Here is a 130,037-nt window from a genome sequence, read left to right on the forward strand (position 1 = left end):
TAAAGGAAATTTATATATTTTTTTTCCTAGTGGGCCAAATCATTAAACTGCAGAGTCAGTTAAGGGCACATATGTTTAATAAATTTGGTGTGTGTCAGAATTCTGTTTGCAACGTTATGAATCTGGTATAATCAATTATTGTTTTAAGTTTAAGACCATAAAAAGGAAATGAGAGGTAACAGCTGCCTAGCAGACTACTTCTGTATTAGAAATGAACAGGTAATGTCAGACTCTAAAGATTTTTCATGCCATGAAATTAAGCTCTAGGCATACAAGTTTGCCAATTATTCCACAAGAATTTTAACAGTGACAGGGATAAAGGCAAAGTGAAGTCAAACAAGGAACCAAACTATAATGGTCTAACGGGTTAAACTGTTTGAGTTTTCTTTGCTTATCTGCCACTTTGTGGAGTGATGTTACTGCAAAAAAAAAAAAAACAAAACAAGCTGATCCATAAAAACAGCATTATAAAACTAATTGAAAAATTGTAAAAATGTGTGCAAAATGCACAGGTACAGATAAAAAAAATGGTTGAAGTGAATTATATATCAAAAAGATGCAGTCTGACAACTCCAAAAAAGAAGAGCTAATGACTTTGTTCACAGTGATGATAATCACATCTATCATGTACCCATGGCCTTAGAATGTCACTGCATCCTAGCCATCTTGGATCCATGAAAGAAAAGAAGTTTGCCAGGTAAAAAACACAAAATGAAAAATAGTAAATAATAAAGTACCAACACCACATGAAGTGTAAAACTAGAAATAGGAAAATGTTTCAGCTGTAGTTGAGGGGTCACTTTCAAAATTCAGAGACCTCTTGAGAAAATTTCCAGAACTTCTGACTGAAGATGACTGAATTTTTTTTACAGAATTCAAGAATAAATGGTGAGACAACACTCCTGAGTGGAAGGTAACATTTCAGCGTTGTTAGTAAATGCATGCCCTGCAGATGGTGAGCTTCTTTAAGATAGTTGTGCATCCAGGAGTAATTTTCATGAATTCATGCTGACAAGTCAGGCACCCCTGTAAGAACTTGCAGATCCTCAAAACAAAGCAGACCAAGCCCAAAACCAATGGAAAAAAGAAACAGAGCTGGATTCACTGCCACAGACAAATGAATATATGTGACCAGATAATCTGGAGCTCAACTTTGGAATTTAGAGCAATCCCAAATATGTTTTTTTTCTCTTTCAGTTTTGTAGATAAACTTCTGTTTTGTTTTTCTTGATAGAAACTAGTCTTGGTTGCAATAACTGACTAAATTTTTCAAAATTTGCATTGGAATTGGAATGGTTCTAATACCTAAAATTTATAATAGTTCTCGGCTTTCCTAGTTTCATTGAAAAGTGAAAAAAGACTAAGTACAACAATTAGTGGAACTATTATATTTGCTGAGAAAAAGAGACAAATGTTGAATAATGTAGAAAGAGAAATGGCAAAAAAAAAAAAGATTGTCTTTTGGCAAAAACCTAAACGCTAGTCAGAAAACACAGTTGAAGCCAAAAAAGAGCCTAACCCCCAAAAAAGATCAGTCAAACAACACACATTGATTTTTTTTTTCTTTTTATTAATCAACAATCTTGGATGAATACTGTCTATATACCCCTGACCCAAGAAGTCATCAATCACACAATTCCTGGTTGATTGCCTAGCAATGTAGCAATAACAACTCCATAAAATGGCAGCATGAATGTAATCAAGATGGTGTTTCAAGACAATAAAACACCATCTCAAAACCACATTCTAGCAAGAAATGACACAATTGAATTCTGAGACCACCAAACCCATATTTACATAGCAAGAAAACATTTTCAAAATAATGTAATTATTACGAAATTGATAATGAGAGATAAAATCACATGGCAGTAATCGCATGATAATTGATAATCACACAGCGAACCACCTGTATTGAGATCTGAGTGCAGCCTCAGCACCACACTGGAACAGCGTGAGGTTATTTTACAGTAGCTGGAGTGCCAATCCTGCCACCAACCCCCAAGTTTTCCCTGCAAGTTGAAGGACCTGCTTGCGGTACTGGATGCAGATTGACGTCATACCCAAGACAGAGCAGTTGCAGGTTAAGAGCCTTTGCTTAGGGGCCCAATGGAATAGAGTCACTTCTGCCGATTATGGGATTTGACCTGGCAACCTGTTGGCTGTTATGATTGGTATTCATTATTAATTTATTCATTATCAATTTAGGGTGGAGTGGTGGCTCTGAGGATAGGTATCTGTGCTGGCAACCTTCTGATTGCCAGCACAGATACCTATCCTCAGAGCCACCACTCCACCCTAAATTGATAATGAATAAATTAATAATGAATACCAATCATAACAGCAACAAAGTTCAACCTACATTTTTTAAACACTATTGAGGTTTTTATTTTCAACTTTACAAGATAAATTGTATTTTATTAGGAAGCCTGGTTCCTTATAAACTCCCATGTATTCATATCCAATGATGGGTTATAATAAGGTCTGTCATTAATGTCCTTTCTTTACTCATCATTGTTTTCCTTGTAATAGCGTTAAGAGATTCTTTAATGTCCATAGTAAGTAAAGCACAGAACCTTGTGATACTACTGTCTAAAGAAATCCCGGTTCCTTTACATGGTACCTAGTTTACTGTGAAACATGTATGTACTTTGGGTTACATTAACATGGACAGTTTATCAAGGGATATTACAGTTCTGCTGAAGGTGACCAAACAGTTCGACCAATATTAAATGTATCACCGCTGTCTCTGTATTCTGTATGTTTGCACATATATAACCTGTGTCCTAACCTTCTGGGCTTTGATAAGGTAAAAAGCAGTTCCACTCCAGGCCAGAAGTGGGCACAGTCACTAATACTTGCTCTCCTTTCCTTCACAGTCCCGAAGAAACCCAAGAAATTGACTGAGGTCACTTTCCTTATTTCCCCAGAAGTCCTGTCTCTTCCAGAATTCACAATATACATTCCCGCTATGCACTGGAAGACAATGTTCATTAATGAACCTGAGAAGACTGGAGATTGAGCTCCTGCCTTGAGGCAGTTACAAGCCTGACCCTTTATGTAAACCAGCTGTGATATTTGAGTTATGTTATTACTGTGATTATTTTTTTCTTTTTGTTGCATCATTAAATAGAGTTCACTGTGGAGGTGTCCCAACTCTTCTCTATATATTTTATTTCTGCTTATTATTATGATACATTTTTTGCTTTTCCTTTTATTATACATCCTTGGATTTTGCTTTTTTTGTTACACTATATCCGTCAGTGAGAAAATATTTCTTGGGCTGTGCCAGGAGAAACACTGATAAAGTCTTGTTCCTAGAGATTTTCTAGCATGTGGGGCTATTATAAAAAGACTGTTATCACACCGTGGCATTGAGAGCCCACAACTGTTAAACTCCAGACATGCTGGAGTACTACTTCTGCTGACCTGTACAACCCTGGCAGAGCTTTGAATTGCTGCCCTCTGTAACCTGCCACCTACCAAACTTCCTCCGGCTCCCACACCATTTGAAGAAGATAACAGCCAAAGCACTGAAAGCACCTTAGCTAACTGCTGTGTTCATCTCTGACGACTTTTATGCTGGGTCTCCTGATGGGAGCAGATAAAGGAACTCCCGTGCTGAAATTCAAGCTAAGGATAAAAGTATTATTTCTGTCAGGTTTAGATTTTGTTGTTATTGTGGCTTTGAGGTGGCACTGTAAGTGGAACACCTTCTTAACACTGAACCTGGTCCAGCTGTTGAACTAACTCTCCTTGCTGGAAACAATTATACATCTTATTATTTGTTAAAACAGAGGCATTATGGCACCCTATTACATTTACATGTACCATCTAGTAGTACCTACATATTGTATATTACCTACCATGAAGGGAGTTTTACACATTTGTCCAAGTTTACTTTATTGAAATGTTCCTATTTTTAAACAGCTGGGAACAAGGAAGTAAAAAGTTACAAAAAGCAGTATATTATAATAAGGCAAAATATTGCTTATGCTCTATAGTGCAGACTTATTTCAGGTACGATTGCTGATAAAAGGTATGATTTTGCCTTTCTCTCTTTAATTTGTGTGTATCGATTTGCAGACTGTTCATTAAAAAAGCATGAAAGCTTGAATTAAAAACATTCTGAAATAACTGGTGTATTACACCGTGCTTAATCTTTTATCTTACTGAATGTGATGTGTGAAACCACGGAGACTGCTGAGTTCTTCTCAAAAACAGTTTGAGTGTCAAGAAGGTGTTTCACAGTTTGAATTGTTGACAGTTCTTTGTTTTTTACTTACTGGTCTGTTTTTGCATATCAGGTGGCGGTAGTCCATATGTGCTAAAAGATATGCCAGAACAAGGTGGAGAGGTGTTAACAGGTCTGTTGAAGCTGCTGGATGTCTGGCCTTATGTTTCGATTGTTGTGGATTCTTTTGACTGTCCTCAGGGTAAATAAGTATTTATTCATCCATGAGTGTAAAATGCAGTTTATTTAAGCATTTTTCAGCCATACAGGTGTGAAAAGTCTGCTGTCCTTGTCTCTTAAACTAAGATAAATAAATAGCAGAGATAAGAAAAGCTTATGCTCATAAAACAGCCTGTAACTATTAGTTTTATTAAAACTCTGTCAACTGCTGGTCTGTTTTGATGCCAGCTATGTGTTGCTATAACATCGGTCATTATGTGGAGCTGTGGGTGCAGTTTTAGTTTTGCTCAGTCACATATAGAATGAAAAGAACAATTTCCTGGAGGAAAATGGTCTCCATTAAGAGCAACCCAGATATCCCGTCACTTCTTTAACTATGAAAGTGGGTACAGGTCATGAATGGATGAATGCATTGTATTTTGCAGAAATAAGACAAATTTTTAAGTCTAATTTTGTGTTCAGTTCAACCCAAATGTGCAAATGGAATCTCATGGAGACAAGCAAATGTTTTGGAACTTATTTTATCATTTAATGACTCTGATCAATAATTACTTTACATTACACACCACTGGTGCAAATGAACCATATAATAAATTGTAAATGGCCAGCTTTAAAATTCTACATGCTTCTTTATTACAATTTCTTGCCATGTTTGCTTTTGAAGGTTTGGCATGAGGCAGTTCTTGTGTATAAATATATGAAAAATATAAATAATACTAGATGAATATGATCTTTTTTCCCAATTATTCAGTTTACTAAAGCTTGCTACCAAATTATTTTAGAATCTATGTAAAATATTTTTATGTATTTTCTGATAATTTTTCTGTGAAAATTCCTGGCTAAATAAGACCGTGGAATGCACTGGAGGTGCTGTGTGGTCATTTGGCCTTGAAACCCGTATATGTTTATTTTCTTCACCATCCAGCAAGCTTTCCTTTTCTCTCTGGCCATTTGACCTTAGTATTTCTTTATTAAATTGGACATTTTCTTTCTGCTGTTGTAAATAACCTTTTAGAAATGATTCTTCTTTAATTTTGCACTTTCATGTTGTAGCTGTGTTTAGCTATTATTAGTATAAAGTGCTTGCAGATACTTTCATGTATAGACATGTGCTATATAAATAAATGTTGCTGTTGTTGTGCAAATTGAGTTAATAATCCCAAAGTGTAATGAATAATAATCATGTACTATTTGTTTTGTACTGTTATACAGTATGTAGCCCCTTTCACCTCGCAGACTGGGGTGTTATCTGTGTGGAATTTGCACTCCACTAGGTACGCTGGTTTTCCTTTCATAACTCCAACCACGTGTTGATTTGCCTGATTGGCAGTTACAGATCAGTCTTGTTTGAATATAAGTGTGGGTAAGCTTCTAATTTGGGCCCTGTCCAGGGCTGTGTCCAGTTCTGCTAGGATGGTTTCTAGCCCCCTCATGCATGGATTAAGCAGGTTTGAATATGTAATTATATGTAGTAGTTGGTGTGTTTTGGGGCAAACATCATTACCATTTGTTACACTGCTGATGCTTGACCATACATTGCTGCTCATGGATCTATAGACTGCACTGACCATGACAAGATGAGTGCTGCTAAGTTGAGTTGTTTAAAGCTTGATTCAAAAACATTATCTAAATTTACAGGTGAGACATACAGTATAAGGGTCTGTATTACAGTAGATCAAAAAGAAAACAAAAAAGGGCAAAATACATCAAACAGAAAGTAAGGAGATGGGTGTGGTTGAACACGAGTTTGACTCCATTAAGAAAGAAATCTGCCACTATGTTTGGCCCTAGGATCTTTGGTTTTATTACAACTTTTACATTTTTCTTCATTAGTTCAATAGTTACAGCTGACAAAGTCTTGTGCATTTCTTTTAATTGTTACTTCCATGGATTTTGATTGGGTTGGGTAAATGGTAGAGGAAGAACAATGATCCCCTGATTGTTATCACATAATAAGAAAATTCGTAGCAGAATCTGCCTAAAATAAATTAAATTATTTGGTGCATATTGCTTTTAAGAGTAGAAATGGAATTTGAGTTTTTGTAAAGACACAATGATAGAAGAAGCGGAAGGGAAATTTAAAGAAATACTGTATGAAAATGAAGACCATTGTAAAAGCTTTTGGACTTTCCAGTTAACTGGGGTGAAAACATGAACATACTGAAAAATTACTCTAAAGAAAACAAAACAGATTTTGATAATATTTTTGATTTTTTTTAAGTTTTAAACCAATCCAGTTAAATTATTTTTAACATATTGTATTCATTCTATAGATTGCTCAGGTAAAAATTAGTAATACGATATATTTGACTATTTGGGGAATTAGTAAACTATGTGGCACAATACACACAACAGAAAAAAGCAGGAATTTGAAGCATGTAAGAGATCAGGAGTAATATTTATATTCAGTTATGATAAATAATAATAGGCCTTGCAATACAGTAATATTGAGTCATTAAATAAATAATTTTATGAAGTCAACACAAACATTTCACACAGAGAGAAACAATATAGATAGCCCATAGCTGTTTCACAGACTCTGGACTGCAGTGCTGCTCTTTTCTTTTCAAAGCATAGCTCATAGTGAAAAAAGCAGGGGGTCTCAGCAGGGGCTTACCCACACTGAGAAAAATTGCAGGCAGATACAACAGATTCAGATTCAGTCTGATTCTGAATAAGAGAGTATAATCTCAGAAAGATACTAAATTTTAGTTGTTAGTTCTGTAAATGGAAAGCATTGACTAACATGATTCTTCTGATCAGCCAACTGTAGCATTTTTAAAATGTCCCTGAAATGTTGATCTGTGAAGGATTCAAAGTGGAAAAGAAGAAGGATGATGAAAAAATCTGAAAGTGAGGAGGAGATACTTATTGATATTGTATAACATTAGGAAAAAGAAATATGTTATTTATAAGTATTTTTGTGATTTAATACTGGAACTGTATTCCAGGTGCAAGAAGAAAATGATCTGGGACATGTTAAGGGAAAACCCAGTGTCTAAATTATATAATTTTTCTACTCACATGCTGGAGGATGTTGAACATGACTTAACACAAAGTAAGTTAATAAATATTTCAAGTTGCACCTGGGGATTGGATTACCTTTGTGCATTTAAGGAAACAGAGACATAACAAGATATAAACAATGAAAACATTTATGCTTTCTTTCCTCACTCTAAGCTAGGATTTCAGGTGCTCGTAAACTATCATGCCTGTGTCAGGTTCGAGGAAGGAACTACCCTTACATGGGGCATGAGTCCATCACAGGAAACACTAAATCACTAATGTACGTATATACCTACAATTTATCATCACCAATCAACTTTTAGTCTTTACAGTGAGGGTGGAAGGCAGAGTATCAGGGTAGAATCTAGGTGAAGACAAGAAAAACATACAAACCTTTCTGTGTCTGGGCCAAGATTTGAACGCAGAAAAGAAAAACAAAGTTAAAGGTTATTTCCATGCTGAAAAGAAAAGAAGGTAAAAGACACCATATTTCATCTGTGTAGTCCACATTAGGCGAGTACAACCTTACAATGATACATGTGAAACGTTGTCTCTTAAATCTTTTTTTTTCAGCATGAAAATAATCTATGACTTATAATTTATTAACTTTTCTCCATCTGCAAAATGAGAATGGCATAACTTAAGAATTTCTTGTTCAGTTTCTCTCATGCTCAAAAGACTGAAGTCTGTTAGTAATGAAATCCTTTTTTGTAGAGTGCAATGTTAAGTCATCTTACATATGTTTGATCAGTTTTACAAATCATACTATTTGCTGTAGTTCTTATAACATATCAAGTGTAGTCCCCCTTGATATATATTGGTTTCCATGAAAATATCAATTTGTGTAAAATTTGATAAAATCTTCATCAGTTAGTATTTAGATAGATAGATAGATAGATAGATAGATAGATAGATAGATAGATAGATAGATAGATAGATAGATAGATAGATAGATAGATAGATAGATATTTATACAGTATATAAAGTGTCACACATGTGTGCATGGGAGGCAGCTAAAGGGCTTGAATGAAGGTAATTCTGAGCCAGACCAGGATGTGGCAGAGTGCACTGACTCTTTCTCTCGCTTTTCTGCATGGGAAATTCTGCCTGGCCCTGTTGGATGTTACTTCCGGGTCCGAGCCTATGAATAATGTCCCTTCCGTTTTTGGCCCCTCTGATGTCATTTCTTTGCCCAAGCCTATGGGTGATGTCCCTTCTGGTTCCAGCACCTTTGAGGTCACTTCCTATACTGGCCTTTAAAAGCCGCCACCTTCTAGATAGATAGATAGATAGATAGATAGATAGATAGATAGATAGATAGATAGATAGATAGATAGATAGATAGATAGATAGATAGATACTTTATTAATCCCCAAGGGGAAATTCACATTCTCCAGCAGCAGCATACTGATAAAAAACAATATTCAATTAAAGAGTGATAAAAATGCAGGTATAACAGACAGTAACTTTGTATAATGTTAACGTTTACTCCCCTGGGTGGAACTGAAGAGTTGCATAGTGTGGGGAAGAAATGATCTCCTCAGTCTGTCAGTGGAGCAGGACATTGACAGCAGTCTGTCGCTGAAGCTGCTACTCTGTCTGGAGATGATACTGTTCAGTGGATGCAGTGGATTCTCCATGATTGACAGGAGCCTGCTCAGCGCCCGTCACTCCACCACGGATGTCAAACTGTCCAGCTCTGTGCCTACAAAAGAGCCTGCCTTCCTCACCAGTTTGTCCAGGCGTGAGGCGTCCCTCTACTTTATGCTGCCTCCCCAGCACACCACCGCGCAGAAGAGGGCACTCGCCATAACTGTCTTATAGAACATCTGTAGCATCTTATTGCAGATGTTGAAGGACGCCAGCCTTCTAAGAAAGTATAGTCAGCTCTGTACTTTCTTGCACAGAGCATCAGTATTGGCAGTCCAGTCCAATTTATCATCCAGCTGCACTCCCAGGTATTTATAGGTCTGTACCCTCTGCACACAGTCACCTCTGTTGATGACAGGGTCCATGAGGGACCTGGGCCTCCTAAAATCCACCACCAGCTCCTTGGTTTTTCCTGGTGTTCAGTTGTAGGTGGTTTGAGTCGCACCATTTAACAAACTTTTCCCTATCTCCTCAGTTCTGTTTTGGACTCTGATTTGTGCACATCAGTGCTATCACTTTATTCAATTTTGCAGCCAGGAAATAATATACGGGTGGTTGTCCCAAACATTGCTATGGCTCTTTGTTGAGTTTGTGACAAAAATTATCAATTGCATGATGATTTGAGTTCTAGAATAAAGAAAGAATAAGCATTGATAACAGTGACATCAAAGATCAAACACTATGGAGTCCCTATCCAATGACATTCTACTAAGCAAGGCACACCTGAAACATACAGATCCCTAAAAAACAGTGAACTTTTAGGTTGCTAAATTATCAATAGTTTCTAATAATTATGCAAACTCTTAATAAAACAAACAAAGAATAGTGGTCTTAAACAGACCTAACAGCAAAGACACATAAGTAATTACCAAAAAAATAGATTATTAAGGACATTTACCAGTATATGTTTCATATAACATATTTTTTATAATAAGCATTAACAAGATTTAGATAAACTATTTCCTCTTATCTTCTTATGACAGTGTAGTGTTCAATGCTTACTTCTGTATGTTCCTTTCCAGGCTTACATCAGTCTGTGATGAGATTCAACTGAGTCTTTAAAAATGTTTGGAGAAGCATTTTGAAATTCCTCTCTTGTATGTGTGGGTGTAATCGTCAACTATAACCTCCAGCACAGCTGAATATACGCAGTAAATCCATAGATGATACCTGCAGCACGCATGTTTTTCTTAACACCATTACATACAGCCTTCTTCTCAGAAGTTGATAAAGAAAAGTGCAGAAAGATTTCTATCATGTTCTTCTCAAAATAATATCTCTCTTCCACCATGCACAGCTTAACTCATTTTCTTTTTCACAAAATCTACAAATTGTACAATGAAATCCCTTGGATAAATCTTACCAGGTAAGCAATGAGCGTTTTCAATTTCTGGGATTCCTTAATGACGTCTCAAAAGATTTTAGTGAAGAACTTGAGCATGGATTTAGTAGGATTTCCATATTCTTCCTCTTCAAGGAAAAGTAAATGTATTGTTCTGTGTTCAAAATGAATTCTCTTGAATTCATTAATTTATCCATTTTACACACATTTTCTAAGGCATTAACCCTTTCATCATTCACTTGTTGCCATCTAATATCCCTGACCTTGGCACCAATTTTTTCCCCATTAGTTTGCATTTAACTTATACCTTGTTCTTCACACTTCATATCACTCATTTCTTTTATAATTCCCACCAGCTTAATTATCAACTTTATCATATCCGTAAACTTGGAAGCACTGCATGTCTGATGCATTTCTCTGTTGATATCTAATAACTAGATTCCTTCCACGATAGCAGTGCCTGGGACATCAGAGCATGTGTTTCATCTGCAGCAGCTTGTAGCAGGCTGTATTGTGTTACTCTTTTTGACTTTTTGATTTGGGGACAAATTGTTCTGTGTTATATAGGAAACCCCATCTAGTGTATTGGGATGCAAAGTATCTTGGGTTTAGGAGAGAAACTAAAGTGCCCATAGCAAAACTCCACACGGTCAGGCCTCTAGTCAGGAATCCTGAAGGTATGAAGCAGCTAATGACAATAGTATGTGCTGTCCTTTAATAGAGAAATAAATAGAGACAATGAACGATAACATTTTCAGACAGACCCAATAGGCCACAAATAAAAAAGGTTAGAATTTTTTTAAAAATTGGGCAAAATTCATAAAATAAAAAAGCAATGCTTTTAAGAGAATAAATAATTGTGATATGGGAGAAACTACTAGCATTAATCACCACTCAATCACTGCATGTATGTTTTACAGCCGTTTATTAAAGGGTTAAAGTTTGTAGGGTTTTTATGCTCTCTCTTCAGGAGTTGGTCTGTGGATCACTTCAGCATCAGCCTTGAGTCATGTAGTGTGTTTTGTTTGCCCTCTCTTTCTGTACTGTACTGTACTGTACTTCTGTACTTTGTTTTTGCAAACAACATAAATGTCGTGCATCGAAAGGCATCAGCTCATTGTGACTCAAAGAAAGTATTTTGTATTAACAGAATGTTTAAGTGTTTACTGATTTATCTGAATTTCATTCCTTGTAGTGTAATTTGGGAAATTTTTATGAGAAAAAGGTTTAACCCTAGTATGCAAGTAGTGTGTGTTGCTGCTGTAAACTTTGAATAGGAATTGTTAGTATTTTTGTGTGCCAGCTCCACTTAAACAGAACCTTACAACTCTTTTTTCCTCTTGTTTGGACAACAAATTAATAACAGCCACAATATATTTTGTTTCCAGTAAATGTTTGGTAATTTTTTTGTTTTTCTCAGTGTTTGTAATGTAGTATACTAACTGTATATTTTTTAGTTTTGACTAATTTGAGAATGAAGTACCACTTTGACTGCCAGTATATGTTAAACTTTCATCACACTTTTATTTCAAGTAGTAACCACTTTCAAATGTTTATTACCTTTTCTGTTAAAAATTATAAAACTATTTTTTTCCATTCCCTGGCATAAGGTTTTTAGTTCAATAACACTTCGATTCAGTGCCTTTTAATTCATGCTTTATGTGAAATCCTTCTGTGAATTGCTGGTTAGGTACTTTAGTTTTCAGGGTATGTGGCACTGAGAAGATTTTTCTTGTAAAATATTTTGACACTGATTTGAATTGTATTCTAGCATTTTAAATCACAGCCTGTTATCCAGTCACTTGCATTTCTGATTTGTCACTTACATCTCTCTAAAAATAAATTATGATGTCAGACGTGTCAGTGTGTGAATGCCAATGTTCTTACATTTGGAGTAGCAGTCACGCTGTCATTCTTGTCATTAGAAACTTGCTGCTTGCTGTGCTCTAAATTGTTCCAAACAAAAGTCACCTGTATACTGAGGGGAATGAATGAAATCAAAAATGTTGCAAAACCATAAATCTGTGAACACTGCCAATTATTATGAAATATAACGCACAAGAATAGAAATTTTTACGAGATTAATTCAATGTCAGGTGTGCATTCAACTCAGATTAAAAATGTGTATTTTCTTTTGTACACCTTAAACAGAAATGAATGTTGGGATACTATACAGTACCTGTGTGGTTTAAAAATAAGGATTTATTTAATATATACTATGTATACAGCAGATACATCTTTTAATCAAGAGATATGCAGGTTTATACTAATTTACTAATATACTAATCTACTGATAAAATAGATCCAGCACCATTTTTTTTGGCTTAAGAGTGAATCACGTATCTCTAGGACTTCAGTGGAAAATAAGGGGAAACACATTTAAAAATGAAGCCAGGAAACACTTCTTTATGCAAAGAGTCATTGGACTCAGAGATATGGACTTGAAGCAGAAACTTTGACAACCTTTAAGAAGAATCTGGATGAAATATCGGGACACTTTAACCATTAACTAAACAAACGGAAAGATTGGACTGAATGGTCTCCTCTTGTTTGTCAAATTTCTTATGTTCTTATGTTCAACATTTACAAATAGATCTTTATTAATACCTGAATTACAATTGGCCATCAGTCTTACAGCTTTTGCATGTGTATGTTACAGGCAAGATCAAAAAACTGTGATCCTCCAGGTTATAACTTGCTAACAGCAATTGCAAAAGGATAAAAGAAATGTTGAAAATGAGTGGAGACCATTCATCAGGATGTTTTGGTTAGCGTGACTGCAGTGGGGTGCCCCAAGTTAAGGAATCCCTTGCTGTTCACCAGTACACATTATGGCTCTTAAGTAAGAACACTCAAAGATGCCTTTGGATTATTCTGAGCACAATAAAACCAGGACATGGTCAAAGTAGCAAAAGCCAAGTTCAGGACAAGCTTGAGTAAGAATATCACGGAAGCCAAAGTAAACCAAAAGGCAAAATAGTTGTGTCTGGTGTATGGGGTTCAGTGGCACCCACTACATGCCAAATTATGCATTCTTGATGTTTCTGAAAGAGTATGACCACCGTTCAGAATTACTTTTATTTATTTCATCCATCCATTATCCAACCCGATATATCCTAACACAGGGTCACGGGGGTCTACTGGAGCCGATCCCAGCCAAAACAGGGCGCAAGGCAGGAAACAAACCCCAGCAAGGGTGTCAGCCTACCGCATTAATTTATTTTAGTAATTAAATAAATCTTTATTATTTATTTTAAATAAAGTGCAGCACCATTAATATCTCAGAACATATGTTTCCAATAATCACAGGGAGGAGAAGAGGAGGTTAAGAGGATGCGTTGATTCAGCACCCACCACATGACAAACCAACTCAGAATCCCAGATTCGGACCAGAAGGAACAAAATGTATCAAAATTATGAACTCTATGCATAATCTCTACTAGCAGAAATATAATGTGGTCATGAAATTAAAACGTATGGAGTATTTTAGAAAGAAGTACAAAAGAAATCAATACAATTTAATAGGACAAGTTTGCTGTGATCAAATACTCTTCATTTTCAGCACCCCTCAAAACCTTAAAGGAATATATCTGAGCAGATGAATTACATATAGGAGTCTTCATTTAATAAAATATGTTTCATTTCTCAAATGCAAGAAAATATTAAATGAAGCACCTTAATGTGTTCATTTTTTAGTATGGGATGGATATACAGCATCAGGCTAAATTGCAAAATGATTTTCTTAGAATGGTGCGTTGTTTTAATTTTTTTTTGTTTAAAAATTAAATGTATTTTTAAACGTTTTGTGACTGATGTGTTCATGATCTGCTGGTTTATACAGTTTTGCTTTAACCTATTCAAACACAAAACATTATGGTTTATTTAAGTTATAATTGACTTAAGCAAAACAATTTTTGTTATTTTGTTTTTACTTGGTATGATAATTATAACAGCAGTACATATAGTACATTCCTAAATTATCATTATAACGATGGTCATAATACTGCCTTGATCAATATACCCTTGTAGAGCATACGGATTTGATAGATACCACAGTGTAATTTTAAAACAAGCCATCCAACCATTTCTCCATTCTCTGACACTGCTTTAGGATCATGCTGACCTTTATGCCTACACTCACTCACTAGAGTGACAATATACCTGTACAGTTACCATTGTTAGAATATAAGAGGAAAGTGGAGTATGTCAGAGAAGAAACCTGTGTACACAAAGGAGAGAATGTGGTAACCATACACTCTTAAAATCAAAGGTGCCAGAGTGGTTCTTTGGAGCGATGCCATAGGGTAACAACATTTGGTTCTCAAAAGACCCATCCACATGAAGGTTCCAGCAAGAATCTTTATTTATTTAAATCCGTAACAGGCTTCATACAGTATATAACCATGAGTAGATGGTAACTGATCTGTAAAGTGCCAATGGGATATGCTTTTAAAATGACTTTTAAGGTTAAGGTTTCCTTAATCTGTTAGAGGTGGCCCACCATACAATAAAGATTAAATTTTTTTCCTTACATAGAACCTTTCCCAGAATGAAACATTGCTTTGACAAGCAACGAGGAACCACATAGCCCAGTAAAAAAAAACATAAAAATGCCATTGAAGAACTATTATTTTAAAGAGTATTTTAAGTCATTTCCCTAATGTTGATAGGCAGCAATGCTAACCACTGGCCTACTCTTTTAAAATAGTGACAGTAGTACAATTTGTGCATTGTCTTCTGCAAAAACCTGTAAACCTTAGCACTGGAAAGATATTTTTAATGTTTCACTAGTTAAAATGTCTGTTTTAAGCTGTATATTAATAAAGTATTTATCATCAGTTGTAATATACAGCTAATTTCAGGGAAATGCAACATAATGATTAAAGTAATCTATTTGCCTTACAGCACTGCACCCCATAATATTCCATAAATATGAACATGTCTTTTCAAAAGCAAATATTGTATTCCCTTTGTGGCTAAGTGTTAGATTCAGCTCATTATATTACACATGGGAACAGAAATCATACATTTTTCTGCAATGCACATTGTTAATTATTGTCAACACCACTACTCTGTATTCAATTATAATTATGTTTTAAATCTTTCCACTCCTTAGAGTAACAGTGTATTTAACTGATATTTCTTTTTTTTCAATTGACAAACCAAGTAAAAATTCAATTACAATTTCAGTAATGTTGAAAGTTAACAGAATTAAAATAAAAAGCTGATATAGCTAAATTCACAATGATTAGTCATTTTAATTTTCCTTAAAAATGTCCTTTTACTATAAACATTAAACTCTGTGTTTTTTCACTCTAACACAAGGCATATAAGTTCAAGTCAAAACATTTGTTAAATTTAGTTCTTTTGTAATGTAATGTAGTACAGAAATATTTTTTTCTTAATAGTACAGTATAGCCAGATTGACTAGATCGCCTAAATTAAATTATGCATTTGTTTCAGTCCACACAGTGCATTGAAAAGTGTATCCATTTCTTTCATCCTCTTTTTCCACTGCAATGTCCCGGGGGTGTTGGGGGTTGAATCCCATTGCAGCTGCATCAGATATAAGTCCACAAACAACCCAGAATGGGTTTCTTGCCTATCGCACACACCTCTATACAGATCTGCAGAGAAGGTGGTTGGATGGTAGTCTGACAGAAGGACCTTTATATTACAGAAGCTTTAAAACAACTCTCTAATACAGCTGCCTTTCTTCCCTTCACCCAGAATCCAACAGATGATAACCATCATCTCTTCTCATCAACAGAAAGGGATTGCTTCCCAATGCTAATCATTGTTTAACATTCACAGATATCTCACTTCTACTTTCTCCCCAAAATCCACAAGCCGGACAATCCTGGACACTCCTTGCCACACTGCTCATATTTCATCCAGCTTTAATTGACAGTCTTATGAGACCACAAGCTGAAGTTTGCCTTTCATACTTAAAAGATTCTACTGACCATATTCTCCAGTTGTTTGACAGTTTTGGGCTTCGGTGCTGATTGCTTTGTCTTTACAATGGACATAACCTCTCTATACACAACATCTCATTGCCCACAAACATATATTCAACAGACATCCAGTCTAGGATCCTCCCAAGAAAACCATTATCAGACAAGCAGAACTTATTCTGACCTTTAATGCTTTTCAACAACCTTTTCCATCAGGTCAGTGTAGTTGCAATGAGTATTAAAAATGGAACCTAGCCATACCAACATCCAAGGTTATTTTTTGCTTATGTATGCTTTGTGCTAGACCTGTACAAAAGATATACCAATGATTGTGTTTGTTCTTTCTCTTGCTTCTGAAGCCAGCTGCAGAAATTTATTGTTGTTTTTACTAGTTTTCATCCATTTCCATTCAATCCATTCCATTTCATCCATTCAGGTTTACGGCTGACACTTCCTCCACAACTCTACCTTTTTAGATATCTTTCTATCAGTTTTTTCCAGGACTTAAAACCTCTGGCTACTATATACTAATTGACTCACACAATTACCTTTTTTACAGCTCCTCCATCCCTGGCATACTGAAAATCTCACCTCCTCTTTAAAAATTTCTTATACTCCACCGCTTCAGCTTTGGTGAAGTTGTCTTCCATAACGAAGCACTCAGAACAAGGAGTTTCTTCATTGATAAGAGGATATCCTTCTCATATTGTGGACAGGGCCCTCAATCAAGCCACAACTAGACCTTGTGTCATCCACTCTAAGAGGAGCCCCAAAAATGAAACCTGCATTCCACAGATACTCCAGTACCCCCCTTAAAAGACTATCTCTCTCCCACAGGTCATCAAACAAAATTTCCTCATTTTGTAGACTGATCCTTCCATAGCAGTCTTTTTTCTTAACCCTCTCTTGATTTCCTTCCATTGTCCACCTGACCTATGTAAAGCATCCACAACTTAGTTCACAAAGGACAGCCACATTCCTCAACCAGGCATTTTAATCTATAACAGGAGCTGCTGTGTCACTTATGTCAACAACATACTTGGTCCCTCTAGTAAATCTAATATTAAACAATGGACTTCCTGCCAGTCTAAAAATTGTATCTATTGCATTTCTTGTAGCAAGTGTAGGTGTAACATGGACACGGCTAGCAGGCCATTTCAGGGAGCACGTTTGAGCTGTTAAAATTAAGGACCTTACAAAGCCAATTGTTGAACACTTCACATTCCTTGATCAAAGCCACACAGATCTCTCTGTTTGTGTTCTTTGACAGGTGTCTCGATGCTTTCTCAATAATCCAGGTAAGGAAATTCTAGAAAGTTGATTCTGTTCATCTGGACATCATTTTTTTTTCAAGGGAGATACGTTACATCACTCATCCAAGTGACTTCCTCTGTCTCAGTTGACTGCAGGTTTCTCCAAACTTATAAACCAGGGGTAGTCAATTATGATTTAAGGAGGTCCGGATAGAGAAAATTTCCTCATGTACAGGTCCGCAGCATCATCATGATTAAGTTGCACAATAATTCTTATATTACAATTAATTTATATATTTTGAAGTAGCATTGCCATTGTATCAACATCTGCACTGTGTTAAGTCAATGACTCAAATCAAACGAAGAAAGTTCAATGCCATTTCAACAATATTTATTTTCAGCGCAACTCTGGACTCTGGAGTGCTATGTACAATACAATAAGAAAAAATAAATAACAAAAGTAAAAGCGAGGTACATTTGACATTGAACTGAGAATTATAAATAATAAGTACTTTCATAATAATAATAATAACAAGTTTTAATGTTTCAACAAAAAAAAGATTTGGCCTCATATAAAAATAAAATATATAAGAGTTTTTAATATGTGCACAACTGAACAGGCATAACCAGTTTCACAGTAAATCTGAACATCTTTAAATAACTGATCCTATCTTCCCCTCGTATCCCACTGCCTACTTTCTCTTGTTCAGTGAGAGAAATGAGCTCTTGCTTAGTCTGCCAGGATTTTAAATCTGGGCTGCAATGGTGTCGGTGCCATCCTCATGCATGTGTGAAGATTGTCATCACTAAATGTTTTTTGTGATGTCCCAAAATCTACCCATCTCTGAGGGAAGACTCGTTAGCGAGTTATTGGCCAGTAAATGAATGTGTTAAAATCCTCGTTGCCTATTCGTTAGTTGGCTTTAAGATCGCTTATTTTCTGTAGCCTAACTGGCGAATTTAGTGGGTAACTTTTCTCAAATGTAATTTTGTGCTTAGTTTCATAGTGGTGTTTCACATTCCCGCTTTTAACCACTTCCACTGTCTCAAAGCAGATGAGACACAGCGGTTTCAAGCTTCCTACGGGAAATATGAACATAAACGCCTCGGTCCATTCGGGATTAAAATCCCAGTTTTCAGTGTCAAGCTTCCGCCGTTTAGCAAAAGCCATGGCACACTGACTATTTCGCTGCTTTTCTCTGTCTTGTCTTCTCACTCCTGTATATTTTTCTCTCCATGTCACTGTCGCTGCCACAAGAGTGCCAGCTGTTTTCACTCAGAGTGCAGGTTTTCCGTTCCTCTATTCAGTGAAGGCCCGCCCTACTCTGCCTGTGATTGGCTGACATTCTTGCCTTCACTTTGACCAATATCAGTCTTCATGCTTAAACCCAATCAACTTGAACCCACAAAGGCAACAAGTACAGGTCATTTAGAGACACGTAGGAGGTCCCTTTCACTGAGTAGCAGTGTAGAAACACTGTCAGAAAAGAGTCGCTGTTAAAAATGTAATCTCCGGCAAAACTAAATAAAACTCAATGATATGTACCACGGTCCGCCTATTAGTGACCTGTGTTATAAACAGTACCTTTGCGTAATGACCGAAACTTGCACCATTAAATAACAATGGGCCATGTGATCAATGATATGCAAATTGTCCATTGATCAATGGCCATGAGTACCATTCACAGAGAGTTGGGGAATGGCTGCAATCACAGCATTGTAAGATGGTGAAAGATGTACCCTTAGGCCCCCTCCTCAGTTCAGAGATAGTCATTCCTTTTTCACGTAAATGGCCTCCTTGACTCCTCGCTCAAACCAGCGATCCTCCCTGTCCAGGTTGTGCACATCTTCATCACTGAAAGAGTGACCACTGTCCTGTAGAAGTAAATAGACTGCAGAGTCCTGGCCTGACGAGGTAGCTGTTCTTTGTTGTGCCATCCGTTTCGCCAGTGGTTGTTTGGTTTCCCCGATGTATAATTCATAGCAATTCTCTTGGCACTTAATTGCGTAAACTATATTACTCTGTCTGTGCTGGGGTACCCATTCCTTGGGGTGGACCAATTTTTGCCGTAGTGTGTTTGGGGTTTGAAAACCACCGAGACCTGGTGTTTTGAAAAAATGCATCTCAGCTGTTCTGATACTCCTGACACATAAGGGATCACCAAAGGTTTTCGCTCAGGCAGCGGTTGTCCTTCCTCTCTTCTGGATTGCTTAGAGCATTCTTTAGGTGTCTTCCCTGCTTGACAAAAGTCCAGCTGGGATAACCACATTTACTCAGGGCCTTTTTGATATGATGTTCTTCTGCTTCCCTGGCTGCTGTGTCTGTGGGTATGGTTTTTGCTCTGTGTTGTAGAGTCCTGATGACACCTATTTTGTGCTCTAGTGGATGGTGAGGGTCAAACCTTAAATACTGATCTGTATGCGTTGGTTTATGGTACACATCAACTTTCAAATGTCCCCCATTGCTGATGGAAATTTCACAATCTAAAAAAGCTAGCCTGTCACATTTCATGTCCTCCCTGGTGAACTGGATGTGTTTGTCCACTGAGTTGAGGTGGTCAGTGAATTGTGGTACCTCCTGAGATTTGATTTTCACCCAGGTGTTGTCCACATACCTGAACCAATGGCTCGATGGTGTTCCAGGATAGGATAATAGCACCCTCTTTTCCACTTCTTCCATATAGAGATTGGCCACAATAGGTGAAACTGGGGAACCCATGGCACACCCATGTTTCTGCCTGTAGTACTGGCCTTTGTATATGAAATATGTGGATTGAAGACACAATTCCAAGAGCAGACACACTTGGTCGGTGCTGAGAGTGGTCCTTTTACTGAGTGTGGGATCATCCTGTAATCTTTTAGGGACCACCTCCACTGCTTTGGTAACTGGAATGCAAGTGAATAGAGATGTAACATCATACCACAGGATTTCTAACTTTTTAATCTCTCTCTTCATCTTCTTCAAATGCACCTTTTCACGTACTCTCACTATTTCTCTTGTTATCTCTGCTGTTCTCTCCTTCCTCTCCTATATATGTGACCTGCTCTGCCCTTTTTGAAGGCTATATAGCCAAAATGTGTCTTTAATGCTATTTCTTTTTCAGTGTGGAAATAACCTTTAACCTCTTTTTCAATTCTGGATCAGAAACAATCAGAAATGAGTTATAAATTCATATGTGAGTCTTAGTTCTGCTATGGTTTCAGTTCTTATTAAATAACCTGTTGTTCAGATTAAAATCATTTTGGGTTTAACTAAGCACAAGTCAAGTCAAGTTGGGGAGCATGCACTGGTACAGTGCGTTGCCGCACCCACTACACAATGAAACAACTCGGGATCTCGGTTTGCAACCCCGCAGGCAGACACGCGGTCCAGTCCCACCCTCCGGAAATGACCCTTTATCTGCCGCAGCCAGGTGTTACGTGGGCGACCCCTTGGTCTGGTCCAGCCACTCGGATCCCCAACAATGAGGATCTTACAAGCTGGATCACCCTCTGGGAAAGGCGCCACATGGCCGTAGTGCCATAACTGACGCTCCCTCACAATGCAGGTAATGTGCCTCATTCGGGACTCCATGAGCAACTGCTCATTCGACACAAAGTCAAGCCAACAGTACCCAAGGATTTTCTGGAGAGACACAGTACCAAAGGAGTCCAGTCTTTGTCTCAGGTCACTGGATAGCATCCATGTCTTTCAACCATATAGCAAGACAGGAAGCACCAGGACTCTAAAGACTTGGACCTTCGTCCTTTTGCATAGATATTGGGAGCACCACACACCCCTTTCCAGCGACTTCATGACCCCCCATGCTCTCCCAATCCACTGACTTCATAGGAAGAGTCACCATAGACATGAATGTCACTGCCCAGGTAAGTAAACCTCTCAACAAGGTCAACACTCTCTCCGCAAACAGACACACTGCTGATGGCTGTGCCCAAGAGGTAATTAAAGGCCTGGATCTTGGTTTTTATCCAGGACACTCACAATCCCAGACACTCAGACTCCTCGCTCAGTCTCTCAAGCACCCCGATCAGAGCCTCCATTGACTCCGCGAAGATCACAGCATCGTCAGCAAAGTCAAGATCCGTGAACCTTTCTTCACCAACAGATGCCCCACAGCCACTGGACCCCACGACCTTGCCCAACACCCAGTCCATACAAGCATTGAACAGAGTAGGAGCAAGAACACACCCCTGACGAACCCCAGAATCAACTGGGAAAAATGCAGAGGCCCTGCCTCCACTCTGCACAGCACTCACAGTACCGGTGTACAGGCCAGCCATGATATCCAGCCATCTCGAGGGGATCCCGCAAATCCTCAGGATTTCTTTGCAGCCTTTTTGCAAAGCGTTTGACTCAGTTGATAACTAAGCACGAGCTTAAAAAAATCACAGCTACAGCTTTTGCTTTTCTATTATATTTTGTTTAATAGGACAGAAATAGTTGTATTGAGGAGACATGTTAATATATGTTTAAGGCAGCAATATAACAACAGAAAACACAGTATTTTTTTAAACAGAAGCAGTCTGCTATCCAAAATACAGTGTCTGTTTAAAAAGAAAATATTTTATCCTCATTCTGACTACCAATATTCTGTAATACAAATGAGATAGTAATTACCTTAACTATAGATGTTGTTTTTTACTTTTAGGTCCATGGAATGGCCTTTTAAAAATCACAATCACTGCTGTAAAATTAATGATCTGAATGAAGGAAAAATGTTTAGCTTTGCAAGAAGATTGGCATGTGGGTGACGTCATTACTGGTGGGTGAGGAAATGGCATAATCTGAAAATTCTACTTTGGAATTTCACCTTTATTTGAGGACAGTTCCCTACTTAAACACAATTTATTAGCAATGTTGTGGCCTCATATTATACAGACTTAAAAATTAATTCTGAAGTGGATAGCTTATTGTGTAGTGCTTAAATATTTTGTCAGTGTTTTCAAAAGCTTCTCTGGATTCTTCTCAAGGATAGGTAGATAAATTAAAACATTTTCAGCATGAGAAAATGTAATTTCTTGCCAATAGTCTTTTTCTCTTGTATTTTTATTTATACTGGTCAAAATAAATGTAATAATAGACTCTCTAATATAAAAGACACTGTCAAATAACAGAGGGTGACCAGGATGTTAAGGCTGAAGTACCTACAGCCTTTACAATAAAAGCACTGAAGTTGACTCCTAACATTTTGGTATCTTGCACAGATACTAATGTTCAAAAGTTTTGGACTTATCCAGAAATGTGCATATTTTTGATAGAAACTGATACTTATTTCTAATCAAGGTACTTTTAAATTGGTTTACAAATATAGCGAAGACAAATTTTGCAAATGGCTATTACTGCTTGAGTTGAAATTCTTATTACTCACATATGACTGTAAAACCTCATTTCCAGCAGTCATTATTCCAGTCTCCTAATGATAATCTCTGTCAGCTCATTCTTAATTAATAATTTAAACAGAGAAATCTTTGTAATTGTGTAAATGCAACTAAAACTTGCTATTCTGTTCAATAAAGTAAATAAACTGTCTTTCCTTGGGTTGCAGTAGTACTAGGGTGTTGTACCGTGTTAGCCATTGTGAATGTAGTGAGAAGTCAAGCAAAATGACACCTTTAATTGGCTAACTAAAAAGATCGCAATATGCAAGCTTTCGAGGCAACTCAGGCCCCTTCTTCAGGAAAGATGGGTTGCAGTTCAATTCTAAGTTCATAAATGGCCAAAATGAAACAGTCTTCTCAAGAAACTGATGAGTCTACTGTTGTTTTGTGAAATGAAGATTACTCCATGTGATTAACTTTTAAAAAAGTGAAGATTTCATGTAAAGCATCCACTTCTGTCATAATAGAAGAAGGCAAACTGAATCACACCAGATTAGAAAAAGCAGGTGAAAGCCAAGACAACTGTAAAAAGAAGATAACCTCATCAGAGTCTGTAGTTTAAGAAATACACATTATAGTTGGCTGCTTCCTTCAAGAGAACACACCAAATACCAGTGTCATCTGCAACAGTGAAAAGGCACGTCTGCGAGGCCAGATACTCAAAGAAAATGCCTGAAACTGACAAATAAAAAGAAAAAGGTTAAAATGGCCAGAAGTTTGGAATCACCTAGAAATCTACCATCCATAGACTTTCCTTTTTTGCCTATTTTAAAATGTCTTTTCACTGTTGGAGATGATACTTTTGAACACTAATATATGTTTAACTCTTTCAAGGTGGATGTTGAGTTTTCTCAAAATTTATGGGTAGATGATGATATTCCACTGTAAACTACAATAAAATTCACCACTATGTTTTACTTTAATTCTCTTTGCTAGAAGGAAGGTTGGCTTCATAGATTTGACCTCAATTTCCTGAATCACACTCTGACTTGTCAGACTCCAATTTTGATGCAAGTGAATTTGAAAATGAATGTGAGGTACCATCATCAGCAAATCAGTTCCCAGCTGATTGTGGTGCTGAACACATTTGTGTAGCTGATGTATCTACAGCACTGTTTGCCTGGGATGACCATCAATTCCGATGACAAGAGGTACAAACCAAATTGTATTGCTCTGTGGCTTTCACCGCCACCCACCTGCCCAGTGACGACAGCCAGGCAGCCAGCCCACCATTCATTCCTGCTGGCCATTGAGCCGCCCCCATGCAACTGCTACTGTCAGAGATGCTGAGCAGGCACTGACAGCAGCCACGGCACGCGTGTTGATTTATGTGTGAAACCATTACTTTCTGTGCTTTTCAGAAAACTGCAATTTTTGGAAAAAATATTCAGCTTTCAAAGAGTTAATTGTTGTGAAACTCCTACTGTGATTAATTTTTCCTGAAAGATATAAAAATCTAACAAGATAATAGGAAATCTACTTTTGCCCTGTCCCAAAATCAAAATGTATCCTTTAATGATGGAAATGAGAAGCCTCTTTTAAATAAAGAAGATTTTTGAATCATTTTAGTGTACAGTAGAGGCAGCCTTCTGCTGTTATGCGCCTAAAATCTGGAATAGCTTACTGATAGAAATTCGCCAGGCTAATACAGTGGAGCACTTTAAAAAACTGCTAAAAACCCATTATTTTAACATGGCTTTCTCGTGGCTTCATTTTAGTGTAACCCTGATATTCTGTATATGCATTTAATTATCGTTTTTATCATGGCTCTGCAATCTGTACTAACCCCTACTTTCTCTGCTGTTCCTTTACTGGTTTTCTGCACCACCACCACCTGCTCAAAGGCACAGTGAAGTCCCGACATTGGTGGATTGAAGGCCAGATGTCCACATCACCATCATCATCTAATTCTTCCACGTGAAGCCTGAAAACCATGAGGACTGATTGAGATCATTTATGTTAGGTAGAATGCCTAGTGGGGGCTGGGTGGTCTCCTGCAGATTTTTTTTTTTTCTCCAAACCCCTGGAGTTTTTTTTTTTTTTTCCGTCCCCTTGGCCAATACTTGTTACTTAGTATTGGCTAATCTTATTTTTATATTTTTCTTTTTTCTTTCTTCATCTTGTAAAACACTTTTTGCTACATCGTTTGTATGAATAGGTGCTAAATAAATAAATGTTGTTGTTGTTTGTCATATGCGCATAGGAGACAGCTTAAGGGCTCCAGTGATTCCCTGCTGTTTCACAAGTTGGTGTTGTGCACTAATGATTTTTCTCTTCCTCCTCTGCAGACCAGAAGATTGTCGACTTTAACGCTGATGACATCAGTTTTAGTGTCCATCCCATCTCTTCCACCCAGAAGTACTCAAAATCGAAGATATTGCTATTTTTAATCAGTATCTGTTAAGCCTGAAAAGTCGTTTTGAATGCCACTTTTTCAACACGTTTTTTTCCATTCAGTCACATGGGATTTGCCTTCAGGTACACCAACACTTTATGTGTCATCTCTATCTCTCTATTACATGTTATAAAATTTATTGATGTCATAATGGTGGCACACAGATTAACACTTCCTCATAGCTTTAACATCTTTAGTTTGCATGCCCATGTCAAGCTGTTACCTACTACACTCTTTGTGTTTTCACCTGATACTTTAGTTTTCTCTAATATCCCAAATATATGTGTTAGGCTGACTGGATGCTGTAAATAGATCTGTAAATAGATCTGGTGTTTTGTGTATGTGTGTCTGAGTAAGTGATGCAATTGATTTGTCCCTCTACACAGTCATGACACCATCACACTTTAACGATGAAGCTTCCATAGATACAATAAATGAAATCAAATCGTATCGAAATGCCATTGTAAGCAGTTAAGTATTAATATTTTTGTTAATTAATTATTATTACTGTATTTCAATAATTATTCATTTATATAATGTATTTATTATAATAATGCTAGATTAGGTTAGCTGATGGTAGGTTACATCAGGTCAGGTGTATACTTGATGTGACATCTGCAAAAATAATACAGAGACACATCCCTGCATGCTGTCGGAATGTACTGCAATTTTAAGGCATTCTGTGCACTTGATGCAGCAATGTAGACACAGCAATGTGGACCCTTAATATACTTCAACGTGCTTAACAATGAAATCAGCTAACGATGCACTGATCGGAACCATATGCCTTCATTAAGTGAGACACTACTGTACAGGGTTCATTACTGCCATGTACTATGGGAAATGCTGTTGCCCCCCCCAAAGTCCTTGAAATCAGCAATGTTTGAAAATGTTATGTTTTGTCAGGTACTATAAAATCACTTGATGACCTTTATAGTGTTTGAGTGGTGGTAGGCTAAGAAGTATAGAACTTTTGTAAACATTAGTCAATTATATAGGGTTGAAAGAACTGACAGTAAGAAAATAACAAGTTATCAGTTCCTACACTAAATTTGTGCACTTATAAAAAAAAGAAACTGTTATAATCAGTTTAACTTTGAACATTTTTCAGGTATTTCATGAAAACTTTTGGGGGAACATTTGGTGCATATTTGAGGCTGTAGTTTGTTCTCAACTATAGTCCCTTTTTTGAGATAAAAATAATTTCACGTGTTTCTTCTGTACTACCAATGTCTTATGAGTGGGCTGTCATGCTTGCTCACTGTTGTCACAGTGTTGCTATAGAGGTAGCTGGGAGAGTGCAGCTTGTGTCCTCATAAGCACAACTGTTTAAAAGTCAGAGCTATGCACTTTCCAATTATCTAAAATTGTGGATAGAAACTTCAAACTCTGGCAAGTATATTTTGGTTAAGGTTTTCTCTGGAAAAAGACTTTGGTGCATTACTGCTTTTGACTTTAATACTGGAGTTTTCTTTTAGGCTTGACAACAGATTGTTTTTTCTCCTGTTAATGGGCTTGGCATGACTTTTGATGTCCACTTCATCTTCTGGTCCTTTCTGTTGTGAATGGAAATACAGAGACCTCATCAAGATGTAATACTTTTTTAATGATTCAAATCATAAGGAACTCCTCTCTATATCCAAATAATCACTTTTATTTATATAGTGTTTGTCTAACCTACTCAAAGGGCTTTACACAGAGAGTCAGGAACCACTTCAGCTACCAGTAATGTGCAACATCTACCTGGATGATATGATGGCAGCCATTCTTGTGCCAGCACAATCACCACACTTTAGCTATTAGGGGTGAGATGAGAACAGACCGTTAGAAACTGGAGGTGATTAGGGGTGCAGAATTGTCAAGATCATGGTGGACAACTTAGACAAGACATCTGGGTACACAATACTCTTTTCAAAAGATGCCCAAGTATCCTTTATGACCACAGAGACTCTAAAAAACAGCACTTTTTTTACAGTACAGTGACCCCCATCACTACACTGGGGCATTGGGAATCACACACAGTCCACAGGGGTAAGTGCTCCCAAAGGCCTCACTAACACCTCTTCCAGCAGCAAACCAAGCTTTTCCTAGATTGTAACAAATACCAAAGAAAAACTTAGCAATAGACATGGGAAAGGATATAAGGCTCTAGTCAAATAATTTTGCATTATTATTTATTAAATCAGAAATATGACTGTCATACTTTTGCTGGCTCATTGCACTTTCAGGTGTTTCGTGTGGGTGGCATGGTGGCGCAGTGGGTAGTGCTGCCTCGCAGTTAGGAGACCCGGGTTCACTTCCCGGGTCCTCCCTGCGTGCAGTTTGCATGTTCTCCCCATGTCTGTGTGGGTTTCCTCCGGGTACTCCGGTTTCCTCCCACAGTCCAAAGACATGCAGGTTAGGTGCATTGGCGATCCCTTTTGTGTGGGTGTGTGTGTGTGTGTGTGTGTGTGTGCACTCTGCGGTGGGCTGCCGCCCTGCCCAGGGTTTGTTTCCTGCCTTACGCCCTGTGTTGGCTAGGATTGGCTCCAGCAGACCTCCGTGACCCTGTAATTAGGATATAGCGGGTTGGATAATGGATGGATGGATGGATGGAGGTGTTTTGCGTACTCACTGTAATACTAAGAATAGGGGCTGTTACTATGCAGGTGCTCAGCCCCAAGGATGAAGCATGAAATGAGATGTAATAATGCTTTGCTGGCAATACGAGACGTGTTGAATCGGTAAATTCAAACAAGATATAGTGGTAGATGCAGCCCATGGTAGATGCACACATTTAGCCTTAAAACAAGAATCAAAGTGTCTGTTTGGTAGAGAGAGGCCAAACAAAAATGGGCAAAGGTACCCTGACAGTAAAAGATGATGGCAAAAATGATAAATAACTTGCAATAATATTTAAACAACACAGTATGCTGCTGGCATTTGTAAAGGTAGGGCCTGTGGAATTTGTAAGTAGCTCTTGAAGGGCTTGCTCCTCTTTTAGTTCCCAATTCTCCTGTTATATTACTTTTGATGAGTTAATGTTATGTAGAAACACTAATGAGAGAGGTGAGGTCCCAATCAAGCCTTCATTTGAAAAGAGTGGGCTGAGGTGTAGCCAAGTCTATATGTGACAATGTCATACATTATTACCTGACAGAAATTTTGAGAGGGCAGACGAGTGAGTCTAAAATCCTTCCTCTTCTTCTTCTTTCGGCTGCTCCCATTATGGGTTGCCACAGCGAATCATCTTCTTCCATATCTTCCTGTCCTCTACATCTTGTTCTGTCACACCCATCACCTGCATGTGCTCTCTCCACATCCATAAACCTTCTCTTGGGCCTTCCTCTTGCCTGGCAGCTCTGTTTTTAGCATCCTTTTCCCAATATACTCAGCATCTCTCCTCTGCACATGTCCAAACCAATGCAATCTCACCTCTCTGACTTTGTCCCCCAACCGTCCAACTTGAGCTGACCCTCTAATGTACTCATTTCTAATCCTGTCCATCCTCGTCACACCCAGTGCAAATCTTAACATCTTTAACTCTGCCAACTCCAGCTCTGTCTCCTGCTTTCTGGTCAGTGCCACCGTCTCCAACCCATATAACATAGCTGGTCTTACTACCGTCCTGTCTAAAATCCTAAATTTGCATTATTTCTTCAGTTTGGTAAGTACTTGTATATGTCACAGTAAATACTGCCAAATAAATGAAAATAAATGATCAGGAGAAGATGTTTGCATCTTTGATATTTAGCTAAGACTAAATGAATACAGACATTTCAAATGTTCTTCTGTCTAGTATCATATACTGTATATGAGAGAAAAGCTGCAGCTCAAACCACAATGAAGGAGAGAGCACAGGGAGCATTAGGACTTTTTACCTGTGTTTCCCATCACAATTTAAATAACAAGGAATTTAATTTTGCTGCATAGGCAAATATTGTTTGGTTATTTTTAGCTTGTGTTTCACGACTGATATCATATGATTATTAAAGTATACATAATCTTGATTCATTTGTTGCCAAGGTGATAATGGAAAAGGCAAGTCACCACTGACAATACCTAGGTAAGGCAATTTAGCATGAAACAGGTACGTTTGTGGAAAAAAAAAAGGTAGAAAATGTTAAGCAAAATAATGGTAGTAGCATACAGTATACTGTAATTTCCTGTTTTTTCCTATGCTTTACTATATAAATTATTCAAACTTGAAGCTTATGTTTTCTTTAGCATGCATGAAACATTTTAAAAACACTAAAATATGTCCACATTGGAGAAGGCACATGCATAGGATACCAGTTTTCTTTTCCTCATCGTATCCTAATAGATATTTCTTAATATATTATATAGTCACTGTAGTAAAACTGAGAATTAGATACTCACCAATTTGAATTTCTGATTAATACTGAAATTTTATTTTATGTGAATAAATATTTAATGTCCAAAACAGAAAAATAGTTGATTGCTATTTTGTGCAAGTAGCTCAAAATGTATTTTGATGACCACACACTTCTTTGCTTAAACAGACATACAGTGTGTTCAGAAAGTTTTCAGACCCCTTTGCTTTTTTCACATTTTGCTATATTGCATTCTTGTGCTAGTATAATTTAAATTCATATTTTTCCCACATCATGCAATACTCTATATCCCAGAATGACAAAGCAAAATTGGCATTTTAGAATTTTTTACAAATTTGTGAAGAACAGGAAACTGAATAATCACATTGACGCAAGTATTCACACCTTTTTCTATGACATTCAACATTCATCTTTGGTGCATTCCATTCTATTAATCATCAATGAAGATGTTCCTACACCTTCTTTGGAGTCCACTGGTGGTCAATTAAATTGATTGGACATGATTTGGAAAGGCACAAGAAGGTCCCACAATGAAAATAACACATTGACACAAGTATTCAGACCTTTTACACAGTACTTAGAGTTGAAGCATTTTTGGCAGTGATTACAGCCTGGTGTCTTCATGGGCATCATATGTAGAGCTTTGCACCCTAGGATTTGGGGATTTTCTGGCATTCTTCTATGTAGATCCTTTCATTCTCTACCAGGCTTTTTTCAAGGATTTTCCAGAGAAGTTCAATTGGGTTTAAATCCAATCCAATCAAGGACATTCCCAGAGTTGTCCCTAAGCCACTCCTGTGTTTTCTTTTCATTGTGCCTAGGATCGTTTTTCTGTTGAAAGGTAACCCGTCATCACAGTTTGTGGTCTGGATAGCTATAGAGCAGGTTTTCATTAGGAATATCTTTTCAGCTTTGCCTCGGCCTTGTTTAATCTCCCAATTGCTGCAGCAAAACAACTTTATGGCATGATGCTGCCACAACCATACTTCACCAATAGAATGGTGTTACACAGGTGATGAGTGGTGCCTGGCTTCCTTCAGAAATGATGCTAATCTTGGTTTCATCAGACCAAAGAATCTTGTTTCTTAAAGTCTGAGAGTCCTTTGAGAGGCTTGCCTTGTGTCTTTTACTAAGAGGCTTCTGTCTGGCCACTCTGTCATAGGCCCAGATTGGTGGAGTGTTGCAGTGATGGTTGACCTCTTGCAAGTTTCTCTCATCTCCACAAACTTTCTCTGGAGCTCAGCCAGAGTGAGCACTGGGCTCTTGGTCACCTCTTTTACTGAGGTTCTTCTCCCACTATTTTGCAGTTTGGCAGGTTGGCCAAATTTAGGAAGAGTTAAGGTTGCTCCACACCTCTTTTGATTAATACCTGTGATGGCAGCTGTGCTCTTGGGATCAATACTACATGAATTATTGTAGCCTTCCCCAGATCTGTTCCCAGGCACAATCCGTGTCTCTAATCATTACAGGCAGTTCCTTTGACCTCATTACTTGGGTTTTGCTCAGATATTCATTATCAACTGTGGCACCATCTATAAACAGGGGTTTGCCTTTCCCAGTTATATCCAATCAGTTGAACTGACCACAGATGGACTCCATAAAAGATGTAGAAACATCTCAATGATGATCAGTAGAATGGGATGGACCTCAGCAAAACTTCAAGTGTCATAGCAATGGGTTTGAATACATATGTCAATCTGATATTTCATTTTATAATTTTTAATACATTTGCAAAAAATTCTAAAATCTTGAGTGTTGCTTGATGTGCGCAAAAAATGAATTTAAATGGCTGCAACATAACAAAATGTGAAAAAAGTGAAAGAGTCTATATCCTTTCTCAATCCAGTGTATGCAAACATGAACCGAACTTCCCCAAAATTTACCCAAGCTGATGTTGAGCATGCCTCTCATCCCACATAAAATATTCAACAGGTCAATCTGTTTATCTTCTATGACTCTGTTATTCTTGTACAGGGTCAAAAGGAGCAAATGCTTCATCTGGCAAGAATTAGCTATTATCGGCACTGTGGCAGAGCTGACAGTGTTTCTGCTTTGTGAAAGCTGATTCCCAGTTTGATTGTATTTTGTGTTTAGTATACATGCTCTACTTTTAAGTTAACTGGAAACTCAAATTCGGCTCAATGTATTTAAGCATGTGTGTTTAGGTATACAGGTGCCCAGTGATAGACAACCATATAAGGATTTGTTCTGAAGAGATACACTGAAATATATCATCAAAACAAGTGGCCAACACAGTTGTTACAATAATTTGCTTGACCCCACTTTATTGTATATAAGGATTATCAGTTACAAAATAATATTTTTTTTAATATTTTAACGTATTTGATCAAACTAAACATCATGTGAACAAAACATGAAATACACAAGATCTCTACAGAATTCAGCTGCCATGTTTATTAACCTGCCAGGAAAAAGAAACAAAAATAATTAAAGAAAAAAGCAGCATTTGGACAATTTTACCGTCACACACATTTCTCCTTTAAAAAAGATAAAATATTGAAAAGACGATAAAATTGTAGAAAACAGTTATGATGTCTAAGTAGACTAGATAACTGATAAGGAGCATCTAAGCATTTCTTCAGTTTTCATTTCATGAACTCAGAAAGAAATAATATGGTCACGCTTTAAGGATCCATTACAAACCAGCTAATAACTGTCTATAGACATTTTACTAAATATGCTGTCAACAGTAATAAATAACTATTAAAACAGTAAGACTCTTGAAATATTTTATGTCACTGCCATTACTCATTGATTTATATCTTATGTTCTATAATAGGCAGACTGTTAAAAGCTGCTTATAATGGATACCTACAAGTAACAATTTTGTCTGATGCCTTTACTGCATAATTCAAATGCTATGAGAACAGTTGTGTACTGTTTATGCAAATTAAATAGCCAGGCAGTGTCATGAAATCTATTTTATGAAATCTATTTTTGTTTTCTGTTTTATATAAAACAAACATAACAAAGTTAAGGTTCATGTATCTATTTTTAACAAGTCAAATTATCCTTTCTGTTGTTGTGCAGGAACCTTTCATGGTGCGAAGCTACAGCTCATCCAAAAGGGAGCTTCACTGTACGTTTGTATAAAGCATTCGCACAATCACACTGAGATCTGGACGGTTTAGCAATCAATCTGACAGCAACTGCTTCATCTAGACTCAAATTGCTTTTACTCTCTGGAAAACACATGAAAATTGTAAAACACTGGTATTTCATACCTACTAACATCTAGGCACCTTCATATATATGAATGGCAAATTTAAAAAACACTAATTCTTTTTTTGTTTAAGATGCTTTGTGGTTCTCCATGGTTTATAATCAAAGGTCAATGGTTTACAAGTATAGAACGCCACAAATGTACTGAAATGATCTGGTTGTGTTGAAATGAAATTTGAAAGCAGGCAGTTTGACATTTTTTGAGGAAGGGTAGTGTCAGACAGTATTCCATTTAAGTCATTCTTAACTAGAGAGCAAGTCTTCAGTATCATACAGTCCCCCAGCATCCCATAAGCATGAAACAAGCAAGCAGGACCACTGGGCTTCTGTGGAAATGTGTAAATCTGCCCAAACTGTAATTCTGGCCTCAAAGATGCTATCTTATACATTTAGGCTTTGTGTACTGACATTATACAGAATAGATTGTCTTAACAAAACACTTTCATGTATCACACCATAATGCAGAATTTTCTCATTGGAGTTTGAGCCATTTTAATTTTTTTTTGTTTTTAAAATATGTCTATACAAAATACTGAATTTGTTTTGTTTGCAGCAACTCTGTATATAATATATATATATATATATATGCTCAAAACTCTTAATTTTCAAATTAGGAAGCCACAACAACCACTTTTTTTCTTTTTCTCTTTTTATTAATTAATTACGGAGTTCAAAAGCCCACTTGTCTTATTCAGTTTCCGGTCTCCACTTCACTGTTTTGCAAGAGCCACAAAGCCAGCCAAGTTGCGTTATTACCATACCAAACCACATAATAATTCAGACTTTATTTTCTTAACTAACAGAAATAATTAAAATTATCATCAAGGAAGTTAAAAACCGATATTAAACATAGAAGTGGAAGGAACCACTCAATAATTTAAGGGTGAAGAACTGCTCTGCAAGTTGAAAATAAATGAAGAGGCTGAATAAAGTGCTCTGTTCTAGAGTTGAAGAAAATATCAACATTTTCACTGCTTTCTCGTTGTGTGGCCAATGACAACAGGGTACTTAATAATGACATTTATAGAAAGAATCTGGAAGGTTCCTAGTCGCTATATGTCCAATGGCTTTAGATACTGTAGCTGGTTAGTCATTTTATTCGTTTTTCTTTATACTGTGTATATATATATAATTTTATAATTTTTTTCCAGAAAATGAACTAGCTATGAAATCATAATTGCAGATATAAAAGTAATATCACAGAATAGTGCCAGCACTAGATACATTAAATTTCTGCAATTTTCACTGATGCTTGATACATAAACTTTCCATCCTGTTTGGATGTTCGATACATACATTTTTCATCCAAATCTGAAGAACATTTTCACCAAATGAATGAAGTGCTACTTGCAGTGAAGCTACAGCTTAAACTACCTTCTAATGCTGCAATCATCTATTGTGTCTTGAAATGCTGCTACTGCACTCACAGCTTCAGTCTGAGCTCCTCAGTGAAGTTGATCATACTTAATATTAGATCACAGAAAATAGACCAACAGCAGAAGCATGTTCATATTCTAATATTGTATTTGAATATTTAATAAACAGAGGCAAAGTAACTGTAAAGATATTAACTGCATCCCACAAGGTACTCTGACTATCAACTAAGTACCTATTTATTGTATACATTTTACTTAAGTGTGTTTATTGTGTTAATACAGCATTAATAATAAAATGAGTTAAGAATACAGGTGATTCCTCTTTAGTGAGCAAATTATGGTGTAAATAAATAATTACAATATGAGTATTGCTTAAGATCTCTTTTTTCATATTTTTCTAAAATTTTCTTTGGGGTCAGAGTGTTGCTAATAGTGTTTTCTTTCTTAAAATCATACATGTAGGGGCACAGATTTCAGATCCGATTAAAAGAAAAAGCATATTCGCACAATGCGCATAGTATACCTTAAAACAAATTTGCAAAAATAAAAATACAAATAAAATTCACAACACACTGTGGTCTTTAGTTGCCAACATGGCAAGAATATAACTCTACGTTGGGCTATGCCATATCAGTTACCTTTGTCTAACTTCAAAACTGTTAGTTTAAATATCAATTTCTCAAAACAGCATTTCCTTTTTAAAAGTAAAGGATAATTGGAATGAATGCAATTTTAAATAATCAGTATTGCTGACATCAGCAGATGACGACAACCAGAATGAAGCCAAAAAAAAAAAAAAAACCTTTTCAAACTATAAAGGCATTTATCTTGCAGTTGTACTCCTCTGGGGAAAATCCAATTTCCCCACATTGTCCTATTAGTAATAGTGGACATTTTCATATGGAGAAAGTAACATCTCAATCATCATTGTAAATCCCAAATCGATCTAATCTCATTTGACTGGATTACTCGTGAAATATCTTCTTAAAGTTGCTTTCAAATGCTTAGAAAATAAAGTAAAAACAACCCCACCTTTTCTATTCAAATTCAAATTTCAGTCTTTATCAATAAAGTGCACTATCCATAGTGGATTGTGTTGTAATATGATAAGAACAAAGACCCTCTTCATGAAGCCAGTGAAAGCAAATTATGATCTAGGTAAATCCTAAATCGAACCTTGATCCATGACGTATAAGAACACATTGAGGGAATTATCTGCCACGTCATCTGTTAATACACGTAGCCTTCATTATAAGGATGAGAATTACAGTAACCTCCCTCCTGCACGTAAGCCAAGTTTTCATCAAAGTGGGAAAGTGGGACAGTGTCTTCCTCATTGATATGGCGCTCCATATCGGTCTTCAACACAGGGCGTTGATTGTCAGGAAAAGCCATGGAGAAAAGCGCTTCTGGGTCACACACAAATTTGTACACGTATCTTTCTCCTGCCACCTTCAGATTAAAAAAAATATTGTTTAAAAAAAACAAAATTATTAACAAGAATGTCTAATGATGCTAAAACTTAACAAGTGTTAATAACACTATCAATAGCACAGATAGCAAAGACATGCCATAAATAAAGAATTATCTACCTTTTGCATGATCCCTTTCTCATAGTAATAGCGCAAAGATCGACTCAGCTTATCATAATTCATGGCTGGACGATTTTTCTGAATGCCCCAACGACGTGCCACCTGTTGCAAAGTAAATAAACACTTTCAGTTATGATGAATAAACAAGTATTTTCTACATTTTTAATACGCAACAGAAGAAAAACCTAGAAGTGCTGCTTTTATCTTTCTTTACTTTCCATTATAGACAAAGATTTCAGTCATATTAAAAAAAGTCAATTATTAGAAAAAAAATATGGGGTAAAATGTTACACAGAAAACACTTAAAGAGACCCTTTAATATACAACAATAACAACAAAAGAGTCAACCTAGAAAATTCACAGGTGTACGTTATATAGATTCAGTCATTTTAAGTGTCCTTCACCACCTATTGATGTTTTATATTGTTTTATTTTTAATGATAAAAATAATATAACATTTAGACATAAAACCTAACATGAAAGAGGCATATGCCCAATAAACATTCTCCTAAATGCTCAGGCCTTTCGTGTTTATTTTGATCATTCTGATTGGTTACCAACATTTTGTTTTCACTGATATGTGAATAAATATTTTAGGCACCATTTATTTATACTTTTTGCTGCCCTTTCAAATAATTGATCACTACATACTCTTATGTTATTTCTGAACCTAATTAATACGTCCCTCTTTATTTGAAAAATATGCTACAGTCAATGTCCATTACAAATCTAATTGGAGAAATATTAAAAAATAAAATTTGATATACTGTATAACAGAAAAAATATTAGTATGAACGGGAGTTAATTCCAGGTTCCATAAATTATTTACACATTTCAGCAAAGTCTAACCCCTAATTCTGTTTGTCAGTATGTCCAAATACATATGTGTAACTGTTGCAATACCTCAGTCGAGGTTGGTAAATTCATAAATTGACAAAAATAATGTTTATGTTATATGGTCTCCTCCTCTTTGAATTGACGACAAATTAATCCTCACAACGTTTTCATTCTGGCAATGTAACTTCTCTTTGTCTGTTTGACTCTCAAGCATCATAATGAGTCAGGAATAAACACTGCATTTTACCCATCATAGGACACACTCACTGCACACACACCCACGCTCACTAGTAGGGGGCCAACTTAGACTCACCAATTAACTAAACATGCAAGCTGCTTTTGGATATGGAAGGAAAACTAAAGTCACCATTTTCAGGAGCCTTTTTAATGTCTGTTGCACTAATTTTAGCTATTTCAGCCAGCATGCTGTTTTGTATGTTTTTAGGTAAATCTGCTTTTCTACATCTTCGACATACTGACACACTTAGCCTACTGTAGTTTAAAAGCAATCATTCAGGTCACCTCTATTGCAATTATACAAAACCAGAAAAAAACTCAAATAATTTTAGTCTCACTTCTTATTCTTTCATTGCCTGATCCCACCCATAGCACTATAATTCAGTCATAAACGGCATAGTATTAATAAGTCAAGTCCAACGTGTCTTATAGAATGCCTGTTAGAATACAGGCTACTAGCAGGATTCAGTCATGAATGGAACACGAATCCAGTTTAGGACTCACTCTCACTTATACAGGGCCAATGAAAGAATCAACAGTTAACCTAACCTTAATATTTTTATATACCAGGAGAAAAGCCATCATTACTCAAAACAGCTTGGCTATACCACAACCCAGGCTCGTCTCACAGGCCTGGGATTTCTAAACAGCCCCTCTTCCCTTCATATACTGGCACATTGTTTACTCAGCAACCACTGTATTTCTATTAAAAATGCACCAGGAGATTGCTGTATCAAACGACTGGAACTAAAATAATTATAATAGCTTAGCACCAAAGTTTTATTCCCAAATACAAAAACCAAAACCCAAAATTCAAACACTAGAGTGTATTGAACTTAGGTATTTACCAAAAAAACCTCAAGCTAGCTTAGGAGTATAATCAAAATCAAAATGCTCAGACTAAGAATCAAACTGAGAAACAAAGCTGTGATTTGTAATAAGAATATCAAACACTAAGCTCTCTACGCTAAGATCTTTTCAGAATCAAATTCATAATCTCAGATACAGGACTGATGTGCTTTGCTGAAATTTACAGGAGAAATCATAGATGATAATCCTTAGTGCCATTACGTGTATCCTACCGTTATGATTCAGTTAAAATAAAATGACAAAAAATTAACACCCAAACAAAGAATAATGTCATTCCTTGAAAATAAACCTTTACAAAGATGAATAACAAAGTCATATCAAAAATATGTCAAAGATAACCATGTTCATATGGTAAGTTGGTGTAAAGCTAATTCCAAATCAGCTGGAGCTATGAGACAGCACCACAAACAATACTGCAAACATACTGCCAGCCTAGTAATAAAGAAGCAATGCACAAATAATATTACTGTCCAATTGTAGGATTTGTGCGTGTGCCCTGCGGTGGTCTGGCGCTCTGCCCAGGGATTTGTTCCTGCCTTGCGCCCTATGCTGGCTGGGATTGGCTCCAGCAGACCCCCGTGACCCTGTAGTTAGGATATAGCGGGTTGGAAAATGACTGACTGACTGACTAAAATATTCTAATATGTCCCATCACTATTTGTCAATGATGTTTTGTTCTAGGAGTAATCATGATGATGGCAACAATTTGTGAATTTCCCATTGGGATTAATAAAGTATCTATCTATCTATCTATCTATCTATCTATCTATCTATCTATCTATCTATCTATCTATCTATCTATCTATCTATCTATCTATCTATCTATCTATCTATCTATGAGTGTTTGTCTAAGCTAGCTTTCCACTAAGAGGATATCTGCCATTCCATCTTTGGTGGCTTTGCCTATTTCACAAGAACACAGGTAAATACTCAGTATCTTCAGATGTAATTCCACCCAAATAGCTCCCACCTCTTACAGACAGCAATCTGAAAAAGCTAATTCTGCACGTGACTATCCAGGTGTTACGAGAGATCAAATTTAAATACACCACACTGTATTATCTGCACAGTGAAACATGTAAGGCATATACATTTATTTTATATATACGTACCAATATGTTTATTTTTTGTAATTCACAAAATATTACAATTTTAAGTCACAAACTAGTGTTTAGTCAAACTTATAGTTTTTTAACAATGCTTGTCAATATATTTGTTTGAACACCAGCCATAATACCTGACAAAGAGAGGTAGCAGAATAATGAAAACAATTTTGGCTATCTCTTGCCTTATGTGCTCCTTTCCTCAATATTCACATATCTCAGCGTCTCTTTACTGCAGGGCCCTCTCTTGAGTGTGTTCCCATAAAGCCTGCTTCTCAGACTCTGTCATTATTTTCAAGGCACCTTCCTCACCTCCTGTCCGGATTTATACCTGCTGTCTTTGAAGGCAACTCTATCAGCGTGCCTCTTATGCCTTTACTCTTTAACTGTGAGTCTCACACTTTCGCACTTCCTCTTTCATTACTGTATGTCACCCAAATCAAACTGACCAATTAGATTGCTCAGAAGGAATGGGCACACAGACCTTAGTACTTTTTATATAGTACAGTCGACCCTTGATATACGACCGGCCTGACATGCGAACAACTTGGTTTACGACCAAAATTTTTGTTTAGAATTACGACCAACGTCTTGCGTTATGACCCGAATGCGGTCACCTGTATCCGCTTGTGCGATTGTAAACAAACAGCCGAGAGTGTTCGTAAGCATCAGTCAGAGCCCAGATACATGTGTTTGTGGACGTAATTTCAGTCAGTGCAGCGATTTATATAATTTATTTCGATAATTGCTAAGGAAGGAAGAGAAGGTAACGAAGGTAAAGAAAGTGATCACAATCGAAACAGAAGGAAATAGTGCGGAAATATGAGAGTGGTGTTCGTGTGACCGATCTCGCTAATATGTATAACATGTCAAAATCCACCATCTCGACAATTTTACAAAGAAAAGATTTGTATAAGGAGTCTCCTTCCAAACAATAACCACCTTCCATTTCATTCTCCTCCTCCTCCCTTCCTGCAGCCCAAAGATGTCAAATTAAATGGTGAGTACAGTATGAAATTGTTGTTTCTGGCAGGCTAGGCACTTTTTATAACTTTTTGGTTAGTACATTAGAAACATTATTGTTGTTTTGGTAAATTATGCACATTATGCAACCCTTTTTTATTATGAAAAGGTTAAGTAAGTGTTGCTGTGGGAGGTTCGGAACGCATTATGGGTATTTCGATTATTTCTTATGGGAAAAATAGTCCTGACTTACAACCAACTGAGTTACAACCAGCCCTCGCGAACGAATTGAGTTCATAAGTCAAGGGTCCACTGTAGATTAAAAAAAAAAAACACCAAAAGATTGATACTCTTTTTTGACAGCCACAAAACATTGAATACAGCTGTCATTCCAAAAGAGAAATTTCTTTTGTGTATTTCATGTTTTCTTTTTATTCCTAAATGTAAAAAGTGCTTCCTAGAATTTTTTACATACCAAATATCATGAATAGCGTAATCAGCAGATTCTATGTTCCATCTAGCCCACTGTACATACTTTTTCATAGATAAAGGCTCATATTGTACATGCGCTTTATTGAAATAAGTTGAATTGATGAATTAGCAAAAAATGAATATGAAGTTTGACAATAAATTTTCTCCCACAAAATGAAAATGTACAGACAAAGTGATAACGAGTTAGCTGAAATGAACCCTAACCCTCTGAAAAGAAAGCAACGACTGTGATGGTGAAGGGAGTGAAGAGAATTTTGAAATACAAAGTAAGGAGGAAGACGATTTTCATTAAGCAGGTAAGTTTATTTGTTTGTTTGATGGCATTGGCTAGCTCTCCTGCTCTTGAACCTTAAAAAGATAAATTAAATAAACTTTCTCCCTATTCACTTGATGTTTACACAGCAAAATACTGTCATTGGGGAACTGAAATATAGAAAACAATACTTTTCTGGTTTCAAAAGGAATATAAAATGTTGACCATGTTCTAACACTATGAATAAAAATACATTTTCAGGAATTTTTAAAGGTGCTTGTCTGAAGCAATTGAACACAATTGATCTCTGTTGGAAACCTTGACTCTGACTTTAGAATTTATTTTAGACAGAATTATGATACATTCTCTTAGAAAACACAAACAAAACCCTAAAGGATTCACAAAAGGGGATAAAAGTTAAAGTATGTAAATAACCATTTATCTTTTATTCTACTGATCATTAAAGAAGAAATATTTTTAAATGAATAACCATTAATTGCTGTTATATAATGCATTATGCCCTGATACTGACAGCTTTCTTTTCTGTTTTCATGAAGCCCTCTTTAATATTTTTCTTTGACTGTTAGGTTCAGCAATTGTATGTTTAACTATACTTCAGTTTATCTTAGTAGCACAAATTAATAACTAAGGATGACAGACATGGTATTTTCTATGTAGAAAAGTAACACTTTACATATTAATGAGCAGTCATTGTCCCATATCTAAAAACAATGATCTTAGAAAAACAATGGTATTTCACACAATAAAAAGGTCTAAAGAACATAAAATGTATTAAATACTGTTGAAAGCAATAAAACGTAATATCAGTTAATGCACTTTGGATGTCATTGAATGAGATCATTGTTCTTTTAAAATTTAAATTAACATTTTTATGTTTCTTTTTTAAAGAGTAAGATTCAAAACATGTTCAGTAAGTCCTCATTTAATGTTACTCTACAACTGTGACTAATGTTGCATTTCTGCATTTTAAAATCATTCATTGGGAGGAAACAAATTAATTAAGGAAAAATATATTTTAACATCTGCTGACATTGTCAATAAAATACATCTCATAACGGGTGTCCATATGTTAAAAATAATGGCATTGGGCAAGACTGATGAAAGTGAGGGAAGTACATACTAAAAACATTTTCTGAAAAAGTGCAATTTCAGAAAAAGAAAATTGTGAATGACAACTGTGTGCAAGTGAGGAATGAAATGTTTATACTGAACCTGGCCAACAACTTGATATTTTGGTTTTCATTATGGTACAAATAAATTAGTTATTTCAGTTTGCCACAGTAATAAAATTACTAGAAACTGTGTATGTGATTTATAGCCATAATAATGAATGCCAGAAGAGAGAAAAATTATTAATATCCAAATTAAGATGTTTTATGTAACAACAATAAATAAATAATAAAATTCAATACTCAATAAATACATAATTCACACACAGTATTACAATTAAAGCACTTTAGCTTACTCAATCCATACAAATTTAAATATTGTAATTTAAGAAAATATGTGAACAGACAGGATTATGTGAAACCTTTTAAATAACCAAAATAAATAATGATGGAGAAATTAAAATGACAAGAGGGTCTTGTTCTTCATGAGCTATAATGTTTTCTGTGTGGTAATAACTGGTTATTCCAGTGAGTCAGGACTTTGATTAGATTCCTGGTTTCTTTCCTGACTGGAGGTTGGCACACTGTATTAATGCCCAAGGGTAAATAGTCCTTTCACATGGCCTTTGGAAGTCAGAGCACAGGGTTCGCCATTGTACACCGTCCCTGGAGCAATTTTCAGGTAAAGGGCCTTGATCAAGGGCCCAACGGAGTAGGATCCCTTATGGCAGTAGCGGGATTTGAACCGGCAAACTTCCAGATACTAGCACAGATCCTTAGCCTCAGAGCCACCACTCCACCTATTTAAATAAATTCCATTTTCAGAATTATAATATTTTCAGCTCTTTGAACTCTGAACTCATTATCATTCTTTGAAAAGATAAATGCACTGCCAAATCAAAGTGTTGGATGGATATATGGATGCCATCAGTGGGAATTCCCAATGCTGAAAATTGTACTGAATGGCCTTTTTATAGTGAAAAAACAGTATATCCTTGACAACTTCACTATTAAGTAAAATTTTAGACTATCAGAAAAATAATTCTTTACTTCTGAAGGTATGTTCAAAGGTGAGTATATTGTTTTTATACCTATTTACTGGATATTTCATTTAAATAAAACCTTGTGTGGTTACCTTTTTAATATATTTGTGAAAAGTGACTTAAAACAGACTCACTTCTTCAGGCTCAATGAGTTTAAACTCCATTCCTCGACCAGTCCAGGCTATAAAATGAGAGTTTGACGGATCATCCAGAAGTGCAACCAGAAACTGCCATAATTGGAGAGATCCTCGTCGTTGATATGTGGGGCCTTCTCTGTACATACCAGGTTCCTGTTTAATGTCACCTTGTTTCAAAATGAAAAGAGTTTTTATTTGCATTGAGATGGCATTCCAATACATAGTGTAACTATAATTACAAAAAATTCTCTGAAGGAATAGCAATGTATATTAAAATAGAGTACAACCTACCAATATACCACTATTTTAAAATACTCCTCCATACATTTAACTGTAACTCCAAAATATACAAAAAGTTTTTTTTGGTGGGAAACGTCAACCAGTGCTAATGATAGCAGATGTAGTGTGGCCTTGTGTGTAAAGTGGCCTCAAATGATAATCTCTTAAGATATCTATTGTCCATTTTACCACAGAACACCAAGTATGATACATTTACAGTATATATTCCGCTATTAGAGGGGCTCCCTAAAATAAACATACTGCTATGTTTTAGTTTAACACTTTATTATACCTCACATTATGTAAGTTACAGTTAAGCCGAATTTACACTTGACGCTCAGAATGCTTACGTGCATGTGATATGGCTGTCACATGTTCCCAGTGCTCTTTTGACGCATCCCCTGAGCACATCATCAGAAATTAATGCAACGTGTGCGAGAGTTGCAGTATCAGCAAAAATTTGGGTGGTGTTGTCAGCATTGTTGTTCACTATCAACATGGCTGAACGTTTCAAGGAAGAGCTGATAGAGCAGGTTAGAAATTATCGCCATCTTCACAATCTTACGACCCCTCTCCATAGTGACAAACATGCGTGTCAGAACAGTTGGCATCAAATTGACAGCTCTATGAAAGCAGATGTGGAAACGTGCAAGACGAAATGGAAACAAATTTGAAACAGATATGTCCGTGCAAAGCAGAAAATGTCCGATAAAAGAAGTGGGAATTTGGACGGCACTATGTTTTCGTCACTGTTGCCATTTTTTTGCACCTTTGAAACAGCATTGGAATGCAAAGAAGTTTTACTGTCAACATCTTTCTTATCTCAACTCACAACACAGCGAAATGGGACACTGTTTTCTCACCATGATGATGTCTCATGTATAGCAGCAGAGTCCAGAAGTGCATATCGCATTATGTCAAGTTTATCCTGGCCCTTACTGCTAACAATCACACTGAGTATAATGCGAAAAACTTACTATTGTGCAAAACAGGCTGGGTCATCTGCGGACAGGACCACTACTGTAGTGAAAACTTGTGAGCCCCGCAATAGCTGAGGTGGGGACCCCTCCCAAAAACAGAAGTATTTACAATGGATCGATTTAACATTCCTTTAGCTTTTTCACACATTTTACATTTTTTATATGTTGTTGACCATAAAATGTTCATTGTCTAAAGAAGTCTTTTAAGGCTGTGTTCACACTGCAGCTAAAAGTGACTGTATCCTGATTTTTGCCTTGTTTATCTGATTTTTCATTTTTGACCATTTAGACTATTTTGCAAATGATTCAGATCTGATATGAGTACAGATGTCTATCCTGTACCTGCAACATATACACAAAATATATAAAACAATTTTGTCAGACGGATGCTGGTTGCTGTGCTACTTCACATTGTTTCAGTGCAGACCATCTATAAATTTGTAAGTTCAGGATGGCAAGGGAAAGAAACAGGAATAGAAAGATCATAGTTGTTGGTTTGAATGTATTTATTACTACCAGTGCTTTGTACACAGAAACAAGTGGACTAAAGGACTGACATAGTGTAGTGGGACAGGTTTGGATGCAAAACAGTTGTTACAAAAGCCCTGCAAATCTTTTCAGAAACGTTTTGATTCCATATATTGTTTTTTTTTTTTGCTAATCAGACTTCTCTAAAACATCAGATCTCGCATATGAGTAAAAAAATGGAGCTGCACTGTGAATGTAGCCTTTTTTGTGTTTCAGATCAAACACAATTGGTTGTATGTGATGGTTTAGCGCACTTGCTATCAACCTCAAGGAGACATTCATGAAAAGAATCAGATCAGGTCACTTCTTAATTGATCATAACTATTAATCATAATAAAAACTCAAGTGAAAATATTAAAAAACCCTAAACACAGCGAAATTAGACCTGTACTAAATGAAATCCTGAAGAAATCATTGGCAGTTTCCTGCATTTAACACTCCTTTTTTGTCATCATTCCTTAGAAAAACACTACATGGGTGTTTTACTGTATTTCAGATTTCCCTGCTTCTTCACTGAAGTCAGTAAGTATTCAAACAAATGTTTTCTCAGGTATCAAATTAAATGAAAATGTACTGTGCCTGGGTAATTTGTTGCAATTTGGGGGAAATCTCCTATGGACATTTTGTGAACCCATGGAGATCATATGCCAATCCACTGGACAGGACACAGAATATATTTTATAACATCCATCAGATTAGCATGTGATTGTTAGTGTTTTAAAAGCAACATTTTCATCTCTAAGAATTCAGCACTTAAGAACTGGAGAAAAGAGATCACATCCACCTTTGATGTTAAGAAGCATGCATCTCTTTTTTAAAAAAGTGTTTGGGAGATGAAGTGTTTGGGTATTATTTTTACACCAAATTTGCATACTGGAAAACATATTTCTTTGAAATGTGAAATATTTACACTTTCAGTTTCTGTGGCATCAGATCCACTCACATGTAGCAGAAGCATTTTTCCATGCAGAATGGTGGGCCATATATGTGGGAGACCCACACGATAACTACACTGTACTGTATTCCCATATTCAAACTTATTCAAAACTCTACTGTTATATTTTTTCTGAAATCTGAACAATTCATTATTGAAAAATATCTGACTTCGAGGATATCAGATGATGGATTTGGAACCTGTAATTATGCAAGCATTCCCACATTGCTATCTCTTCTATTGGTAGGCATTGCTGTACAACTGGATTGCCCCAAAGTGTATCACTAATCAAATTAAAACTCTTACCTTCAAACTTTTCAGGAACAACACAAGTATCATCATAAAAGTGTCTCTGTACTTTATCATACATACAGCCTGCATGAAAAATGAGAAATGAGGCACAATTTGTTAAAATAGGAAACAGTTGTAATTGTTATAATTAATTAGATGTGTCTTTAAATACACAGTATATTTGTTTCAACAAAATTTTTTTAAAAGATTATTGTTTTCCTGTAGTAGGATATTTTCCATATCCCAATAATTTTCTCTATTCCAAACTATACAGACATGTTTGAATACTGTTGTGTATCCATTATAACACAGCAAACATTAGCATTAATTAACAGTATTTTAGCAAAAAAAAAACAAGTGTGTTGCTTGTTTCGACCATACAACTGGACAACTGACATATAGATTATGTGACACAAGCAACATGAGTTTTTTTCTATTGACATTTTCACATCATTTATTGTTGTAAAGAATTTGTCATTGTAGTCTTATATCATAAATGCTTTTCTCTTCAATCTGCATGGAAACATGGGATTAAAGATATTTCTCAGCAACCACTACAAACTAAATAGGGTAACATATATAAAAAAATTACCATTTTTGGGGGGGTATTCCTTTAAAACAGTCTGAAGCATTGACACAGCTAGTTACCAAATGTTTGGCAAAGTAATGTTACATTGTCCAATGTGTTCACATAGCTGTTGTAATTTGCCTGGTGTTTGTCCCCTATTCTGAAACTTTTTTTCACATCATCCCAAACATTTTATTCTGTATTTAGATCTATTGCATTTAGTGAAGTTCACTATATTACTCTAAAATTCAGTATCAAGTCCTTACACTCACTCCAAGAGTTCACTGCCCTTGGAATGTGGTGCAATGCCACACTCAAGTGCTGCACCTGCTTGGCAATAATGTTCAATTACCTCTGCAATCGAAACTTTGCTCTGTTTATATCAATAGGCAGTGAGAAGCTAAGCAAAATGACACCTTTTATTAGCTAACTAAGCAGATTACAATATGCAAGCTTTCAAGGAAACCGAGGCTCCTTTTTCTTTTATTCACCAATAAAATGTGCTCATTTTGCTTGACTTCTCACTGCTTCCATCATGGCTAACCAGGTAGAACACCTTACTACTATCAATAGCCGCAAAGATTTCCACAAAATATACTCTATAACATTATACAACATCTACCGGCCTGCATTATTGATTCTAGGAATGAGGAATCCATATATTTTTGAAATTTTTCTACATTTTGATATTCAACAGGAATCAGGATTCATCACACCAGGGGATACCAATCCAGTACACCAGCCTTAGACCACTGCTACTGTCTTTGTTTTACGAGGACAAGAATAAAGCTATGTTGAACCACTGATTACTATTCCTCATTGGTAAAGAAGATTATCACTATTGCACTAGGCTCTTAGCTGACAGGCCACAGCCTATTTGTAAAGCACTGTCAGCTTTCATCAGTTTGTTTCTTCAACTTTACAAATTTGTCTATAGGGTTTCCTTTGCCTGTAGCATTTTTGATGGTGGTCCATTCTGAATTCAACTGTGACACAGTTCCAGTATGTCTAGTGTCTATTGGCTTACTACATTAAAATCCACTTAGACTTTTTTCAGTCTTGTCCATTCTCCTGATTTCCTTTCCTAACCATTAGTACCTGTCAATCTGCTAAATGGTATTGTCTCTACATCTCATTCTGTCACTGATTAAGCAGTCAATTACACAGTCGGTGCAGATGTACCTATTAACATGGCCACTTACAGTACTCTGTCTCAATCTAATTTTAGTTCACGCACAAACGTTTTCACTGAAGAAAGCAAAAGAACAATTGCAAGATATCTGGAATGTGAATTGACTTAAGATACCGTACATCCTCAATTATAAAGTCTGTTCTGTTCAGTTTGAGTTCCAAGCATGCTACACAATTGAGCACATCTTATCCTAAAATTACAAAGCCAGCTCTGCAATGAGGAAGCCAAGAACTTTGAATTTACAATTAACTTTCAGATATTCTTCATTGCATAGCTCCTACAGTAGCTAATATAAAATCACATATAATACCAATTACGGCTATCATTCAGTAAATGAGTTCCAATATTTTAAATACAAATACAAAGTAAACAAAGGAGTTTTCTTTTGCTCCTCCAGTTGTGTATCTCCAACACTGTATGTTTATATTTTAAAAAAGCTACGAAATTATGATCTGTGAATTTGAAATCTACAGTGTAAACACATTTAGCTTCCTTATGCAATTTAATTCTCGTTTTTGTGTTTTTTGTCCTTGTTCTGCAAGGTGTACTGCTTAGGGTGGTTGAAAGTGCCATTAAAATGCAGCATTATATAGCTATTTAAATAAAACATGTCTTTTTTTTTTAATTTGTTAAAGTTAATAAAGTCCGTCAGTGGTTTATTCTTAATGGCATTAGATCAACTAAAAATATTTTGCCGTGCATTTCTTAAATTTTTACAACTTTATTTTAAAAATCACACAGTAAAATCACCAGAAGTAAATTATGACTTTAAGCATATATATGGGTCCACTCTCTTCATATTTAAGTGTTACATTAACACTATAAGAGTTAGTTAATATTAGTGATTTTGCTATACACCGTGATGAACAAATGCAACATTGTTTCATTATGTACTGTATGTCGGTTCATAAATAAACATAAAGTCAGTACTTTCATGTAGTTTGGTACTAAATGTGCCTTGATGACAATTAGAACACATTGGTCCAAAGGAAATGACTTAGTTATTTTCATGATAAATAATAACGAAATCCTTCATGGATATCTTATACATTTGTAAATTATTATTGAGACACAAATAATTCATTATTTACCTTCAGTCCTATTGGAATGAGGCAAAAAACCTTCCTGCCTCATGTAGATGGAATGACAACTTGGTACTTCTATTGAAAAACAAAATATAACAAGGAATTACAATCCACACAAATGGTAGGAAATCATTTCAAGTGGTTATATGAAAATACATTCAAATACATTCAAAGAGCATAAAATGCATGCAATACTCAAATTTATTTATGAGGCATCGGCAAACATGAATTGTAATATACAGATATGAAAAAATGCAGTGCAGCTCAGTCAACTATGCTTTTCATTTAAATACCTTCTATACTGTTTAGAAGTTTATTCTGCATGCTATTTTGTGTACCATATGACCCAATTATAATATCATTGAACACAAATTTAATTTAGACACAAATATTATACTGATTATGTTAATCCCTATGATTCACTAGATAAAAAGGTGCACATGGCCTCCAGGCTACCTATTTAATCATAGAAACTCTCCATGTGTTACCATGATTAGTTTAAATGGACTGAAATTACAATTTGGCACACTCCAGATCCTTTGGAAGTTACAGTTAAATGAAGTATCCTCCTCTGAATATGTTCAGTTAATGTGTTTCTAAAGACTTTCCCTTGAGAACAAATTATATATTCTTCTTTGAAACACCAGCACTCTTTCTCTTTGGAATTTTTATAGAGTCAAATAAATTTTTCATTTCAGAATATGTAAAAGGCTTTTTGGAAAATGCAGAGTGTCAAAACATTTTCAGAAAAGCAAGTAAAGCACAATTGCAAGGAAATTGTTTATACAAATGATTATTCTGGAAAATATAATGAACTGCACAATGGTGATAGACTCAAACTTTTCACAGGACAACTGGACATATAAAGTTAGCTCTTGGGATGGTTAACATAATGCATCAGTCAGACATGTTCTATAATGCCAAGATGCATTATATAAAATATATTATTAAATTTAGCCCATACAGTATACTGTGCACCCAAATTAACACCTAATTATTTCTATTTGTCTAACTGTACTTTTGAGAAATGTTTTCCATGCTCTGCAGAAATTTTCATAGCGCAAATCATCATGCTTTTAAGATTTTTGTTTTTTTATTGGTTTGGACCTTACAATTGGATGTCAGATATACCTGGTATCCTGCCAAAGAGACAAGACAAATACACAAGGGTGGTTCATAGTCCCATAAAAATGCATGCTGTGGGTCACTTAGGCAAGAAAGGTCATCTTATAGCAATCTAAGATTCAAGAGAGCAGCCAAAGGGCACATGCATTACCTTAAAGTTTTCACATTTAAAAGAATGGTGGTCTCCAGTACCTCAGGGATGAGGATGTCTGGACATTAGGTAAACCTGTTCAAAGTTTATATGGTCAACTTAAGAATCTTTTTATATAACAGGCTACCGTGGCTGTCCGCTTGTCTGTCCAGGATTTTAAATCCCCTGAAGCTCGCAAACCGTTTGAACTATTGACCTGAAATTTGGTACACATATACTACATGAATTCTACTATACACTTTCGGGGTGATGATTGACATCCAAGGTTATTCCTCTTTTTATTTTTATTTTATTTTATTGTAGAATCAACTCTTGGCAGTGGCCAGCAGGTCGGCCGTGCGGCGCATGCGAACGGATGCGTTCTCATCCTTACCACCTTCACCATCACTTTCCCTACCTCTTCATATCTTAAATCATTCTTGAGGCAGATTGAAGACTTAAGTGCCAGCTTAATTTAAAAATTAAGGAAACGTACTAAGTAATTGCAATACAAACACTGACTTAATCAGTTTTAATGCGAAAAGATGCCAACAAAAGAAGAGAAGAAGCGGGCTGCTAGGGTGGAGAAAAGAAGAGCTGCTCAGGAAGCAACAAGTGCATCAACCTCTGAGCAAACAAATACTAAACGTACAGAGACAGAGTATGAAAACTACGAATGCTCAAGTCAAGTGTATTCACTGTACATTATCGTGCAGTGCGCCGTTACTGGTACAAATATAATACTCGGGTAGGGAGTACTCACTTCTTTTGTACACAAAGGGGCTTGAGTAATTCTGTAGCAGTGTCTGTTACCTAGTCTTAAAAAGAGTTCACCAGACTTTGGATGGTAGGAGGTTGTGATTAAGAAGAGGCAATACATTCAAGAATGAGTGTGAATGGCAAGAAAAAAAAACTGCTTGAGAAATATGGAAAAGCAGAAAAGCTTATAGAAAATCACATTTACTTTTTTAGCTGACACCTTTATCCAAGGCAATTTATAACATTTGTTATACAATTGGTTATTTTTCCAAATGGGGCACAGGCAGGTCAAGTGATTTGCTCATGGTCACATAGCATCAGTAGTGATATTAAAACCCACAACCTAAGGGTTTGAAGTCCAACACATTAACCACAATGACACGCTGCCTGCCTATGTTTGTGTCACTAACTCTAAACTGACCAGAAATGGCTAAGTGCGATTATGCGTGTGTAACTGAGTGTGTGTGTGTGTGTGTGTGTGTGTGTGTAGGTTTGCACTGCAATGGATTGACGCCTTATCCACCGCTGGATCATGCCTTATGCCTATAGGCTCCTCTCTCTGCACAACCCTAAAACTGGATTATGCAGGTTCTGAAAATGGATGGATTGACTGATTTATGTGTTCAGTAAACTGAAGGACACAAAATACTTAGGGAAATCTATTTGGTGTTCTTTGCATTATTTCAAAGTATACAAATGTTAATCTTAAGTAATTCACGCTCAGCAATCTACACTGACCATAACTAACATTTAAGTGTTATCAGTAAAAGAATCAATCAAATACACTGTCTTCACATGAACATTAACGTTTTTTTATTTATTTATTTATGTATTTATTTATTTAGTTCTAAAAAGACACTAAAATAGAAGTCAAGTTTGATCTAAAATGCTACATTGACACAGCTCATCCAAATAAACCTGGATTTGGAAAATATAAAACTCTATGTTAATATGTTTTAATTAAATCTACACAATGTTTCTTCAAACTCTAGGAAAAAGGTCTTCAATCAATCTATGCTCTCACATATGACTCTTTTTTTTAATGTTTACTTTGTGTCTGTTTTTAGCATTGCAATCCAGAATGTCCCCTAATGTAATGTTCAACGCAAATGGTTCATGGAAAATGGTTTAGGGACAGAGGTTTGCTGCTAGTAATATATTTTTCCAAGATGATCTCCTGTTTCACTGGAAGAGCCTGTGGCTATTATAATAGGTCACATTCTAATCAAATTTTAGAAACATTTCCAAAGTGATTATTCAATAAAATGACTAACACACTTAATAAGGAACCATAAACATAGCTCTGAAGTTTATCAAAGTAATGACTGGCCCAAGGAAATTGTCGTTAATTACATTTGTTACTGCCTACATTCCTATCCAATATAATAAAAAGCAAACAAATCGGGTTTTAACATTTACAGTAATAAGTTATTCTAAATGTTCACTTTTGGTTCCAGACATATGTTAAAAAAGGCCATTCAGGTTTACTTCAAAGCAAAAACATAACCCAGATTGCGGTGCTTTTTTTTTTTTTAACCACATTGCACTCAAGTGCTGTAGTTGCATATAAAGAAAACCATTAAAATTAAGGAAATATGATACGTGTGACTTTTAATTACCTGTAAGAGTAAACCTTTCAAAATACATTGATGCTGCTAACCTTTTTTTTACAAAAGCAGTTCATTAAACCATCAAGTAAAAATGTACTTTTATGACATTGATGTTAAAGCCAGGCAAACAGAGAGCAGCGGAAATGTTCATTTATATTAGTTCTACTGAAATACAGCAGGATTTTCTTTGAAATTTCAAGCTTGACATATGGACCCATGCCACCCTTCTACTGCAATGCAAATTATAATTTTTCATGACTTAGAAGAAAATAACCTTAAAAGAAATGGACTATGTCAAAGCCTGCTTTGTGTAAATCCTTGAGAATCTTGGAAAAGTAACTAGACTCATAGAATTTGATGTGTAAAAAGCAGCATTCAAATGGAATTTGGAGTGAATCCCTCTCTTCCTCTGTATCTGGTGAATGGACTATGGCATTCATTTACACACAAGCACACACAGGAAGGGGGTTTGTGTTACATGAAGCAGGGCTGTGAAAACTGAGCACTCTATCAAAATAATCTGACAAGGATGCAGCTGTGAAAGGGCTCAATTCCACACCAACTGGGAATTCTCATACTCTCTCGGCCTCCATTTTATGAATGAAAAGCACAAAGCGGCTGGAGTTTCATTCATGCCTCGGCTTAGTTTACAAGCATAGGCCTCACAGGACTAATTACTCCTTAGCAGAGGTGATGTAGCTGGATTGAACAGCTTTCCTTTACAAGATTATAGAAGTGACCTTTGTACATTAGACCTAGTGGTTGTAAATTTGCATCACGGTACAGAAAATAATTCAATTAAATATGTGAAGATTTTTTTTTATGGAGTAATTTTTTTTAAGTTCCATTCTAAATATATGTCAAAAGAACTACAGAAACTACAGATTTCACATTAAAAATATTTTTCTACTACGAACTAAAAATCATCCCTTAGCCCTGGACTAGATACAGTTTACAAGTCAAATGTACAACCAAACTCACTCATGCTACACCAATTCAGTATTGATATGAATGGCATATTAGACTTACAAACTGGATATTTGCCACGTAACTGAAGCATATTCAAAATAAAATCGCTACTTGACATATCATTCATACATATGCCATATAAGTAAAACATGTGTCATATTCTTCACAAGAAAAACATACATATTTGAAAAAAGATCCCATGATTCTGTTTTTTATGATTATTTTGGTTGATATCATCATGGTGCCATTTTGAGTGTACACGATTATGTCCGCTGCTGTATTGTTTAATACAATGATGCCTGTTGCTAGTCACATGGTGGATATTTAAGATGGCTGTGTGGTTTTACAAAATCCTCGTTTTGATGTTTTCTGCATAGAATACAAACGTATGTGTAGAGATTTTTTGCAACTAATATCTTCCTCTGGTTAATGAATCTGTAGCTTTGTTTTTAAATTTGAAGTGTGACACACACTTTCCTGATTCAGATGACTGGTATTTTTTGTCTTTCCTGGTACTTGGACATTTTGCTTACTGATTGACTTCATTTTCTGTCAACTCCTAGTTGTGATTTCCATCTTCTGGTCATAACTTAACTTTTTGACACCTTTTCTGCCTCTTACAATCAGAGGTGTTGTTAGGATTTGCAGATATCAGGGACTTAGCCCCCTCTGTTATTATCAAGTAATTATCATGTAAGTTAGATCAAAGATCTTACCCTGTGAGGTTTAGGATCGTCTATCCAATACATAAAATTTGACAGTGGGTGGGACAGATTCCTCTTGAGGTTTAGCGAACGGTGTTATGTAAAAGTGTGTTAAATCAAAGCGTGGGGTAATCAGGCAGACCAGGGTCTGGGTGCCTGAAGTCCCCACCTCACTACGCCTCTGTGAACAATATTTTTTACAAAACATGGCATTTTTAAATTTGTCATCATGTAAACCCAGAACAATTAAGAGTACAAAAAAAGTGCATCATTTTACTAATAGCACCCCATACACCCATGCATACTATTATAACTATAAACAATATTTTAGATTTAAAATTGCTCAGAAACTCAAAAAACAAAAGATTATACCTTTGATTAACCATAAGTAAAAAATAAATATTTTAAAACTTTTAAATGTGAATTATGAAAAGGGCTGGGAGTATTTGTTACACTGTAATAATTCCCACGAGAAAATCACCTTTTTACATGACCTTTGCAGGTCAAAGCGCAGGGTCAGTACTGCCTCATAGATCCACAAACATCAGCCCAGGAACTATCTGTTCAAACTTTCTATGTTCTCACTGTGTTGGTGTGGGTTCCTTATGGATACTCCAGTTTTTTTGCAAACATTGCAAAGATATCTATTCTAGAGTGACTGGAAACTGTCCCAATGTGAGCTGAGCTTGAGTGTGTCAGTGAGTGAGTCCAGTGATGGACAAGTGTCCAGTGTCCAGTGAATCATCAAATATACATTTTACATAGATCATTCTGATTATAATTTATATATATATATATATATATATATATATATATATATATATATATATATATATATATATACATACACATATACTAGCCAACCCGATGTGTAGCATACGCCGCATAATTATTTATTGATGGCTGAACACTTCCTGAACGACACAGTTGTCCAAATGGGGTGGGTTTGAGGATACGACTGTAAGTGAATGAAAAGATGGAATACTGGAGAGTACAACATACAATTGTCCATGACTGAAAACTGGTTTTGGCAGATACAGGCATATCTTTTTGAAAGTTTGGCCCTGTGCCTTATTAATTGTTATTTCGAAGGTCAATCTAACAGGAAATTTTCGGCGTGTAAAAGTAAAAGGCAAATTTGAATCTGATGGGGTCAGGGATATCCGGGGAATAAGGACAGTTTGTGAGGTAGCAGCTGCGATAGTCTTACACTCCAGTAAATTGCGGTGAATGCTGGTAACAGAAAGTCTAGTGCCATTACAGAAACCTTTTGCTGGCAGGAGGTTTCTGAGAAGCATGATGACTGAACCAATTTTAATTTTGAGTTTATGTGGAGGCATGCCAGTGGGAGTAAGACTATTAAGAAATTCTTCAGGGAATGAAAGTTGATCTGCAGGATAGTCTGTGACGATCGAGGCAACGCTAGTGAAAGTCACTTCATTGATAGGGATAAGTTTCAGCACTTGTTCATTAAGGTGTAGCGAGTCTTCGTTGGTGACACTTAATATAGCTCGCATGCTGAGTTGTTCCAGAGTGACAGTTGGAAAGTCGATGTCGCCATATAGTTGTTGAACGGGATCAGAAATAAAAGGAAAACAATGTGAAGGCAATGTCATAGGTGTTCTGTTTTTCCCGTCTCCAACATCAAGGAGTGACTCAGGTGAGGAGTTGGGGGCGGGCACATGAGCAGGCAGGCAGTGCGCATGCCTCGAGAGCAAGGGTGGACGCGGGAGAAAGCGACTTAGGAGGAGGGTTAGAGTTGGCGGACGGGGCTCTGTCTTGCGTGCGTCCATATCCCATGGTCGGGTGACTTGGTGGATTATATATAGAAAAGCAGCCAGAACCGAAAAGAACAATGAAAAGTCAATGTGGCCCAAGAGGTGCATGTGGACTGTAGCAGAGACGAAAGCGACTGAGGTGGTGTTTGGTGAGGTGTTGCGTGCTGGGGTGGACTCGGGAGGAGGGTTAGAGTTGGCGGGCGGGGCTCTGTCGTGCGTATCCCATGACGCGGGAGGAGGGTTAGAGTTGGTGGGCAGGGCTCTGTCGTGCGTATCCCATGGTCTTAGAGTTGGTGGGCGGGGCTCTGTGAGTTGGCGGGCGTGGCTCTGTCGTGCGTATCCCATGGTCTCTGTCTTGCGTGCCATGGTCGGCTGCTTAGTGAATTGTTGGTGGGCGGGGCTCTGTGAGTTGGCGGGCGTGGCTCTGTCTTGCGTGCGTCTTGCTTGCCATGGACTTAGTGAATTTTATATATATATATATATATATATATATATATATATATATATATATATATATATATTCACGGCATTCGTAGTCTGAATCACAATCTGATTGTATTGGTGGTTACCTACCAGGTAACGCTTGTGGTTGGTCAGCAAGTCAGCTAACATCTGCCACGGTGCCCACAGTTGTGAGAAGCAGATCATAGAATGGTTGAAATAGTTTACTGTCAAATAATGCAAAGAGTACGCGACACGTGTTTCGCCCTAATTCTGATTCCCGTAAGGGAGTGCAGTGAGTGTGTATGCCTGATGAGCCCAGAATTAGGGCGAAACACATGTCGCGTACTCTTTGCATTATTTGACAGTAAACTATTTCAACCATATATATATATATATATATATATATATATATATATATATATATATATATATATATATATATATATAGCAGAGTGGTGCAATGATTAGCATCCTGGCTTTAAATCCCATACCCAGTCTTCACATTCTCCAGGCTGTCTGCTTGGAATTTCCTTTTGGTACTCCACCTTACCTCTCACACCCATAAAGATGGCAAGTTAGGTTAAGTGGCAATTCCAAATTGGACCAGTGTGAGTATGAATGGGGCCCTGGGATGGGTCTTGAAATGGATTTGAGAATATTATGTTATGTTACATTAATCTTTATGATCACACAACAAGGGTGTCTAGCTTAGCTCCTTTCAATTTCAGGTTCTAGGTTAACTGATGAGCTCTGGTAAAATTGCAGAGAAGCTTCATTTAATTTCCTTTTATCCATGACACTATTTTATATTGTTTGTCACAGCTTCAGGAAAGAGATATAAAGGAGAGCAAAAAGTAAGGCATTATGTAAAAATAATTGAAACAGGATGGGATGGCCCTGTACTGTCAAGCCAGAATTTGTAGCTCCCACAAAGCTCAGCATTCAGTGTAGTACAGTTGTCTCCTACTCACTTACAGAGAGCAACAATTTCTTTTCTAGGAGAAAGTTATTAACTTGGGAGGCATGAAGGCACATTGGTAGTTCTACTGCTTCAAAGTAAGGAGACCAGGGTTCCCACCCCACATGGAGTTTGCATGTTCTCCCCTTGTCCCAGTGTGTGCTCTGGTTTCCTCCCACACTCCAAGGAATGTTCTTTGGACTGTGGGAGGAAACCCACGCAGACACGGGGAGAACATGCAAACTCCACGCAGGGAGGACCCAGGAAGCGAACCCAGGTCTCCTAACTACAAGGCAGCAGCGCTACCCACTATGTCACTGGAGTTATTTACTTGAAGTGTAATGAAAGTAACCTCCACAAACATGACAGAAACCACCATCAAGTCACTAAATTGGACATACCTGAAACCTGAGCTTTAAACAGTACAATTAAATATTAAAATATATTATAAATGATGTCAAGATCTGGAGGCCCTCAGTGCTGTTTTGTTCTAGAAATGTTCTTAATTAGTGACCAGTTACTGCCACAAAATTAATTTAACTTGATTCCATTTGCACCTATGGGTCATCATATAATATCAGTTTCAATACAATGCTTCAAAAATATTCATCTGCTCTCCTCCTCAAAACATAACAGAATAAAGAACAGAAAAAAAATAAAATGTACAGTTTTTGAAATGTCTGGTGTGATGGGATGATAGCACTAACAACCTTTAGAATTAAATAAATTTACATTAACAGCTTCTAATTAAGAAATTGGTTGGAGAGAAAATGGTGGCCGACCAGAGACTGAGTCTGAGAGCCTGAGTTATCTGGCTCACTTTATACCACACTATTTTCTGTCTGCTGGTTAAGGAAAAAAGAAACAATTAAGAATTTTGAATCTTAAAAAGGCAAAATGTTAAAGTAGTATGTTGAACTATGTGCAGTAAATGGGTCCTAGTTAAAAATATGGCCAGAATGAAACAATGCAACCACTATAACCTTAAAGGAACTGGGTTTTAAAAAAATGATGTGAAAAAATCTTACAAAAAGTATTGTTGTCTTTCTTGCTTAAAGTATTGAAAATGCAATTTCAAACAATCACTGAATCCATTTTTTGAAATGCAATTTTAACCAATCATTGAATCCATTAGAGTCAAAACTGCTATTCACCAAGAAATTGTATGCAAGTCACAGACAAAGGCAAATGGAGAATACAAGAATTCAGGCTTCCCTTCTGATTCTTTATTCTGTAAAATGTTAAGAAACAACTGTACACAACTGTTTTTGTAGCGAACATATTGAAGTTTCACATGAAGCACTGACCTATTTTCTTTTGTTTTATCTGAAGTACCCATTGAAGGAGTTGAGCGCAAAAGTGCAAAATCTGCATTGCTTTTGAAAATTTGTGTCTCTCTTTATTTATATGCTGCATTAAAAGTTAACTCCTTCGTGACAGTCTATCTTCCTCAACTTTGCAGTTTAACTGAAGCTTGCTGGAGGTTATTAAAACCTGGTTCCTATGGCTCTTGTACTGTAGGTGATTTGACCTTGGCCTACTGACCAATGTTCTGTACTTCCTTGGCAAAATAGTAGATGCAGCAGGCTGTGCTGTCAACTTATATACAACACTTACATCTAGGCTAACAAATAAAATTAGTAACTTTAAATTTAATTGGTTTCATTAAACTTCTTATAGCTATAATCAACTGAAGCTATTCATTTATCTCATTCTATTAATACATTTGATATTAAAATACATAAATAGTATTAGTGATGAAGAATTAATTAAATAAAGCAGTTACTGAATCAGGTTAGAAACAAAAATATTATTTTTAGAACATTTCTGTTAAACTCATAAATAGGTAATAGGGGTCTCATTTATAAAACTTTGTGTGGATTAGGAAGTATGTGTATGCCAAAATACAGGAAAAATGCATATGTTAAAATAAAGTTATAAAACCTGGCATATGCACGTTTCTATGCAACTTACCTTTATAAAGGACAGTCATCTTGGTTCCCACTCTGTATAGACTATGTCAATCACCTTCATACGTAGGCAATCATGAAGCCTCAGAGTTTCATTAGCTGGTGGAGCAGCCTTCTACCTTACGCACCAACACACAGGCCACCTGCATTTGAGGAGTCCTATGTTGCACTCAACAACTGAGTGGGCACCAGTGTCTGAACAGTAGCCATTATCACCTGGCACATGTAATGGCATGAATGTTATTACAATGTAAAGATACGCAGAGGGATCAACCAGTTATCTTACCAAAAACCCAGCCTTCACGTACAACACCATCAACAAGTCATCTGCCAAAGCTACTTTGTCTCAAAATAAATAAATTATGGGTTGACCCAGGCCACTGAACAAAGTTTGTCAGTCTCTTCCTGGCATGATAGATGACTTGTGTGTTAATGGAATGTCACAGCTTATGGTTAACAAAGAAGCTTCATCCTTGATAGATGCGCTTATTTCAAAAACAATGTAGTTAATTGCCAGATTATGGACACTGCTGTAAACTGTCTTTTTATGTTTTCAATTCTTTATGTCAGAAAAAACATGTTATGTTTTATGTATGTAGACCCACATCTTACGGAAACTAAATGTAGTGACTTGTCAGTTGGTTTATGGCTTCCAGCACATTGAACACGATGGAGCTGAAGTTTGGTTGAGATATTCCTGACCCTTTCCCTGAGAAGGTAGCCTAAATAAACAGCAGCACTGACACTCTTAAAAGGGAACTAAAATACAGACTGTACATCATATTCATCATGTTTAAGGTGCAATATGTTTGACACGTCAACGCACATTATAACAACGGTTTGGTGATATGTATTATTATGCATGTAATTTGTCATTTAGCTGATTTGGCTGCATTTACCTACATGATCAAGGGTGTCTTCTTTTCCCGGTTTCTCCAAATGGTGCATACATATGGGTTACAGTTGCTGTTTTAATCATGCACGTGCACACTGGAGGCAGCCTAAGGACTCTGGTGATGGTAATAACCCGCCGAACCAGGGAGTGGCGCTGTTGGCTAATGCCTTTGCTCTTCCTCTTTCCGCAGAACAAAAGACTGACAGTAATTTCACCACTGAAATCACTTCTGTGCACCCTCCCGGACTCACCTCTTCCTGCCATGATTATTTAAAACCACTGCTACCGCCATTTCTGTTCTGAAATTGCATCTGGACAGTCGTCCTATCATAATTCCTGACAACTGTCTTGTCTTTTTTTCTATACAATTGCACGGAGTCACTGGGTGGTACCCCTGACTCTTTTTCGTTGTTTGTCTTTCATTATACCGTAAATATATGCACATTCTCCTGTCAAGTTTTCCTTTATAAATCTTGACTTTTGTGTGGAGAGTGCGTATGTACGTTACAGGCATCCTCGCAAGTTTTATAAATCCAACCCCAGGTTACTGCATGCCAACAAAGACTTCAAATGCGTATATTAATCAGCAATAAAGGCTGATGTTTGCTGAAATATTAAAAATAAGTACACAAATGCTAACATCAACAAATTACAAACCTGAATCATATGTGAAATCCCTTGGCTCCTGTTTGATGATCATTGAAGGAGGATAGGTCGGATTTGCTGATCCACTAACCATGGCCGCATGCTCATACACAGGATCGGGAAACTCCTGTTTGAAGCTCTGTGGTGGAAAAGGGATGCTAGGCTCAGACATCTGCCTGTGGTACATTGGTCTGCCATCTCTGGGCATTGCAGGGGGAGTGGGGAATGAATGGCATGGTTCTGACAACTGGCGGCGAAATCTGAAACAATTAGATACACATATAGTACTTATAATATGAAGTTTTCAGAAAAAAAGAATATTTCAGTTAAAAAGTCTACAACTTCAAATAACCCACAGATGTAAAAGTGCTTGAAAATCTCAGCACCGATGAATGAACATTATGATGCTAATCATGCTAGTAAAGATAGAATTGTGCCAAAAATTCTAAAGGAAACTTTTTTCAATTAATGTGTTCAGTTTAATTCGCCCTTATATTTCTGCAACAAATCCTTGGGTACCAGTCTTAGTCTTTGCTTTATTATTTTTCTTTTTAATATTGATCTGCTTTTATAGACAACATATTTGCATCTTTTGAACAATTACGTTCAAAATTCAACCTCCCAGCTACACATTTCTTTCACTATCTTCAAATTAGAAATTTTGTTAAACAGAAATTGCCCGATTTGCCCCACCTCGCACCCTCCACAATGCTGGAAAAAATACTGCTCAAATTCGAGGAATTAAACACCATTTCCGCAATATATAAAATCCTATTAGAGTCCCTGCCTTTCAAAGATCCAAGAGGACATTGGGAAGAAGATCTCTTAATCAATACATCAGAAAAGGAGTGGAAGGTAGCAAAGCAGAGAATTCACTCGAGCTCTATATGCGCAAAGCATAGAATTATTCAACTAAAAATTATATATCGAGCTCATCTGTCTCACTTAAAACTGTCCAAAATGTTTCCAGGGCAAGATCCAACCTGCGAACGCTGCAAAAAAGCTCCTGCCTCACTGGGTCACATGTTCTGGGCCTGCACTAAACTAACATTATTTTGGACCAAAATGTTTAAGTGCCTTTCAGACAGCCTTGGTATCACAATCCCTCCTAACCCATTAACAGCTGTGTTTGGTGTTCTTCCAGACAAACTTGAAGTGGAGAAGGACAAGCAAACGGTGATTGCATTCACTACACTTTTGGCACGCAGACTTATTCTGTTAAATCGGAAGAATCCTAACTCTCCTCTGATAAGTCAGTGGGAAACCAATGTTTTATATTATTTCAAATTGGAAAAAATCAAATTCTCAGTTAGAGGATCTGTACAAAATTTTTTCAAAACCTGGCAGGATCTAATCAATATTATTTTAGAATAAGAGAAATTACTATTACCACATTTAATTCCCTTCTCCATCTCTTATTTACATATATATTTATTTCTCCCTTTCTTTTATTTATTGTTGCCTTATTAAAAAGCCCTAAGTAATTCTCCTATGGCTTAGCTCTCTTTCTCAGGGGTGGGGTTTGATTTGTCTTCAATTTTGATTGGTTATAAATTGATCAATTTGTATGGAATGATTACAATGAAAATTAATAAACAGAAAAAAAAATAATATTGATCTGCTTTTATTTTTTTCCTTTTTGGGTTTTCTCCAGTGACAAATGTAAAGTTTTGGAGAATATAATGTGACCTTTATATTGTTGCATTCATTCACCAGATAATGCATTTTGATAGTTTATGCATGAACTTTAACTATTATTTGTTTATCTATTTACACAAATTAACTCTTTATAACTAATTTTACTTGTATATGTAATTCCAGTTATTGCTCTGATTAACTACTAACTGCTACCACAGGGGCCCCTATGAATCTTGTTTTCTGTGCACATGAAAATAAAGGCCTTATAATAATAATAATCTTCTTCTTCCTCTTTCGGCTGCTCCCGTTAGGGGTTGCCACAGCGGATCATCTTCTTCCATATCTTTCTGTCCTCTGCATCTTGTTCTGATACACCCATCACCTGCATGTCCTTTCTCACAACATCCATAAACCTTCGCTTAGGCCTTCGTCTTTTCCTCTTCCCTGGCAGCTCTATCCTTGGCATCCTTTTCCCAATACACTCAACATCTCTCCTCTGCACATGTCCAAACCAAAGCCTTATAATAATAATAAAATCTACAGCAAAATTTGTAGTAGGCTACCCAGCTCCAGAATTTAGGGATCGAGTCTCAAATTAGGCTCTGCCTGTGTGGAGTTTATGTATTTCCCCACTGTGTCTACATGGGTTCTGCTCCAGATAATCCTGTCTTTACCTGACTCACCTGTGGTCCATCTGGAAGGAATTATCAGGCATTTGCTGTGATGGCTGAAGATGTGGAGGGTAGGTTCGATCCGATTTTGGAGTAGGAGGCGGGTTTGAAGTAGCATGGTGGAGTGGGGACACTGGAGTGCTGGATGATGTAGGAGGACTAGAAGGCTTCATTCCAATTTGCAATTTCTGATCATAGGCACTGAAACACATAAATAAGGAAGGTAAGATTTACAGAGTGACCATTACACTTGAAAACAATTATATGTATGCACCACTAAACACAGGTGCAAACATTGAGAAAAATCTAAACTGAAAACCAATTATTTGACACTTTGAACTATGTATTAGCATTTGAATACACATCAAATGCCATTTAAAACTTTTATAATAAAAAAAACTAAAATATTTTTAATTCACTTGGTCAAGGGAGGCACATGGTCAATGCTGCAGCCTAAAAAATCAGAGGACCCGGGCTTCATTCTCACTGCATTCCCTGCCTGTGCACAGTGTGTACATTCATATCTTTGTGGTTTTTATCATGTACTGCAGTTTCCTCCCACATCCACACATGTATATTAGGATAATGTGTGTCTAAACTGGGCCCATATGAATGAGCGCGAGTGTGTTTGTGTGTGTGTAATACTAGGGTGTTGTACCGTGTTAGCCATTATGAATGTAGAGAAAAGCCAAGCAAAATGACACCTTTTATTGGCTAACTAAAAAGATTACAATATGCAAGCTTTCGATGCAACTCAGGCCCCTTCTTCAGGCAAGTGTGTGTGTAAGTGTGTGTGTGTGTAAGTGTGTGTGTAATAATAACCTATGATTGTCTGACATTCCTTTCAGGGCTGGTTTGTGCTTTTGTTACCCTGTAATAGAGTAAGGATGTTCAGAAATCAGATGGATTTTTCCTCAAGTAAAATATACTTTCAAATTATGAACTGCATTATTAATGTCCTGTTTTAAGTTAACACAATGCTGTACAGGTGTTGTTGTTGCCTTATATGTATAAATGATTGTCTTACTAAGCTACATAAGAAATAAATAATACATTCAGATATCCTTGCTTTAAACAAAAAGGTGGGCACTGAATGCCAAAGACCAGGTTATTGACCTAGTGTAATACAAACAAGATAATAACCTGGAAACAATCGAAAAAGTTTTTGTTGCTTAGAAACATAATGGCAGTGTGCAAAATACATGCTGTGGAGTAGATCAGACTGTGATTATTTATACATTACCAAGTGCTCAAAGGATATTTCATAAGATGTCTAATTTTAACATTTACCACAAACAGGTAGCTTGAAAAGGGGCAGCAACACACTGTGAAACATTTCATAAAAATCATCAAATGCTTGATAAAATCAGTAGCTGATACTATATACATGATAGTGCATTTATATCTGGTTTCTAAAAACAAAAAAAAATCACATCTGGTAAGGTTCTACTACAACAAATCCAAAGCTGGGTGTGAAACTTTAACTTGGCTTGCAGATGCTAAATATTGAATTAAATTATTTGAAGAACAAAGAACGCTTGTATTAATTAAAGTTAAATTATGCCAACAGACCTCTACTTTCACACACGGACACATAATGCTGATTCTGAAGGGAATTCAGCATGTGAAAATGTAGGCAAAAAAGTCTGAGATAAGGGCCTTTGTTTTCTCAAATCTGTAGTTCGCAATCTGGAGTTTGGGGAAACGTGGAGGAAAATGGAACAGATGCTTTTGAAGGCAGATGTTTAAGGGACAGAAGATGTGTAGAACAGCATGGTGCAAATGAGAAGCTGTACTTATTCTCTACCGGGTTTAACTAATTTATGGTGTTGGAAAAAGGTATATTATCATTATATCCTAATGTACTAAAAAAGAAATAATGCCTATTTAGTTGCTTATGCATAATTTGATAATTAAACACACTTAATGAGTAATTAAATGTAAGTGATTAGTACACAGAAATTATTTTGGTTAACAACTTTGTTTAGAAACCATGCACATTTAATAATAGACATCTTGGATTTACATTAAATGAGTTAAAATGTTTGTTTTTATAGTAGAATTAGCATTAACTTTAAAAGACTACTTCCAATTAATTGCTAGTAATGTACCCAGTATCATATTTACCTGACATTATACAGGCACTTTTCCCCATAACTGTATTTGTAAGGTTGCTCTTGGCTGCAGGTAGAGCTCAGTTCTGAGCAAGGACTCTGGGGTTCCTTTTTGATTTTCAGAGGGAGACTGTGAAAGGCCACTGGACAAGAAAAATGCAACACAATAAATTAATAACAAATGTCAGCTTTTTTTTTTTTACATAAAAAATTAATTTTGACAACTCTTACACCACCATCATTGTTAAGAAAGAAAGTGAAAAAGAACTGTTTTATATTTAATCTTTACTGAAAAAGACATTTGAAAGCACAACATTAATCTAAGCAATATACTTAGCTTCCCACATGGGCCCAGCTCATGTAAAAGGCTGTTAAGTACTAAATTACTCCTCCTCAAATCCCTATCATCTAGAGTCATGATCAACACTAATTTAATTACCTTTACTGAACATGGCTCCAGCTTGCTGCCTTCATTGTTCAGTATATTTTACTCTATTAATATTTGCTATAGCACTCTGTGTGCCATGGAAACATTGTAATAGAGAGAGCAAAATCTTTTTTGAATAAAAAGAACACAAAATCCTATACAAGACATTCTGAAAAAAATATTTGACTGTGTAGCAGTGTGGTTAAAAAAACTACAGACCACACATTTGAAATTAGTTTTGCATTTTCTGATATACTGACTTATCTTGAGGCTTTCCACAGTATATTCATCGCTACCGCTTATTAGTGTTTAAGAGTTTTTAAAAGAAGAAGGACATGTACATGCATTTTTAAAAATACAAATAAAGTATCCTTCCAAAAAGTATCCAATTCTGACTTTTTTTTTATATACTACTCCAACGGAGTAGGATCCCTTCTGGCCGTAAAGAGATTTAAACCAGCAACCTTCCAGATACCAGTGCAGATCCTTAGCCTCTCTACCTGTGATAGGCACCAGCTTCCTATCACCCTGAACTAGATAACCTTGGACAAGGTGCCACTCATTCACACACTTACTCATTCATATTATGTGTGCCAATCAGCCTAAGCTGCATGTCAAAAAGACGTGGATGGAAAACAATCAAAAAAAATTCAGTCAGAAAATTATTAGCAAAATGAAGGTCTGAATTATTGAGTAAAAAATAGCTATAACCATATGACATTACATCATGGAAGCATTTGTAACACTAAAACTTGAGCCGTGTTCTGCTTTTAACTTGAGCACCTTATATTCTCAAACCATTGTATTGTCTTCTGGTGTATTCAATAAAGTCAAACTCAGGAAAAGCAAATAAAAATGATGACAACTTGCAACTTGCAAGGAAGAAAGGCTGGATTAAGATCCCTACAGGCCCACAAGGTGTTGAAACTGAAAAGGCCTCTCCTTACCTTACTACCTCAACTAAAGAAACCCTCTACAGGCACAGGCATATACTCACAAATTCTGAATATCACATATGTAAATAATGCATTAGGTACAAGGAATGAAGTACACAAAGGTCCAAAACTTTATACAGGTCAAATCCCATTATAGTAAATATCAAAGTAACAAAATTTTCAGAATAACAAATACTTTCTGTTAGTCCGGATAAATGTTCAAGCAACATCATGTAAAATGGATTTTGATATAACAAATTGTAAATTTCAGTATAACAAAAGTTTTTTTGACCAAAAATGGTCACCAAAGATATTAATACGATGCACAAAATACTTAATGCCATGCCTTCACTTTCGCCGAGTTTTGTGAACCCTGCCACAGGTTGTCTCTTTCTAGTTAGACCAAAAATAAAGTGACTGTCTGCTGAAAAATTTCTGGTCTAGGACAGTCTCGGTGAGAGTGTAGACGTCACATTATATAGGTATAGCTGAATTCTGAGTCTACCGATTGTCCGCGGGGGTACTTGTGTCGTGAGTGAATACTGTACTGTTCAAGTTTCATAGCGCTTCAAAAAGTGAGAAATGGTGTCAGTTTACAATGAAAGAAAAATGAACAATCCTGGAAAAAGCTGATTTCAGAGTGAAGAAAAATGATGTGCAGATAGCATTCGGAATCATGCCTTCGATGCCGTCAACAATTTTGAAGGATTGAAAAAAATCAAAGACAAAGTTAAAAGATCAGGCATTGGGAACTGAAAAAAAAAATTATAAGCACGTTTGTGTTTCTATAAAAAAAGTTACATGTAATGTCTCATTTTAATTCTGTATTCATACTTGTATTTCAATAAAAATAAAGTTATATCTTACTGTACATCTCATTTTCAAATAAAATATTTTTTGCAATTTAAGAAGTGTTGTTTTTATTTTTATATACAGGTATTGTCAAGCTTGAATCACAGAGTTAGTTGCATGAGAGTCAGAAAGGTAAGTTCAGGTTTCTAAGGAAAATACATGTACTTTATAACAATAACAACAATTTATTGTATGTATAGCCCAAAATCACACAAGGAGTGAAGCAATGGGCTTTAACAGGACCTGTTTTTTGACAGCCCCTGAGCCTTGACTCCCACAGAAGACAAAAAAAAAACTCCTGAAAAAACCCTTGTATTGAAACAAATGGAGGAAATCTTGGGAAAGACAATTCAGAGCGAGACCCCTTTCCAGATAGACTGGCCATGCAATGGGTGTCAAAAAAATCAGGTAACTACCACATAATATACAGAACAGAACACAAGTAACCCTCTTCACAGATCTAGATGGTCAATCTATCATTGCCACCTCAGAAATATAATACTATAGTACAATAGTAATAGTACAAGTACAAAGCAAAATGCAAGAATAGATTATTTCACATATGAGGGTTCAGGTTTGTTCAGAGTCCTAGAGACCTCAGCCAACAAGCTGCCTCCACACTACTGGCTATTCCACAGATGAGTTAGTGCTGGGCTGGCCAATCTGATGAAAGGACCCTTCTACCAGATGATTCCAGTGCTCCTTTATCATAAATTAATTTTCCATATTACTGCATAGAGAAGGCAGGTACAGTCTCAAGACTTCATTCAAAATAAGAGCTGTTACTTCAGCACTCAAGCACACGAGATAGGAGCACCTTCAGATTAGAAGAACACCAGCAGCACGGAATCACTGCTGTGGCAGACCAGGAGAGTGCGAGGAACAGCAGGTCAAAAAGAGTGAGGGAGAGACAAAGAGAGAGAGATTGGTTGGAACCATGCTCTGAAACAGTGCATTGCCGCACACACCGCATGACAAACTATCTCATGATCCCAGATTAGGACCTGAGTGCAGCCGTGCAATGTGTGTAATCTCAGCACCACATTAATTTGAATGGAATGGAACAGTGAAACTTTTTTTTTTTTTTTTTTTTTACAGTGGCTGGAATGACAATCTTGCCACCAACCACTACGATTTCCCTGCAAGTTGGAGGACATGCTTTCAGGGCTGCAGGTCAAATCCCGGTGTTCTAAACATAGTGTGACAACTTGCAGAGGACAACCAATTACTTTGCCCTTGGTTTACTGTTTACCAGGCATGGCAGAGCAGCTATGGAACTATCCTTACACTACTGCCATTAGAGATGACGAATCTCTGGCAAACCACTACGCATTTGCCCCATATTCATAATAAAGAAATTTCCACTATAACAAAATATTTTTAAGGTCCCATAAAATTCATTACAATGGGAATCCGCCTGAATCAGTCAACATTCCTTTTTTGGTCATTTCTGTACTGCAATGAATGTAATAAACAAATAGATGAGTGCAATATCACGTCTACACGAAAAAAACTTTCTTTCAATATTGTAATTAACAAGTATCAATTTAACATTTTTAAAAGACCTATGACACTTTGTTTGGATGTAACTGAGTAAACTGGGGCTAAATGAAAAGACTGGAAAGAGAATCTCTTAGTAGGGTTTATCGTGGTTTGGTTCTTCTTATCTCCTGTAGTAGCCTTGTTGTCTGCCACACTGCTGTTCATGTCAGTGTTGGTGGCATAGGACAACTGGAAAGCACATTGATGCAAAAGCTGCTTGCAACAGTGATATCAGCCCTCTCTTAACAATATGTAAGGTTATTCTTGATAAGTTAACTGCATTATTTTTGGCTTGTTCAAATGATTATTATTATTAATATTATTAGTATTACTAGACAAAGAGCTCGTTTCGACAACGTAAGATGAAACGGGCACGAGTGGAATAGTAGTAAGTATAAGCACCACAAACCTGATGCAGGTGTATTGAATGAATGCGTAATTGAATCAGAATACGTAATTAGGCCTCGAGCTGTAGTCGAAATCGCCTTTCAGGCCTCTAGAGCTTTAATCAAAGTGGCCTTTCTCTTTAAATTTTTGCGGCCGTAAATCCGCCGCCTGCCGCGATGTTGGTCTCGTAAGGTTTTTCGGGCAGCTGAGCAGAAGGTGGCTGCGGATTCAGCTTCGAACATGCGCAGAAGGCGACTGCGCATTCGGCTTCGGACGGACGTGAGTGAGTGAGTGAGTGAGTGAGTGAGTGAGTGAGAAGGCTGGCGAATTATGTATTAAGATAAAGTGTCAGGTATAGCTTTCAGCAAAACACAGTCTTTTACTTCTATTTCTATTTTAATTGTTCTTTTCATTACACCACTGGACTCTTGGTTTGAACGTCTCTCCATATGGACTTTTTCTTTTTTGCGGCACAGTAACATCAAATGTCCAACCTCACAGGAGTGACCTATTAGAGAGCTTTTCTGATCATGCCCATATCAGCCAACTGGGACTCAGATTTTTCTTCAAAAAGCTTTTTATTTAGGTCTGCTTAGATTGGCTTATATTCGTGAGGATCAAATTGGTGTAGCGAAGCGTACTGGATAGCAGATTGCTGTGATTACCTGTACTGTGGGTGAAAACTTAGACTTTCCCTGTTATTGGGCGTTTTTTTCTCTTGCATATGCAAAGACCCATTTGTGAGTATTGCCCTGGGGTGTTCACCAAGTCACCATCATGATATATCTGGCCATGCAATAAAGCATAAACAATATTTTAAAACATATGATTTCCTAACAGTGTCTCCAAAGAAAAGTAATTCAGATCCTAATTTTATTTGTTTTTTTATTTTATTAAATTTATAAACCACAAGAGCATGAAAACAAATACCAGCACAACAGGTGATAACTAAGTTCAGTTATTTATAAGTCAAACATAACTAAGAATACCCATCAACGCATTTTCTAAACTTCTGATTTCCATTATGTGATTCTGTGAAGTCTGAACATATTCTTGTAGGAACTGGTACAAGCCAGGAACCAGTCTTGGATGGGATGTCCATCCTTAATAATGCAACACTCCCACACTCTTACCAGGCCAGTTTAGAGTCACCATGTGATTTGACAGGCATGCTTTTGGAACATGGGAGCAATCAACAGTACATGGAAAAAGGACACGTTAAAACAAGGATAATATGCAGCTTCCATACAGGTCCCCTCAACTCGGTCACAGCAATGCTAACCGAAACACCCAATCCCAGAGACCCCTGGCCAATATACGGTACATACTGCGATGTGACAATTCACTGGTGCCACACAGAACCAGCTCCCTTGGTAGCCAGCTTGAGAAACTGTTTAAATTTTTTTTTATACATGCCATTTTCATTATTTTTTATAAAATATTATTTAAGTAAGAAAACCATAATCATTAAATTTTACAAAAGCTTTAGTTAAACTCTTTAAAATAACACATAAATAGAATCAAATAAAAGAATCTCTTTAGCTGAGTTCCATTGATGGTGTGAAAGACTAGGCGAAACTCAGAGATGAGAAAAAAAAAACAACAAAGGCAAGCGTCTTCACTGCCAGTATTACACATTAAAATTTTAAAAAGTCATTTTTTTTTCAGTCTCCCGTATTCTACTTATTAAAACACATGTAATAGGCAGCAAATGCAAGATCATATCATAAACCTAGCAGGTGGATCTGAACAGAAAAAATGAATTATGATTTCATAGAGTAAAGATACTTTTTTATTCCAAAAGAAATACAAAATACATTATAAGTGAAATATTTTATACACGACCTCTAAATGTAGCCAATGCAGATTAGGAGTTGTGGCCCTGTTCATTTTTGTGATTGTGAAATGTTCTGTGCATTTGCACATTAAAAACTGCACAAATCTTTCCACATATTGACAAATTCTACTGAAAAGAAAATAAAGCAGGTCACGTTCCTTGGGAATACCCTAAGTAGTGAATGATCACTTGTTCTGACTCTAAAACCTCTCTTTACTTCTGCTGACAGGGAAAGATTCTGATATTTTCACCTTGTTTTTTTCTTTACACGTCACAATGAATGACTTGTTATACTCTCAGTTGAAGTTTAAGCTTACATTTTATTAACCATGTGCAATCATTCATGAAATCGTTTCTTTATCGAACATCCTTAATCTTATTTCAAATTTCACAGCATATTTAGTCAATAAATTTGTTTTCAGCAATAACAATAAAAATATCAAAGAAAGTATAATGTGGGATGGTATAGTTGTTGGCACTGCCACCTCATAGATCCATCTTAATGAGTTCAAATTGCACTTCCAATTGTTGTCTATGTGGTTCTTACATGCTCTTTTTGTCTCTGCATGTTTTTGTCCTCTGGGTACTCCAGTTTATCTCCCATATCCCCAAAGATAGGAAATAATTGGAGTTTCTAAATTGGTGCTGTGAAGTTGCGATGGGCTGACACTCCATTGAGGGCTGATTTCAGCCTTACACTCAGTTCTGCCATGTGTGTGACCTGTACTTGAATTGGGCAGTTCTGAAAATATTCTGTTATAAAGAAGATTTTAAATGAGAGCATGTTATCAATAGGCTATGTAAAAATAATATGACATACAACAATGTGCACAATTAATGCAACAAGTATGATACAGTATTCGACAGATTACAGTCAGACAATCAGTGTGTACTATATGTTCTTGACACCCCATCCTTAAGGATCCAAGTTTTGGATTTCATTCTAAGATGTGGACCGCTAGACAATAGAAATGGGGACAGTTTATGCTTGGGACAGTTAGAATCTTGCAATATGATATAATCTGTACATCTGAAGGAAAGTTAATACCTCATATTTTTTGTATAGATTAAAATCTTATGAGTTGTGTCATCAAAATAGATTATGTAATAATAAGAGGTAAAGGGTGTAACCTTTAACAATTTTGATGGCAAAGCTCAGTTTAATCTCCACAAAAAATGCACTTCACCTCAAGTGCTTCTATCTCAGTGACCAAATGAAAAAAAACAAAAGACTGGCCATACCAGGAATATTTTAGCACTACAGTTTGTGATAATCACCATCTTGAGTACGTACATTTATTTCTAAACCTTGAACAAAGTAACTTTTACTTCTCCTAGGATTGTGACCTTGGAATAGTGGAGGAGTGTATGTGCCGCTCTGATTCTAAGAACTATGTTCTTTGGAGACATGGGCTCCTGATAGGGTTACCCCTGGCAACCTAGTCTAAGGGGAATTTGTAGGCAAAAAGGAATCCATTAATGACTTTTATGATAATCTCAAATAAATTAAGAAGAACTTCTGCCAGAATAGGGATACCAGAACCTAATCTTGAAGTCAAGCTTTGGAGTAGAGTTCAACCATGTGCCCCACATAGCCAGATCAGTTTACCTGGTATGAGAGTACCTTGGGCCAGTGGTCAATGATTGATTATGTAATCTGATCTAAGAATTATGATCTGTACACTCAGATGAACTGAGGTGCCAAGATGACATTTGATTGTCATTTGGTGGTAAACTGGCCCAGCTGAATGAAGTGTCCACTGTATAGACCTGGAAAAAATGAACAGGCAGTGAGGGTAGGCTGGTAAAAGCTAGTGGATACTATTGGATATGCACACTTAAGGATGATCTTCTGGGGTCTGGTAAGGTAAGAACAGCGGAATCTAAGTGGTAAAGTGACACAATGGTTGATTCTTTCTCCTTTTTTGTCTGTAGAATGGAGAAGAAATCATGGAAGGACCTCTGATGTAACTTCTGTTATGAGCCTGGAAGTCCTGCTCCTTCCATCTTGCTGGCTATTTTAAAAAATGTCAAACCAGAAGTGCCCCATTCGACAGAAATGCTTAAAGAGAAGAAACTACAAACAGGACACATGACATCCTGATTTTCCATTATTTTAGATTCTTTTTCATTGAATTTATTAAATGAGGTTACCAAGGTGGTTCCAAACTCTTCACACCTTTAGAAGTGTTCTGGAGAGGTTATAGTTAAAAAAAAGTTTGAAAGGATCATGTTCAAGACCTCAATATTAAATGAGGCTGTCAAGGAGGTTTGGTCAAAATGTTCTCATGCCCCAGCTGCTGATGAATACCAACAGTAAGCTATCAAGTTAGAGAAAATGTTTTTGACTGAGAGATACTGGTACACCAAAAAAGGCAGCAGCTATAACAGTGGCCAATGTTAAAGGTGGAATTTGTTAAGGTCGTAAAGAATGGCTTACAGATAGCATTAAAGAGGCTCTGGTAAACCATTTAATAATTCAGGAAGGGCAGATGGTACTTCATATAGGCTGTTCTCAGCCAGGGAGAGGAATCATTAACCTCTACTGAGCATATTGTGAGATGGTGGAAGGTACATCTGCCTTCCTTGGAGAAGCCAGTGCCAGAAACACTGGATGGAGTTGGGTCCAATTCTATGCCTGAGATGGATGAGATCCAACCAGGAACGCTGAAAGCGTTGACTTTTGAGGGGATGCTTGATCTAACAGGCCTGTTTAATGTTGCATGGTAGGTGAAGTAGTGCCTTAAGACTAACAGACTACAGTGGTGTTATAGGGAACACACTCAACTTCCCAAAGATGAAGTGGATACTGGGTACTAGAAGCGAGACAGTGTCCAATACCTGAAACTCAGATTCTGAAGGATAAATGTGGATTCTGTTTTGGTTGTGGAAGAGACAACCAATGTTTTACCCTTACGCATAAGTATTTGCGAGGTCATATGAATTTGCCAATTTACATTTGATTTTTGAATTTGGAAACACATTACAACCATGTAAATGGCAGTATGTTGTGGGATGTACTTAAATAGTATGGGTTCCAGATCTATACTCTGGAATGTCATGTGCCATTCAGTTCCTATGTTTGGAGAAGAAGAGTTGCGTTTGTATACAAAAGTGGAGGCAGACAAATAAAGGAGTTAGATTCCCCTAAGGGGTGAGCAGCTTCCTCAGGTGATGGAGTTCAACTATGCTGAAACTTGTTCACAAGTGATGGGAAGACGAGATTGTGAAATTGACCATTGAATCAGTATAGTGGCGGCGGGATCGAATGTATCCAGGTGAGGTCGATAAGGCTTGTAGTTAGAATGCTCCTTTGGTTCCTCCCATGCAAGGAGCACAAGCCACAGCCCAGTGGAAGAGGCTCCATGGTTAGACTCTGGAAATGCTAGAAGGATGATACTTTATGTCTCATTTGTCCTGAGAGAATCTGTAAATTTTCTAGTCAGTGTTAGAAAAAGTTTCTGGGGATACGGTGTTTTGGTGAGCTCAACCCACCCCAGTGAGTTACTACTGTGGTCCTCATCAGGATTGAGAGAGCAAAAAAATGACAACTATGTACCATAATTTATATATAATTTTTCAATGTGTTTCATTCCTAATTCATTCATTCAATGATTCCTGCTCATTATAATGCAGGGTCCCGATGGACCATAGCCAATGTACATGGCATAAATCTACTGTGTATGAGTTGATAGTTCATCACATTTAATTATACTTACTCACATTGTGCAAATTTAGAGTTACTATTTAACCTAACCTAGGCAATCTTAAGAAGTAGGAAAAACTGGAATACACTGAGAGAGCATGCAAAAACTACACTGGCTGTGTTTAGGCTGATATTTAAGTCAAAGTCTCAGAGATATAAATAAAATCAGTGTTATCCAATGCCCCACCACTCTTCAGCTTATTCAATCACTTATATTTGTACAGTATTTACTTTCCAAATCTGCTAATCTAGTTCAGGGTCATGGGGAGCATCAGGCACAAGTTATAAACCACCCCTGGAAGGGTCACCAGCCAATACAGTGATGCAGGGCTTAATTTAATTATAATAAATTGGCATCCTGTCCAGGGGCTGTTCCTGCCTTTTGCCTTATACCTTCTGGGATAGGCTCTAACTTCCCCACGGCTAATGGAGAATGGATGTATGGATGGCTAGATGGATGGACAGAAGAATCTAATTCATTGTATTTTTGTATAGCACTTATTGTATGTAGTAAGTTAGCTTTATTATAAACACTTACCGAGATCTTGGTTTTGTGAATCCAGAGAGAAATTACTGGAGGCAACATCACTGTGTAGCAGGCCTCCATAAATGCAAGCTTGCACACTTGCACTAGGAGCAACCTATTGATGCCAGCTGAACTGACTGCCTGTGTGATCACCAAACCGACACCAACCATTAAGCAATTTGCAAATAAAAGACACCTCATCCTGGAGCTTTGTATGTAACTGAAGTGTACAATGAAGCAGTAATGGCATACCTTCTATTTTACTGTGGCTCATCTTCATAAGAACAATGCATAAATAAATCTTAATTTACTCTGATACTGTCAACCACACAGCTTTTAAACAAAATACTCAGCAATGAGAAAAAACGAGTACCATTAGAGTTGACATATTGTCTTGCTCTCTTGTATATATTTATTAAATGCAGGGAAGCAAGGTATATATACCGGGTAAAAAAAAGTTCTCAATACCTTTGTGAACCGCCACCTGAGGGAGTATAATGGCTTAAGAATGGTTGTTAGATCTGTTGTGCTAACCCACAATTACCTTTTCATTTACTGTTAACAAGCATGCATGATAAAACACCAATGACTTGCCTTATTGCCTTTGCAATGTGTCTTTCCTAATAATAGGCGCATGCACTTCAGATGTATCACATCCCTGAAAGGCTCTTTTCCAGTCCATTTATCCCAGTTAAAGTCCTCCCCTAATCTTAGCTATCAGATCACAGGCCTTTCAAGGGACCATTAATCCATTTCATTTGTTTACTGTGCCTTAAAAGGCAGTGAATTACATGAGCAATAGACTAGTCAAATCACTGTTTAACCACTATCAAAGGCAGACCCAAACAAGAGCAGTACTGGGGACTTTAAAGGCTCTAAGAATGTACCATAAAGTGTAAGAGAAAATGGGATCATTATGTGGTGATTAAGTAATTATGCCTGACACCAGGCAAGTTACCAGGGATTCAAGAAGCACTATGGACAAAGATTGGAGGGTGGAGGTTAGGGAGTTCTGTGTATTCTCCTGCCTCAAAATACACTGTAAATTACAATCACCCAGACAGGCAGATCAGAACCCTGGTGATCCCTTTACACTGCTACACGGCATTCTGTACTAGGACAAATATATTCTGTTAATGATTTCTGCTTAAAGCCCCTAAATGAAATCAGCTCACTGACTGGGCTAAGCCAGCTACCGTTTTGCATATTGAAAGTAAATGCACTCACGTAATGTAACAAATTGTACTTTTCTTTTGTTGATGACACTTATCAAATCCTATTACAAGAACTTCCATTCATCTTTTCACTTTTGAGTCCACATAGTCCACTACAGGATGATAAGGCATCAGGATCTAACCCAAAACTACAGAATGACCAACCCAAATGCACAGTAATTACTCATAATGGGACAATTTAAAGAGACTACTTAACTAAACATATGCAACTTTTTGATGGGTTAGAAAATCGAGTACATAAGCTAATACCATCCAAACACATGGAAAACATGCAAATTCCATGCAGATTGTGGACAGGCTAAAGTAGTGCTAATTACTATGTGGTCCTCTTCATCCTTTATTATTAATTAGTATTGTAATTCATTCACACAGTGTCTGCCAAAGATCACTACCTTCCTGGACATAAACCTGCAGCTTTGCAATGATCAGCTTGGGCACAAAGCAGAAAAAAAAAAAAAAAAATCAAGACATTAACCAGCTGAGATAAATTAACATTTTTATGACCTGGTAGGCTGTTGTCACTCTTCTCTAGTCTGGGATGGTTCTGTTACTCCATTGAAATAAAAACACTTCATAACCTTGTTACATTACCAAAGTTTATCTCCATCTGCATTAAAAATCTGAAGAATACTTCATTTATAAATATTTATTATGAGGTTGAGAGCATTAGGCAGATGAGAAAAGTAAAAAAAGGTCAGTTAAGGTACTATAAACTGTAAATGTATAAATGTTGTCTTTAAATATGAACTTTCCATATAGAAGAGCAGATCTTCAACTCAGTATGGCTACATAGCCATTATAAATTCAGGAAACGTCGTTTTGCACCTTCTGCACTCTTCTTCTAACTCCTTCTCTCTACTTAGTTTTACCCACATGGCTACTCCCTGTGAAGAAAGTTTACAAGCAGCTGTAACCATCTGAAAGCAGCAATACTAATGCATGTTTAATGTTCAGACATTCAATAATGTTGGTATTAATAGAGATGTAACACATACTTGACATACTGTGAAAACTGGAAATATGCTTTACTGGAAATCCTTACATAAACTGTTTTTTTCATTTAAATGCCAAAAAATGAATGCTTTTTCAATGCTATTTTGGAAATCTGTTGCAGGAATGACATCATTGTGCAATGTTACCAATGACTGAAGGCTTTTTATTTTAACCAAATATTTGGAAGTTAGGCACTACGAGTAGCAAACATTACGCAACAAAATAAGGTTTTACCAAGAAGTCTGAAGACAACTCATTGTGTAAATCGATTTTGCAAGTCAGTACTGAAAAGGCACCATTGTAAAATAAGTCCATCAATTTTTAAGCTGCTTCATCAGTGTTGTGCATATCCAAGGGTACAAATCCACTTAGTTTAAAAGGTGCATGTTTTTTCAGATGTATTGGGAAAAAATGGTTACCCAGTGAAGAACCTATGAAGAAGATGGGGAGAACAAGAAAACTCCATGTAGATGGTGCCTTAGACTGTAATCTGAACCCAAGCCTCTAACAGTGTGAGATGAGGCCGTTTCCTGAAAGCCACTTCACTTATTTATGGGTGCCAGGAAAGGCTTCTTGTGGTCCTGCAATTAGTAAATTTAAAAAATGGATGGCTAAAAGGATGATTCAGATTTGTTTGTATTATTTATTTCTAAAGAGGTGTTCTTAGTTATTGAAATTCACAATTTTAAACAGAAGCCTGGCTATGCTTTGTTATAAAACAGGTGACTAAACACTTATTGCAATGCACTAACACAACCAGTATTGTAGGGGAATAGGGGTTATCTTTCCTTACACAAGATTTATTTCATTGCTCTTTCTAATGTATATTATAAGGGGTGTCTCAGCAAACCTCTGTTTAGGCAACATTATGCTTAGATAACCATACAGGTAATAATCATTGTCACATCATAGCCAAGCTGGGACAGACAGAAGTTGTCCCTGTCACTGTGAATTGGATGTGTGTAGAAATGTAAGTATGCATTGAATGGATTGATGATGCCAGTTTCCTTGCATTGCTACCAATGACATTGTATTTTTATTTTCTATGTATTTTAAAGATTAAATCACACTTCTGCAGACAAATTAGAACATTTCAGAAAGGCTAATATCGAACAGAATCAGTGTTATCATTTTAAGAATAATTGTGCAGAATGAGCATTTGTTGCATTTTTGTTATCAATCTTTAAAAGGCAAAGACTATATTTCTGAAAGGTGCATTCTTTGCTCACTTCTGCCTTTAACATTGTCATTTCAGTTGTTAAGATTAAACTGATGGTATGATGTTTTGGAAAGCAGAAGCTAACTAGTTAAGGCCGCAATTGTCAACACAAAATGGCCCACACCAATATATGCTACAGGATCTGTAGGTTTTCCACAATATGGCATTACTAAAAGTCTTGTGCATAATTTTCATTTGTAATATATGTGTTTTTAATGTATCACATGTCATCCATCAACTGGCCCTGACCTTGCTGGGTTCAATAAATCTAGCTTTAAGTATAAAAAAGTGACAGGAACATATAAAACTTAAATATAGCAGAGCTGTCTTTCGTCGAAAGTGCCTTAATCCATATTATTATTTTTGAATGAGAGACTCACAATTGCAGAAACATACTAATTATGTTTATTTTTGTAGCAAGGGTCACTGCTTATTTTGTCCTCTTCTGAATTCTTTCTATAAGGAAGTGTTGGGTTGGCTTTTTTTTTTTCTTCTGGCAGGCACTCCTGTGCAATCATTCTGACTGCAGTGAAATCTGACACTGTCTCCTCAAGAAGTATGCGTATAAATAATCGTTTAAAAAGGCTGAGGTATCTTCTTACTTCAGAAAGAGACATCTCTAGCAAAAGAACTAATCTTAAGGAACGTTTTAATAAATACAACTTCTTACACCATTTACTACTCCTTTATGGAAAGCTTTTGCAACATTTCTACCCGTTTCACTACAGATTTTAGCACAAAAACAGCTCAGAATTACAGCCATTGCTGTACTGATTAGCTTTTTTTGTTCTTCATGAATTTGACTATGCATTAAAAACAAAAAGCAGCTTGTTGCATCGTTGAAAGAGTAGCAACTAGTCAACCATGAAATGCAAATCAAAATGTTTTAATCTGTGGTTTTTAAAATGTCTTTTCCCTTAGGTCCTGTATTTAAACTAACCATCTTAAATGTGACCTTAGTAAAGCTTAAAAATTTAAGTCTCATTGTTATTTTAATGACACGAAGAGCGCTATAAAAAACAAACTTCATTTGACAAACCCTGAAATACTACAATTTCCACAATGATCCTAATGCATTTATCCACAAATTGTATTTTCCAACTCCACCACAATAAAACATTTTGTAAAAATGGGCTGACATGAAATTTCCACAATACACTTACTTTTTGCGGTTTCTGTCAACATCACCTGAAGATGTTTTTAAACATTGCTTTCAAGAAATTACACTGTCATTTTACCGTTAAATATAAACAAGAGTAGAAAAAGGCCTTATTGATTACCTGCTAACCTTTTCTTGCGACTCTTAGCACCACTAAAACAATGCCTTGCAGCTTTTAAAAGACAAAAAAAGAAAAAGAAATCACTACTCTAATTTGCACGGTTTAAGCCACAAAAAATATAATATTAGTCTGATTTTCTTGGACTCTGAAATGACAATTCTTTTTATATATACTTTAATTTTTAAAATATTAAAATTTATTCTTAAATAATGAAAACCGAATTATACACATACAAGTATATGTTTGTATATATGTTTATACAGTCTGTGTGCGTGTGTGCATATGTAAGTGTAGTTACTGCATGCTTTCATTTGTACTTAGTTATTTTCATTATATCCTTCAGCCCAATGAAAGCTGCTCAAAAGATAACAAAAATGTACGTATTCTTAAAGTTTAATTTAATAGGAAGATAGCCATATATGTATACAATAACGCATTTTATAAAGTAGGGACAGCCTTACAATTTTAATTATTTGGAGTAATCTTTGGGAAGAGAGAGATATTTAATCATACTAGCAATTTCTTTTTCGTATATTTTCCTGAATATACACAGATGATTTAAAAGCATTTAAAAAAAAAAAGGCTGATTCCGCATAGAAGGCATACATTTCATTGTATTAGGCTACAATATTGAAATTAATTGCAAAATGTTTTTCTTGGAAATGTCGGAGAAAACACAAGTGATAATGCATCATTGGATTTGAATCACTGAATTTTAAGACTGATCTCTCTTAAATGTTGTGGGGATCCTTTCGTTAAAATCTATACAGTTATAAGTTAATATTTTATCAAAAAAAATGTTAATTTTTACAAAACTGCTTTGTGATGTAAAAATTGAAGTGTAAAGTAAAAAAAAAATGCTTCAAAACTATCCACTTTAAAGCACAGGCTTGTAATGTAGGTTTATTGTGAAAAATCATTACTGTTACTTTGGAAAATGTTAACACAAAAATCAGTGCTATTTCCATTTCCAATGTGTTCTATTTTGTGTTTTAGTTAAGAATGCCACACAAAACTGCTTACATGAATAAACATTCAGGTAAAATGTATGCTAAACGCTTATTTTATAGAATGAAGTGATGCAAAGCTATCAAGTGGTTGGTAAATACAGGGTGATAAAAAAAACATCCTTGGGAAAGGTTGGTCTAAGATGGTGTAGAAGAGCAACCAATTCAGCATTGCACTGCAGTGGTGGTCCACGCTGTCACACATATCACTGACACAGGCACCAGTACAGGACAGACAGAGAGAGAGTGTGGCACCATGCTGGGATACTGAGGAGATTCTTTCCAAGAAGCCAGAGGGCTGGTGACCCAGCAGATGCCAGGGATGTCTGATAGTCTACATAGTAGAAAATAAAGGCCACCACAATTGATGGAGTTAACCAGACCCTGAGGGAGGGTCAGGGAGGACTCACAAGAGGTCAATATTCTCCCTGTTTCTACTGGTCAACAGACTTTCCCTGACATGCAGGAATGAGAAGGTACAACTACCTATCTTTATGGAATTGTTCGACTTACTAGCTACCTTGGAGACTTAGTCCTTTAAGAGCTACTGTGAGCTCAAAGTTGTAGGATTACCATGGGCAGTATAAGGACACTAGCCTGGTGTCCCTAATTCTAAACAGCAGCCATCCTTGTTTCTGGAGCTTGGCAGAAGTTGCCATTGGTCATTTCAGACAAGATATTGGATTGACTCTAGAATTGAGAGGTAGTACACCTAAAAAGTAGGTAAATTGCCAAACTAGTTCTAAAAATTGTTTAGGAATGCCAAGGGGGACAGCAGACTATTTTGTTTTGTCATTTTCGGTACTCGGTATTTGTACTATTTCTCTCTTCAATGTGTGTTTACTTGTAAGAATAAAATACTTTTTTGAAATGTTTGGTCTCTTTTGCATTTTTCCAGTTGACACCCTCATGTTAAAGCAGACAAGTCACCACTATAAATTGTCGTTTGTAAGAAAGTTAGTCTACTTTTTTGAAGTAATGGTGCAAAATGTAAGTATTTTTAATATATACAGTATAATGATTGACAATTGTGTCTGTGATTTACCTCAGAAAATAAGAAAATTTAAATTAACCATCTCTTTTGATATAAGTTCAGGTTATAATTTAAGATTTTTGTGTTTTTATTGTGTTTTATTTAAGTATAAATATAAAATTGGAATTATGTAAATGTTTGGATGTTATTAAAGAACGATTGATTGTTTTTGATACTTTCTGTTGAGTATTAACTTCAAATACAAATCTGGAGCTTTAAGTGCTCATTATTTTATTGTTTTTTCTGCTTCATTTTTTTACATTGAAAATAAGTCAAACTTGTAAATAACTATGTGATCTTTATTTAGCAATAATTAGTGTAGCAGACAGTGTTGGTTCTGCATGATGGAATCTGCAATTCTGCACCAGTGATAAATAGCACAGCCAGCGGCAGCAACAGGAACACCCAGGATACAATGAGCTAGTACACTTCAGCTGAGCAGCAAGTTTTTAAACTACTGGGAAATTAAATTTTGAACACAGAAAATCTGTATAAAACATTTTCAAGGAAAAGAAATTTGAAACGTAGCATTTTTTGTTGGGGCAATCAAGTTCAAAGATAATTCAGAAACCACTTACTTATGTTTGCCTGGAACTTGTATATATAATGCAATAAGCTAACAGTAAGCAATTTTGATGACAAAAATCTTTTTTTCTTATACATATATTATTTATTTAAATGTCAGCAGCATCGCAGTAGAGCGGGTAATATCACTGCCTCCCAGTGGGCTGCAGGTACATTTTGGAGCTGGAATACCTTTTCTTAATGAGCATGAAAGTTGCTTTCTGTACTTCAAAGACATGCTGGTAAGATGAGTGGCGATATTAAATTGACCTAGTGTCTGTAACCAAAAAGTAGACAGCTATGATAGAAAGTGCAATCTAAATGAGATTCAGAAAATTCAGAAACGGAATGGCAGTAAGCAATTAATATTGTAAAGGTGTCTGTACAGTAAATGTTTTATAAACATGTATTTAATGTTCACACCAAAGAGACAATTCTTTTTCACCCATTTTCACTCATCTTGTAAATGAAAACATTTTGCAAACAAGAAGATACATTAAAGATTTACAAGGCTTTTCACATCACAAAAGCAAACCATACAAGTTCTCACAGATTAAATAATGGAACTATTTCACTGAAATCACTATAGGGACTCAGCTGACCAACATTCACATCTTATATTGTACATGGCTTTTAGAATGTCAAACACTTTTGTAATGCACTTCTTTCTCCCAGAGGACAAATTATAATATACAGTATTTCTAAATAACTTTATTATTTCCATGCATGATGGCATTTTTTTTTCATCCATTATTTTCCAGCTCTGCTTTACCCAGTACACAGTTGCAAGCAGCTCAAGCTACAATTATCCCAGCAGTACATGGTATAAACTAAGATCCTGGTCTAACAAAGAGTCTGTTTCTGGATATTACCATTCACCTTAACTAAATGCTTCTATAATCTAAATAAATAAAACAATCTAAATAAAAATAAAATATGAGTTTAGCTGGGTATCCACTACATATAAAGTTGGGGAGAGCACAAACATTAATGCAACCCTTACCCTAAATCAGTTTTGAAAAGGTAGCATTTCTACCAAAGCATGTTTAGAGAAAAAGAGAATGTATGGAAATTATTATTATGGTTTTATTCAATGTTCAGATTAGAAGTGGCATTTTATGTTCTTATTAGCTCCAGACACTTGCACTTGACTGTTATATTACTTTTCATGCCCAGTCTCTTCTTTTAAAACATTATTATATTATGTGTAAATACTTGAAAGCCCCTTTTTATGAAACTACTACCTGCTAGAAGATTATGACAATAAACGGGACAGGATACACATATATTTTGCACACATCTCTTCCTTAAAATAGCATGTACAGATAATAATATTTAAATGTTTACAATGTAGTGACTCTCGATAGCAATGTATTTATAGTATAGTAAAAGTCAAGGCAAGTTAAATAACGTTACATTGCTAAATTATTACTTACAAAAGAATAATAGTGAGCATGAGGAAATGGAAATTCATGGGCAACGTCACCACTTATAATAATTAGTAGTCCACTGCTACTAACTGCATTTGTTACAGCATTAATATAACTGAATTTATAGTGTTGTCTACTGTTTGAAAAGAGAAAGTGAAAAGGTATTACTAGTCCATGAAAAAAATAAATGTAAGCACGCACAAAACACAAGAAAGAGGATTAACTGACAAGGTTAGTAAGGTCATATTTTAAGAATGTTTTTGTTACACATGTTAAAACAAGTTGATTCAGATGTCATTGGTTATGAAGTCAATACCACTCAAGACAACGCATCAGAGAGGTTAATTCTTTATCCATGCAACATGGCATCTAAAACACTAGTTGAAAATAGTCCATCTCAAAAAGCAAACGTTTTTTCTACAACTAACAATTAAACAGAGTGTGCCTTTATTGTCCCATATGGGTGTGTGTTTTATTTTTCAGACTTAAAAGTGGTGTTTCCCACATATTCACAGAACAAGGAAAACTGCAGCTAGTAATAATGCAAAAACATCATGACTTTTGGAATTATTATGTGCATAATCTCTTGTAATACTCAGTATCTACCTGATTTGTAACTTTAACAATTTGTGGTTCAAAAAATAATCATATTTATCAAATAACAGTCATTAACAATAAGAATATTGATACATCTTTTTAAAGCCATTCTGTGGTTGTTATGTCTTTGCTACTTGAAGGGGAAGAAACCACACTAAACTAAATGCTTATTTTTGCTCATTTATTGCCCGTTCCATGTCCAGAAAGTCTACTTTAGTGTATCTCCAATGAATATTTTCTTTGCATGCATAAGGTGGCAAACACCTGCAATCTGTTAATGGAAATTTTTGAGCCCAGCCATTTAAAAAATCTACCTAAGTTCCAGAGGATGTTTTTATTTTGAGAATAAAATTCTCCATGAACTGGAGCTAACTGGTTTGATAACAAAAGATGGATGGATGGATGGATGGATGGACGGATGGATGGATGGACGGACGGACGGATGGATGGAATTTTAAAGTGATTATTTCTTTTTTGTTTCCCTACTTACTCCCTCATTCCCTGCAGATATGATGTTAATGTGATTCTGTATAACTGAACAAAGTAGCACAAGTGGTTTTTCAAGCACAAGGCCACTGGAGAAAGAAAAATGCATTTCTGAAGCCCCAAAGCAATGAGGTTCACCTCCCTTTCTAGGAAAATATCACTGTCATTACAGAGTAAAAGGGTTGAGCAAATATAACAGTGAAAAACAATATTAAGCAATGGGTTACAGTACTAGGATTTAGGGGGGATAATGTAGGCAGAATCAAATTGGGCAAATGTGAGGGTTATTTCATATCATTATCATAGTTATCAAGGTACTTATTCTCTTAATTAGCAAATAATGATGTCCATAATAATATAATACTGTACCTCAACTTTACAATCATTCTTAAATATCCTTATTTCAAAAATGCTTCAGATTAGCAGGATCTTTAAATGGCCTACTGTAAATGTCAACATGCTTAGAAATTAGTTTGAGTGATTTATGTTACATTTTATAATATCTTGATACATTTTGATCAGTTTATAGTATCCATCCACATCAAAATATTTTAATGATTTATAAAAAAGGTAAATAGTACTAGGGTGTTGTACCGTGTTAGCCATTATGAATGCAGTGAGAAGTCAAGCAAAATGACACCTTTTATTGGCTAACTAAAAAGATTACAATATGCAAGCTTTCGAGGCTACTCAGGCCCCTTCTTCATCTTCATATCTTGCCTGAAGAAGGGGCCTGAGTTGCCTCGAAAGCTTGCATATTGTAATCTTTTTAGTTAGCCAATAAAAGGTGTCATTTTGCTTGACTTCTCACTAACAAAGGTATACAAATGAACGGGGCAGAAATACAGAAGTGACTTATGTGGGCAAGTGGTTTCAGTTGCTTATTGGACAGATATAAGATTAATAGCGGTCCGATATCTAAACTTCATCTAAAAATATTTCTAGAGACAGGATTTTTACAGAAAGTCATGGCCTGCTTATTGACATTAAGTATTTTGATATTTACTGAATGCTTTTTAAAATACCTGCAACTAATGTGAAGATTATCTTGCAATGAAGTGATATGTTAACAGAAACCATTTCTGTAGTAGTTTAAAGCAATCAAACTACATCTACATATCTGTTTTAGAAACAGGTTTAAACTTTTACTTTAAAAAATATTGTAACTAATACTAGGATTTCATAAGACAAAGTGGAAAGGAATGCTATATGAAAGAAACGTAATGAGAGATGGTTAATTCACAGAAGTGCTTTCAAAGCAGTATAGTGATATAACCAGAGATCTTGGTAAAAGAAGACTATCCTTATCTACAACACCCAAGCTTATCTCATAATGTGCCTAGGCACAGAAAATCAGAAGAGACACCTATTATTAAGATATGTGAATTTGTGGTGGTACTGCTTTGCATGAGTACAGATGATTATATATATATATATATATATATATATATATATATATATATATATATATATATATATATATATATATATATACTGTATATATATATATATATATTTTTTTTTTTTTTTTTTTTTCCTACCATCTCCCACTTCTATGTTAACATAAATAACTTATCCTATTGACAGAAAATGTGTCAGTTTGCTGCCTCTGCTTCTCCTGTGACCACGCTTCACCTCATCTTCAGTACAACTTGCCCTGCGAGCTGCCTTGAAAGCTTGCATATTGTAATCTGTTTAGTTAGCCAATAAAAGGTCTCATTTTGCTTTGCTTCTCATTTTGCTTTGCTTCTCATTGCATCTTTATTAGATGCAAAAATATGGAAAACACCAACAGGACAAATCTTCAGTAAAACAGCACAGTACGACTTGTAGTATTTAGACATTTTTGCCTTCACATTTTTATCTGTGGTGATAGTACTAGGGTGTTATACCATGTTAGCCATTATGGATGTAGTGATAAGTGAAGCAAAATGACACCTTTTATTGGCTAACTATCTGTGGAGACATATTTTATTTTAGGGATGTATGCTTACTTTAATATGACAATGATAAAGTCACTTCTTATCACTTCTTAAAAAACCCATGAAAACTTTCCTTTATATTTTTGGAAATGATCATGTGGATAATGTTCTGCCGATACATTTAAGAATATCAGTTTGACTTAATTCCCTTCACATTTGTGTTCTACTTCTAAAATTTATTTACATGTATAATTAAAAATAATAATAATTCATTTTTATTTAAAGGCACTTTTCAAGACACTCAAGGGCTCCTTACAAAAAGTCAAAAGAAAATTTGCCAAATCAAAGAATTAATAAAATAATTTAAATGCTAAAAGAAATGAACAATAAATAAAAATAAAACAATACAATGAAAAATAACAATACTGTATACAATTAAAATAACATTATATATATATATATATATATATATATTATTATTATTTTTAATTATACATGTAAATAAATTTTAGTAGTAGAACATAAATGTGAAGAGAATTAAGTCAAACTGATATTCTTAATGATGAACTTATCGGCAGAACATTATCCACATGATCATATATATATATATATATATATATATATATATATATATATATATATATATATATATATATATATATATATATATATTTATATATATATAATATGATCATAAACGTACAGCACTGTGCAATCAAAGGTCAAAAAGTAGGCAAGTTTAAAAAGATAAGTTTTAAGTCTGGATTTAAATAGGAAGTGTATCAATGCTATGGAGATAATAATAATTCTTTACATTTATATACTCTAGCACTTTTCTCACTACTCAAAGCACTTGCCACACAGGGAGGACCCAGGACATGAAACCATGATCTCCTTACTGAGAGACACCTGTGTGGAGATATCTTGAGAAAGAGCATTCCAGAAGCAAAGAGCAACAAAGCTAAAGGATCTAAACCCTATGGTAGATAAACGAGCATAGAGCATAGTAAGGAGATTTAAATAAGAAGATCTAAGAGTACGAACAGGTGTATGAATATGTAGCATATCCGAAAGATATGAAGGTGCCATTGCTATGAAGAACTTTGAATGATAATAGCAGAATCTTCAAATAAATTTGGTCTTTAACAGGGAGCCAGTGAAGTTCACAAAGAACCGACATAATGTTTTCTATGGAGGTGGTAAAAAAATAAATAAAAATGGCAGGTTTGAAATTGGTCGTAAATTATCAGACTATCAGGGTCAGTACCTGGTTTCTTTAAAATGGGAGTTATAGCAGCCAATTTATGAGCTGAGGGAATAATACCACAAAAAAGAAATAAATGTACAACATCAGTTATTAATGAGACAATGAAAGGCAGACAAGCTTTTACCAAATGAGTGGGAATTGGATCTAACTGAGAAGTAGAAGATTTAGACTTATTTAATGAGCTCAGAGATTTCAGAGACAGTAGAGAGTGTAAAGGACAAAAGGAAATTTGACCAGGACCTACCAGAGGCAAAGTTAAGAGTATTGTGTAGTGTACATGCCGATGATGACAGTTGCTGGTGCATTTTGTTAATTTTTTTATTAAAAGTAAAGGTGAGGTGTTATGGCATTAGGTGCCTGTAGAATCCTATTAACAGTAGAAAACAAAGCTGTAGAATTCCCTTCATCTATCCTAAACTGTTCTGCATAGTAGGCAGGTTTGGCAGTAGGAAGAGCACCTTTATAAAAAAGCAAATGATCATTTCTTATGTTCAGGAAAAAGCTGGCTTAGCACACAAATGTTCCAGTCTACAGCTTTTAGCTTTAAACTGGCGTAGCCCAGAGGTGTACCAAGGAGCAGAATGGGTAAAACAAACAGACTGAGATTTTAAAGGAGCAAGATTATCTTGAAGACTATGTAATCCATCATTGTAATGAATGGAAAAGGTTGTGAAAAGATTGTCTCTACATGGGATGTTATAAGTTCCACTGTAAAGAGTAGGTATGTGGACAAAATGAGTGATATTACTTAATTTTGGAGAGTGTTAAGTTAACATTAAAGAATATAAACTTATGATCAGATATTGGCAGATCTGATGCAGTACAATTAAGAGGAGTAACACCAGTCCAACAAATAAGATCAAGACCTTTACAATGTGTGGGATCAATCAACATACTGCTGTAAGCCACAACTGTCCCTTAACTGACATGAACTGTAAAAAAAAACTTGGTGAAATAAGATCTGGTCAGTCAGCTTCCACTAATTGCTCGGTGTATATTAGAAAAGATCTGACCCATCAATATATAATACTTACTATAAAGATGAATACCGTCATTCTTCAGACAGTAGATCACCTAACTGTGGAGTTGGAAGGAGTTTTACAATATGTCCATCCATCCATCCATCCATCCATCCATCCATCCATCCATCCATCCATCCATCCAAATGTCTAATTTTAAATCCATTTAATCTAATCAGAACTTTTTGATTTGATCTGTAATATTTTTCAAATATGATTTTGTACTGAAAATTCTGGGGCCATAAAAATAAAAGCAATGCTAAAAGCCTACGTTGACTGAAGTCATTCTTGATAAGTAATAGATGGTGTTTCTTCATTGATATGATAATACTAAAAATCCCAGAAAAACTAATAGTTTAATGGTCCTGTGATTTAATCAAAATCCAAAGACAGCTAAAAAGACATTTCTGCTTTTATTATTGTAAGCCTGTAGTGTAGGAAATAAAGATGCACATATCATTTTGGTGCCAACATCAGGGCACTTATTTAAAGTGCTTAAACTCATTTGGGAACTAAGGACTGGCACAAAGATTTGGCTGTAGGATGATACTAATTGCACAACCTTCGTGTGTTACAAAGGAGCAAAATGAAACAGAAAATTACAAGAATGAAGAATACTAGAATGATACACTGAAAGAAACATTAGTAATTTAAAGCTGGCAAAACTGTTTATTTCACAGTATGCAAACAAAATACATACAATTGATAAAATCTCAAAGTTGAACTTTCAAATACAGACATGTGCTCTTTTATTTTTCAGTTTCCTTGTTGTCTGAATATTTGTAATTTATTTGCTTTGTTTCTGGCAATCAATCAAAATAAATTGGTCTTAAAGTAAAGTACAAAAGAACAGAACACTGCAAAAAATAAATCATGACATTTTGAAGTTAAACAAGGACACTCTGCCCCAGAAAACCAGGAATGCTGTAAATTGAATAAGCAATCATTCTCAAAAGAAATAAGATTCTTACTAAAATGTGGTGATAAAGTTCTTGATACAGATTTTTATTCAATCGACTTTTCAGTATCAAGTCTCAATAAATCCCAAAAGCACAGTTCCAACAAAAAGAACATTAGGAGAAATAGTTAAGGTAGGATTCATCTGATAAAGCAGCAGCTTCTTTTACATGAAGAAAAACCAAGCAGAATATATAAATTCTCAAAGGAATAATGAGCTATTTCAAAAATAACCACAGCAAATCAAAATTAACTAAATATTTAGGGTCTGTGGTTTCTCAGAGAGTTGTTAACTTATTTTATATATAGTATGTTACTTTTTTCCCTTCATAATTACTCCCATCATTCTGCTTTGGTCAATTCAATCAAGCAATAGTATGGGCACACTGAAACTGTATATATATCAGTAAAAAGTGGCACACAAAAAAATGCAGCTTACACATGAACTAAATTACTTTATAGGTAATGTATGATGATCAAGATTAAACATGTCTTTAGCACCAACCACAGGTCATCATCTACCTTGGACTGAACCCCAACCTTTAAGTCACAGTCTCACAATGGAATGGACACAATAGCAACCTAACTGGCTGAACTAAAAATGAATTGTTCTGACACAGGCAGCTAGCACTACCTCTAGTTGAGGGATTGCTGCTGTCACTGAGCTATAACAGTTTTGTATAATGAACCATTGTACCCTCTTTCTGGTTAAATCTGCCATTCTTTATAAACTTATTTTACACATTTGGCACCAGTAGGTTCACCAATATTACCATCAAAGGATCGTCATCTGCCTGGAATTGCACCAGGTTCTTAAACTAACTGCATATGCAATCTAAGTGCCCTAATAAAAAAACAAAACATCTACAGGTCTGGTGAGTAGCATGGCTTCTTAATCATATCTGAAAGGTAGTGCTGTAAGTGTGCCATAACAGTGTCACAATTTGAATTCTGCTATTGTATGAAAATCAATAATGAATACACTGAAATCACTCTTACATAAACCCAAGGCAATACTGGACATAGGAAGCCAGAAGATAGAAAACAATGATATTAACATAAAAATCAATATATCACAATCAACTTTATCAGTATGCTGCTGCTGTAGTATGTGAATTTCCCCTTGGGGATTAATAAAGTATCTATCTATCTATCTATCTATCTATCTATCTATCTATCTATCTATCTATCTATCTATCTATCTATCTATCTAACTGTGAACTAAGGTGTACCTGACACTTTATATATGTCCATAATATTTATATTACATTTTTAATATTTTAGGTTATTTATTTAAAAAGATATATCTTTATGTTACATGTTGGGGTGGCAATGGTTTACAGTGTTTACTATTGCAGAAGTTAGAAGTCCCAGGCTCAGTCACCATTTACGTGGAGTTTGCACACTCCTTCTATTCCTATTTTTTTTTTAGGATATTCTGGTTTCCTAATCACAAGCCAAACCTTGCAAGTTAATTGTTTACTTTAATTTGGTTCAGTATAAATAAGTGTGGATATGTGTGGTGTACTTTAGAATGGGTTGGTTTGGTTTGGTTCCTGCCTTATGTCAGATGTTGCAGAAGTGGCCACCAATTCCTGCAACCTTGAACTTAACTAATCAGGTCTGACAATGAATTTGTGAACTTTTCATGATTGGTTTACAGGAAACCCACCTAAGTATAAAAGTATTTCAGATACAATATTCACATTTCCATGTGTATATTATTTAAAATGATCAACAATTTCTTTGCTGAATTCAGTTATTAAGCTCATGACTAATGACTGTAGAGTAATGACTTTCTTGATTATTTTCTATCAATATGAAAAACTGTTCTTTTATGCAACGAATACAAAATTAGATGCTAAAATACTGATAGGTATTTCCATAGTTTTCATATAATGCTACTTTAAAAACACATCTTGAAGTTATTGTTCAGATATTTCTTTTGCAAAAAAAGTATCTTAAAACCTCTATCATGGAGAAGTCTGCTCTGAATAGGACACTAGTCTATTGCAAAACATTCTTAGACATGTTATTAAGCAAACAAGCTTAGTGGAAAAATAAAAATAATATGAGGCAGTTAAGCAATAAAGACATAACATTAATGAAATGTTTAGACTTCGTGATAAAGTATGCATAACTCTGTCTTACACTGTTACACTAGTGCTTAATATAAGTAATATTTATCTGCATGACCAGGAAGAATGAAAATAACACAAGCAAGAATTACGAGTTTTATTGTATCCATGTGTACATGACAAAAAAGTGAATTTAATTTGAACTAAGCTATAATTAATATATGTAGAACAAAAGTCTTATGTTTGTAGCCCCCCTTTTTTGCTTGGTCACTGAAAAAAGTTGTTTTTGAATTATTTCATTAGTCGTACTATAGTATTTACTATATAAACATATTATATTAAGGTCAGTGTGTGCAGAATGTACCAATCTTGTACCCATTAAATGCACTCATTAAACAACGTTTAACAAAGAACATGCAGATGCTTACACATTAGCCACCTAAATATACTTATGCTGAAGTACCAATTTTGATTAAATGACAAAATGCCACGAAATTTAGAAGTCTGAAAATGGTGAACATTTCTTCAAAGTTACATTTTTAAAGAATCTGGGATTGTTGGATATGTCAGTTTAACCTTTTAGATGTATGTTATCATTACTTTATGAAAAGGTTTTATTGAGAATTATAAGAAACAAAAGTACTGTTGACTGGAAGAAATAAATAAACAAGTAATAAGTACAGTAAGCACCTGTATTCAGTTATCTATATAAATAAAAATGTAAATGTTTGTTTGTTCAAAACCTTAAATCTCCGAAAGTTCTTCACCGATTGCTTTGAAATTTTGACACAACGTTGCATTCGAATACGCGCGTGTTTTTATATACCTATATTATATAGATGTCACACCTGTGACAGGTAAAAACAAGCTTTTTTTGAAAAACAGCGCCATCTGTTGGATGTACAAGCAACACACGCTATACTAAATATTTTACGATTCCATTTCAATATTTCCAATTTACGATCCATTTACAATTTCCCAATTTCCAATTTTACGATTCCATTTCAATGTTTCCGATTACATTGTTAAGCGCACATAAACGTGGAATACTGTAACTCCGTTAAATCGATCAAATACATTTCTAAGTATGTGAATAAAGGCAGCGACATGGCAGTTTTTGGCGTGCAACCAGAAAGAAGTGATAAGAATGCAGTCATACATATCGATCAAATCGCACAGTATTAGGCTGGAAGATACATAAGCAGCAATGAAGCTGTATGGCGAATTCTTTCATTTCCCATACATGAACAAAGTCCAGTTGTTTTTCACTTAGCAGTACATCTAGAAGATGGACAATGCGTTTATTTCACAGCTGCAAATGTGCAACAAATAGCCCTGAATCCACCGGCTACAATGTTAACTGCTTTCTTCACGTTATGTCAAAATGACACATTTGCGAAAACACTGCTGTATTCGGAAGTGCCTACGTATTACACATGGAATGCGAGTAGAAAATCATTTGAACGACGCAAACAAGGAGAGTGAGTCGACGGACAACCTGCCATATTTAAAGAAACTACGATAGGCAGACTGGACACAGTGCATCCCAATCAAGATGAATGCTTCTTTCTTCGCATGCTGTTGGTAAATGTGCCCGTTCCAACGTCTTTCCAGAAATTGAGAATTGTCAACGGCATTACACATGCCACTTTCCGCAGTACATGTCAAGATCTGAATTTATTGGAGAACGACCGACACTGGGATGTATACATTAATGACACGTGCAACACGTCACATCCAAATCAAATTTGTGCATTGTTTGCAATCATATTGACCGCCTGCTCTCCTTCATCTCCAACACAGTTAATGGGAGAAATATAAATCGCACATGGCTGAAGATATTTTCCATCGAATACGCAAGTAAAATTCAAATATAAACATGGATTTCACAGCAGAAATCTACAACTAAGCATTGATAATGATTGAAGATTTGTGCTTAGAAATCGCGAACAAAGTTCTCAATCAATTGGGAATGCCATCATCGAATCGATCTGCTGCTGCTTCGTTCGATGTAGAATTGCGTTGTGAACAAAATTACAACACGGGTGATCTTTTGTCGTATGTGCAATCAAATATTCCTAAGCTAACGCTTCAGCAAAAAGGTATTTACGATCAAATAATACAAACTGTCAATAACGGGGTTGGAGAAATCTGGAAATTGGGAACGGAAAGATGCCGGTTGATCTGACCTCAGGACGAATTTCATTGCCTCATAACTTCTGCAATTTAGTGACGTCAAAAGAAGAATTGGTTGAAAAAGTATTTCCCAATATTCAAACCAATTATAAGAATTACGATTGGCTGAGTGAACGAGCTATTCTTGCGGCCAAAAACAAAGACATCAACGAACTTAACAATATTATTCAGTCTAACATTCTGCACAGACAATGGAACAACAAAAAATATTGCATACCCACAAGCATTGTGAAATTAAACATATTAGAAACGTGCGCTTTCTCTTTTCTTTCTTTTCCATTTAACCAGACTGAGCCACAGCAACGTGTGGCCGGGTACAGCTAGTGACAAATAAAATACTATACAGGACTATTCAAAATGAAAGAGCAGATTTCAAAAATTTATTTCAAACAAACTGTATAAGACAAACACATTCTGCACATCACTGAATAGAGGAAAGTTCAAAGGTTGGTCCTATGGTCTTTGAGGTTGCATGCATTTAACATGAGCATCATGTGTACCATGACAAACATCAAAACGGTTGACCATTTCTTGCCACACACGAATCAACTGGTCCCTAGTTACTGAATTCACAGCTTCCTCAATTCAATGTCGCAGATCTTGAAGATTGGTGGGCATAGATGGAACAAACACTCTTTCTTTAATGTACCCCCATAGATAAAAACTGCACGGGGTAAGGTCTGGAGACCTGGGAGGCCATAGATGATGAGCAAGATCTTGCTGTTCACCTCTTCCAATCCATCTTCCTGGAATGGTGTCGTTCAGGTAACGCCGGACCTCAAAGTGGAAATGAGGCTGGGCACCATCTGTGCTTTTACGTTTGCATGTGCAACCCTCTTCTACAAATTTTTTATGCCATGCGTAAATTTGCTCATGACGAGACGACTATTTGTTGAACTGTCGGTAGAATTCACGTTGCACTTGAACAATGGACTCACACTTCTCAAATTGCAGCACGCAAAATGATTTCTCTTGTTGTATTGTCACCATTTTACTATGAATGAGAAACAGTTCTTGGTGGCATTCACTGGTACTTTTAGGCGGGCTTTTAAACTTTGATCTTTCCTCTAACCAGTATCCTTTTGTCCAACCCGCTATATCCTAACACAGGGTCACAGGGATCAATCCCAGCAAGCACAGAGTGCAAGGCAAGAACAAACCCTGGGCAGGGCGCCAGCCCACCGCAGGTCACACACACATGCACAAACACACACCCACCCACACACCAAGCACACACTAGGGACAATTTAGGATCACCAATGCACCTAACCTGCATGTCTTTGGACTGTGGGAGGAAACCGGAGCACCCGGAGGAAACCCACGCAGACACGGGGAAACATGCAAACTCTACGCAGGGAGGACCTGGGAAGTGAACCCAGGTCTCCCTACTGTGAGGTAGCAGCGCTACCACTGTGCCACCCCAGTCTTATACAGTTTGTTTGAAATAAATTTTTGAAATCTGTTCTTTCATTTTGAAAAGCCTGGTATTATTATTGTATTCACATAAACACTGTAGTGTTCAGTTAACTGGTGTCACTAAACTGACCTGGTGTGCCTATGTGTGAGTGCACCCTGCAATGAATTTAGATTTGTTATACATAATGCTAATAGAAAAAGCTCTAATTTCAATTCAAGCATTAAAATTGAAAGAACTAGGTTTGGAAAATGGCTGCATAAATGTAAAAATGGTCATATAACAGCCTATAAAAACACTCACCTTTCATTTTACAGCACACCATCCAACAGTACATTACAAGTGTAAACTGATGCTACAATTGTTTACAGATGTAGTTTCTTTCATTTGCATCACAGGCAAGTAAAGTAATACATTAAAGCTGAGGCATGGACTCAATGAGAAACCTTCTGATTTACAGTTAAACTCTGTAATCACTAGACCACATTGCCTGTTTATTTATCTTTACTCAGAAGCATGACCGTGATATAATGCAGGTGGATGAATGCATGAGCTACATTTATCTTTCTGGTTACATTAATCTGAAAATGTACGTATACCCATTTAGGTCTGATTTGAGTAAGGAAAAAAAAAATAAGTGCATTTATTGCTTTGCTCTTATCAGAGTTAACCCTCAATCAGAGGTCATTTTTAAAGATAACACCCATTTCATGACCATGTTAAACAAGAGTTTAAAAATAGACTTAAACAAGGCAACACTGTGCTGCTAATAATACAGCACACTCCACTAGCATCTGAACAGAAGCTTCATTCAAACATTTGCAGCAGCTTGACTCTAAAATAAAAAAGGAACAATTGATCTTTATGTGTTAATACTCATGAAATTTCCGATCATTTCACTTTTACTCTTTCTATAATATTTGATATAACATGCACAGAACTACTTTAATCACAAAGTCTGCAAGTTTATGAAGCAGACATAAAATATAGCCTTGTTCACAGCATGCTTTAACTGTTTATTTCTAACTAATCTATTTTTGACACCATTTACAAATCATCAAGAATTTAATAATAATAATAATAATATGCATTGTGATGTGGCTTAGTGAGTTTGCATAATTGTAATTTCAGCGTGGAATTTTAATTTCTACTAAAAGAATTATCTGTTACTTTTCGTAAGCACATTTAATTAATCTTTACATTTTAGATTTAATTTGGAGTATGAACATACAGTAAATGTAGTCATACATTCTGAGAAATACATTATATAAAGTATTTTCTGAATGCAGTTGTTCCCTTACAAGGTTTACAAGAGGCTGCAGCCTATACTACATACACTCAATGCAAAGCAGGGTTCAAATCTGGAGGATACGTCTCTTCATTGTTGGATATACTCACTCAAAAAAATCCTAGTCACCAGTCAACCAGCTAATATAAATGTCTTTAGAATGTAGGAGGATACTAAAATACCCAGAGAAAACTTATCCAGATAGAAAGTGAATGTGGAAATGCAACACAGACAGTAGCCAGACAAGGAGTTAAACCAGGCCCTCTAGAGTGCTGTGGTTCAGTCCGATGTGCCAGCGCACTGAACCATCACGCCATTTTCCCTGGCATTTATATAGGCATGCTATGAGTGATAAGCAATCACTTAAAATATAACATGTAATAATGTATAATCCCTCAGTCTATTTTCTGAGCCTAGTTTCTAAATTAAGGAAGCAGTAAATGCAAGATAGGAACCATTATTCTATCAAACAACCAATTCTCGGACACAGTGGTGGATTCAGAATCAGCTGTGGAAAGGACAGAAGTATATATAACCCACACATGAATATTACTTTCACCACCAACTCAAATCGACTTTACACTATTGTATTTGCAATTAAATAAATATGAAAATCGCTCAAATTTCATAACAAAAACGCTCCTTTGTGGAATCATTGCTTGTTGGTAACGTTACTTGTGATTCAATGCTGACCTAAACCAGTTGTACTCAAAGTGTTTTGCATTGAGGAACACTTTGCTAAAGGTAAATCTTAACAATGGACAACCTATGTACAGTATGAGAGTCACTTGCTAATGAAATTCTGCATTACATTTCCCAAATTTATTTTATGACAGGCATTTACATGTAAAATCTGAAGATTGAAATTCACTGTTTCCAAATCCTAACAAAAAAGGCTACTAATTTTAATTAATCGGTTGCTGTTAATAATGTATGTTATTATTGGAATCCATTAGTACATATTTAAAACATTTGGTTAAAGCTTTACATTTTTATGCTAGCATTTTTTCCTTTATTAAAAATATCAACCAACCGATATACTCATTAAGTGTATTTTTTTATTTATTTCTCGATTGATTTGCTGTATTATCTGTCCTGTGAGTCTGTATTCTTATTTTTATGTTTCTCCTGCTGTATGCATTTGAATTTCCCCATGGCATTAGTAAAGTTTTATCTAATCTAATTTCTGCCCATACTCTCATACACTTAATCCAAATTGAGTGTTGTACGGGTCCAGATCCTACATCACAGAAGAATCAGGTGAAAGGTAATACTTGACACCACTTGACTTGACTCACACCACTCAAGCGGGGACATTTTAGAATTACTTTTTAAGCTAATCAGCAATCAAATACCTGTTTGCATGTGGGAAGAACATGTAAACTCCAACTAACTGGCACTGAAACCAAATTTTATGGAGTTATTAGCCACAGCAGCAGCATGCTGTCCATTATTAAAATATAACCGCGTTAATCCTAAAAATCCCATGATGAAAGACGTAGCCCTTCTAATCAACTTTAACTGTCATTTTAGCTCTTTTTTAATCAAGTTAGTTTATGTGACAGGTTTGACTTTGATATGACTGAAACTACGTCAAGTACAAGTCAAAATTAATTACACTGTATGGTTTAAATCAAATGCAATTCACTTCAATCTACCCTGGCCTGGATCTGTTGTTGGTTAATGTGAGTAGATCTGGATTCAGTATTGCATAATCTGGCTAATACTACATGAATGAAAAGATTGCCATCTACATATACAGTATATACCTGAAAATGTGCCCAGCCTGCCTCCATGTGAATGAAGGCAATCCATTAATGATCTCAATGAACAAACCTACACACAAAAGTAATATTTTACAGTAATACTTTCCCTGTTAACATATTGACATATGGATTATTTTTGTTTGGTTTTACTGTAATATGTGCAAATACTTTAAAAAGTTATATTGTATTTTTTTCTTTTTCTTCCAGTTTAAACATGCATATTTCAAGAAAAATAAATACCCTGTTCAGTCAAAGCATAAACCGAGCTCATTTCAGATAGGTAAAGAAAACAGAAGATAAATTAGGTTTCTCTCTACTATTTGCTAAATGAGCCTAAACTTTACTGCCTAGCAATGTAGTTGCTGGGAATTTCTCTTGTACTTATATTGAAGGACATATATTAAAATATGTTTTATGACAGCATGTTTAGTTAATAATATATTGCACAAAAACTCAAATATATACAGTACAAAAATTTGACAATGCAGAATTGCACTCATGCTTAGTAATATGCTGTATAGCAGGGGTACTGAACTCCAGCCCTGGAGGTCCACAGTAGCTGTAGGTTTTTGTTTTAACCAAATTTTTTACCCATTTATTTACTACTAAAGCAATAATTTTTGGGGCTTAGTTTTAGTTAACTTGTTTGTTACAATTCAGAACCCTTAATTGGCTATTTTATTTTTTAACAGTTGCATTTAGGTATTTGCTAATGCCTGTTTTCTTGACCAGCCATTAATTAAACATGAGGTACAAATGACAAAGGAACCACCAGTTCTGCAGCTAATGTGCTTCCATTTAAACCTGTGTATTTGCATCATTACCTGTGTTTTGCAGTTAATGAGGTAGAAGGGAAAGAACCAAGAGGTACAAATCTGTTCATCTACAGAAAATCTGCATTGTGATAAAGATTTGTTTTGAAAGAATGAAAGAACTAACATGCCATATGATTAAATACCAAGTTCCATTACCTGCTAGGCCTGGCCTCTAATTACAAAACTGAATGGAGGGAAAACCTTCTTCCACTGCAGACCTCCAGGACTGGAGCTGAGTACCCTCGTCATATCGAGAACATCTTTATAAAGTTTACATAACTTTGGATAGGGGTGTTTAAAGGTCAGAAAGAGAGGAGTCAATCAGAGCTTCGCTTAACCAGAGTAACTGCAGTAGGAAAGAAACTATTTATGTTCCAAGTGGTTCCTGCTTTTAGTAATGGTAATATTTCTGTGACGGTAATACATGTAAGAGATGGATATATGGGTGAATGTGGTCTAATATTCCCAACTTATTTTTTGACACATGGTATAAAAAATACAAAATTGGACAAGGCGTGTTTTTGTTTTTTTCTCTGCCTATTAACTGATTTAGAAGTGTATTTCATTGATATAAGGGAGATCATAAAAAGGAAACTTTTGCTCAGTTTACAAGCAGCAGCTCCAAGGGTACGACTCAAAGGAATGCTGATTTGATTTAGTGCAAACCCAAGTGACATAATTGTAAGACAGATGTCTGGGAGATAAGAAGCAAGGTTGGCCAAGGTAGAAAACATCTCCCAGCTACTGTTAAGTTAGAGCAGGCAGGACAGTCTATTAAAGGAAAAACGTGGTAGCCAGTATCTTTACACTCTAGCTGGATCTAGATCAAATGCTGAAACATTAAATCCTGGTACATCAGAAGAATTGTGTTTACTCTACAATATGCAACATTGGCATGCTGTACATTATCAGATAATAAATTTCTTCTTCATAATGGCACAAGGGTGGATTTTTTTTTGATTCAGTAACTCAGAACAAAGGCACACACACCAGAGCTTGTAAAAGTTTCACTGGATTTCCATAAATTCAACATGCAAGCTACCTTGCATGAATACTGGTTATCATCTTACACTATGTCAGAAGATGATGGGATGCATTCACATGGTGTCGATAGTCAGAAAATACATGAAACACCTTTTTACACATATGCCTAAGAGTGACACTAAAAGAAAATAACCGAAAATAAATATTTAGGTGGTAAAAATTCAGAAAACAATAACACATATACATGCATACTTAAATTCACAAGCAACATGCTTACATTTCTGTACAAAGTAAAAAATAAGAAAGACATTTAAGTCATGTGCTTTAGTGCATCCCATCTAAATCCAGTTTAGGGCCTAAACCCATTACAATTTTCTTTTCCTTGAAAATATGCAGTTGCGTAAGAATAATTAAACCTACATGCTGTTACACATGCGTGTCTGACGATCTACTCCCTGGCTCATTCAAGGTATGTGGAAACCAGCTGGGGCAAGGGGGGGGGGGGGGTGCTGTTGCTGACTGTGTCTTCTCTTTTTTCTCCCTGAGGCTCTGAGAAACCACCCACTTAGGGCACTTAGCTCTGCATCTTCCAGTCCTCACAAGATAAGAAAACCGAGTGCACGGAATGAGGTGTATTTTCAGACTAAGATCTGATTGAACAGGAGCTTCCATGGAATCCTTTGTTGGTAAAGGACCTGGATGTTGGTAAATGACCTGGATGCTGTCCCAACTATTCCTCAACTGTCATTGTCTGTTCTTGCTACGCCTGGCCACAATATCCATAATCACTTTTTCATATAATGCTCTATAAATACTTTCATTTTGGATAAATCAGAATGATACTATTGATGTTTCCAAATATCCATCCAGCCATCCATTAACTTAGCTTACTTTTACCATTCAGGGTTGGGGTGAGCCTTACCTAACATACCTTAATATAAATATTCAGATGAAAATGAACATATTAAGTTAAAACCAGCTGTCAACAGAAAAGACTAAAGCAAGTTAATACGTTACAGTGAGGATGGGCATCTTGCTCAGGGTATGTTATTACCTTTTGTCCGATACAAACAGAGAAGGCTGTAACACTGTAATGCAATAACAGAAGAAGTTGGTTCAGAAAATGGATTCACTGAATGAACAGAAAATGAAAATGTTAATTCCCACACACATATTAAACAAGGGGTCTTATCGTTTTCTGCTACTCTCACCAGTGCTACAATTGAGAGCTCTTTGCACATATGGTTTTTCTAGCCTTCTCAGATTCTTTGTGTCCATATACTGTATTTAGTCTGCAATTTATAATGTTTTCAGATGTCAATGACAGTTTAGTATAAATGCCAGGTATATTTCTTTTAATTTCAATGTGCTTATTTAAATATTTTATACACATATTATTAATATGAAGAGACATATATTTTATCTGACTCTAACTCCTTACATTGCCAAAATGGATAAGTGGGTCAGAAAATGGATGGATTGATAGACAGATGGACAAAGACATACAGTTTCACTATGAAATATATTTTTTTATATATGAGTATACACTTTTACTTCATTAATTCTCGTGTCCCACATCCAGCTCCTATGTCTTTCATTGTTTTGTACAGATATAAGCCTTAAAGAACAGGCTTTTTTGGGCATGACTACCTAAACACCAGTGTAAGTTCATTACATGGTAATGTGATTTTCTGAAGACTTCTGGAAAGATGTGAAGCTTGATGATAAAACAAGTTTGACCATATTTTTATTTTTCACTGTACGTATATTCTAAATCAATCTTTATTTGACGTAACACTTATACGTATAAACACCATCGAAAGGTTCTTTATGAGGAATCAAAAAGTAATAAACATTGAAAAGAGCCATCAGAGTTAAAACCAGTTTTATACAGGAGTACTTTGACTGAAACATCCCAAAGGAGTCAATGTTGGGTAAAGAAAGGGCAGTTAGACAGTTGTTACTTTAAAATGCAAGGAGTGTGGGTTCAAATAAGATTTGGACTTTAACACTGAGAAAACCTATGGTGCAGATGTGGAGACAGAATTCTAGAGAGTAGCAGCCACAAATTTAAAGGAGTGTTCTCAATTGCATAGTAAGATTTTGGAATATTGAAAATAGCAGTTTCAGGACCTCTCAGGTTCCTGGCAGGTTCATGCAAGACAAGAGCCGAAAAGTTGTTTAGAGTGTTAGAATTTATAGCTCACAAGAGACAAACTAAAACCGTAAGTATCTCAAGTCTGTTATACTGTACCTGCATCTCATTAAATATCTACAGAATCTATATATATAAAAGTCAATGTATGTGTGTGTGTATGCATGTATGTTCCAGCATCACTTCCGAATGGCTTTAGCGATTTTCATGAAACTTGGCACACATGTTTCTCATTGGTTGACTAAAAATACTGTAGGGTGAAATCAACCCTAACCCACACCCTTCTGGCTAGGGTGGGGGGTGATCTTGAATGCATGTTATCATCCAGTTTAACGCTCGGAATGTCCACCAGAGGGCGAACTGGAGGTGACTGCCAGCATTCTTTATGTTTGAGCACCACTTCGCCCCTGTTGCTTTTGAAATTAAATAGACTTGGCCGGTTCCGAGTGTCAAGTGGATGATAACATATATACAAGACCGCAATACAATCACATTAGTGAGTCTTCATTGTTTATTAATTTATTTTTAAAGTTGTTTTTTTTTATTATATTTTTCTCAGACAATTAAAATTATAAAGAAAAAACTACAAACTTTCAGTTAAGTGTTCTTCAACATTCTCCAGATGCCAGGACTTAGATTCAAAAATATGAGTTGGTATAGATGTATTTATAAGTGTGCACTGCAAATAAATTACAATGTCTCTGTCTGCAGACAGGCATCAGGAACAGACGTGCTTCATGTCTCTGTAAAACTGCTCTAAAATATATTATGCAGTTCTATTACCGCAATAATAGTTACGTGTAATAAAATAAACAGAGCAAAGGCTACCTTAACACTATGCATACCCTTTCATTTTAGTGAAACCTCCAAATAATTGTATGCCTTGTCTGTATGACAGGATTTGTGAAACTTTAACACAGATTATCTAGAATGTGCACAGCATATTAACTATCTTTATTTTTGCTTCAATCTGTTAGTACAGCATGACCATCCAAGTTTACAGTTTAAACTGAGAGTCCACTACTTGTCCAATTTAATGCTAGATGAGAGTAAAAATTCATAATGGCCAAGAGTTTACCAACTATAGATTGAAGGAGCTAGGCTCATTAATAAGAGTCAGTGCTAAAATAATTTATCGATTTTCTGAACTTATTGTTTTTTCCATTGTCAGGCTGAAGGAAGCTGGCACCTATCCCAGTGTAACACAGGAACACAGCTACTCTCTCTTTTTCATTCACACACATAAAATTTAACTACAAAATCTTTATTAGAAAAGAAAACGAATATGACTTTTAAACTTTGCCATATTGTATCTGCACCTCATACACTATACAGTAATATAAAAAGTATAGACACTTAAAATAAGACAGCTGTACATTTCCTCCACAAATCCCTCAACAAATGCATTTAAATTACAGCATTCCAAAACAATTGGAAAGTCAAAGCAACCAGAATATATAAAGTACAAATTTTTATGATTGCAAAAAAGTTTTATTTTTACAGCATGGGTCTTAATTTTACGTCTCCCTAAGATTGCAATTATGTACATACAGTATTTTCATTCTACAAGACATAAGATATGATGTTCATACAGCAACCTAATTTAACACATTTTGCAGAGTAAAGGCTAAATATCATAAAAGAGGTATATGTGGGATGAGCTAGACTATGTATTGACAGTGCATAAATTAGTATTTTTGTAAGATAAAATTGTAATGTACAGTCATTTCCCTGGTCTGAATGCCTCTGTATGCTTGAACTAGACATTTAAAGTGAGCTCTGTCTCTAAACATTACCTTCGGTCAAAACAACAATTGAGTACAAATCAAGAGTGCAAGCAAATGAAGATGGAAGGTGTGCACCATGTTAAACATAAGCACACACGCATTCTGCAGTAACATCATTGTTACTGTTTGTGTATTAGTCATTTCCACTGATGCAAAATGATAGATAAGTGGACACAATATTTGCAAAACAGTCTACAATAATACAATTAAAAGCAATCAAACAATACATGAATACACAGAAATGAGTAAATGCTTATTGTCGTTACATGAATAAAACAGACGTGCAAGAATAGATTCAGGTTAGATTTGGTCAAGGAAAATGCAAGGGAAAAAAATAGAGACAAGGTCAGCAGGTGCCACAGAGCTCAACATAAATATGCTTTCTCGCCTCTCCTATTAGAACACTGCTGAGGTTTTGTGTGAGCTGCTTAATCCTATCCTCCTACAGTATAAGCCTGGTTCTGTCTCTTCACTCTGCAAGCAAAGTTTGACGTTTTGTAAGATCGGTAATGAGTGAGTGACTGTACGAATGAATTTCAGAAAGCTATAATAAACTGAGCCTTACATTCTACATATTTGGTATAGTGCTGGTTGTTCAATATATTCAATAAATGCCTTGGTGAGTGTCTTGATTGGAAGCTGCAATAACAAATAAAAGTGCTGTGCAGCTACAAATAAATGAATACTAAAGTACCAAGGATCTGTGAAGGGCACATGAAATAGCCTGGTTTGCACTCTAGCTTTACACAGATTTGGCAGCCACTGGAATTATCAGGCAGTCCAAAATCAACAGCTCCCTTCAGGTAACCTGCCACACAACACACCCTCTGTGCTGTCAAGTTATAGTGATAACATGTTGGCATCAGAGCAAATTCTCCATCGTTATGACTGGCAGTTGCCATCAATAGCACTAACATTACACAATGCCAAACAGTGCCACTGCAGTTCCTATTAATGCCATCTGCAGTGATCAGGAAGTTAGGAGGCAGCATGGAGCATTCTTTTCCTTGCACTCGGGATGCTACCAGCAGATCTACAGAGTTACTGTCAAAATGATAGAACGACAGAGATGACTTTTTATGCATATGAAAAGTTAAATGATGCGATATGAAAAACAGAAAAATGCAGAGTTATGAAACACTCATAATGTAATGTATTAATTATTTTTCTGCATCGTCTATTAATTAAGTGTTCGGTAAAATGTAAAAGTCTAAAATCTAAAACTATAAAATATGTTATATCGTCTTACTTCATAACTTGATCTGTGCTCTTTTTTCATGCTAACTGTAATGTATTGTATCTTTCTTGGTTTTGAAAGTGCTGGGTATGTCATTTTGAATAGACTTATATTCTGGACAACTACAATTTCAGTGAAGATTTTGCATGACATGTTAAGTAACTGGAGAATGGCACCAACCTCAACACTCAACAAGCACTTTTAGAATTTAGCTTTGATATACACTTCTCTTGTTGGTAGAAAGTAATGAAATACTTCCAAAAGTGCCATCGACGCATTGGAATTAGACAGCTATAATTACTAGTATTATAGCTACATTTTGAAAAGTATATTTATACCCAGTGCCTGCATAACCTCTAACAAGATATCATCTATTAACAGTTATATTTATATTAAAAACTCTGATCTCAGATAATGCTACATATTTGATTACAGTAAAATCACTGTATAAATGCTAGTAGACCACAAAAAATGTTTGTTCTCACAGAACAGTATATTTCCAGATCATTCTGATACAGAAGTATCTAGTATCAATGACAGCAATGTAAATGCTTTTCAAGTGAATCATGCCCAAACATTTCTTTTAAACACCTGGTGCATATTGATAGAAGTAAATAGAAATGCCTTAAAAATGAAATTACGCATTTAGAAACCTAGCTTAATAATATCTTTGAATTATTGAACACCATATGTTTACACAGATTGAACATTCTGACGGCAGCAGGGAGAGTCCACTCTGGTGAACATGGGAGTGTCCTGCTCTGTTTTAGGTCTTAGGGATAATCCTTAGTCTAAAATTATTGATCTGATTTGATATGATTTTTCTAATCTATATTGTTCTGATATGCCCAACACATTTTTAACTTGAAGACCTCCGATAGCTATGGGTAAAATGTTTACGCATAACTGAAATCAAAGTAAGTATTAAAAGAGATACATGGAGCTATAGTACTTTAAATGACCTTGCATGCTATTAGAAAGTATTAAAGCTTTCTCACTTTATTAAATCCACACCATCTATCACAGGGTTCATTAAACCACCAACGTCTGCTATAGCATACAACGCAACTTTTCTGCAAGGGGTTCTGACTTCTGATCTTTTGAGGGACTTTTTCCAAGAAAAACATACACAGTTGTGACTACCTTCTATCAAAAAAATTCAGATTCAGTTAAGGCAATACTCCATTTTGTTTGTACTATTTAAAACAGTAAAGTATAATTACAATGAAAAATTATTAAAAAAACAATATAGTATGTTTAGAATTAAAAATATGTAAAATCAGCACAATGAGTAATTCTTTTTTGTTTTTTGTTTTAATTTACATATAAATAGGATACATGATTTGTCTCTGATTAAATTAATAATATAACCCTTTGATAGGCATAATTTCACAAAACCTGACAATATTCCTTTACACTTATCAAGATTTACACTTATCAGACTACAGTCCTGAAAACATACACGGCAATATCTGGAAATGATCAATACAAATAAACAAAGGCAAAAACATTGTATATTTGCAATAAAACGTTATAAAAGTATTACAGACATATAGTACTCATGTTTAATAATTAATTCAAAGAAAAGCAAAACATGGAAAATGTCAGCTTATTTAGATATCGCAAATATATTTCCTGCATATCTCCATACAGTGTGCTTTTTAAATAAATTCTAACAAACTTTTTTTATTTTTTCAAAACCATACTTAATTTCAATAAATGCCTTATTGTTAAGCAAAATAGGAATTACATATTTTTAAAAATATTTAACTCAAAGCATTTAATTTCATTAAGGAATCCACTATCTTATTCAGATTTATGTGCAGCATAAAAAAGTAAGGGCTACGCTAAAAAGGACTTGTGCCTGCTTTATGACTGATATTAAGAATGCTGGGGACATCTTCAAATATTTTATTCCATAAAGAGGAGAGTGAATCAAACACCATTATACCACAGATTTATATGACTAATTAAGAAGTGAGCAGGATTATTACCTTAAAATTTAATAGAGACAGATAACTGAACTGTAAATTTCATTAGACTTTTTTATTTATTTGGCACAATATGGACATTTCTCTGGGATTGTATTCAGAATTTCCACTCAGCTTGCTTTGCGGTAATTAGGATTATATAAAAATATATGTTCAGCACTGGAAAATTCATATTTAACACATATAGGAACTTTTATATAATGCCGCAAATGAATGTATTTTACATCACTGCTGACCTCTGAAAAATTACAAATTTCATAACTTGGCCTCTGTTTAAAATGGAAGGTATCTTCCTAGAAAACTTTCATGATTTTATTAAGAATGTCAATTCTTCCTATGCCTATAGTATCACTGTATTTGAATTTGTTAATTTTGCTAACAAAGTGTATACATTTATATAAAAATGGAAAGTTCACATTTAGAATTAATACTTAATATATACAATATTGATTTAGTATTAATTCAGTATTTGAATATAGGATGTTTTCAGCCCACATAATTATAATAATATGTGCACTTCTTCTAATTTTAAATGTAACAATTATCTTTTTCTGAGATGCGGGATGAAACAAGTATGATCTGGTGTTTTTATAAGCAGAACTTTAATACACAGTATATTGAGATTAGACATTTATGTTATCTGAGTCATCACAATTCCAAAAATATTTTTTTAACAGTGAATAGACATTTTTGTAATACACTATAAACACACATGAATAAAACTAGCTTTGAGAAGATTTAGGAGAGTACAGGATTTGCTTCTGAAAAAAGTTTGGACAACCTGCTGGTAAGTATAAACGGCTCTATTAGTGGCATTAACAGTGTATAATAATCTAAAAATGACATCAAAAAATAAAAATATGAAAGCAACATTCTTTGAGTCATGTTGGTTTTTAATGATAGATTTTTATTGTTAATAGCATAGTTAATAAAATGTTTATAGAGTATTTATAATGGACACCTAAACTAAAGCATGACCAATATCTTTGCCTACACTTAATGCACAAGACAATGTTTAATAGTTCAGTCTATGTATCAAGCATCTAGTGAAAGACAAAGCTCAAAGAACTCCAAAATTAGCCATTGTTTGTCTGATTAATTATTCTGTAAATGTCTATAAGATTTTGCCTCATATACACTGAGGCATATAGAATGAAAGTATTACATTAAAATCTAGCATTCAAAAGCTGAATAGTCTAATTAAACAAACCATTCAATTAAAAAAAGCACCCTTCATTTTTAATCTTTGGACTTCCTCCAGCATGCCAAAGACATGCATGATAGGATGACAGAGAAATCTAAACTGGTCCAATATCAGAGAGTGGTGTGAGCAGGAGGGTGCCCTGCATTTGCTGGTGCTCTGTCTGGTGTTGGTTCCCACCTGTGCAGGTTTAGTTTCAGCCTTGCAGCTGGTGCTGGCAGGACAGGCACCAGTCATTTTCTTGTGTCCCTGTATGGGGTTAAGAAACCTAACATTATATAACTTCAGTGTAGATTTTGAAAATGATGCATTTTAAATGGGATACTAAAGTTAATGGTGGTAGGCAATAGCAAAACAACTTGAAGACTGTTTTTGGTAAGAGATCAATCAGGCTAAAGAACAGAGGCAGCCTTTCTACAGAGACAAAAGATTTGAACTAACATTTAATGAGAACTGTTGCCATTTCAATCTTAGAATCATCTATGATTTAAAGAATACTACTTTAAAATTTTCCATATTTCACAGATTACATAAAGACTACCATTACAAATTATGTGTCGCATTGCAAAAAACAAAATATTTATACTAAAAATACATTTCACTTCATCCTATCAAGACTGCACTAATCGAGCAATAGCAAGTACAAGAACACCTTAACCGTGATTCTATCCCACTTCAGAGTATCTACAATATGTTGCAAAGGTAGGATTGACCCGTAATGCTCAAAATGTACTTGTGGAACTAAGAAAATGATGACAGGGGACACTATGTAAGCCTTTTGCACATTTTTAAGTGGCCATATTTCTCTCTGTCTTACAGCTCCTAAAAACTGAAATTTAAACTGTGTTTTTGACAGAAGATCAGGATTCTATTAATGTAGCATCATGTACCTATAAACCTCAGAACTACAGTGCTTGGATGAACAAAGCACTTCCCATTCCTGAATATCCACATATTAAGGAATGCTGAACTTGCTCTGCTATATATTACCACCCTTCATTCTGCCATCCCTAATTCTTGTCCCTTTTATTATGAGTTCCATGCAGCATGAAAGCATTTTTTATTTGTATGAAGGGTACTGTTAAAATACTTGCAATACTTGAATATAAGTCAGTTTTGAATATGCACTGTAACCAATATCAACTTCAGACTGTTCTAGCACTGCATCACTATATAGAACTGAACCCCGGTGCTCAAACTCCTAGCCCATCATTAACTGGACACATATATAACCTGTTTGAGCAAAAGATGTAGACAACCAGAAAAGCTGTTTTCTGAATTATCAGTGCCATCACTCAACTATACCCGGCTAGAATGTCAAAATGCACTGTTAAGAGAATTGCTAAATGTTCATAGAACACATTGTTTAGGATACAGTAAAAGTGGTAATTTAACAAGATTTCATTTCTGTTTTAAAAGGACATCCTCACCTTAACAGTAAAAATGCTTTACAGTTACCACATGTTGTGCGCTGCTGATTAATTTCATGGAAACTTATCTTGCCCAGCCTGCACTTAAATTACCCGAGTAAACAAAGAGAAACTGGATGATCATTGCTGCATAAAAGTCCCTCTAAGGAGAATAACTGTTTTCCATTTTTAACCTACAATATTTATTGCTGTGGAATTTCTTACCTTTTAATCTTGCATTAATTAATAATAAGTATTAATGTAATTGAATAAAACAACCATTTATTAGTCAACAAATTCATATTTCATTTTTTTGTAAAAACATATCCTGCACTATTAACAGAGATCAAAAAAAGTTTATAAAGATATGATACCAACGGACATGGTAAACAGAAATCTATCCCTAGAAACAAAAATCACACACTTGAATAAGTAAAGTCTACACCTGGACAAAGCTTATTTTAGCGAAAGGAAAAAAAGAAAACCTTCAGGTCGGAGTCTAGCAGAAAAGAAGCAAAAAAACACCTCCCATTCGTATCAAGTGCTTTGGTTAGTCAGCTACTCTCTGGCTATGCTATCTTTAGGGATCAGTCATTCTCTTTTGACCTTTTAAGTATACCACCATTTTTAAAAGGCAACTCTAATTAAAGGATTTGAGATAACATCACCGGGACAGGACCGCCCTACCTCCTGAAAGCACTCAGCTGGTGTGTGACTCACCAGTTATGGTTCTAGAGCATGAAAAGCAAACAGACAGCATCCCTGTAAAGATGTCATATGGTCACTTACACCTAGCTGTACTGTAAAATGTTCACAATCCTCATTTCAGATGAGGCAAATCAACAACAGCCCAGAATTACAAAAAGTTACAGGATGATACATGGAGTACATGACACACACACACAAAGTTATGCAATGCAATTTGTTGAAAAAAAAAATAACACACAAATAAATTAAAGCCCACAAAGGTAAATGTAAAATATAAGCATGATTAAGAAATTACTTTGGAGAAAAATATTTTACAATAGCATGCCCTTCGTGTTTTTTTTTTTACAAAATCATGCAAAATGTAATAAACAAAATGTTATCAAGTTAAATATCACTGAAGTAGCAGCCTCCTATATACTCAGATGATGAGGAAATGCAAACAAACAAAAAAATAAAAATGATTATAAGTCATTTTGTAAATGGCAATAATTTATCAAATATGTCAAAAAATTAGCTCCATTAAAGACGATTTGCTGAACTAAGTACGCCGAATCAAAAATGATTCAAGAGACATTAAAGATTTCCAAGCTGCTATCAATAAATGTTTGAAGGCAATAACCACTACTGGAATCAATACGACGGTCTCTAAAAGATACAGCTGGAATAAAAACGTATTCATGTACTGTTCTAACAGCATGCTTCAGGTTTCTGCTCTGGATTATATAATTATGGGCAGGTACAAAATATTTATTTGTAAATTGTGTAACTATTTCAGATAAGAAATGATACTTACAGTTTTCAGCTTGAAAGTCTGGTACAAACTGCTCATCATTGTCTGGAACTTGAGCTTTAAAAAAATAGAAAAATGGGGTGGGGATGAGAAAGGGAGGGATAAAGTATTCCAGAATGAAAACAAATGCATCAAACAAAGACTTTTATCAATCAGTAACTGTTTTTTTTTTTTTTAATTGCAAAGAAATGCTTTTCTACTAACCTGCTGACAATTCAGTCACTGAATCTCTCCGGCCCCAATCAAGAAGCATGTCTGCCTTTTCTCAAACCCTAATTAAAGCGTTACCTAAAAACTGCTTAAAAAGACATGTATCCCTTTATTAAACGCCAGCGATACCTACAGGCTTGCATGTCTTGTTTGTCTCATTTAAAATGCATTTTTCTTTCATGACTTGTGACACAAGAGATTCCTTTCAACTGAAACGGATGAAATAAACCAATTCAAATAACAATATTTCCATATTTCCAAGATCTTTTCAGATAATGATGATACTTCTGAGTATGCATCAAAAATTTAAAGAAAAGACAATAATCTGTGTTACCTGTATCAAACCATTTATTTCTAGTCTTTTTGAAGTCTTGTTGCTTGCATTAAGTAGTACATGAAGCAGTAACTGGAACTTTAAAAATGAAGCATACATTTAGCACTCATTTGGAAATGAACAGTTAATTCTGACCCTCTTTTGTTTCTTTTTAATAGATGGGATTGGGACATTGCAAAAATCAATTAGTAAAAATGCAATTTTTCTTCTTGTATTCATCAGCTTCTACAAATTATATAAAACAAGATACAGTGCCTTGCTACAAAAAAACGGTCACCCTACTAATCCCTAATCGCGACCCATACATTCACTTATATTCATGTTTTAAAGGCAGCGATGGGAATTTCGAGTACATAAAACCACAAAAACAACAATTGACACTTGCCTCGGATCACTCATACTTCAGTTAACATGTCCATTATAAACTACCTATTAATGCTCTTTAAATATTTTATCAACTATGCTATTAATAATAATTTATCATTGAAATATTAGCAATCTTAAATATGTTATCATTATTCATTGCTTTATACCATGTTTAAAAAGCTTATGCTGTTCCTTATTACATATAAACGGTAATAACCAAACCCAAACTAAAGTGTTACACAAATGATGTATTAAACTTTACTGAAAAGAACAAATGATGGGATTAAGTAACATGTAACAAGTGATCACTCTCGGGTACAGTACAGTATGTGCTGATTTTATAACCTGATGTGAATAAATGATATGATTGATGGATTGACTAAATGTCTTACTGGAAACATCTATGTGTTAACTCTGTAAATATGCTAAATTCTACTTAGATTACCTGAGAAGGAACATGACTCAGACTTTAGAAATATATATTCTATGAGAAGTCAAACGATTCAATAAACAAAATGAATAACTATATCATGTATATTTTCTGCTGCCACATACAATAATGTACAAATCTACGCATTGATCTAAACATAGAAAAAAACATATACTGTATTAACATACATAATGTAAATATGGAGGCTGCTAATGAAGCAGTTACTTATATATGAAATGATATGGTGCTAAACTTTCTTTTAATAGAGAGATATTATTTATGGCAAGAATTCCAACATCAACTATAGCTTTTGTCAATTATTATCAGGAATATAAAAATGTATGTAATGCATCCTGATCTTGTAAGTAGCCTTAGATAAAGTTGCCAGTCAATATATGTATACACACATATATATATATATATATATATATATATATATATATATATATATATATATATATATATATATATATATATATATATATATTATATATATATATATAGATAGATAGATAGATAGATAGATAGATAGATAGATAGATAGATAGATAGATAGATAGATAGATAGACTAATAATGACTAATGTGATGGTCAAGTCTTAGTTTTACAAACTAAACTACTGTAGCGCCTAAAAATAGTAATGTAAGAGAAACCTATTAGCCAAATTACTGTTTGTTTATTTTGCTTAGTACAATTTTGTTTATAAGCAAATCCACAGCAGATGAGACTCCTTGAGGCTTCACTTTTGAGAATAAAATCAAGCTCAGCTAACATTAATGAAGCAGAAGTGCAGCTAAGTACAGAAATCACATTGACTCATTAAAGCATGTAAATATTGGTGTTTGAAATTTTGATGATGGGCACATATCATCTTACTTACAGCCCCACCTACCCCACAAGAAAATGAAAAACACTGTACATATTAAAGGTGATCTAGTATTTGACCTGGTACAGTTTTATTTGCAGACAAAATTGATCAGTGCGAGTAAGGGGTCTGCACATGCAAAATGGCAAAAACCGATATTGAACACTGCTTCTCCTACAAGCGTTTTGAAAGTAATTTTTTTTTGTTAAGATAAAAATGTGTAATGTTTCTTGTGGCACTGTAATCAGGCACACACTGGATGCTATTCTAAGAACAGGCGGTGGGCCGTTTTACATGAAGTAAAAACACTTTTTTACAACCACACCACTTCCAATTAATCAAAGCCTACAGATTATACATGGAGTGATTTACAAACCAGTTTGCTGCTATACAGAATTTAAAAGTCACGGAGAACAGCCCTGCACACAGTTGCCATTGCTAGCGTGAGTAAGGTGCAGTTCAATGAACTTGGTTGGGAAACTGCTTACTTGTGTGCCACCTTCAACCCTCAAAAGTAAAAGTCTAAACTATAGTATAATATGAATAAAAAAAGAGTAGCAGCACAGAAATCAAAATTATTATTGCAACCATCTTTTTGGCCATGTCAGTACTGTGTTTAAAATGATTTATTCCATTCAGTGTGATACACTAAAAGAAATGTGTTTATATGGAAATTATTTAAAATAGTTACTTTTCGATCAATCAGATAAAAATGTTTCAATGAAAACCTAAAATTAAAGGCACACATATATGTAATATTTTTAAATAAATGTCGTTTCACATATTAAAGCTCAAGCTATGTAAACAGAACAGTGACCCAAAGCCAAGCAAGCAGGAAGATGTATGCGTCATTCTTTCTGCCAGTGAATGACACAGCTGATCGACCAAACAATTCCTAAGGACAGCGGGGAGCTGGAATCCTGCCTTTATTCAAAAAAAAAAAAAAGGGGGTCAAAGGCTGTGGATTTAGCATAACCCTGGAACGTCACAACCTTAAGTATGAAAGACAGAAGTGCACATGAACTTCATGGTAGTACTTTTTCAGTTTATAAAAATAATAATAACAATAATAATAATAATGTTTGGGATCCTGGATGTAAACATAGTTATTAAAATTGATAATACTTGGAATTAACTAAAGTAAGGCAAAAACTGTAAGGCTTCACAGGGGTACTGATGTGCGCGAAAGCATTCGAAGAACCATCAATTACTAGCATGGCATAGTTTCTTATTTAATATAAGACTGTATATCCCTTTTAATGATCAACTGCAAACAATTACCATGCCTGGTTTATGCTCTTGTATTTAATGTTTTGGGAAGGACCAATGAAAGGAGAGCAGTGCATGAACAAATAAAAATACACAGTTTAAGAAACTTTTATCTTTTCTGACAAGAAAAAAATAGTGTCTAAAACGAGCTAAGAGAGTACTCTGTGGAAATATGTCAGCATTACCAATCAACTCTGTAATTCATGATGTCGGAAATGTAGTCTGTCCAATATAGGCTTTCACTCCATTTCAATTACCTGAACTAATAAATCTTACAAATGTGTGGGTGTTCATTTTTAAATTAACAGACAGGAAGTCATTTTTTTTCAAACTAGAATCTCTGATTCTTGACAGGTAAAATTGTAATCTTTACTATAGTACCTACATCAACGTATGAACAGATATATATTTTTTTTATATCCTGAGCCTGTAAAAAATTTAATATTTCTTCTTTAATCATTATATTCTTTAGACTGTGTTAAACTACACCTGTTAAGCATAACTTGGAAAATGAGAGTCATCCATTCTATTCTAAAATTAAAAACATGTAAGAACTGATTTGTACCTATTTTTTTTCATTACTGCACATTCACAAATAGATAATAAAAGTGCCTAGTCAAAATGTTCTTTTTTTATTAACTGCAGCAAAGGGCAAATATTTTGCAAACGCAAAAAGGCAATCACATTTTTTTCGCTGTCAAATAAATTCTTTCCTGATTATTGGTAGTTTTAATAAATAATTTTTAACTTGCAGTTTCTTTAAAAAATATTAAAATGATCAGTTAAATATGCTTCAAAAATCAGAATACAATTACAAAAAATGGAAACACAGTAGTGGCTTGAAAAAAGGTTGTGATATACAGTAAGACATAAACACCACATCCAATTATATCAATTTTAAATTTGCTCACACATTTTATCTATGTATATGGAATGTCTTTTTGCATATGTTGTGTAACACAGATTGTAATTCAAAGTTTGCACTGAACATATGATTCATGACAATTACTGCAAAATGTGCAAATAAAAAAATGCACATTAATCATACAAAGAAATGTCTTATACCATAAAAACATTGGTGGAAGTTACTTCTATGATAAATCTAAGAAAACATATAATTTTGACTACTGAAACTTTATCACTTACACATTATAACATATTATATTACATTACAATATATGCCATGCATACCCAGTAGTATACAAAGCATTTTTTGGAAAATGATATTATATTATATTATGATTTAGCACTTGTCAAATTCATCATAAATGATACTTTTTATATTTTTGATAGTACCGTTTGAAGAAAATGGCATACTTTAAACTAAGTAAATAAAGTAAATTATTAAGTAAATAACTAAGCAGAGTAACCACCTGAAGTATAATATACTATCCCTTTGTTACCTTACATTTTCAAATCGAACTATAGCACAATTATTGCTGTCTGCTCTCTGAATTTTACTCTTTCTGAAAACAATCAAAATTATGACTACATATATTACTTTAAAGGTACATTATGATACAGCAAAATAAGTTCTACTGGTAGTAAACTTATAAACAGATGCATCAAATTAAATCAAAATAACTACACTGAAGCAAATAATGAACGACTATTTACAGGTAAGATACAAAATATGTACAAAAATCTGCTATTGAATAAGCTTCAAATCCCTCTGTATATTTCAGTATGGCTACCTTTCTTTTCACTACATAAGAAGTTGCAAAGATTATTTCATACTTAAAGAAGAAATAATTTACAGTTAGCAGCTGCACTATTAAATTTGACTGTTTTCCAGTTTTAACATATTAAAGCTGAGTACTCACATTTGCAGGTATAAGATCCCTATGGATTGTGCATAAAGTTTTATATAAACAATAAAATAACAAAAGACAAAATGTTTAATCTCTAACTCTTTGCAGTCTATAAAAGGCTGCTGCTTTATCCTAAATAATATTAACTACCAAGGACGTTGTTACTTTCTTTTAAAAACAGAATTTAGCATCCTGTAAAAGAAAGTAATCACTTAATTAAGAAATACTGCAGTTTCAATACTATCAAATATTAATAACATTTGTCAAAATGTGTGCCTGGAAATAAACTACATATTTTTGTTTATGAAAAAATATTAACTATGAAAAAACAATTAAGTTAATGAATAAATGAAATATGAAACAACAACATTACTTCTATTACATGACTTTCGAAACATGTCCCTAAAATAGAACAAACTACTTTATAATGATAAAACAACCAAGTGCACAAGCTTTTACACAAAAGTATGACAAGGTAACAAATGCCACTTGTTTATTTCGACACATGGTGGACTTCACAAATATCAACATACAGTGTTTAATTAAAACAGATCAAAAACATACATAAAGTGAATTTGTTTGCTAGGTAACTAAAGGAAAAATAAAAATGCCTTAAGTCACCAGCAAGGTATATTTTATGCACCTGACAAATTTATGTTAAAACAGTATCAGGTACATTTTATAATAGAAAAGAAAAGAAAAATTACCTAATCTATTATATTTTAAAACTTAAAGAAATAAAAATAAGACCTTAAATTAGTATTTTTAAAGCAGTATTTTAGATGTTAAAATAGCAGATTTCATACTATAGGTTAAAAATATTTAAAACATACATATATATGAAAGGGGTGCAACTGAAACTTACTAAAATACATCTTAACATAAATTAAAATTGTGCAATTATATAAAAAGAAAACTTTTTTCTATAAATTTAAAATAAAGCAGTACAAACCTAAACTTCTATGTTGTAAACAAGGTGGGAAGAAAACACTTGCACTTAAATCCTGAAGCATCACGTCTGTAGAAATCCACAAAGACTATTTTTTTCCATCAGAACAACACCAGAATATAAAAACCTTATTTGCCAAGCTTCTGAAATTGTCGTTGTTGCTTTATTTTCAATAATGCAGTTTAAGAACTCAAGCTGGTCAAGAACTGTGAAAAAATTAGACCTAGGATATGAAGACTAGGTATTAGTTCTTGCCAAAAGCAGATGTGATTGTGAGCTGCAAGCAATTTCTCCTGGTAATTTGTGATGGCACTGGGTAGAACAGCACCAGAGTCCCTAAAGACAAACTCATCAGAGGATCTAATGTATGCATGACACATGAGGTGGCTCTTTTAGAGCCCGATTAATTGGGCTGCACATTAAGAAGACAACTTCAGGCTTTTTTTTTTTTTTTTTTTACGTTTCTTTGTTTCTTTCTTTCATTTCATGTATGCAGCCATTTAAATAAAGCTAAGATTTTACCTACCTTCTGCAAGCCAAGTCTCTTGCAGCTGGCTAAGATCCTGAAAAAGCTCTAAACAGAATGAAAAGGCACACAGTGTTTGTTAAAATTCCATTTCTGTCACAAGACACCAGAGAGGCATACATTTAAAAAGTACAGTTGCTCACATATTTAAGGTGTTTTTCATATCTTAAAAATGCAGTGTTTGAGACTTTATTAGTTTTATTCACATTAAACTACATATTTGAAATGAGGCCTCAATGTTAAATTTGACATTCACTAACTGATAACTAACTGAATAAAGATTTACAGGCAGCACAAATTAATATCATTTCCTCTTGGTTTTAGTAGTTTATCGAAGTGATACACTGTACTGGTCCAACAAGTCTCTAAATGTAAATTGTTGCAGATTTTTGTTGCATTGAAACAAAAACCCACCTCATCAGTTCTTTAATGCTTCATTCTTGGAAAACTGAGCAAACCAATGTTAGCATTACTTATAGGTGCTAGATTGTCTAGAACTTTACATACAATTAAAAGTACTAAAAATCACATAAATACATAAACCCAAATCTTTTATCCCATGATAAAGATCAGCAGAATTACTAAGCAACTTCTGTTAATAAGGATGACAATAATATAATAGTCACATACACACAAACATGCATATGCTATACCATCTCTTACAATACAAAGTGGATTTTAGGTAAACCTATATATATATACTGTATATACACAAATACGTTTTGGCTAATGTAAAATGAGCATTAGAATAAATCAGTGTTTTCAAAAACGCTAAAAACAAAACAAAAATATTATTTAAACATACCTTCCGAATCATGAGCCAAGTCTGTATTCATTAACTTTCTTTTCCTATCATTTACTAGTGTCTCATTACTTTTTTTCCCACGTGGATTCTAGAAAACAGGGAAGATCAAATGATTGTATGAGCTACTATACCTTAGATAGATAGATAGATAGATTATGATATTCACTTAAAACTTGAGTACATTGGCAAGCAAGAGGGAATTGCAGGTACTGTCATTGTATGCATTACTGAGAACTGGACATCAGCCCAAGCTCGCAGTATTGTAACGAAAACAAGAACGTAAAAGCTTTGTGCTCAGCCCATACTGAGTATTCAGGTGTGAGCCGCATTTGTAATCTAAACAGCCGCACATACTTTAACGTTGCTTTTAGTGTTTAAAACCAAAAATCAAAAGAAAGATCAGTATAAACAATAAGCCAGAAAGAGTAAAATAACTCAGCAGATTGAACTCATGTGCTGCAGACTTGAACTTGGAAACAGAAAAAAGAATCAAATGCGCGCACAAGATTGATTGGGTCAAATTTGTAGAAGTCATTAAAAAAAAACACTTGTACCGCGTATGATCTTTTTGCTTTGGATAAAAAAACGAAGTCAAGAACTGACGCACAGCGTTTAGATTAAAAGCTTCTTTCATAGTCAGTCAGCAGTTCGTATGACATCAGTAACACGAGTTAAAGAGAAGGAGTAAAATGGAAGATGCTTGTCACATATCTTCACAAAAGCTTTCCGCGTCAGCTGGTTCCTTCTCTCCCCGAGGACTACAAGTTTTGAACTTTTTGTTCCTGGCCACTCACATTTGTGATCATGTAAGGCACTTGCTGGTCGTAAAATCCATCCATCCCGCAGTTCACAAACCAGCCTTGAATTATTAGTTTATTCTGTAGGCATTTAGTCGAAGATTTCCTCCGGATCTGGATAAACCTGAAAGAAACCAGACAGCTTTAGGGCGAAGAAAAGGAAAACATGAATGAGCCGCCCGAACTTGCATAGCTAATTAGCACTGAAGAACTCCATTCATAAAAATACATATCAAAGGCTACCATCCTGACGTGACAAGCATTTACTAGCAACTCGGGTGCCTAATTAAACACTTCTTGCGGGGCTCCGTTAAAGAAAGACAGAAGGAACATGAGATAGGGGATCAAACTGTCGAAACGAATACGGTAAAAACAAGTCTCAACTGGTGTGTTTTTACTTTGATACTGGGACCGGCGAATTAGCGTGAGCACAAGTAGAAACGATGGCGATCAGCGTGTTTTGCGAAACGTAACGGGACTGCACAGAGAGGAACTTAAATGTTTTCAATGTGAAAGAGCCAGGTAGACTCTCCGATCAAAACGGAACAAAGTTTAAAGATCAAACTCACCTACGAAATTTGCGCCGTAATTGCCCATGCGATTCCTCGCAGATTTGATTAAAAACATAGATTAGTGACGCTAGCTCGCCTAAGAGCTGAAAGCCCGGGGACTGCGCTGTTTGTGCGTGTGTGTGTGCGCGCGCGCGCGTGTGTGTGTGTCTCTCTGTGTGTATATTTTTTTCCTTGGCTTCTCCTCCAGGGGCCTCCAATCCAAGCTGATAGATGTCTCCCTCCCATTGGCTATCTATCTCTTTCACAGGATCAGATTTCTGGCTGTCAATCAGTCTTGGATTTGCTGAGGAAATGTATTTTGCGAGGCTGCGTCAGTATCTGGATGATGAAAATGCGTTATGATCATGATTATTTGCGTGGATTAAGAGGGACTAAATGCTAAATATCTCTAGTAATGCAGTTAAGCGCGATCTTGGAAGCGTACTGTAGGTATAAAAGTACAGTCGTTAAATAATTCTAACTTTATGCATATACTATGACCGGCGGATATTCAATTGCATAACTAATGCAACTACACCAGATAGGTGCCGATATGCTTGGTTATATGCTGTGTGAAAAAGTTTCAAATGTAGTTCTTGCTCTTAAAAACAATAATCACTATGTCTTGAGGTCAAAATTATAGCACAGGAAATTTCAAAAACATTTAATTACCATGGCGTTCATTTTAAAACAGTAACTGCTGCAATTTGAAAGCGGCCAACATACATAGACAAATGTATATAACATTTATGTGACATACAGTAAGTGGAAACTGTTTCTGAGTAGCTACTAAACATTCAATGTAATGTAATCTGAGCAAGTTAAAGCACGAAAAAAAAGGTGGAGTTTGGCAGCCGCCCAATCGGTCGTGCAGGACATTCCGGGAGGGTTGTTGTGATTGATGCATTCATGGGACTCAGACTCAAGTTGCTTTAAGGTGGCGTGCTAGTGAGGTTCATTCACAAAAATTCCAAGAAGGGTCACATGGGATACAGACGGAAGAAAAACAAGCCAGACGGAAAAAAAGTTGGAGAGCTTCATACACATCAATGCCCTCAGGGGGAATGGAAGAGAAATAGTCGTCAAAATACTGTAAAATGAAAGCAGCTGGGAAATTAAGTGTTATACTTGGACTAGGAGAACTCGTCTCTGTGGTATGGTAAAACAAATGTAAATATTTCAGGATATACTGAAATGCCTGCAATCCAGTTTATACTAGGCCAACTTGGTACTTTACAAGAAAACAGTGCATGTGCTATATTTTCGATAATCAGAACAGAAGATTTGCTCTCAGTTATTGTTACAGAAAAGGTCTTACACACAGTATAGAATAATACAACTTAAAGTGATGCTGTGGTTTATATATATATATAATTATGTTAACATTTGAATGGCGGAAACAATTTATTCATAAAACATACCTCTCCGCCATCGTGTTCAACACACATACCATTTGTGGCTCATAAATTGTCCACAAAAAATTGCATACAAGTATATATATAGCAGTACCATTAGCGTTAACATAATGTTGACTCACCTTGTCACTAATCAAGAAAAGGGTTAAATAGCAAAAAAACAGCAGCCCTTCAGGACTGGAGTTTGAGATACCTAATATACATATATATATATATATATATATATATATATATATATATATATATATATATATATATATATATATATATATATATATATATATATATATATAGTGGGATGTGGATAGCACTTTGAGTACTGAGAAAAGCGCTATATAAATGTAATGAATTATTATTATTATTATTTATCCCGGCCAATACCCACAGGCTGCCAGATGGAGCCCTTCCTGCAACATGGAGGTGCCCCGAATTCCAGCAGGGCCTCATGGACAGGGCCGGATTTTCCTATAGGCTAACTAGGCTTCAGCCTAGGGCCTCAAGATCAAGAGGGGCCTACATTCAAATTGTTAGCAAAATTTTATTATCTCTCATGTAATTTACAAACTTAAAAATGGAAGGTGAAAGGGCCTCATAAGTGGAATAGCCTAGGGCCTCTTTTCATATAAATCCGGCCCTGCTCATGGACATTGGAGTTTTAATGCACAGCCCTGCTGGACACCATGGGGGCCGCCAGGAGTCGCTGCAGGAAGGCCCAGGGATTTATATTTTCCGTATAGCCCGGAAGTATTTCCAAGTCGCGGGAACGGAAGAAATGATATACTTCCGGGCTGAAGAAAAAAGATAAGTTTTTACCTGACCCACAAGTGCTGGAAAATCACATGGACTGAGGGCTCAGAAGCACTTCCAGATCGAGGACTGTAAAGGACTGTGGGAAATCCCAGACAGAGGAGCTGAGCTGGGTGGAAAGGTAGCAACGCATCTGGGAGAGTGGAGGACTGGTTATTGATTATTGTTTGATTAGTGATTATTGTAGTGTTTATTGAGTATTGTGGAGTGTAGGTGCTTTGTGCATGTATTTATTATAATAAAACCAATATTTTGGACTTTTATCTGGTGTCTGGCGTGGTGTCCGAGGGTTCAAGGGAGCGAGAGTGCCCCAGTCACAATATATATATATATATATATATATATATATATATATATATATATATATATATATATATATATATATACTAGCTGTGTAAGCCCATGCTGTAAAACGCCCGGGGTCCTAGAAACTATTGAAATTGTCAGAAAAAAACTGAAACGTAGAGATGTCAGGTAATTGAAAGGAACTACTCAGGACATCTCTCTCCTAGGAGGATTTGTTTTGCCGACGTGCTCACATCTCTTGTGTATTAGTGGTGGGAGGAAAAGTAAAAGTGATACCATTTTGCTGATGTTTGCAGCTAAACAACTTTGTCTTTCTTCGGAGGTTTCATTTTGCTGACATGCTCACCTCGCTTATGTTATTAGCAGCTAAGCAAGTTTCCTGTTTCATTAGAGGTGGAGCCCTTAGTTCAACTCCACCTCTCAGTTCCGGGCCGGACAGACACACACACTTCCACACACATATATATATATATATATATATATTGTCGCAGATTGAGGCCCTTGTCGTCCTCTTGAACCCTCTGACTCGACTCCAGACACCAGGTAAAAGTCCAAATATTACTTTTATTCGAACTATAACGTGCACAAAGCACCCTCCACTCCACAATATTCATAAATCAATAAACAATACACTAATCAATCCTCCACACTCCCAGACACTTTGCCACCCTTCCTCCCAGCTCAGCTCAGTGTACTGGTTTCCCAGAGTCCTTTATATAGTCCATGACCCGGAAGTGTTTCTCCTTTCTGTCCATGTGATCATGAACACTTCCGGGTCGGATAAAAAGCTCCTTTCTTCAACCCGGAAGCACGTCGTTTCCTCTTGTCATGTGATCATGACGCACCTCCGGGTTATAGGGTAAGTAAGAGTCCGGCAGCCTCCCCACAGCGACTCCTGGTGGTCCCCATGGTATCCAGCAGGGCTGTGCATATAAACTACAAAGTCCATGAGGCCCTGCTGGAATTCGGGGAACGTCCATGCTGTTGGGAGAGCTCCACCTGGCGGCCTGGGGGTGAGAGCCGGAATATTTAGCCGGCCACCCACCACAATATATATAAACTGCTGAAAAATATTTAAGGAACACTTTGAAAACACATCAGATCTCAATGGGAAAAAAATCCTGCTGGATATCTATACTGATATGGACTGGGTAATGTGTTAGGAATGAAAGGAAGCCACATCGTTTGATGAAAATGGAAATGAAAATTATCAACCTTCAGATGGCTGAATTCAAAGACACCCCGATAATCAAAGTGAAAACACGATGCAACAGACTAGTCCATTTTGCTGAAATTTCATTGCAGCAACTCAAAATCAGACTCAGTAGTTTGTATGGCCACCACATGCTTGTAAGCATGCCTGACAACGTCAGGGCATACTCCTAATGAAACGATGGATGGTGTCCTGGGGGATTTCTTCCCAGATCTGGACCAGGGCATCACTGAGCTCCTGGACAGTCTGAGGTGCAACCTGGCAGAGTCGGATGGACTGATACATAATGTATCAGAGGTGTTCTATTGGATTTAGGTCAGGCGAATGTGGGGGCCAGTTAATGGTATCAATTCTTTCATCATCCAGGAACTGCCTGTATTGTTGTGCACCAGGAGGAACCCAGGACCCACTGCACCAGCATAAGGTCTGACAATGGGTCCAAGGATTTCATCCCGATAAGTAATGGCAGTCAACGTGCTGTTGTCTATCCTGTAGAGGCCCTCCATGGATATGCCTCCCCAGACCATTACTGACCCACCACCAAACTGGTCATGCTGAAAGATGTTACAGACAGTATAAAACATTCTCCACAGCTTCTCCAGACCCTTTCATGTCTGTCACATGTGCTCAGGGTGAACCTGCTCTCATCTGTGAAAAGCACAGGGAGCCAGTGGTGGACCTTCCAATTTTAGCATTCTATGGCAAATGCCAATTGAGCTCCATGGTGCCAGGCACTGAGCATAGGGCCCACTAGAAGATGTCGGGTCCTCAGGCCACCCTCATGAAGTCTGTTTCTGATTGTTTGGTCACACGAGTGGCCTACCTGCTGGAGGTGATTTTGTAGGGCTCTGGCAGTGCTCATCCTATTCCTCCTTGCCCAATGGAGAAGATGCCAGTCCTGCTGATGGGTTAAGGACTTTCTACAGCCCTGTCCATCTCTCCTAGAGTAATTGCCTGTATCCTGGAATCTTTTCCATGCCATTTAGACTGTGCTAGGAGACACAGCAAACCTTCTGGCAATGGCATGTATTGATGTGCCATCCTGGAGAAGTTGGACTAACCTCTGTAACCTCTGTAGGGTCCAGGTATCGTCTCATGCTACCAGTAGTGACACTGACCATAGCCAAATGCAAAACTAGTGAAAAAACAGTAAGAAAAGATGAGGAGGGAAAAATGTCAGTGGCCTCCACCTGTTAAACCATGGCTGTATTGGGGGTCATCTCATTGTTGCTCTTCTAGTGCACCTGTTGTTAATTTCATTAACACCAAAGTAGCTGAAATTGATTAACAACCCACTCTGCTACTTAACTTTACCAGATCAATATCCCAGAAGTTTCATTCACTTGATACTATACTGTGATTAAAAAGTGTTCCTTAAACTATTTTTATTTGGTTAGTCACACATATATACATACAGTGCATCCGGAAAGTATTCACAGCACGTCACTTTTTCCAGTTTCCAGTTTTTTTATTTTTAATAAATTTTCAAAAACCTCAAGTAAACTTTTTTCACGTTGTCATTATGGGGTGTTGTGTGTAGAATTCTGAGGAAAAAAATGAATTTAATCCATTTTGGAATAAGGCTGTAACATAACAAAATTGGAAAAAGTGATGCGCTGTGAATACTTTCCAGATGCACTGTATACAGTATATCAACCTATCAACTCAACATTAAGCCAGCTTAGTTCACAAAGGCTTTGCAACATTAGCAGCAGTACCCGGCCCTGGATGGGGGTCATCCCATGGCACACATCTTTCAAATAGGGCCATTTCGGAGTCATTATTTAACCTAACACGTATCTTTAGGACATAAAAAGGAAAATTAGTCAATAATTATATATTTCAAATTGCATTAAATAGTAAATCATATTTACCAGTGATAAACCCACACAGAGATATATCCCACATTTTACCTTAGTGTAATTTAAAAATATTTTTTAATATATATTTTAAAGGTATTATAATGTTAGATAATGCAAAAAGTTAAACTGACATAGGTTAGATATTTTCTGAGGTGTGGTGTTTTTATAGAGTATATGATGATGTTGTGACCCTGAAAAGGTTAAGCAAGTTGGCCAATGAATTGCCTGGTACCTTACTGCACCTTGGTTCAGTTCCTATGCGAGTCGTCCTTTTTGTGGAGTTTGCCTGTTACCATTATATTATGCATACCGTAGTGCCAGGGCCGAGTGTCAATATAGATTCTTTGCTCTCTATACTGCTCTTTTACATCAATTGCTATCCTTAAAACAACAACTCGTTGTTGCTACATTAGATAAAATTCATTTGTGAGTTTTCAGGCTTGACTTTTTTATAGACTTCCCCATAGATGGTTCTGAAGCTGCTCATTTAAATGAAAAAAAACAGCAGCTTATTCTGTTGGTGACTCATTCCCAGGCCGATACAATTTGTCAGTGCAATTACACAGCCCTCCATTTGTATTAACTCATTCTTTAAGTATTGTACGGTATTTTGTTTAATTTGACAATTTCTTATTGTTTGGCCTTTTGTATTTAATTTCTTACATTTTTCCTCATTATAGTATTTTTGGGATTTGGACATTATATTTCTTGGTCTTTTCCATCTCATTTTACTTTCTAGTATTTTGGCCTTTATTTATTTTGGCTTTTTCTTGTTTATAGTAATTTGTTTCTTGTCTGTGTAATAATTATTTTTGTATTGAATTTAGTTAAATGAATTTCATAAGATATTTATTATAAACTAGCTGTACCCGGCCACGCGTTGCTGTGGCTCAGTCTGGTTAAATGGAAAAGAAAGAAAAGAGAAAGCGCACGTTTCTAATATGTTTAATTTCACAATGCTTGTGGGTATACAATATTTTTTGTTGTTCCATTGTCTGTGCAGATATAGAGATTGTCTGGTTTGCAGACTCTAGAACACGCAACATATAACTCCTGCAAGCAATATTAATGCGTTCCCAAATGGTCTGATGTTTCCACGCAAATCTTGCAATGATCGATCAAGAGCCTCGAGTGATTTTTTGTGCACCATTGTGTATTCATCCCAAACAATAAGTTTGCATTTCTGCAATACTTTTCCCATGCCGGATGCTTCTGAAATGTTGTATGTGGGAGTTTCAATGAATTGCATGTTCAATGGCAATTTCAAAGCAGAATGAGAAGTTCTTCCACCTGGTAGCAATGTCGCAGCTATTCCAGACGACGCAAGAGCTAAGGCTATGTCATTTTGGGATCGAATTGCTGCCAGAATGAATCTAATTAGGAACGTTTTACCAGTTCCTCCTGGCGCATCTAAGAAGAAGATTTCTCCAACCCCGTTATTGACAGTTTGCATTATTTGATCGTTAATGCCTTTTTGCTCAAGCGTTAGCTTAGGAATATTTGATTGCACATATGACAAAAGATCACCCGTGTTGTAATTTTGTTCACGACGCAATTCTACGTCGAACGAAGCAGCAGCAGATCGATTAGGTGATGGCATTCCCAATTGATTGAGAACTTTGTTCGTGATTTCTAAGCACAAATCTTCAATCATTATCAACGCTTCGTTGTAGATTTCTGCTGTGAAATCCATGTTCATATTTGAATTTTCCTTGCGTATTCGACGGAAAATATCTTCAATCATGTGTGATTTATATTTCTCCCATAACTGTGTTGGAGATGAAGGAGAGCAGGCGGTCAATATGCTTGCAAAAAATGCACGAATTTGATTTGGATGTGACGTGTTGCAGGCGTCATTAATGCATACATCGCAGTGTCGGTTGTTCTCCAATAAATTCAGAGCTTGATATGCACTGCGGAAAGTGGCATGTGTGATGCCGTTGACAATTGTCAATTGCTGGAAAGACATTGGACCGGGCACATTTACCAACAGCATGCTAAGAAAGAAGCATTCATCTTGATTAGGATGCACGGTGTAGAGTCTGCCTATCGTAGTTTCTTTGAATATGCCAAGTTGTCGGTCGACTCGCTCTCCTCGTTTGCATCATTCAAATGATTTTCTACTCGCATTCCATGTGTAATACGTAGGCACTTCCGAATACAGCAGTGTTTTCGCAAACGCGTCATTCTGACATAACGTGAAGAAAGCATTTAACATTGTAGCCGGTGGATTCAGGGCTATTTGTTGCATATTTGCAGCCGTGAAATAAACGCGTTGTCCATTTTCTAGATGTACTTCTAAGTGAACAACAGCTGGACTTCGTTCACGTATGGGAAATGAAAGAATTCGCCATACAGCTTCATTGCTGCTTATGTATGTTCCAGCCTGATACTGTGCGATTTGATCGATATGTATGACCGCATTCCTACCACTTCTTTCTGGTTGCACGCCAAAAACTGCCATGTCGCTGCCTTTAGTCACGTACTTACAAATGTATTTGATCGATTTAACGGAGTTACAGTATTGCACGTTTATGTGCGCTTTATATGTTTTTGATAGCAAAGGCGAACGCTATGGTAAACGATACAGCTCAATTCCAATGCAATGTCACACGAAATAATTAAATCAAAATAAAAATAAATCGAAATCTATGAAAATTCAATTTAACAATGCAATCGGAAACATTGAAATGGAATCGTAAAATATTTAGTATAGCGTGTGTTGCTTTTGCGTCCAACAGATGGCGCTGTTTTTAAAAAAAAAGCATGTTTTTACCTGTCACAGGTGTGACATCTATATAATCTATACTAATAAAAGGCAAAGCCCTCACTGACTCACTGACTGACTGACTGACTCATCACTAATTCTCCAACTTCCCGTGTAGATAGAAGGCTGAAATTTGGCAGGCTCATTCCTTACAGCTTACTTACAAAAGTTAGGCTGGTTTTATTTCGAAATTCTACGCGTAATGGTCATAACTGGAACCTGCTTGACTGACTCACTCATCACTAATTCTCCAACTTCCCGTGTAGGTAGAAGTCTGAAATTTGGCAGGCTCATTCCTTACAGCTTACTTACAAAAGTTAGGCAGGTTTTATTTCGAAATTCTACGCGTAATGGTCATAACTGGAACCTGTTTGACTGACTCACTCATCACTAATTCTCCAACTTCCCGTGTAGGTAGAAGTCTGAAATTTGGCAGGCTCATTC

General features: G+C 35.7%; 1 protein-coding gene across 4 annotated transcripts; it reads right to left on the bottom strand.

Annotated features, from left to right (window-relative positions):
• Positions 1–31,995: 31,995 nt before the first annotated feature.
• On the bottom strand, positions 31,996–121,406 carry etv1 (ETS variant transcription factor 1). Of its 4 annotated transcripts, XM_028817166.2 has the most exons (13): positions 121,242–121,406; positions 120,670–120,796; positions 119,876–119,963; positions 119,071–119,118; positions 112,314–112,367; positions 65,284–65,413; positions 63,169–63,357; positions 60,860–61,107; positions 48,867–48,935; positions 46,031–46,099; positions 43,001–43,170; positions 35,939–36,040; positions 31,996–35,798 (listed from the first exon to the last, which is right to left on the bottom strand). In XM_028817166.2, the coding sequence occupies exons 2-13, from the start codon at positions 120,712–120,714 to the stop codon at positions 35,577–35,579; spliced, it is 1,434 nt and encodes a 477-aa protein (XP_028672999.1). In that variant the 5' UTR covers positions 120,715–120,796; positions 121,242–121,406; the 3' UTR covers positions 31,996–35,576. The 4 variants fall into 4 exon arrangements, with proteins under 4 accessions (XP_028672999.1, XP_028673000.1, XP_051791675.1 ...); XM_028817167.2 differs by lacking the exon at positions 120,670–120,796 and having other exon boundaries at positions 121,242–121,395; XM_051935715.1 differs by lacking the exons at positions 120,670–120,796; positions 121,242–121,406 and adding an exon at positions 120,430–120,604.
• Between the last annotated feature and the right edge of the window lie 8,631 nt (positions 121,407–130,037).

Source organism: Erpetoichthys calabaricus, chromosome 13 (genome assembly GCF_900747795.2).
Source record: "Erpetoichthys calabaricus chromosome 13, fErpCal1.3, whole genome shotgun sequence".
In the NCBI taxonomy this organism is placed as follows: domain Eukaryota; kingdom Metazoa; phylum Chordata; class Cladistia; order Polypteriformes; family Polypteridae; genus Erpetoichthys; species Erpetoichthys calabaricus.

Bases quoted from the DNA above. Each gene is read 5' to 3' on its own strand.
- etv1 (XM_028817166.2), bottom strand. From the start codon at position 120,714: ATGGATGGATTTTACGACCAGCAAGTGCCTTACATGATCACAAAT. The intron at 119,119-119,875 runs GTATGTTTAAAT...CATTCTGTTTAG, and splicing joins CTTGGCTCATGATTCGGAAG to AGCTTTTTCAGGATCTTAGC. The intron at 65,414-112,313 runs GTAAGTATCATT...TTTCTTGTCCAG, and splicing joins AGACTTTCAAGCTGAAAACT to TGGCCTTTCACAGTCTCCCT.